The 144,179-nt window shown below is 37.7% G+C and overlaps 1 protein-coding gene across 3 annotated transcripts; it reads left to right on the top strand.

Moving 5' to 3' along the window:
• The first annotated feature begins 33,414 nt into the window (after positions 1 to 33,414).
• On the top strand, positions 33,415 to 122,609 carry GABRG2 (gamma-aminobutyric acid type A receptor subunit gamma2). 3 transcript variants are annotated; one of them, XM_080673783.1, is made up of 11 exons: positions 33,417 to 33,989; positions 60,422 to 60,573; positions 62,090 to 62,157; positions 64,529 to 64,749; positions 67,853 to 67,935; positions 70,962 to 71,099; positions 113,478 to 113,630; positions 116,346 to 116,551; positions 118,764 to 118,787; positions 120,178 to 120,457; positions 121,352 to 122,609. In XM_080673783.1, exons 1-10 carry the CDS (start codon positions 33,883 to 33,885, stop codon positions 120,451 to 120,453), a joined length of 1,428 nt encoding a protein of 475 aa, XP_080529909.1. In that variant the 5' UTR covers positions 33,417 to 33,882; the 3' UTR covers positions 120,454 to 120,457; positions 121,352 to 122,609. The 3 variants fall into 3 exon arrangements, with proteins under 3 accessions (XP_080529908.1, XP_080529909.1, XP_080529910.1); XM_080673782.1 differs by having other exon boundaries at positions 33,415 to 33,989; positions 120,178 to 122,609; XM_080673784.1 differs by lacking the exon at positions 118,764 to 118,787 and having other exon boundaries at positions 120,178 to 122,609.
• The last annotated feature ends 21,570 nt before the right edge of the window (positions 122,610 to 144,179 follow it).

Below are 144,179 nucleotides of genomic sequence, written 5' to 3'. Positions count from 1 at the left end.
GGTGTTAGCACAGAACACTTTTTAAAAATGTTCCCATCCAACTCTTAACTAAAACACTCCAAAAATTTCCAGCTACTCCAGTTAAAACAGGTGCAACAGTGGGGGCTGGGAAGAGCAAAACCAGGGTGTTCCCTCCTGCTAACCCCACAGACCCTCTCAGGCCCTGAGGTATATATGGAGCAAGCCACTGAACCAGACCAGCGCTCAGGTTCTCTCCATATCTAACATCTCCGATCCTTTCTAGTCTAGGAGTGGGGTCCATGGGAACCAAGAGATCTTAGGTTGTATTCAGGAATCTGTGTGATCCTTGGAAAGTTAGTTAATCACTCTAGGCAGATAGTTTCCCCTTTTGCAAAATAGGGGGAATAAAAATAAATGTCTCTGTGTTTTTAAATCTTATCACCCTTTTTCTGAAATGTTCTGTATAATATCTTAGCAGCCTTTCTGGAAAAGTAAATCTAAATCTCTCATCTCCATAACTACTTCATACTATTTTCCAGAGCATAGATATACCATAATTACCATATTACCATTCACCTATTTGCTGAACTTTAGGGTGTTACTTTTTTTTTTTCCTCCTTCAAATAATGCTGCAATAAATATCGTCCTTGTGTCTCCTTCCATAGGTGCAAATGGATATCTGGACTATGGACTTGAAGAAGGATCAGATATTCAAACACCTAATTATCAAAGTTATTTTGTCAATTTATAATCCCAGCAAGCTTGAATTAGATTACCCTTTTTACTACAAATTTACCAATATTTGAATTAATCATATTTTTTAATTTGGCAACTTTAGAAAATTTGTAAGTTTTGTGTTCATTTTCGTCTTATTTCTAAACTAGTGCAGAACCTAACACATATTAGGTGCCTAATAAAAATGTATTTGGACAAACCTGTTGTTTTACCTAACTGTTTATGTATTTAGTCTTTTTTTTTTGTAGTAAGCAATTACTTAAAGTTAAGAACTTACGATTATAGATAATTAGAAGTTTATGGTAATAATATGGAAGGATAGAAGTTAGGTCTAACAGGAGATGTAGTTTCATGTAGAAATGAGCAATTCAGTATTACTTTGAAGTTGAACAGATATGAATTTGAATTTCAATTCTCCTCCCATTAGCTATGTTATCATGGTCATTTCAGTTTATCATACTAAGCATTTGTTTCTAATTTATAGAGTGCAGATTGCATAGGCTATTTTTTCAGAACTATGAAAAATGTAATTCACATATCTATAATAATCTATAATCATAGAAGGATAATAAGCTAATTAGACCGGACAGCCGAACAGTGGAACAACCGTCCGGATGGACTGTCTGGACGGCCTTCCAGACCACCTTCTGGACGAAGCTGGGGGTGCGAGGGCTGAGGCAGCTGCCGCAGCTGCGAGGGCCAACACCCTTGCACAAATTTCGTGCATCAGGCCTCTAGTAATAAATATAAGATGCCTAATTTGGCCCCAAATAGCTACCAGGTATTACTGGTCAGGCCTAGACCACAAAGATCTCCTAGACAATGCCAGTCTGGTGATCCATGCTACACACTTTATATATGTTGTTCATTTAATGCTCCCCAAAACTCTATAAGACAGATACCAATATTTTTTTTGCAGAAAATGTTTATTTTTTATTTCTAGAATATACAAATTAAAAGAAGGTATTTCTAACAGTGAAATAATTGTATTTTCATTCCATCACTTCCCCGGCAGTAGTGGAGAAGGCCATATTTATGATAAAGTTTGCTTAATAACTTTTGGGCAAACTTAGCCTCACATTCTGACTGCAGGATATATTGAGGTCTGGAGTCTAAACAAGGACATGCAAAACTTCAGCATTTGTTTATCTGCTCATTGTTTGGAAGAAAGACCTAGAAAGACTTGAGGGTTGGAAGATGGGGCAAAAACAGAGTGTGATTTGCTTAATTATTTTTAATTCCATAATTAAGACAAGAGCCATCTGGCATTTGGCAAGGGAAACATTCATGCACTTAGCTCCTGGGAAATTCTAGGGGCTTGGAGAACATTTCAGAAGATGAAGCCCAAACCCCACATAAATAAAATAAAATACTTGCTAATGCAGTGTTCTCCCCTGTGTTCCTACCAGCATCTGACACCAAGTATCTCACTACCTAAAATGCCACGGTCACATTCTAAGTGGTCTTCATCAACACACTAGTTTGTTTTTGTTTTGTTTTTTTTTCAAACAAATAGAGGATAGTTAATAGGGAAAGATACCTTCATAAGCTGTTATGTCACAATATTGCCCCACAGCAAATTTAAATAGACTATTTCAATGCATTGTGAAAAGTATAATATCCATTGCTGTGTGGTTATGAAACCTTTACAACCAAATATTAATTATCAGGGGGGTTCTCTTCATTGTGTATGTTCTACAGGCCATTATAGATGGTCTGATTCATAAGTGCCTAGCAAATTTTCTAGTATATCTTTTTCATCATTCAGCGGGGAGATGCACATCCGCTTCTGAACCCGGTCCAAAGACCTCTTGTCCTTCTCCCATCCTACTTCTCACTAGATTCTTCAAGACCAAAGCCACTTGCCCCCCAAAAGAGGCAACACTGTCTTCCATGTTGTGGAAGGAAAAACAAACAAATAGCTTCTGTGAGGTTGTCATCTTCTTTAGGTACAGGCTGACAGGAAAGGCTCAGAGCATGGGAGTCCTGGCAGTGTGTGCCAGGTGGTGAGAGAACACAGAGAAAGGGAGACTTCTACCTGTCTGTGGGAGGGGGAAGGGCAAGAGTGGGCCAGGAAAGGAAATGTTGGGAGAGTGACGAGTTTTCCAGAGGGAGAAAAAAATGAGCCTCAAAGGTATGGTTTTTCTCTTCTCTTAACTCTTCTAATCCATACTTGTCTCCCATGCATCTATTACTTCATACGATTTGTGGTTGTGTGTGGTGTCTATACAGTGTCTCTTCAATCATATGATACATTCCTTGAAGGTAAAACTATGTATTACACCTACTTATTATTCCTAACAGAGATACATATTGAATTATAGTTACTTAGCAAAATCTAGGTGTTTTGGGGGGCAAGGGGAGAGTTGGACTATTGATGAAAAGGTGATAAAATTTATATTATTCCTCTGTCTCTCCTCAATTAACCTAGTCCTTTTATGCTAAATTCAGATTATGCTTATGCGTGGCTATATGGGAGCCTTCAAAATCTTCAGCTCATAGAAGGTAAGTGTGGTAACTGTAAGTCACAGGATTCTTCTTGGAATAGAAGTCCGGAGGAGGGAAATTCCACAAGTGATCAGACGTATTATTTGCAGATTAGCTACCATATGGCATGTTTAATTGCATTCCTAAAACAACAGTGAGACTAAAATTGATGGTTCATTTTTAAGTTTCAAGTTATAGAGCCTTTTCAACATCATTTGAAAATGTCAGTGTTTTAGCTAACTGTCCAAATTGCAGAGAGCATTTTTCATCATTTAAAGAATGAACTGGAAACTCCAAAATGGTTGAAAGCTTAAGGAGAAAAAAGGATATTTTTTAAATGGGTTGACTTTTCATTCATCTCTTGAAGTCACAATCTCCTTTCCCTCTTTCTTTTCCTTTACTTTAAGCAAAACCACAAGTATGAAATAAACACACATTGCTAGAACCTGAAATGTATAGTCTTCCTTGCTACTCATCTGAACAACAACAAAAGGGTGGAAATTTAGAGAAGAAAATACTAACACTAAACTCCAGAAAAAAATGTCACTCAGAATGCGCCCTTACATTGGGCTGTCTGGATGGTGAAGAGACCTCCCTGCTCTTAGACCTGACTGTGGTTCACTGTCACCACAGGGAGACATTCAGGACTCCATAGGCGGAGTGGACAAAGGTTTTCATATCACTCCACTGCGATGCCCACTTTCTTTCCACATATGACTTTTCTAGCTTTTAAAGCTCTACTTGAATTTCTGTGAGTGTAAGGACCTCACAGCTGGCGCTATCACTTGCTGGAGGGAAGGGAATCGTGATTGACAAACTTTCACACCCAAGACTCCAGCAGGCTCTCGTGCGCTGCAATTCTGTTCTTCAAACTGAGTCCATAACACAATCCAATGGCAACTTCTTCTTTAGAGCGTCTTAAATACTCTGCAGCCAAGTTTCTCACTTATATATTTACCGAGATATAGTTATCAAAAAAGTAAGTGAGGAATACTCCTAACCAAAAGTGAACCTTAACCAACAGAAGGATGAATATCACTCATCTTTCCTAAGGACAGATATGCAACTGATCATTCATAAAATGTAAATTGGTTTAAGAATTTTAGTCCTTATTTATTAACACACTTTTTTCTTTAAAAAAAAAAAGGAAAAAGTATCTTGCTATACTACAGATGGAATGTTTGTGTACCACCAGCACCCCCAATTCATGTTGAAGGCTTAACCCACAGCATGGCTATGTCTGGCTTTATATAAGTGCTTATATATAAGCACTTAAGGTGAAATGAGGTTCTATGGGTCGGGTCCTGGACAATTAGAATTCGAGTCCTTATAAGAGACACTGGGAAGCTCACTTTCTCTTGCTTCCAGCTTGTTTAGAGGATAGGCCATGTGAGGACAAAACATTCTCACCAGAAACCCATCCTGCCAGACCCTTATCTGGAGCTTACGGGCTCCTGGTCCGTGAGAAAACATGTTTCTGATATTTAAGTCACCCAGTCTGGGCTATTTTGTTATAGCAGCCCAAGCAGACACTAGCCAACACCAGATAACCTAGGCTCCTTATAAAAGGCAGAGTCAGGTTGTAACAATGAAAAACTCTTCTTCTGGATGATTATTTATATTTATTTTGTTAGATTATGATTAAGTGATATTACAGTATTATTCTCAGTTTGTCTTCTTCTTCCAAAGTGATTTGGGGGCTGGGGGGGGGGGGCGGGAATTGCAAACCAGAACACTGCAAAACCACAAACCAGGTGAAAGTTTAGAATTTACCTGCAACATTGAAAGAATTCTCATGCATTTCTAACATCATCTTATGTTATCTATCAGTGACCTAAAACTGTTGTGTAAGTGATCTGAGATTGATTATAATTCTAAGTTTTACTGGAACCTAAGTGATTTTTAAAAATAAATTTTTATTGATTTCAAAGAGGAATGGAGAGGGAGAGAGAGACAGAAACATCAATGATGAGGAGAGAATCATCATTGAGCTGCCTCCTGCACACCCCTACTGGGGATCAAGCCGCAACCTGGGCACGTGCCTTGACCAGAAATTGAACCATGACCTCCTGGTTCATAGGTCAACCCTCAACCATTGAGCCATGCCGACTGGGCTAAGAATTTTATCTTATTTTATTTTCTAACACCGCCAACTCTTTATTGGGACATATTTTGCCCACATGAGAATGTGTCAAACATTAGTGGTTAGTTACATAAGTTATGTTTAATTAAAAAGTAGCATTCATCAAAGCACTATGAAGAAATATATTAAAAATTTCTTAGAAGGTCCCCAGCACCCTCCCTTGATCAACTCATTCTTCTATCCATGGAGGTCATCACTTCCTGAATTCTGATCATCGTTCCCATCCTGGGCGTGTGCCCTTCACCCCCTGCCCCACTGGCTTCTTATTAGGAGTTGGGTGGATCTGCATCTTTCTGCCATGAAAATAATCCAGAGATCCCATTTAGCCCTGGGGAAGTTTTGAGCTTAGCTCTTCAGCCTCCTACCCACACAGCTTCAACATTTGGCAAATACCTTGAGAGGGAGAAGCACTGGGAGTTTGAGGCAGGCCTCCATTAGTTCTCTGTGACCTCATCACAGTGAGAACGCCAGTGTTTTCACTCCATGCTTCAGTCCTAGCTCCCCAGCCACCCAGGCAGTGTCCAAGTGCAGATGACTGTTAGGATCTCCAATTTATAAATTTGTCACTATCGTCCCATGCTCTCAGGGAAACATTTCCAGTGTCCAACATAAACCATATGCCTGGGATAAACCAGAGTCTCAACCTAATCCCAGAATTAACAAAATCTCCTACAGGAAAGTTAACCAAAATGGCAACAGCAAGGAAAGCAGTGGCCAGCAGGCAATTCACTCACCTCAGACAGATGCTGCCGGCTCTGAAATACCACTGGTCCCCAGCACATCCCATTGTCACTGCATTGCATTTGTCCTCTGGTCCCTTTAAAACATAATATTTGTTATAATTTGGCTTGGTCTTATAGAAATATGGTAGAAATTATGTGAACAAATGTTATCAGAACTTTCCTAGTTTGTTACTTTAAAAACAAACAAACCATGAAATATATTGAATTTTATCAAATTGTTTTCTGAATTTAACATCAGGGGCTTTCTATTTTAATCTCTTAGCTTGGCAGATTATATCAATTAATTTTCTAAAGTTAAACTACCCACTTTATCTTCTGTTATGCCTGTAAATTGCTTATTATTCATTTTAAGTTGTTGGTTTTAGTTTTCTATTAATTTATTAGGATATTGCTGCATTCATAAAGAAGCTTTGAAAAAACATATATATTAATAAGCATACACAGATAAAATATAGGTAGTCAAATCCTATATAATAAAGAGGTGATATGCAAATTGACCCTCACACCCTCACAAGATGGCTGCCTAGGACCAGGCTGGCAGGGGGGTTAGTGAGGGACGACCAAACAACTGAACAGCAGGCTGCGTGGGGTGAACAAGCTGGTGGAGGGGCTGTGAGGGGTAATCAGGCCGGCAGGGGGGGCACTTAGAGCCGACCAGGCCAGCAGAGGGGGGCAGTAAGAGGCGACCAGGCCAGGGGGGCAGTTAGGCGCAACCAGGCCGGTGTGGGGGGGTGGAGTTGGAGCAATCAGGCTGGTGGGGGGGGGCAGTAAAGGGTGACCAGGCCAGTAGGGGGAGCAGTTAGGATCGACCAGGCCAGCAGGGAGGGGGCAGTTAGGGGTGACCAGGCAGGCAGGCAGGTGAGTGATTAGGAGCCAGCAGTCCAGGATTGTGAGAGGGATGTCCCAGATTGGAGAGGGTGCAGGTTGGGCTGAAGGGAACCCCGCCCCCATCCTGTGCATGAATTTCATGTTATATAAATTATTTCTATGTAATCATTCTTACTACTTTTTATAAAAAGTAAATATTCTTATTTTTTATGCTTAGAAGTCATTTATGACCCTTTATCACCTTATTGTGAAAATATCAATTAAAAGTATTTAGAAATATGTGCGGCCACCCATTGAGACTGCATTTAGTACTTTAAGATGTGTGTAATTTTTACTCAAATTTACTATCATGATTAATTAGTGCTGAGAAATGTATTCTGTAAACTCTTGTTCTTTATTCCAGGAAGAACATTTGGTGTAAAGTCAACAGACCTGGGAAATACACGGCTCGACATGTGAACTTTCAATTTCTCCGTCGCTTCATTGTTTTCCAAAGAACCTGAGTTCTTATGCACTGACATGTGTACGATACCGACCAGATGGTGCCTTGTTCCTAGCAGTTCTCAAGAGGGAGCAGAATTTGTTTAGGCTGTGGTTGTGTCATTTCTAAATGAAAGGCTCTAATTATACTTGCCATCTCTCAGTATGGCTCTTAAATTCACAGGGTGACCACACCCTGGCATTAATGCCTCAGAGTTCAATGGACTTGAGACTGTCCTCAAGGATTTGAAGAATCTGGGTAAAAACGCTTTCAGGATATTTTAACAATGCATCCATTCTACTGTGGATAGACCTTTCAGCTCTTTTTAATTTAGACTGTGTAGAAAAGAAAACAGCTTAAACATGCTGACATAGAGTATCCATATGTTGAACTTTCTCAGAATCTGTAAAATGGTTTTCCAAGTGGCAATACCCAATTATTAGCAATGTAATGGGACATTGGCAACATCTGGCATTGTCAATCTTTTTAATATTAGTCATTGTTGTTGGATGCATAGTAGTTGTATTATATTGTGTTAATAACTTGTATTTCTCTGATTATTAATGATATTGCTCACTTTTTGTTGATCCATCAATTGACAACCTTGAGAAGTGCTTGTTTGGGGCTTTGGCCAATTAAAACAATATTTTTAATTACTTAGTAAATTTTGTTTTTATTTTTATCTTTCTTAGCTATGAGTGGTTTGTCATTTTGCTCTCTTATTATTTTTATTATTATTTTTAATGCCCTGTTACTTTTTTTTTTTTAATATATTTTATTGATATTTTACAGAGAGGAAGGGAGAGGGATAGAGAGCTAGAAACATCGATGAGAGAGAAACATCGATCAGCTGCCTCCTGCACACCTCCCACTGGGGATGTGCCCGCAACCAAGGTACATGCCCTTGACCGGAATCGAACCTGGGACCCTTCAGTCCGCAGGCCGACGCTCTATCCACTGAGCCAAACCGGTTCCGGCAATGCCCTGTTACTTTTACTGATGAGTAGTATTTCATTGCAGGGATGTACCAATTTGACTATCCATTCACCTATTGAAAAACAACCTGTTGGCTTCACTAGAACATGTTTAGCATTGTAAGTCACTAGCAACTGTTATCCAAAGTTGCTGTACATTGGAGATTAAACCCTTATCGGAGATAACATTGGCAAATATGTTCTCCCATGCAGTGGGCTTTCTTGTTGTTTTGTTGCTGGTTTCTTTTGCTGTGCAGAAGCTTTTTATTTTGATGTAGTCCCATTTGTTTATTTTCTCCTGAGTTTCCATTGTCCTAGGGGTTGTATTGGTAAAAAAAAAAAAAAAAAAAGATATTGCTACAACAAATGTCTGCTATTTTGCTGCCTATAGCTTCTTCTAGGATTTTTATGGTTTCCCATAGTACTGGTATGCATGCATATGAGCAAAACCAATGGACACAGATGACGGGGGTGGGTGGGGAGGATGTGGGCACATGCTGGGGGGTGGGGGCGCCCAGGGAGAGGTCAATGGGGGGAAAAAGGAGACTTATGTAATACTTTAAACAATAAAGAATTTAAATTAAAAACAAACAAACAAAAACAAACACCAAAGCTGTTGTACTATTTTGCACTTACATCCCCAATAAATGAGAGACCCCAGAACTCAGCACTTCGTCAACAGTTGGTATTGTCAGTTTTTTGCATCTTAGCCATTCTCATGTGCATTGGGGTGACTCTGTTTGAATTTGCATTTTCCTAATGACAATTTTGATCATTTTCTCATATGTTTATTTGCCATCTTTATATCCTCTTGGATAAAATGTCCATTCAGATGTTTTGCCTCCCATTTTAAAAATCCAGTTATTTACTTTCTTATTTTTGAGTTTTAATATTTCTTAGTATATTTTGTATGCAAGTTATTCATCAGGTATATTTTGCAAACATTTTGTCACAGTGACTTTATTTTATTCCTAATGTTTCAGTAGAGCAGACATTTTTCATTTTAATTAGCTCTAACTTATGGGTGTGGGTTTTTTTTTTTTTTTCATGAACTATGTTACTGGTTTTAGTATATCCAAAAAAACTCAACACCACACCCAAGTTCATATAGATTTCCTTCTTTGATTTCTGTTAGAAGTTTTATAGTTTTGTATTTCAAATTTATTATATACCCCATTTTGAGTTAAATTTTATGAAAGGTATAAGGTCTGCATCTATTTTTTTTTTTTTTTTACATATGGATATACAATTGTTGAGAAGACTTCTCTTTCTCCATTAAATTGCCTTTTCCTTTATCAAAGATCAGTTGGCTAAATCAGTTGTATTTCTGTATTCTGGATTCTGTTCCATTAACCTAGTACCTCTTGTTTTGCTAATTCCAGCTATCTTGTTTGCATACTTTTGTAGTTAAGTCTTGAAATAAGATAGTGTCTTTTAATATTATCCTGTTTCTTCAACATCATATCAACATCAAGATAAGATGTTTACTGGAATTTTGACTGAAATTATATTTGATCTACAGATTAAAAAACAGTTAAATTGACACCTTAATATTGCTTTCAACCCATGAACTAGAATAACTCCATTTATTTTGATCTTTTACTTCTTTTATCTATGTTTTATAGTTTTCCACATAGAGACTACCTACATTGTTGGATTTATACCTTAGTATTGCATTTTTTGTTATTGTTATAAATGATATTGACTTTTAAAATTTTTAAATTCCACTGTTAGTTGTAGCATACAGAAAAACAACTGATTTTTGTATATTGGCCTTGTATCCTGTAGTCTTATTAGACATGCTTAATACTCGCAGAAGGTTTGGTTTTGTTGTTTTGTTTTGTTTTTCTAGATTCTTTGAGATTATCTACATAAACATCCATGTCCTCTATGAATAAAGACAAATTTATTTCTCCTTTTAACATGTATACCTTTTATATTTAGATATCTTATTGCATTGGGTAGAACATCCAAAGCAACATTAAATTTGAGTGGTGAAAAAGGACATTGTTGCACTGTTCCTGATTAAGGCAAATGCATTCATCCTGTCTCTTATGACTAAATATGTTAACTGTAGCTTTCCTCTGATTTTATTTTCTGGAAGCAATTGTAGAGAATTGGTAATATTTGTATTCCTTAAATTTTAATAAAATTCACCAGTGAAGCCATCTGAGCCTGATACTTTCTTTATTGGAGTAGTTTAGGTATTAACTCGGTTTCTTTAATAAATCTGTGGCCATGAATTTGTTTGTAGTATTCCTTTAGTATACTTTTAATGTTCGTGGGATCTGTAATGAGAACCCCTCCTTCACTTGGTTTCATTTATTCTCTCTATTGTTTTCTTGTTTTCATTTATTTTAGCACTATTTTTTAATATCCACTTTCTTCTACTTGCTTTAGGGTTAAATTGATCCTTTCTCCTGACTTTATAAGTAAAGATTATTAATGTCAGATTTTTTCTCTTTTCTAATATATGTACTTAAAGCTATAAATTCCCCTCTAAAAATTGTTTTCATTGAATTCTACAAATTGTGATTATTAATATATTTTTTCATTTAGTACAAAACACTTTTTTAAATTTATCTTTGAAATTCTTCTTCGATCCATGGGTTATTTAATAGCGTGTTTCTTAATTTCCAAATATTTGGGGATTTTTCCAACTCTTTTTGATAATTTCTAGGTTAATTCCATTTGGGTCTGAGAACATGTGTGATTTCTGCCTTTTAAATGTGTCAATGTGTGTTGTATGGCCTAATATGTGATATTTGGTGAATATTCCATGTGAGCTAGAGAAAAATGTTACAAAATGTTGTATTCCCTAAATGTCAATTATATCAGCCTGATTGGTAGTATTGTTCACTTCATTTATATCCTTACTGATTTTCTGTCTGCTTGATCTATCAATTACTGACAGAGTGGAGGTTGAAGTTTTCAATTATAATAGTGGATTTGTCTATTTCTCTTTTTATTTCTGTCAGTTTTACCTCACGCCGTTTGACATCTGTTCCTAGGTACATACACACTTAGGAATGTTACATGTTCTTAAGAGAATTTACTCCTTTATCACAATGCCCCTCTTGATTACTTGTTATTTTTTTCTTTTTTCCTCATATATATTTTTTTTAATGTTCACTAGTGTGGGAACCCTAATCAAAGTACACCAGATGTTCAAGGCCAAGTTGAGTGTGGGGGTCTGGTCCAGAGTATGCTAGATGTTCAGGGCCAAGTTGCCATACACAGGTGCAAAAGCAAGGACACAGTGATTGTACTGTATGCACAGCCCAAGACTTTTCTATAATCCAAACACTGATGTCACCATTTGGCAAGAAGCCTCTTTTTGTCTAAGTTGGTAGAAAGTGTGTTGCTGACCAGCTGGTACGAGGCTGCTTTTATGGGCTGCTGTGTGTGCAATGGCTCCTATGTTTGCTGAGGCTGCTTTGTGTGGCTACTGCTTTGTAACTACTTCGAAGAACTGTTTTTGTCTGATGGCTCCTTGTTAGCAATGGCTACTTGGCCTGCAATAAGCCTCTCCTATAGGCCTATAACTTCTCCTCTCTTCTCTGTCTAATGAAGGTCCATGAAGGTCCAGTTCCTGGCAGGGGAACTAAGGCCCCCACAGTTGGCATAGTTGAGCAGGATCAAGGAGGAACTTACTCCAACAATTGGGCATTATGAAAGACACATGGTTGACATATATTATGTTATGTTCAAAAAGTATTGTAATCTGTTAGGCAGTTAAATTATAGGCATCACCTTGACCATGTCAAACTTTGGTTTTAGCCTTTTTTGGTGCATCTATTTCATGTTTATTTGTTTGTTTTTTCCCTCAAAACTATATCATGATCCTTATTCCTAGGCTATGCCTCTACTAGATGTCTCTGGAGCTCACTTTTTAAGTTCTGGCACCCAACAATGAGCAAGCAATGACACATCTGCCCAGCTCTCCAGCCTGCAGTCATCTTTCCCTGTGTGTATGTCGCTTAGGAGCTGGTACAGAAGCCAAGGTGACCTTTGAAGTTCTTTCCCCACTTCCTTCCCTTTGTGGCCAGGTTTCCCAAATCCCAGCTTGCTGGGCAGTCCGCAACTCCAACTCTTCCTGCTCTGCCTGATGTGACCACTACTTCCTGCTTGAAATCTATTTCCTGCACCACATTTTAGAATAGGGATTGAGGAAAATTCTGAATGGAGATGGTGGCTATAGTTTGCTGACCCCCTTTTTACAACATGCTCTCAGATTAGAAATCAAAGTAAAAATGGAGTTCAATTCTGACACATCCCTTTTATCAAAATATTTATACGCCATCCAAAATATGGAAAAGAACAAACAACTGGTATTTTAAAATATCCATTTAGCTTTTAAAGTCTTGTTTTGTTTTTACATTGAGATGGTCTGACAACAGATCCTCATCTTTGTCAGGACCAGTAATATTTTCTTCTTATTCTTATTTCCACATGAAGTTTATATTTTAATTATAACAAAAATAAATATCAATTATACTGTAGTGATAAATTTCTGCTTTGATATCAAAGGCAGATTTGAAGCATAAAGTTTAGAGAAAGAGGTGGAAATGAAGGCAAATGAAAAAAGAAGTGGGGAAATCCCTATAAAAAATTGGTTTTCCTTCAACCACAGAAGTTACATTGTCACTCTGTCTCAAATGGAACATTTATGTGAATAGCAAGTATGTTTGCTTAGAGCTTTCTAATTTGACTTGAGTAATTTCTTATTCAATTCACAACAAATCTTAGATACACTCTGATTTGAGAAATATATAAATATCTCAGAGCAATATATAAATAATTTGAAGCTTGCTTGAAGTTTGAAATTCTCTGAAGTATTTCCCATTTCCATTAACATGTATTATTAAGAGGTACTCAATTATTAGAGGCTGGTATAGTCTCTTGATCTTTTTTTTCTGCAAGAGTATCTGTATCTAAGAATACATTGAAAAGACGTATTCTGAGAGTGTTCTGTTCTAGGATTTAAATAATAACATTTGAGAATAAAATTTATTTAATGCAGTTGATTTATTTTATTTTATTAATCCTCACCTGAGAATATTTTTCCATTTATTTTTAGAGAGAGTGGAAGAGACAGGGAAAGACAGAGAGAAATATCAATATGAGAGAAACACATTGATGGGTTGCCTCCTGCACTCCCCGACCAGGGCCCAGGCCTCGGAGGAGCCTGCAACTGAGGCACGTGACCTTAGTTGGAATCAAACCCAGGACCCTTCAGTCCACAGGCCAACACTCTATCCACTGAGCTAAATCTGCTAGGGCAATTCAGTTAATCCAAAGGTCAAATATTTTAACATAGAACTTATTTTTTTCCCCGAAGGATATTTTCTAACCCCAAAGAAAATAAAATAAGTGATAGTATTTCATAAGTAGCTCTATAGAAAGTATTGGGGAAATAACTCACAACACTTATAGACAATATTTATGTCTCAAGGTCATGTGGCATTCTGATTCTGACTTAATTCAACTCACATCCTTCTCTCCACTCTAAAGCAATGTTTGTGAATGTTAAAATAAAGTCAAGTGTTTCGTATTTGCCAGAACTACATTTGTAAAATCACAAACCTATTGCAAGGAAATGTCCTTGATTTATAATTTACTTCCAGTGAGCTCAATCCAATATGAAATAAAGGGTACTCAATTGGCATATACAGACATTCCTTGCTGCAACTGCCTGTGACATATTTATAGAGAAGAAAGCTTTGAAATATTTCTAAAATATAGGTGGATAAATTGCCTCTGAGAAGGAAGTATATAGAATCTCTCTGAATATAGTGTCAACTCCTTACTTGTCATATAACTGATATTCCCATTCTAAATATAAACTCTGACATGTAGAATTAAAGATTAAAGGATATGAAGGAATATCCTATTTGACATTTGTTGCAAGTGATAATCTATGGACAGATGAATTCACTGTGTACAGGAGAAGGAGTCCCACAGATTTCCTATTATAAATTCCAAGAGTTACCACTTACTGAATCTTCATACACTGTCACGTATTTATTATGTCAAATACATAGGTGACTGTTTTAACTTTCCCACTATGTCGTTATAAAGAATTATCTCCATTTTGTAGCCAATTAAACTGATATCCAACATGGTTAAGTGATTTGTTACAATTCTGGGAGCCAGTCATTGTGCAAGCAATGTTCATTCCAGGTCTCTCAGAATCCAAAGTTAAGGATTTCAATACCTCTGCCATTTTGCCTCTGAGCTAATATAAGAGAAGAGATAGAGGAAGACATAAACAGACAGAAGAACATACCGTGCTCATGGATTGGAGAATCAACATAATCAAAATGTCCATACTACCCAAAGCAATCTATAGATTCAATGCACTCCCCAATAAAATACCAACGGCATATTTCACAGACTAGAACGAACTTTCCAAAAATTCATCTGGAATAAAAAAAGACCCCGAATAGCCACAGCAATCCTGAGAAAGAAGAACAAAGTAGGGGGATCTCAATACCAGATATCAAGCTGTATTACAAAGCCAGTGTTCTCAAAACAGCCTGGTACTGGCACAGAACAGACATATAGATCAATGGAATAGAATGGAGAACCCAGAAATAGATCCAAACCACTATGCTCAATTAATATTTGACAAAGGAGGCATGAACATACAATGGAGTCAAGACAGTCTCTTCAATAAATGGTGTTGGGAAAATTGGACAGATACATGCAAAAAAATGAAACTAGACCACCAACTTACACCATACACAAAAATAAACTCAAAATGGATCAAGGACTTAAACATAAGACAGGAAACCATAAAAACACTAGAGGAATCCACAGGCAGCAAAATCTCAGACATATGCCAAAGGAACTTCTTCACTGATACTGCTCCTAGGGCAAGAGAGACTAAGGAGAAAATAAACAAATGGGACTACATCAAAATAAAAAGCCTTTTCACAGTAAAAGAAACCATCAACAAAACAACAAGAAAGCCCACTGCATGGGAGAACATATTTGCCAATGTTATCACTGATAAGGGTTTAATCTCCAACATTTATAGGGAATCCATACAATTTAACAAAAGGAAGATAAAAAAACTCAATCAAAAAATGGGCAATGGACCTAAATAGATACTTTTCAAAAGAAGACAGAAGTAAGGCCAAGAGACATATGAAAACATGCTCAAAGTCACTAATTATCAGAGAGATGCAAATCAAAACGACAATGAGGTACCATCTCACACCTGTCAGGATGGCAATCATCAACAAATCAACAAACAACAAGTGCAGGTGAGGATGGGGAGAAAAATCAACCATCGTGCACTGCTGGTGGGAATGCAGACTGGTGCAGCCACTGTGGAGAACAGTATGGAGTTTCCTCAAAAAAGTAAAAATGGAACTCCCATTTGACCCAGTGATCCCACTTCTAGGAATATATCCCAAGAAACTAGAAACACCAATCAGAAAGGATATATGCACCCCTATGTTCATAGCAGCACAATTCACCATAGCTAAGATTTGGAAACAACCTAAATGCCCATCAGCAGATGAGTGGATTAAAAAACTGTGGTACATCTACACAATGGAATACTACGCTGCTATAAAAAAGAAGGAGTTCCTACCATTTGCAGCAGCATGGATGGACCTGGAGAGCATTATGTTAAGTGAAATAAGCCAGGCAGAGAAAGATAAATATCACATGATCTCACTCATTTGTGGAATATAATGAACAACATAAACTGATGAACAAAAACAGATCCAGAGACAGAGAAGTATCGATCAGACTGTCAAACCTCAGAGGGAAGGTAGGGGAAGGTTGGGAGAAGTGGGAGAGATCAAACAAAAGACTTGTACGCATGCATATAAGCATAACCAATGGACACAAACAAGGGGGTGAGGGCATGAGTGGGGGGTTGGGGGGGTATTGGGGGGATAAGGACACATCTGTAATACCTTAATCAATAAATAAATTTAAAATAAAATAAAAATATGTAACAGCAGGATTGTTTAAAATATAGTTAGCATACAATATTTAAAAAGTTATGCAAACTCAGTTAAATAATTTTTTGACTAGCAATTAAACTGTAAGCTCAGAGAGAGTGAGACTACTTCTAATCTACCTCAAAGTGGTGTTCATTTTTATTATTTTATTCAGTCATTTGTTAATTCATGTAATAAATAATTATTGAGTGCAAATTCCTTGGACATTAGGCATTTAAAACAAGACAGATAAAGTACCTGCTTTCTGGAAATCACATTCTAGTGAGGATGACTGACAATAAGCATAATAAAGAAAAATAAACAAATAAGATAATTTCCAATAGTGATAAATTTTATGGAAAGAATTAAATATAGGGTGTCCCAAAGAATGTATACATACACTTTGAATAGGTAGTGTTTATTAAAAGACATTTCATTTTCAAAATTGAGCTATCAGCTGTTAAAATGTATATACATTTTTGGGACACTCTTTATAACAGAAATGAAATCTAATTTAATTCTACAAAAAAGGAGACACCCCTCCTTTTTTGCAGAATTAACACTGGAATTGATAAAATGCGTAACACACTGAACATTTTGAAGCCTGGATTCCATGTCTGTCAAGCCTTGAGATTGGTTCATTCAAATTCAAATTTGCTATCTATTTCTCTAATATTGATTCAGAGGGAGAGTCATTGAACGCTTCAGATAGAGATGCATCCTTCTATTGCTAATATTCTTTTTAATCATGGCTATTGCTTTATAGTAAGAACATGTTTTGAAAAGAATAATTGGCTCCTATCATAGTGTAACTTCAAAGAGGACGATACTTTTTCCTTACTTGTTCCTTACCATTTCAAAGGCTCCCATCTCCCATCATTAATCTCTTTGAACATGGTTCAAATAGTGAGAGTGATCTGCTTAGTGGAAGATGTGTGTCCATTCATATCATGGTGGTGAGTTTCTTTTTTACTGATATGTTAGGAAAAGTGATAATCAACCAAGAAAATGGGAGAAATGTAGTCAGAATACCCAATAGTCATTTGGGCACTATTGTGTAGTTGGTTTTCCCAAATTGAGTAATTGTTCATAGCTTGTATGAAACAAACTCTTCCCTAATGTTTACCTGTAATGCAACAAAAAAGAGTATAGGCTAAAATTACAAAAATTAAAGACATCACAAAATTCTTATCACCATAACAGTACACTGCCAAATTTATTGTCTGCTTACTATATTAAGAATAACATTCTTAAAGGCTTTGAGTTAAATTTTTATTTGCAATGTTGCCTGAGAGTATCAAATAAAAGCTGTCTGTAGAGGTAGTGAGAAACTTGCCTAACACTGCGGAGAATGGACCACTCATGAGAAAGGCTTTAAGAATATTATTTGTTTGGAGGACAAGATATCCTATTAAAACTCTGAAATAGCATTGCAAATTGTAATTATATATTGTTTTGCTATGGCAAACTATGATTAAAAGAATATTTATATTCTTATTATCAAAAAGGAACAGCACATTTTTCTTTTGCTTCCTATTAATTGAAGTGATATAATCTCTAAAGGTGCGAGCAGAACCATCTGCTTTCTTCACTTCCTTTAATTATTTTCTGTTAGCTTAGACAAGGTGTTATTGGAGATTTATTGCAAACAATTTCACTTCACTGTGGCTTAGGCCTGATTGTGTAAGCATGGCCAAACCTGAACTTTCTATGGTTTCTGTATATCATTTTGAAATAGCTATATTTCCAAAACAAAGCTCAATATCTAGAAAAGAGACAAGATATGACAGGTGCCATATACAATGCATGATTGCTGAAGGCAAGATTTGCTAACCAAAATTACTTTTTTGTTAACTCCTTTATGTCTTGCTTGAATAATCATTCTATCTCCCCAAGTTTTTGTTCCACAGATGTTCAGTCCTCTGCTTCTGTTGTACCTTCTCTGTAAAGTCCATTAGGGATGATTATTTGAAGAATAAATGTTTCCTGTTCCCCCCACCCACACCCTTGCTGTCTCTTTGTAATAGTGTTAGATAGTGATACTTTCTTCCCCTAGTCAGTGGATAGAGTGTCAGCCTGCGGGTTCAATTCCAGTCAAGGGTATGTACCTTCGTGGCAGGCTCCTCCCCAGCCCCAGCCCTGTTTGGGGCGTGTGCAGGAGGCAACCAATTGATGTGTTTCTCTCACATCAATATTTCTCTCTGTCTTTCCCTCTCTCTTCCACTCTCTCTAAAAAAAAATTAATGGAAAAATATCCTCAGGTGAGAATTAAAAAAAAAAGTGAGACTTTCTTCTCTAAGACTCAACCACAGCAACGCCCGCCAGGTAGAACATATTCTTAACATACATTAATTATAAGGTATACCAGCCATAATTGCATCATTAGTTCATTTAAGAACATATCTATGGCAAAATAGTTGTAGGTAAACTTTAAAAATATCTTTTTAAACATCATTTTTAATATATTTTAATACAGAAGTCTTTAAAGCAGATACAAAGGAATACTGATTGATTGTGATTTTTCCCATGCTAAATACACACGCTTGCTAACCTTACATTTTCATTTCTCATTTTGTGTCTTTTGATTTTTAGGGTATTTAGTAATCAATAATTAAATATATCTCAATCATTATATGTGATACATTCATTATTTAAATGAACAAAGCTTATACATATACCATAGGAAGTTAGCTCCATGCACTCACAGAAATTGCTATATGAATATTTTGTGAGGGAATATGTGATGAATGTAAACGTTTTCTAAATGAGAGGACAAGGATTATGCACTTAATCACTGATTAGAAACGATAAAGATTATGTACTTAATCATGGCTTAGAGACTATAAATGGGTAATCTTAATACCTCTTTAAAAATCATAAGTAGATATCAAATGTCAGTGACAGTGTCGAGCTACTAGAATATATATTATTACTTGTGGGAGAGTAAATTGATGAAATAACTTTGAAAAATAGTTTAGTAAATAAAAAGAATACTTACACACTTTTTGAGGCTCTGCACTTCTATTCCTAAGTATATGCCATATACATTCTCAAGAAGACTTTAAAAATGTTTATAAAATAAAGATTTGAATTGAAAAAACAACAACAACAGTGAACTTTCCAAATAACCACCAATCCTAGAAGAGGTCAATGGTATATAGTATACTATTTCAATGGACTAGTCCACAGCAGAGACAATTATGTAATAGCTACCTAAAATAACATGGATAATTCACAATATGTAAACTGAGTGAAAAGTAAAGAATATATAGTATTAATCCTACTAAGATATATTTCAAATGAAACAGAAAAAATTTAGGGATATACATATAGAACTAAATAAAGAAATTCAACATAGGTTAGTGGCTACTCTGAGGATGTAGACAAGGAGGTGAAAAAGGAATTGGGTACATAAAGAACTTCAGGCTGATGATAATAATCTTTTAATTAAATTGAATGGTGTTCCCATAGGGAATTACCGTATCTTTATTCTTTATCCTTTACAAATATTCCATAAATATTCTTTTTTATCGACTCAATCTTTAATTTAAAAATCATTTAATGAATAATGATAGAAAATGGTATAATAGTTGTGTTTAAAGTAGGTATTTATTTTTAGTAAATAAAAATTCAAACCAAAATCTAAAAAAGAGATAAAACAAAACAAAAAGTATATATGCATATTCCTGGCCTTAGCTACTATCATGATTACCTCTTTGCTGCCTGTGATATGGTTGCGGTGAAGACACAACCTTTGCCTATCTCTAGATTTTATTTGTGGCATATATGAAATTTTAAAAAAAGAGAGAACTGTTAAGAATTATAAATGCTATCATTTTTACTCTCACAGAAGCTAGGATTTTAGCCAAGCTTAAGTCTGTATGTTTTTGGGGGTAGATTGTGTGTGTTTGTGTGTGTGTGCGTGTGTACACATGCACATGTGCACATACTATACACACATGCACACACACCACAAGCAAGCAAGGCACTGAAAACTATAACTGGTTTAACACTCTGATTCATTTTGTTTCAGGAGCTATGAAATATGTTTGACAAATTGAATGAAACCTGACTACTTGATGATATATCACTATTATTACATTGTGAATTGTCCCTCGCAAGAACGATACCAGGCCCCCAGAAAGAGTTGTGGGAAGTAGAAAGTAGTAACATCAACTCACCGAGGTTTTTGTTCCCATATTATATGTGAAATGTGCAAGGTCCACCTCACTACTTTCCAAACAGTCACAACCAGCTAGTTCTTTACCGAAACGTTGATTCCATCTAAAACAAGCTCTGCAAAATATGTTCCCATGGGCAACTAAGGTTGGGAAATACATTCTCAAACAAAGACAGTAAGTTTACCTCAGCACATTTTAGAGGATGTGAAACACTAAACTGCATTTTGATTCTCCTCTAAGTGGGAGACATTATACACATTGTTCCTCAAATTCATGTGATTATGATGACTTTTTCCTCCTTGGAGAATCACACTATGGGGTTAGTGATTTGTGTAACAGACTTTGAGAAATGCTGCTAAAATTTATTCTATTCTGTTCTCTACCTTTTCCTAAAAAGATATGGTAATTAGAAAACTTAGGCCATGTCAATAGATTTTTAGAACTTATTTGGGATGGCAGAATGAGAAGAGAAGCAAACTGAAATGAACCTGAAAATACATATACTCTTATTAGAAAAATCATTTTATAAAAGCATATTTTATATTTTATATCACATAAGGTGCTATTAAAGGTTCTCTTTGTCTTTTTGTAATACTACCTGTTCATCCTATTTTATCTCTCCCCCTATCCCCCACCATCTAGATGCTAAATTAATTGATTAAATTTAATCTGGTCTCTAGATCTAAAAAAGTAAAAACAGAAATCTTTGAATAGATTCACCTTCTCTTTAATCAGGCCAAAGGATTTTCACTTTAAATATAGAAATGTGTCTCACTTGTGCTTCTGTACAAATATCATGAGACCCACATCCTACTTGGTTGTTTTTAGATTCTTAGTCCTCATAAAAGGATAAGATCAAGAGGTGAGAAAAGTCAGGTGCATGTTCTGAATGGAATGGAATAAAACATTATTTTACACTCCACAGAACTATGCTTTATTTAAGTGTGAAATTGGGATAAAAATAAGCTATCATGCTTTTATTATGACTTACGGGTTTTCAGAATTTTAAAGTTATTTCATGCCCACCAATTTCCTCCACAAGTTTATTGAGGTTATGGATATATAGGATTATTATTTCTATGTAATGACTGGAAATGTGCAAAACAACAAATTTAGATAACCTGTATAAAGTTACAGGGAATAGTATGACATTCATAAAATGAGTGGGTTAAATTAAATTAAGAGATGAGTTTATATTTAACACTATTGGATTCTATACTATAATAATGTTCTTTCTGGTCACACTATATTCCAGTAATATCAAGAAGATACAGCAAGAAAGAATACAGCCAAGACTGTATCTCAGGAAGAGTCTTCATACTTGATACTAACCATTTACCACATTGATTAATTTCTAAATCAGCCACTGATCTTTAGACCAAATGTGATGGCATGTGTGGACTTACCTGGGGTTCATTTGTGCCCTACTTGCCTGGGAATGAGTAGGCAGAAATTATAAAGCCTGTGTCTTTAATAGGTGGAATCCTGCCTGTTACAAGTACACAAAACAAACTAAAATGACATTAAGATGCTGGATGGATTAAATATATTAAACAAATATAAAAAAATAAGGCAAATAATGGAATGCCTGATTCCATAATTCTTGTCTACTGATTGGATGAGATTTATAGTTTGTGCTATGAAGTCCCCAGAAAATGAAGATTGGTGGTAATGTCAGCTATTGGGTAAACAACTGGCAAGTATATTTGATAATGATTGTTGCAACTTCCACATAGATTGTACACATGAGCAAAGGATAATCAGGTGATAAAATTATAAGTATTACCCAAAGTATAGAAAAATATAGGGGAAGACCTATCTTGTGCTGAGACTACTCTGCCAACTGAGAACTTGAAGCAAATCTCTGGTTGCAACCTGCACCTCTAAAAAAGATTAGGTGGACATTGGCACTACAGAACTGTAGGAGGGTAAATTCCAATGTTTCCACGTTACTTAAGCCTTTGAAACAGTTCTTACAGAATACTCTGCTTGTTATTCCCATTATATACAACAGGAAAATATACCTCGGACAGGTTAAGAAAACTAACAGAGATTTCAAAACTGGAAATGGCCAATCCAGAAATCCAATTCAAATGTTTCTCATTCCAGCACTCAAATCTTAAGTACTAAGCCATGATGATTTTACAGAAACTAGAAGCACCTAATGTGGAAGAGGTGTTCTGGAACCCTGAAATAATATTGTTGTGATCCCCCCCATGTGGAAAGCCAATTTGTCCAACATTTCTCTCACCATCTGGGACAAATTTCGACATATGTTGATGTGAAATTCAGGATACTAAGATCTGAGGCAGGTCACATCCCTGTTTCAGAACTCAATTTCCCCATTCATATAATAGGAAGGTTGGAACAGATGATCTTTAAGATTCCCTTCAGATTAAACCCTGTTCAAAATTTCATCACAATTTTCCCTTTAAGTCTAAGATTTAAAAACTCTTCTAATGCATGATTCTATTTGAAAATGAGATCATACCATAAATAACTAAATAAATGTATTGACATTAAGACTGTTCAACCTAAACATTATAGTTCTTTCTACCTTATTCATTTTCATCTTTGTATAGTACTTTATAGAACTCGGTGGTATTCCATAATACACCCACTTTATTCAGATATATATATATATATATATATATATATATTACATATATATACATATATACATATATATATATGTATATGTATGTATACATATATAATTTTATATGTATATAAAATTATATAATGCATACCTCCTTCATCCTGCTTACTTATTTAGGAAAATATCACAGACATTTCCCATCTCTCTTAATATTAGTGAATAGTCTTGGTGAAACATATATATATATTTCCCTGTTTTTAAGATTATCTTACTTCTCTTATCAAAGTGGATTGTGCTATTTTTATTTTCTTCTTACTTAAAACCTGTCTCAACACAAATTAATATTTTAGCTTCTTAAAAAATAAACAGAAAAGCTTGGCATTTAACTCAAGAATTATTCATAAAACAAGTCAAATATGGCCCTGAATTTAATTCTGTAATCATAAATTAAGTATAAATTTATAAATACATAATTCATTTAAAACAGTCCCTTTAATTTAATAGCTACATATCACATAGAGTTTGAATTTTCCAGGAATTTTTCATTCATTTAAAACTGAAGCTCAAAGTCTAAAATAAAATGATAAATGACTTAAATGGGTTCTCCTCAGGCAGATGGAGATGATAAAGTTAATATGATCTAAAGAAAAATGAAAAATGTTTGAAAGCATGAATTTTTATTTTTCATTTTACTTTGCGCATATTTTTCATTTTTCTATGCCACCCCAGTTGAAATGAATGCATTTTTCTCAAATAGAAATAAAACTTAAAATCACTGCTTACATTTCTGTAGATGTAAGGTACACAGAGTACTTTTTAAAAAGTATCCACAATAAAAGATTTGGCTGTCAGTTCACTAATTACCTGGGTAGAATCAAAATTCCAAGAAAGAAATAAAATTCTCTGAAAGGAAGAGTAGGAGGTTGAGAATGTCACCAACTCAATGGTTCAAATCAAGTTCTATCATTAAACTAGACTTTAACCCACCAACACCACCTAACTGAATCCCACCCCCACGCCTCACAATAAGTATTCCCTTCTTCTGCATCCCCAGTATCATAACTGATAATCATCATACTGCTATATCAAATAGTTAAATGTCAGGATTCAAATAAAGAAAATCATCCTTTGAAGACTGGATTAAATGAACAGGAAACAATCTCATATATTGCAGAGTACTGAAAAAGAACTGCCCTAGCCATTGTCACGCAGTTGGTTGGAGCATCGTCCTGTACAGCAGTACACCAAAAGGTGGTGGGTCAGGGCACATACCCAGGTTGTGGGTTCGACCCCTAGTCGGGGGACAAACAGGAGGTAACCAATTGGTGTTTCTCTCACACTGATGTTTCTTCTCTCTCCCCCACTCCGCGCCCCTCATTTCTCTCTCTCTCAAATCAATAAAAACATATTTTCAGGTGAGGATTTAAAAATATTAAAACATAAGAACTAAAATAGAAATACTTTATGGGGATAATCTTTATCTTTCTCTTAAACTACAAGTGGAAGTTATTTTCATGGAGGTAAATAGTTGGAGGTCGGGGGGGATATTTGAGGCCTAGCAAACAGAAAATCTGCATTTCTCATCCTGGCTCTGTCATAAATCAACTCAGTAATTTGGTATCAGTCATTAAATTTCTCTGGACTTAAATTATTTTTTTTTACAGAAAGAATTGTTAAGTATTTTCTAAAGTCAGTATCAGGTCTAACATAACTTTCACTGAGTAATTAATTTGACATTGATTAATGAAAATGTGAGGGAGAGTAACAAAAGTATGAAAGTATCTAATTTGACCAATACAACATCAACGAACTACGGCGCTTTCAAAAAGTTTTCATTGACATTCTACTCAATATCAAATCCCACAACCAGCCATGTGTAATTTCTTAGAATGCCAACAAATATTTCACCATCTGAATTGTTTTTTCAAAATGTGTATACAGCGCCTTAAAAGTGAACACCAGACTGCCTTCCTGGTGAACCTGTGCGAGGCTTGAGGACAAAAATCACGCCTTGCTCACGTTTATATCCCCAGCACCTGGCACAGCATATGGAACTGCAATAGAAGATCAGTAGTATTTGTTAAATGAGTGAATGAATGGATTGATAAATTAATTTGATCTGGTTTGCCTAGGTTTCTGAAGATTAAGTGCAAAATGATTTCTATTAGAAATAGGATTCCATGAAGTAGAAATAAACCTCATAAAAAAGAGAAGTAAGTAGCTGCCTTATTAATATGAATTAAGTTAATGACAAAGGAATTACCTCTCTTATTTATTGTCATAATGTTGTATAACCATCACCACCATCCAGCTCCAGAACTCATTTCATCTTGTAAAACTGAAAGTCTATACCCATTAATCTTCATTCCCCCCACACCACCGTCCCTGGCAATTATGTCACTTCCTGTCTATAATTTTGACTGCTCTAAGTATCTCATGTTCTTGGAATCATGCAGTGTCTGTCTTTTGATGACTGGCTAATTTCACTTAGCATAACAACCTTGAGGTTCCATCTATGTTGTTGCATATGTCAGAACTGCATTCTTTTTCAGGTTGAATAATATTTCATTCTATGCATATACTACAATTTTCTTATCCATTTATCCTTTAATGAACACTTGGATTGCTTCACCTTTTTAGCTATTGTGAATTCTTCCCCTCATTTTAAGCCACAGATTTGGAGTTTAAGAGAACCACTCAAAGAGAATGATAAGTGGAGGACTTGGGGATCTACACATGACTCAGAACTATAATAGTCTAAAGGCAAGAGGCTGTGACTAGAGCTTTCTGGTAACATAGGAAGAGACTGGATGTATTGGAAACATTCTGCACTTTCAGAGCTTGGCAACAAAATGGTGTGTTCACCATGAGTCAGATGTAACTCCCAGGAAAGGGGATTGGCTATGGGCCATCTTGATAGAGTCCACATAAAGGACAAAGGTACTGAGATCTACTTAGAGGTGCAGAAACTGAGGGAGATCATCGCTACCACTCAGATGCATTGTCAGCACCAGAAAACTGCTTATGGTGGCCTTTAGTGGGTCTCTCCTAAGAACTGTCAAAAGAGTCTCACAAGAGAGAGAGACAGTAATTGTGTATCTAAGGCCCTGACACCAGATTATAATGTACCAGACAAGTGGTATCTTTTTCTCCTCCGCACCCTTGTTAAAAAGCAGCTATACGGTACGTACGTGTTTGGGTGTGAATGTGATGGTGGGGCAGAGAGTTCTGAGCTAGCAACAGAATGAGGGAAAGTATGCCAAGAAAGAAATCATTTCTCCCTTCCCTTATCAGGTTTCTTATCCTGAAATAAATCTCTTTTAGTGCCACAAGAATGTTCTAAATTGCAAAGTGTTAGAGTCTTATGCTAAGTTGAATTGCACATGTTAATACTTGGTAAATAAGCTGCTCATCTATTAGCTTGAATAGGAAGAGCTGTGGGATATGCCTGAAATTTCATGTGGGAGAAAGAGAGTCCACAGAGAGACTTGAAACACATTTTTGTGAGAACGATCTTGCAAGAATCTATGTCTTAAGATACACTGAGTTAGTTGTTTTGGGAGACTGCTAAGTGAAGGGGTCTACTGGGCAGTTGGATATTTGTTTATGAAACCTGGAAGAGTGTTGGGAAAGGGCTCATTTTGTGTTCCAGTAAAAATGAGAATAATAGAAAATTAAGTCACTGAACTATTATCTATTCAAGGGCAAGAAATATGTTTAATGAAACTTTAAATGATATTTCAATTGAGGCCTGGTAGCAATTAGGTTATTAATAAATGTTGCTGATTGTTGTTGAATAAAAGAACAATAAGTAATAATAATAATAGATAATATTTTGAACATTTAATATGAGCCAGAAATTTTATAAATTGTTTACATACATTAGTTCATTTAATTCAGAGAGCTCTGTGAGCTCAGTATTATTAGGATTAGGCTATATGCAGATGAGAGAAATGTAAAAAATCTTTAACAGTTGTGACCCGGGCATAATATTAAAATTTCTGATAAGACTTAAAAAGTGAATCACACCCTAACCAGTTTGGCTCAGTGGATAGAGTGTCGGCCTGTGGACTCAAGGGTCCCAGGTTCGATTCTGGTCAGGGGCATGTACCTTGGTTGCGGGCGCATCCCCAGTAGGGAGTGTGCAGGAGGCAGCTAATTGATGTTTCTCTCTCATTGATGTTTCTAACTCTCTATCCCTCTCCCTTCCTCTCTGTGGAAAATCAATAAAATATATATTTAAAAAAAGTGAATCAGTTTTCTTGCTTAAAGCTCTCACTTTTTGACAAAGAGAGTAGAATTTTAAAATATTATTTTCTGTAAATTTAAAGAATACCTGTTTTCTTTAAAGTATTAATCTGAGATGCTAACATTAGTTTCCTCAATGAAATGGTCTCATGATTTTAAACTGAAAGTCTTCCTACAGTTTGGTAGATCCATATTGTATTTTCTGTTTTCACATTTGTTTTCTGCTTATGCAAACTGTATCAAATAAATGGTAATGGTTGCAATAATGATTTTATATATAGGTGTGTTTTTGTTACCACAATTAAACTTTAAAAAATGAAATCAATCATTTAATAACTGATTCACCTTTCAATGGAACCACAAAAATATGAAATTATTTTAAAAACATTCCAGGAATATTATAAATTATTGCTGCCATGTTCACATGTCCTTTACTCACAGTTTACAGTCCTTCAATACTTGAAGGGATTCTAAAGCCAACAGAGAAGGAAATTCATGTTCCAGTTCCAGGCCGCCTGCTCTACCAGTCCCATCCACTAACAGTGTCACAATAAATGACACTCCTGTGACTCCAAAGTCTAAAAGAAAGTCCCTGGGAGGCATGTTATTAGCAGTGAGAGACATTTGCCTGAGGAAAGTTGGTTTTACCATGTCATGATTGCCAAGAACATCTGAGAATCATTACAAGATAATTCACAGCCTTGATCAAAGTTCTTACATCATGTATAAATGTTGAGAATGTTTAGAATTTTCAAACCACAATTTGACATTTTTTAAAAATGTATATATATATATATATATATATATATATATATATATACACACACACACACACACACACACACACACACACTGATTTCAAAAGATTGGTCAACTTAGGATCTTAAGATCCATACAGTGCTTTCAAATGCACAATGACAAACATCTGGAAGATACTTTATAAGAATCAACTTATAGATTTCAACAGATTTTCAATGAGCATCTACTATGTGCCAGGACCTCTTCTGGGTGCTGAGGAGAGTGCATTAGATATGGCAAGTAAATACCCTGCTGTCATGGAGAACTGATGTTCTTACATGGTGGTAGGGTCATTACAAGAGGATGGAAACGGAAGTGGCGATATCTTTGGGCTCAGCCTTCAGAATTCACATATACATACATTCTATTGAACAAAATGAATCATAAGGCCAGCCCCAATTCAAGCTTGGGAAACAGACCCATCCTCTACATCTGGTTCATCTAGTATCCTGCGCAATGAGGTATTTTCACTCTCCCATGAGATTTGACAAGATTAAGACTGAGATAACTAAGCCAAACTTTTCCTTTTCAGTTATTTTAATACTGTATGCAATAACATGAACATTAACCCTTGTAATATCATGCTGCAATTAAAGAAGCTAACATTTGAAAGAGCTATCTCTTCCCATGTCACTCACAAGGAAATGCTATTCACGTTATGGTCACTAACTGTTAAAACTTAAAAGTATCACCCATCATTTTATTTATGAGAAAATATGACAAAGAGAAATGAAGTAATTTTTCCAAAGTCACAGAGTTAATGACAAAGCCAAGATTTCTGATTCCGAACTGTATGCTCTTTGTATTATATCATGTTGCCTCTAGAGTTTTATTATAGCTGATGATTAAAGAAGTGAATTAATAGCTATGTTATTTATTACCAGAATCATGTTATTGAGAAATGGTTTACAGCCATTCATAAGAGTTCTATTTCTTTCATCGGATTGCCTGGATTTAAAATCTGTTCTGCCATGAACTATATATAATGAACTCTAGATTATATTAGGCAAGTAACGTAGCCTTTCTAAACTTTAATCTTCCCAGGTGTAAAATGTTAATATTAACAGTACCCACCTTGTAGTTTATTAATGAAGATCCCATAAGGCCTGTCACACAGCACTGTGCCTGATTATGCTTATTGATAATATTTATTTTATCAATAGAATTTTTATTAAGGTGAAATTAGCATGTTCAGATTTTAAGTATATCATTTCATAATTTTTATCAGTGATATAAGACTGTGTAATTAAGATATAGAATACTTAATTTACTTCCGAAATTTATCTTGTGCCTCAACTATTATAGGCACACTCTGTTCTTATTTTAATCACATAGAATTTTCTTGCTGCCCTTGAAGACAATACAAATGGCATCATCAGACAGTATGTACTGTTTGTTGTCTGACATCTTTTGCTTAACATAATATTTTTGAAATTTGACCATGTTGTTGAATGTATGTTTGTATGTATATGTATTTTACATATTTATATGTATGCATTTATTTATATGTGTTATTCATAACATTATTGGGGAATAATATATGTGTTTTTGTAAAAACACCCTGGAATCTAATTATCTACTTTACTATTGATGATATTTGGATTGTTTCAATATTGAATAAATCTTCTACAGAATTCTTGTTCTGTGCTTTGTTTGGGCACATATTTTTATTTTCTTTGATAAATATCTTGAGAAAGAATCAGTTGGTCATATGGAAAAAGAATGTTTAACATTGTAAGAAACTGCTAAAATATTTTACAAGTAGCTGTACTGTTTTACATTCTCACCAGAAAATATACGAGTTTTGTTTATGCTATATCCTCAAAAATTTTTGTTAATTTTGTAACTTTTGTTAATTATCAGTTTTGTTAATTTTAGCCATTATAGTGCATATAAAAAGATAGCATTATCATTTTAATTTGCATTTCCTTAATGAAAGCTGATTATAAAAACCTTACCATGTACTTATTAGATATACACATAACTTTTTTTCATAGTCTGTTCAAGTATTTTGACCTTTATATTGTTTTTTACATGTTCATCATTTAGATTTAGAATTTCTTTTTTTAATATATTTTATTGATTTTTTACAGATAGGAAGAGAGAGGGATAGAGAGTTAGAAACATCGATGAGAGAGAAACATCGATCAGCTGCCTCCTGCACACCTCCTACTGGGGATGGGCCCGCAACCAAGGTACATGCCATTGACTGGAATCGAACCTGGGACCTTTCAATCCGCAGGCTGACGCTCTATCCACTGAGCCAAACCGGTCAGGGCTAGAATTTCTTTATGTATACTAGATATATGTCCTTTGTTAGATATTTTCTTTTTTTGAAATATATTTTTATTGATTTCAGAGAGGAAGGGAGAGGGAGAGAGAAATAGAAACATCAATGATGAGAGAAAATCATTGACTGGCTGTCTCCTGCACGCCCCCCACTGGAGACTGAGCCCACAACCCGGGAATGTGCCCTTGGCTGGAATCGAACCCGGGACCCTTCAGTCCACAGGCCGATGCTCTATCCACTGAGCTAAACCAGCTAGGGCCTTTTGATAGATATTTTCATTGTGAATATTTTTTCTCCGTATGTGACTTTGTAAGTTATGTAAATGTCTAATGACTATGCTGTACACTTGAAATTAATATATAATATTGAATGTCAACTGTAATTTCAAAAATATTAAAAAATAAAAATAAAACCCATGCACAAACTTGTCCTTTTGGGCATTATAAATTTTAGTTCTAGAATTCTCTGTTTTGCTTTTAAAAAATAGTTTTCATATATTTGCTGAGATTCTCTACTGTATATTCATTGATCATATAAACATCGTGACCATTAAGTACTTGAACTATTAGAAATAGTTAATTGAATGTCTTTATTTGCTGGTTGCATTTCAGGTTTGGTTGGTTTATAATGACTGCTATTTTTTATATTTTTTATTGATTTCAGAGAGGAAGGGAGAGGGAATAAGAGATAGAAACATCAATGATGAGTATCATTGATCAGCTGCCTCCTGCTGGCATGTGCCCTGACTGGGAATTGAACCCTGGCATGTGCCCTGGCATGTGCTTTGACTGGGAATTGAACCATGATCCCCTGTCTCATAGGTCCACACTCAACTACTGAGCCACACTTACCAGGCTTGGATGCTATTTTTTAATGTGTCTTATTATGCTGTACTTTGTATATCTCATTATTTTTTTTACCTGTGTCAAACATGTTATAATTATCATCATTCCGATTTTTAGTACACCTCTGAAGAATGTCAGTATTTGTTCTAACAGGAGTTAAAATATTAACAAATCACCTTAATCTTGTGCAGGATTAGTTTATACGGTTTCCAGATTAATTCCAGTTTTGCCCTTAGGCTTCCAGCAAATTCTTAGTTCTAAATCAGAGAAGGGTTATGGTACTTCCAGGGTTTTAAAGGAGAGTCTGAAATGCTTATTATTAAGACCCTCTCTCTGGTAGGACTCAAACTCCAATCTCATTATCTCCTGCAATGAGTGGCAGCTAAAATGTTGGCTCAGCTTTTTCAGTATTTTAGTTTTTGCTTTCTTCTGGGATTTTTTTGGTGTCTTTTCCCTCTTTCCACCCCAAAACAAACATCTAAGGAAAGTTTGCATGTGAATTTGGAGTTTTACCTCTTGGTTGTTACTTTGTTTCTATGATTCGGCCCTCAATTTGAGCCTCTCACTAAAAAAAACAAATATAGAGCCATAAGCCACCTGTTTTGTGGGGTTTTCTGTAAAAAAAAAAAACAGCAACAAAAAACAAAACAAACAAACAAACAAAGAAAAACCTTAAATATAACTGGGCTAAAGTTTCACACAGTACAGCAAGGAACAAGAAATTTACAAAGAAAGGGGCTTACATTTGTATTGCCTTCAATTAACTCATTATAGAAAGAAGTGAATTGACTGGGTAGTGAATGTTGTTGCTTTAATTGGATTATTCTCTAATCCCATAAATAACTGTCTAAGGCAGAATTCTAAAGACATCCAGGTGTCCAGGTGTGTCTGTTAGGCCCTTTTTGCTTCCTAGTCAGAATGTGTCTCCTCAGCCTCTTGTCATGAGCAGAAGTCACCAGTAATTATCTCTGCTTTCCTTGGGAATATTTTAGGGTTTGAGATGGAGTGTGGACCTACTCATCTTAGGTTCTATTCCTAAACCTCCTGGACTCCTTATTCATGTCGCCTCCTGGCCTCCTGGGAAGACTTAGTTCATATAGAAAAGGCACTGGCTTTGATATAACTTCCTGCTATGCGCCAGAAAGGAGTCCAGTTGGTTCTCTTCACCTGCATCTCTACATGAACATCTTTGCACTGGACTGGACTCTACAGGAACCTTGAAACACACCTCTACTTTTTTCTCCATGGTCAGTGAATAGAGTTCCTTCTGTGGTGGATGAACTAGGTTGTCCTAGAGGGGTGTCTCCCATGTATCCGTATCCATGGTAACATTCTAGGTAAGAAGGAAGTATGCTAACCACCACTCACGCACCACAGAAATTTTCAGGATTGTCACAAAGCAGAATGAAGAAAGAAAGTCAATCCTGCACAGCAGAAATCTCTATCTATTGTTAAAATGCCCTCTTGACCTTCTCCCTTTATCCAACTTCCCTTCAAAAAGTCCCCTCCTGTTTTATGGTTTATATTCTTTACCCAGGCAGCTATCCCCATGCAATTACATTATTCAACCTTCAAGTAGTTTGTGTCTTTACATTGTCACTGGGGGTGGAGAACAGAAAAGGGAGGAGTGCATCCTGGGGACACACAATTTCTTCATGTCTTTCCAATCTATCAATGTTTGCTTCCTTCAGTCACACTGAAAATCCATCAAATCTGTTTTCAAACAGGATGGTTTTGCAGTGAAACAGCCATTCCTCCCCCACACTCGGCTCTCCCTCCCCCCCACTTGGCTCTCCCTCCCCCCACAATGTAATCAGGATTTCTAAGACTGCTCGATTTTAAACAAGGATCCTGGGCAGATCTGAGGAGACAAACCTTCTGCCATTGGTGTATAGTTTATGGGTTTGCTAAAGCATCTCCTGGCTTTCACGGGGATGAAAGCCAGCCTTGCATACTTGTGCGTGCAGTGAAGGGTTAAAAAGCACTGGAGAGACGCAAGGCATGTGTTAATTCCTGCTGCAGCAGCAGTATGCATCGCTTCCACTTTGACCTCATAGTTAATCTGCGTGATAGTTGATCACGCAAAGATTCTCGTGATTTTTATGTCTTTTAACACACACACACACACACACACACACACACACACACACACACACACACACACACACACACACAGCCCTGCCCTCTCTAAAAGAAAAATAAAAGCAAAGCAAATAAATAAACCTACAAGGATGGAACTGGAGGAGTATGTGTGAGTGTGAGGGACATGAGAGTGTGTATCAGGGTCCCTGCTTTCTCACTGCCCCCTTATTTTTCTCTGAGTGTCTTTCCCTGTACCCTCCCCCTACCTCAATTATATTATTCCCCCAGACTTGGAAGCTGCTCCCTGAGCTGACGCTCTGATGGTATCTGCAAGCGTGTGTGCTGATCTTATTTCTGCCCTCTGAATATTAATTCCTGAAGCTGGTAGCAATATATCTCCCCAGTGACGGGACCTACTAGAGGCAGGTGGGGGGAGCCACCACCAGATCATAAGCATAATAATAATACAAAGGGGAGGGATTCTTCTGCAACCAAGAGGCAAGAAGCAGTGGGGGGGGGGGAAGCGATGAGTTCGCCAAATATATGGAGCACAGGAAGCTCAGTCTACTGCACTCCAGTATTTTCACAGAAAATGACGGTGTGGATCCTGCTCCTGCTAACGCTCTGCCCAGGGTAAGATGTGCCGTTTTCAGCTTCATTTTGTTCCGGAGAGGTGGGGGAAGGGTGAGGATGTGGCACTACGGAGACCACCCAGATTTAAGACACTCTTCTAGGATTTGGGGCTTTGTAAATTAGGGGGATGTGAATGTGTGGGGAGAGTAAGGGAGGGGGGGAAGAGGAAGGTCACTTTCGTTTATTTATTAATTTATCGCTTTGCTTTGTTTTGTTTTAGAGTGGGAAAGCTAATGTATTAAAGACTTTGTGTTTGAGGAGTAGCACGTTGATATTACTGCAAAATGATGTCTAGGTGGGCTGTGCTGATACATGCTGGCATTTGAGGCCATGTTGGAGGAGGCGTTTGGGGTGGGGGTCTAGAGGAGAAAACTGCAAATGAGGTCCTGGCGTACACCCGGGAGATACACGTTTGGGGGAGGGGTTCTGTTCTGAAACATCAAAGTATTGCTTGCTCCTGCACTTTGGCATTCTTAAGATCAGTTTTCTATCCAGCCCCACTGACCTAGCAGCAGGCTCCGCGACACACAAGCACAGTTCAGCACCAGGGACAGCAGTTCCGCTTACAGCCAAATGGAAAGAGGCTTGGCTAACCCATAGGACATCCCTAAATTCACACAGGACATCCATATAGTGCAGACAACAGAGCCATGGAGCACTAATGACATCCGAGGACCCTACTCTGATTATTCCTACCTCCTCCTTGAGATGGGAGGGGGGCTCTGGGACATGGGCTAAGGACCCTAGTTGATAAATGCATGGAGGAATATAAGTCTGGAAAGAGTTGGCCTTGCTGCAGTATTGAAAACTATGCAGAACCAAGGGAATGTGATGCCAACATTGTGAAGTATGCATTAATGCCCTAGAGCCTTGATTCACTGAACAGAAAAGATGGGAGGGGAGTATGGATTCCCCAAAACCCTGAGCAGGTGTGTGATCTGAAGTGCTTTCACCTACATTTTCTGAACTTCCTTGCACCACAAGTATCAGAGGAATATTCCTCCAACTATAGTTTACCATTGATCTACCCACCTACACATCCACAATGCCCCCCCCCCCCCCCCCCGCAACACACCTCAGGATTTCCAGCATGGGCCAAGTGCAGGTTAGAGATCCACTATTTACAGTACTTGAACTCTCCTGTATTGTCATTTTGAAATAAAACTCTATATTTAGGGTAGTCCTACACCCTTTTAAGAAAAGAGAAAAAAAAGTAGCTACAGAATATATCAAGCCATTGCCCTAAGATTTTTGTGGGAGTTGACACTCTTATGTAGTAGTCGTAACAAAGTGAGATAAGAAGGATGGAGGTGAAACTGTTATTTGATTTTATTAAAATTAATGAGTTAACTTCTCTGATGCTTCATTTTTTAGGGCAGGTAATGGAAGATGCAGATTTCTGATAAAGAAGAGACTCAGGCTAAACAAGGAGCGAAAGCCTCTCTTGGAGTGTCTAAGCAAAGAGAGGACCTACTTAATTTTTCCAGCATTTTTCTCACTTTCCTCCTGCACTATAAAAATAGAGTGCATTTCCCTTAAGAATATCAAATTAAGTATATTTCTTAGAAGAGGAGAGGTCCTTTTACTGGAAATGGTTTATGGACAAATATATTTTAGTGGAATCCTGGAAAAAACATTTTCCTATTCTAAATTTGCAGGCAGGTTGTTCTGTCTAATGTTGTGTGTGGCTCTTAATTTGTTTCAGAAATTAGACAGTTGATGGTGGTTTTTGGATAGAAAATATCATTCTCATATCCCTACCTTTTATGAAACCTGTGCATTAAAATCTACACAAGACAGAGGGAAATAGGTCTTTCCTTCCTATTCACCTTCCATCCATCTTAATAAACAATTTTGTAACTAAATAGATAAGGACATTCTTAGGTATTTCATCCTAATGGTCTTACTTTAACAAAACAAAAAAAAATCTGTAATTTTATAGTTACTCATAACAGTGGCTATTTCTCAGTTACAATTTCGTAGCCATTCCAAGACAGACTTTCCACAGTTTAACTACAAACAGCTATAGTGAAAGGGAGAATATCTAAGATGTCTTACTTTTTTTGTAACCGTACCACTTTTTCTTTTCCAATATATAAAACATAACATTTAGAAATACATTTTACTTTTCAATTCTTGGCAGAGTATTTTAAATAGCTCTAAATAATGGTAGCCACATGCCATGCGAGCTCTCCCATAGGGGGATTTCAGATTTCCTCAGTGATGACAGAAACAAGGCATTGCAGGTCAGTGCAAAGAATGAGATCAGAGTTTCAGTTTGCTGCAATCCCATAAAAAAGCCAGTTGCATGGCTGAATCGGGATGGATAGAAATCGAGGCTTTGCTCTGAAGCTGCTCCTAAAGAAGGACCATAAGTAACTGGAAAAATGTGGGATCCTAGGAGACAATCTAAAGAAGGCTCTGGGGGTAAATAGTGGCAGTAGAACCACCTGAAAAGTTTAAGGGACATTTTAAAAACATTTAATTGACTTTTTCATTTATATAACTCCAAAGAATATGTTTTCCTCCTCATTAAATTGACTAAATTCATTAGTTTGTATTCACCTAAGGAGGAATAGAAGCATTGGAGTCAAGATATAAATAGCTAATATCTCTTCTTATATGTGAAATCATTAATTTCTAAAACTCAAAATTACCTACACTGTCATCTTGTATAGAGTGCTGTCATTAGCTTCGCCTGAAGAACGTGCTAAAATGGAGATTCCTGGACCATACTTTGGAAGATTCTGAACCATTATGTCTGGGGTGTAGCCCAGGAGTATTCATTTTCAACAAGTACTTTGGACCGCCATTGAAGAAAAGTGGTATATGCCTCACTAATCTCCAAAATTTATTTGCCACCATATTCAATGTTTACAAGTGCTTGGATTATTGCCACTTTTTCCATCAGCTGAGCACAATGAGTCAATTTCACCTCAGAATTTTTTGTTTGTATATAAGTCATTGAGTATATTATACAAACCATAAAGGGTCAGAAATAGCTATAAAATTTTTAGTAAACCCACCTCATGTATTAAAAAAACATTGGTTGAAAAATAGAGACTTCTCTCATTAAAGATATTTATGCATGTGTATGTAATTGAATTTTCAAACTCTATACACTCTGTTAGGTCCCTTTAGTCCTAACACACTCCATATACAAATATTCATACACTTAGGTTTTAAGACAAATTTCCTACTTTTATAAACTTTTTTGATGTAACTACATTTCATCTCAGAGTAGAAACACCGTAAGAAGAAGAAAGAAATGGAGATAAGACAGAAAATTATTTAGAGTAAACAGGAGTAAATGCTAGAAATAAAGATGGTTTATTTTTTCTTAGAACAAAATTAGATTTTATAGTACACTTTGAGTGATAAAGAACTAATTTTAAAGGATAGATTGAGCAGGGGTGAATTTGTTTAAATTTGTGATAATCTAACCCTTACTTGAAGTGCTAGAACTTAATTTTAAAAAGACACTGAGTTACAATTTTGTAAATGTTTTCTATTGCTTGAACGGAAATACTTCAGGTGACTTTTCTTATGAGCTGCTAAAGCTTTTTATCCTCTAACTAGTTTTTCAGTTTTTAACTTTTAACATGCATGTAGGGGAATACTGTGACTCTTCCCTATAACCCTGTTCACTTACAGCATTAATCTCTACAGACAAGCTAGTTATTCCCTGCCTTTCCTAATGTTCCACTTGGTTTCATTTAGAAAAAAATGTTTCCTCAGCAAATTTAATTGCTTAGTTGTAGACATAATATTGCAAATAATCTACACGGAGGCAAACATCTACCTGAAAAAAAAAAACACAAAGAAAAAAAAAGTGTCACCAAGTACTTCCAAAATCCAGCCGCCCGCTACCCTGTAGACAAAACATCTAGATCATAGGCAGGGATTTAAAACTTGGCTTTTAATTTAAATAGTTAGTTACATAAATAAATAGCTGCTTGATATGCTAGACTCCGTTTAGAAGAGCTAAGAGCTAATCTACTCAAAACATTGAATTACAGAATATTTAATGTTTGAAGCCTCTGTTGTACATATCTTAAAAATGTGCTTCATGCAAGGATTTCTGCTCAAGTTCAAATGAAGTTAGGACTAACTTTATAGACTTTATCTTTGCTGTAAATATTACATTACTAAGGTTGTGGCTATTTCTCAGTTACAATTTCCTAGCCATTTCAAGACAGACTTTCCACAGTTTAACTACAAATAGCTATAGTGAAAGGGAGGCTTTGCCATCCCATAATATGCCTCTTTAGCATAAGGAATATTTTAGGCTGATTATTTTTAATAAATAGCAGACCCAGGAGAAGCTCTGAAAGCCAGTAGAAGTTACCCTTTGGGGAAGAGCCATTTACATTTATATGGGAAATCTCCATTTGTGAGAGTGTCTCCTTCCCTAGTACCTGGAAGAGAAGAAGGACTAAATCTGTAGGAAATCTTATCAATTGAGAAGGTAGGAATTTAGACCTTCAAAATAACCATGCCCCCAGTTTACTGTGCTTTGCTAGGTAACCTCCTATATCTGCCTGCCCCCTAAAATAATCTTTTGTCTTTAGCTGGAGATGATATGTAAGGTGACAGATTGGGCATTCCAGGGACCTACTCATTTTTCCTGGGTACCTCCCATCCATACAGGACGTTATACATGTTACCAAAATTCTGTTTATCCCATCTTTTTATTACAGCCAAGAACCTAGAGAGTTAGAAAGAAAATTATTTTTTCCTCCCCTGCATGTTTCTCCGAAGTACTTCTGCTAAATTTACAGATCACAGAAAACTGGTTAAAAGTTATAATTAGCACAGTTCCGAAATTGTTTGACCACCATGGGTGTCAGCACAATTTATGTGCTTAAATTTCAGTATTTCAATTGGAATGAGCATTCCAGATATGATAACCTATTCAGACAGATATAAAGAGAAGAATTCAATCCTCTACTACTAGGTTATATCTATGTGATATCTTCAAAGTTAGTGTGGGTAATGAAGACATTTTTCTCTACTCTCCTAGGTTTTCAGCTGGTCTAATAATTAAATCTACATGAGACAGATTAAGAAGAGAAAATAACCAAATTTAATGACATATGTACCCATGACAACCCCACATGCCTGAGCGGGTCAAAGACCCCACATACATGAGAGCTTCAGAGACAGAAAGGGAAAATGTGGTATATATGATATTCTGAACTAAGGATGAGATAAGGCCCCTTGGGGCTTCAGAGCGTCATTTTCAGACAACAAGAAAAGTAGATGTTCAGTAACTGATCGTTTGCCCTGCTCTATGATAGATCACAAAAGCTTATCTCTGGTAATTTATTATGGGAAAGGCTTCTAATTCAAATTTTTCTAGGTATCTGGGGAAAGGGAAGGAGCAGAAATTTCTGTTGAGCCCAGAGGGTCTCAGTTTCCTTTAGGTCAAAGTAATCCACATACCACAGAAGCACATTTTGGGGTGATTTGTTCTGAATACCTACATCAGAAAGTAAATAGTCACAACATAATGTCAATTTCAGATATTCAAAGCTACTCATGTCATGCACACAGACACACTGAACCAAAATTTTACATATAAATATTAATATAGAATATATATTTTAATTAATACATATAAATAATATATTTAACATATGAAATATTTTAATGAATTAATATATGATTAATATCTATTATATATACTTAATTTTTGCTAACATCTGTGAAGTAGTTATTGTCAACCACATTTAACAAATTAGGAAATCAAGATTATAGAGAGATTAAATGACCTGCTTAAAAGCAACAGATAGTTAGAAGTATAGAACATTTATTTTATAAAGTAATAAAGTGGTAAAGTAGTATGTTCGTGGATAGAGATAGAAGTAGATGCCTAATGATAAAGACATATACACATGTAAGTATATGTGTGTGCCTGTGTGTGCCTGTGTGTGTGCCTGTGTGTGCCCGTGTGTGCCTGTGTGTGTGCCTGTGTGTGCCCGTGTGTGTGCCTGTGTGTGTGCCTGTGTGTGCCTGTGTGTGTGCCTGTGTGTGTGCCTGTGTGTGTCTGTGTGTGTGTTCCTGTGTGTGTGCCTGTGTGTGTGCCTGTGCGTGCCTGTGTGTGTGTGTGCCTGTGCGTGCCTGTGTGTGTGTGTGCCTGTGTGTGTGTGTGTGTGTGTGTGTGTGTGTGTGTATCCCATCCTAGGCATCCAGTTCCCCGTCCCTAGTGGGTGCCTTCCAGAAATCAGGGAGCTGCTCTCACTCCAGTCAGCAGCACTAATGGGGTCCCCTAAAAAATTATCAGCAAGGTCACTGTGAGTCCCTCCCCTGAACTATCAACAGTGCTGATCTCCTTCCTGTGGGCCCTACCACTCCTCAAACAGACTTCTCACCGTCTTATCCAGACCCCTTCCTTCTCCAGCAGGGCCTCAGAAGGCCTACCGCCTCTTTGCTTTACCTCTTGGCCCACAGCCACTCTACCTCAGTGTGTTCTTCTCTAAATATGACTTTTTTGTATAAGTAAAAGATGATTTGGAGTCACTATATGTATTTTTCCCAAGTGATCATGAGAATGGTTTATATTTTAGATTTGTCACTAATTATTTTCTATACTTTTTGACCAGTTTTACCCTATCAATACTCTTTTCTCACAAAAGTATTTAACTAGTCTAGACTATCTATATTTATCAGCATTAATTTTTATTATTTTATTCTATCTTCAGACAGTAGAATTCAGAACAGATACCTTACTTCCAATGAGCCCACTGAAGAAATTAAAATAATCTATATAGTAGCATGTTTTGAGATCCTCAGTCTCCATCAAGTATACCATTCTTACATTTATCTTCTTATTTTTATTGAAAGCTCTAAGCAGAAATGCTTAGGAATAATCCACTCTTTGTTTTTTTAATAAGTTTAAAAATATGTTAAGTGGCATTATTTAGATCCAAAATCAATATTATACTTAGAAAATACATTTTCTTAATGGTTAAGTCTGTGTATATAAAGCATAGTTTAATCTGCAATTCAGTCATTTAGCTTCTGCATGTCACCCCATTTTCAAAGAGATCTTGCCCCTCCCTTGAGTAAATTTAAGGATAATTTGTTGCAGTTTTCCTACAAAAAATCCTTTGAAAAGTGAAAGACAAAATCAAGGCAACTATACTGAATATTAAAATAGGAATAATATTACTACTTTAATATCTGGATATTTGTACCTTTGATACGTAGATATTTAAGGTTAATGTTTTTAATCACCTCAATTATACATGCAACTGCTTTGATAACTTTGGCATGTGATAACTTAATATCAAGCTTAATTTCTAGAGGAATAAGAAGATATAATTTCTAGAAACTGGGGCTTTATTTTTTCTGAGAATGTTTACATGCATGTTCTTATTCTCTCTATAGCCTCTGAGTTAGATAACGAATATGATGGCTATAAAAACTGAGATTCAAAGAGCCTAGGGGACTTGTCCACAGTTCCTTGAATAGTATCTGTAAAGCAGATTTTAGCCTCCCCAGCTTCATTTTAGTCTATATGCCATATCACACAAGTATAGTCAGCCCTTTTCTTTCTAAACGTAAGGAAATAGTTGGATTGTCTTGAGATATAAAAGGCCTCTTCAGTTTACATTAGTGGAATGTTATTTGCTATGCATGTTTTTATTATTCCAGAAAATAAATATCCTTTAAGAGGAAATAGAAAGTTCTTAAAGTTACACATTAGGGTAAAATAAAATTTAACTTCAAATCATATTAATTTGTATACTTTTATGATATGGGTACAAAATATGGTAATAATTCTATATCATTATGAAACTCATTGTATAACTCTACAGATAAAGTGCTATGTAAATGCTAAATAAGTAGTGCTGATATTACACTCTCCACCCATTCATAAAGAAAACTGTATGAATCCCAAATAACATAGTAAGAAAAACAAGGAAGTCTTTTAAAGCAAAGTTCTCTGTAATTACTGAAACCCTGCCACAAACTCAAGTTTAGTTGTACAACCAAAATGTGCTTAGTTAGACAAATACATACTGAGTTCTGTAATTTATTTGGATGTATTTAAATAAAATAGCTGAAACAAACTGAATATAACTTGCCAATGTAGTCTTGGTAGAAAAATAAGTGCCTGACTTATTTATGTTATATTTGGAAGGTTATCAGCCCTTTTTTATAAATTGCTTTTGAGGTACATTTGAAATACAGTGAGGAGAACTACTCTAGATACAAAATGTAGTTATGTTCAGTGTTTCAGCTAGGTCTGTGCTAGGAACTGGATGTATAATTATGAGGCAGCAGAAGCCATGATTTCTGCCATCATGGAGTTTGAATCTCAGGAGATAGCAATGATCAAAGAGGTGTACAAATAATTATTAAATTTTAACTCAGGGAAATACCACATGAGAAAGTCACATGGTGCTATAACAGCTCTCTAGCATAGTGAAAGCAAAGGACAGAGAAACAGAGATCCACAATCCTGCTGAATCTGATCTACAATCATCTAATTGGTTGATTTTTAATAGTCCATCACTTTTCTTGGTCATAATAGTTTTTGCTAAATTTGTTAGCTTCAACTGAAGAGATTTTCACTTGAAAATGAATGGTATTTTGAAGAAGTAGAAAAGTGATGTAATTTTTTAAGGTTCTGAAAGCTACTTTTTCTTTAGTATTTTAAACATCATCTACATAATAAACAAAGACCATATTAAAAACATTTAAATAAAGCAATATGGCTATATATGACACTACTTGAACATAGGCCAAATTTACAAATCAATGCCAGCTGATGGATTTTTGCTCCATTTACTTCCGATCTTATAGCTATTCAAGTTACATGCATAAAAATGATCTATTCCCCCCCCACACACACACACTTCATTACCTGCAATTGATTCACCTTCTCTGAGTCATTGTCAATCTAAGTAGTCAAACAGTAAAGCAGTGGGGAACACAACACAGACATACCAACCACCTTGCCCTTTTTATGAAGATGGTGCCAAAGCTAAGAAGGAAGCCCCTTCCTCTCCTAAGCTGCAGCCAAAGCAAAGGCCTTGAAGACGAAGAAAGCAGTGCTGAAAGGCATCTGCAGCCACGCCAAAAGGATCTGCGCGTCACCCACCTTCTGATGGCCAAAGACACTAAGGCTCCCAGAGCAGCCCAAATATCCTCAGAAGAGTGCACCCAGGAGAAACAAGCTTGACCACTATGCCACCATCAAACTCCCCCTGAAGTAGATAGAAGACAACAATACACTTGTGTTCATTGTGGATGTCAAGACCAACAAGCACCAGGTCAAACATGCTGCGAAGAAGGTCTATGACATTGATGTGGCAAGGTCAACACCCTGATCAGGCCTGATGGAGAGAAGAAGGCATATGTTTGACTGGCTCCTGGCTATGATGCTTTGGAGGTTGCCAACAAAATTGAGATCATCTAAACTGAGTCCAGCTGCCTAATTCTAAATATAAAAATTTTTAACAGAAAACAAAAACAAAAACACATAACCACATTAAATATACATACCAGTTGTGAGCTTCAATTAATTTCAGAAATATTAGGGCTTGAAAACTTAGATGTAATAGGATAAAGAAACATAGTGAACATTTTGAAGCTTTTTAAAATTAAGTACAAAATACACTGCATACGGCTATTAAAATACATACAGAACAAGATTTTAGTGCCTCAGTAACTTCAGTATTGATACATTATAATCTTTGGTAGGAGTATAGATCATAGTAATTATCTCTATATATGAAAGCCTAAGCAACCTCCGACCGGCAGCTATGATGCTCACTGACCACCAGGGGGCAGATGCTCAATGCACAGGCATGGAAACATGGAACAGACTGATGAATCTTCGAGGGAAGGGAGAAGGAGGGAGGGCAGGAAGAGATTAACCAAAGATCTTGTATGCATACTAGAGGCCCGGTGTGCAATGGTGGGGTCCCTTGGCCTGGCCTGTGGGATCAGGCCGAAACCAGCAGTCCGACATCCCTCAAGGGGTCCTGGATTGCGAGAGGGCACAGGCCAGGCCAAGGGACCCCACCGGTGCATGAATCTGGGCTCCGGGCCTCTAGTATACTAATAAATTGCCAGCTAATTTTTTAAAATAGATTTAACTTTTTTTTTTCAGTATCCCCCTTCATCATTTTATTCAATTAGAATAAGCAAGGGATCATTTAGTTCCTTTCAAATAATCTGCATTCTAAAAGCAAGGTGTCCTGTCCTTATGCACACACATGCAAATCTGTCACCTTTCGATGTTTCATTAAAAGCTCTAGAGTCTTTGGATTTTAGTCATTATTGTGGGGCTAAAGTTTTATCTATTAGGTTTTGGGTTTTATTTTATTATATTTTATTTTATTATGACTTGAAGAAGTACTTTATGGATTTTACTTTAAAATCCATGGCAGATATCTACAGTGAAAATATTTTTCCCGTTTTGGAGTTGATTATTTATTTATTTACTAGAAAGGAAAATTTGTCGTTTTTTTTTAAATTATGGTGAGTTTTTTTTTCTGTATTCTCTAAGAAATTTTCCCTCCCCTAAGTATGCAAAGATATTATCATATTTTTTGGAAGCAATGTAGTTATAGATTTTTCATGTAGCTCTATGGTCCATCTCAAATTATTATTTTTATATAATACATGTTAGAAGTTGATATTCATTCCTCCCCATGCATTTATCCAATTGTTCCAGCCCCATTTTTTTAAATGGTTTTACTTTTTCTATTGACATTCCACAGTAACTTTGCCAAAATGTTATTAGCATATATGTCTAGATCTCTTTCTGGAATCCGTATTCCATTTTATTGATCTACTTGTCTATGCTTATATAACTTTGATCATTGTAGCTTTATAGTAACTTTGATCATTGTAGCTTTATAGTAAATCTTAAAATCAGGTAAGAAACATGCAACATATTCATGTGTTTTTTTAAGACCAATTTGTCTATTTTAAATCTTTTATATCCTTATATGTTTTAGAAAATTTGCCAATTTATATCAGAACAAAACATCTTTGTTGAAATGGTATTGAATAAACAGATCAGTTTAGAAAGTATAAAAATTTTTGACAATTTTAAGTCTTTCAGTCTATAAACATAATTTATCTCTCCATTTGTTTTTATATTTTTTCATTTTTCTCACTAACTTACTGTATATTTCAGTGTCAAAATTTTGCACATTTTTCTCAAGTTTATTCTTAAGTATCTTATGTGTTTTATTCTATTTTAATATTTATTTTCCAAATGATTATCTTTATTATACAGAAAAGCAATTTATTTTGTATGTTAATGCATATCCTGTGGTATTAGTTCTAGTAATTAATTCTAATAGTTTTTGTAGAGTCTGTGATTTTTATATATAACTAGAGGCCTGGTGCACAGATTCATGCACAGGTTGGATCCCTCCGCCAGGCCAGGGGGAGGGACCGCTCAGGAGGTTGGCTGTGGGAGCACACTTACCACCAGTTGGCAGCTCCTGCACTGAGCATCTTCCCCCTGGTGGACACTGGGCATCATAGCTACAAGCCGGTCATCCAGTTGTCCAGTCTTAACGGTTACTTAGGCTTTTATACATATAGATAGTGTCATCTGCAAATAAAGACAATTTCACTTCAGAATGACTTCTAAAAACATAAATATGGTCATGTTATATTGTTGTATTAAAGCTTTGAAATAACTCCCATTTCTTCTTAATATCCAATTGTCTTATCTAGAGTTGTAGGCAATATGACCATATATTTATTGTGCAAAAATGGAGAACTTTTTTAGTGAAAGAGGGCATCATTATGAATAATTATGTCAGAACCACAGTTGCCAACTGGAACTTTCCCAGGCAAACTGGGCATATGATCACTCAATATGGTCCTTCATGATCTGATCCCTGACATCCTCTCCAGCATCAGGTCCTGCCCTCTCTCAGACACAAGTCAACTGTCACCTCACTGTATTTCATTAGATTCCTATAAATATCAGCATTATTTTCCAAACTTCTTTCCAGCTACCCTAAGAGCTTCTAACCCTTCTCCCATTTTGTTTTAAACTTTTTAGTCTTTAATACAGAATTTTTATCTGAGAGATGCTTTAGGATCTGTGAGATTTTTATTACAAATCTTTTCCGTTTGTGGTTACAAAGGAGAGAACACAGTAAGTTAAACTAAGCTAATATTTTTGAGAGCATGAAAAATATTCAACAGGAAAGGTGACTCTAAATAGATTAAATTTTTTTTCCACTCATATCATACGTCACTTGACAAAAAATCCTTTATATAATAAGATTAACAGGAAATAAAGTCAGCTCGGTGCCATAAAACCAAGGATACCTTGGCACTCAAATACTGCTAGAAACATCCATCACAGTGACTGGGTTTTTCCAGGTACCATTGTGGGCAATAGGCCCTGAACAGAATTTCCAAGGTCCATGCCAGGAGTTCCTTTTTGTAGACCTGTTGCCATTTGTATTTTTGCAGATCAATTTCCCTGATGACTGAGCATCAAAATAAACTCAGCAGAGAATCACAGGGGGAAGGAAAGATTTCCTCATTCAATTTTATTCTCCTTGACTTCAGACTTTAAGTATAATCTCTCAAACATATTTTTAATTGATGCTTAAATATCAATTAAATTGATCAGAAAATTGCAGATGAACATAAAGCAGAAAACTGGAGATAGAGAGGTTGCACACTCTGATTTAGGTGATCTAAATAGTGACCTGTTTAATTCCTATTTATTTTGTGAATCACATTTGGTTTAATTTGCATCCACTATGTTCCTAGAACTATACCTGATACAGAAAAGAGCATTGAACAAGGCAAAAATAGTCCTTGTTTCTGTGGAATTTGTAATCTAGAATAAAGACATGCTTTTAAAAAACATACACTATATTATATTAATACTAGAGGCCTGATGTACGAAATTCATGCAAGAGTAGGCCTTCCTTCCCCCGGCTGCCGGCACTGGCCTCCCTCCAGCACCCGGGACCTGGGCTTCCCTCACAGCCCCGGCTTCATCCGGAGGGATGTCAGGTCTAATTAGCATAATATGCTTTTATTATTATAGATAGTAAAATATTTTATATATCGTAACCATACTTTTACTTATCAGCAGGGTTCTACCTTTAGATTGATTTGTTTCACTTATTATCTCTGATTTAAGTAAGTTGTGTAATCAGATACACATTTTATATTCAACCATTTTTAACCCACAAATTTATGTCATTCTGTCCTTTTCCCCTATTACATGGGCTAACATGGGGTATCATTTGACTCTTGTTGAGTTATGTTAAATGTGGAATAAAAAATCAATGCAAAGTGGACAAATTTCTTTCTTTATGCTTCTGGCCTTCTTGCCATAAATAGTTATGAAGTTCCTAATACTTGTTTTGCACTGTACTGGAGATAAAACAGTGAGAAAAACAGACATCTTCTTCATCCTTAACCTTGCAGTTTGAAGACAGGCAGACAGTAAACAAACTTCTAAATATGATCAATGCTGAGGAAATCACCAAAAAAGTGGGGTGTCATGGAGAAAAATCAATAAAAATGTACTTTAGAGAGATGATCAAGAAAGACTCTTGAATAATGGATAAGAAGTTGAGATTATAAGGAGATGAAAAACTGAGCCAGGAAAAACTGAAGGGAAGAACTGTCATCATTGGGAACAGTAGGCTGCCAGGACCCGGGAAGGAGTAAAGGCTGGTTTGATTAAGGAGCTAGAAGATGTCCCAGACGGCTGGCTGGAAGACAAGGATTGAGAATGAAGAAGTCAGGATACAGGGTTTGGGGGACAAAAAGCTGCTTCCTATTGCACAGCCTTGCAGCCATAGTGAAGAATTTGAATTATATTCCAGTAAGGGATTTGAATCATGAGAAATACTTCAGTTTCCATTTAAAGAAGAAGTGTGCCTTTATAATCTGGGAAATGGTGAGGGTTGCAATTTACCTATCTATATTCAATTGCTTGGTAATTAACTTAATGGTTGAGTTTAAACTTCCTTAGATTTATATATAGTATTACATATATATGGTTTTATATAGTTATATATGATTTTATACATAGTTTTACACACACACACACACACACACACATATAGTCACAAAATTTTATCAGGATCAAGAATTAGTTATTTGAAGCATAGTAATTATTTTATGCAATTGTTATGAAATTATTGCACTACATGTAACTAATGTATTTAAACTAGTATATTTTTATGAACATAAATACTTTGCATCTCTGAAATGGCAAAGAAGGTTCCTAAATTCCAAATTAATCAATATGATTTGGGACCAATTGTTTGAATGACTGATTTTAAAATTTTACCAAATTCTCAGAGAATTAACAAAAGCACACTTATTTCTTGTCCACAGCGCATATGTTGTTGGAGTTAATTTGTGTACAGCAGAACCAGAGAGGGTAATATCCCATATAAGCCTGAAAAAGACACAAAAATCTATGTTCCAAATTGAAAAGAAACCACAATACCATTTTCTTTCTCACCAGGAGATTTTTAAATTTTTAGACTCAATTACCTCATACTTTAGTATCAGGGAATTTCATCAAAATCTCATGTCAAAGACTATTTTAAAATTCAGTGATTCACTTTACAACATGATAGCTTTGTTTTTCTTTATTTATTTATTAAATATACTTTTATTGATTTCAAAGAGGAAGGGAGAGAGATAGAAACATCAATGAAGAGAAAATCATGGATTGGCTGCCTCCTGCACTCCCACTGTGGGGATCGAGCCCACAACCAGGCATGTATGTGCCCTGACTGTGAATCGAACCATGACCTCCTGGTTCATAGATCAACACTCACCCACGAGCCACACTGACTGGGCTTTTATTTTTAAGTTTGTATAGAGCAAGACTGACCTTTATTGGTGTACAGTTTTGTGAATTTTAACACACATATAAATTCTTGTAGTTCAGTATCCCAAGTCAAGATACTAAACAGCTCTAGCACCCCTCCCCACAAATAGTTTCCTCTGCCACCTGTTTGTAGTCACACTCTCTCCCACACTTCTGGCAACAACTGGTGTGTTATTTCTCACTGTAGTTGTTTTTATTATCAAGAATGTTATATAAGTAGAATCATATAGTTCACTCAGCATAGTGCTTTTAAATTCATCTAAGTTACTGAGGTGTCAATAACCACATTAAAAGATGTTCAACATTAATAGCATTAGGTAAATGCAAGTTAAATCCATAGTATGATAACATTATGCACCTATCAGAATGAGCAAAGTAAAAACAATACTGGCAATACCAAGTGTTGGTAAGGATGTAGAGCAACTGGAACTTTCATACATTGCGAGTGGGAATTTAAAAATGGAGAAAAAGTTTGCAATTTTGTTTAAGATTAAACACGTACCTAACATATTATTCACTTTTATATATTCGAATTTGATACAGGTGAATATACATCTAAATATATTTAGATACTTCATGCAATAGAATCAGCCTTCATTTTTATTCCGCGGCTCTCAGTGACCTTTAAACTATTCTAAATCTGGGATGGTTTCATCTTTTGTTCATGGTCCATGAGAAGTACAGAGATTCTGCTATCCACCTGTGACCTCCCTATAATTAAGTGAACTATTTTAAGTGTTTATATATACTATATTACCTTCTATTTTCTAAAATAGGGAATAAGAACTTTTAGCAGTTCCTCTAAATGTTTTATGTTCCAGGAAAAAATATTCCTCTTACCTCAGAAATTGAAATTTGGAAGTGAATGCAGAGGCACACTGAAATAACCTTAATAGCAAGTTGGAGATGCTGGTAGACAGAGATTAGTCATAGTCTCCCCTATGACAATGTTTTTTTCTATTATTGCCTTATATTGTTATGCGTGTTGCATTTTTCTAGCTGTTAGGGTATTTGTCTCCTCAAATAGATGAGAGGTGTTTTGATACCAATATTGCAGTTTTCACTTCTTCCCATCTGTGACTGCATCTTGCACAAAAAAGTCTAAAGTACACGCTGATTAACAGAAGGGTGAAGAAATCTAAATCTATAAGGGATTGTTACCCAAGTTTGGCCACTTCCACAGTTTCACTTTTTATAACAGAAGACAACCACAAAGTAAATACAATGAAACCAGAATAATGTGATCATGTTGTAATTATATATTGTTTTCTATAAGAAGTGCTGAGCTTGATTTGGCTATCATTAGAAATTAGGTTAGCAAATTGGAAAATGTGGTTAAAGGCAAATTGCAAATATAATGAGACTCTGTCCTTAATATAATTAGAGGTGCTGAAAAAAATTAAAAAGGGAACATTTTTCTAATTATGTGTTTTCATGTCTTTTAATGCTATGCCTATGTGACATTTAAAATTGTCTTGGGAATCAGGGGCAGGTACCCTCAACTTTGGAAAAGACTAATATGGGGTAAGCTTAATAGGACATAAATATTGATGGCCATCACATGATGGCATGTTATATGGGCAGCTCATTTCAATATTAGCTGCAACTCTTAGATATGCATATTTGTAAGGAGTGAGTTTTATCAAGTTAATTTTCACCAACACTGAATCTTTAAAAATAACCATACTCTCGTCGATTCATTTAATACTCTGAAAATCATTCCGTTGCTGTCTTATGAAGTGCCAGGCATTTGTAAAGGTTTGGAAAAGACGTTGTTGAAGACAGAAACACTTCTTGCCCTCAGGGACCTAATAGTGTTCTTAACTCTCACACCTAAACCTATTTTTAAATGCTTTTGTTGTTTTTAATGTGAGGTAACGTGTAACGATTCATAATACATAAATATGGCTTCATGAATGATCACAAATTGAAATAAAAACCCATTTAACCACCAACCACATCTGAAAATAAAATATTGCCAACATCCCAGCAAACGCCCCGAGGCCCATCTCCATTCCTTGCCTATTTCTCTTCCCTCAAAGGGATCTTTGCTCTGACTTTCAGCTCTGTGGTTGAATTTTGCTCATTACTAAATTGGACAAAAACAGAAGCATACTGTGTATGTGTTCATATGTATGTGGAGCATCTTTTGCTCAAATTTTTAGTTTTCAGATTCATTTTGCTGCATGTTGCAATAGTTCACTAATTTGTATTGTCATATAATATTTCAGTGTGTGAATGTACCATAATTTATTTGTCCATTCTTCTCTTGATTTGGATTCCAGTCATTTCTATTACCAATAATGCAACTGTGAGCATTCTTATGCATGTTTTTGAGTAGACATATGCATTTCTTTTAGAGACTAAGGATGGCCTTTCTGGGTGATTGGATTACCTGCATGCTCATTATTAGAAGATAATGCCAAAATGTTGTCCCTCCAATAGCTTTGGAGTCCTAGCTGCTCCACATTCTCCCACTTTTATTTAAGAAGGCTAAAACAAACAAGAAATAGTAACAAAACTACAAAAAGGGGGCTAACCCAGAGAAAATGGACTTCAGTGATAATCCTAGAACATGACCTGATATTGATGGTCTTTTCTTGTTTATCCCTCTTGCTCCCAGTGAATGGTGTAGTTGCCTTCCCCACACTTTCCCTCCTCACCTTCCTAATTATCCCAGTTTTCATTTGGTATTTGTGAAATCCATATGCTTTTTGAGAAGGTAATTCCATCTTTGATACCAGTGGTGGGAAATGAAATTAGACTAAATAATTAATATAGTCCAATACTGTAAACAAACATATCAGTTTCAAAGTATTCAGGCTAATGATACTCAAAATGAGATAGGCTTTGTAATTACATATGCCAGTGCCTCCCAATTTAGTTCGGATGTCCTAATTCTTGCAATAAAGTTCATCTTAGCTAATAAAATCATACACATTTATTTGATATGGGCCATTCGTGATTGCTAGTAAAATACACAGTTTGCACATATTGGAAATATATAGTTCTGATAATGGACTGAGTCAAATAAACACATTTGGCAACAGCGGTTATTCTAACATTAAAAAAATGACCTAGGCATGAGCTAAGGAAATAATTATAAGTAGGATAAATCAGTATCAGAATTGATACTTAGGGATTTACTTCCCTGCCCTAACTCTACTGTATTTGCATAATGATCACCTGTGCATTGAACACCTTCCCAAGAGGTTCTGTGCAGTATATGCATGTCCTTCCTGGGAGGTATAGAATCCCAAAGGCTACTAAAGACCCTGTATGGAAGTGCCATAGGTGCCCCAATGCTCCTATTCACTGAACAACACCACAATGTCTCTCAAAAGCTCCCAGTCCTCCAGAGTCCAGACAGTACAGACAGAGTCCCCTCCTCCCATCATCAGACTCTGAGACCTATGACTTTGATGATATTTACTCACCTTATAGTACATACCTGCTCCTATACTTTCTAGTGAAATCCACCTTTTGCAGTGGCTGGAGGAACCCTATGATATGACCTCGCTTACATGTATGCCTTGCCCCTGCAGTGTGCATTGCTTTCTAAGCCCAGAAATTGTTTTAGTGAGGCATCTTATCACATCCATTAAGTGTAAATTGTGAGCTCTGCTTTTATTCCTCAGCGTGGGGAAATCAAATCATTGCTATCTGCAATGGCAAGCTTATGAAATTTGAATGTTATTAACTTTGTGCTGAGGGTGCCATACTTTTATTGAGCTCAGGCATAAACTAATTTATTACCCTAAGGTAAAATTAGCTTAAGCAATCATTCATTTTGGTTGATCCTATTTTTTGATGAATGTCCAGTGGCAGATTCTCTGGCCCCAAATCCTGTTTCAAAGCCTTGCGGCATAATGGTATGACATTGTGGTTTTGGCAACCTAAAGTGACTATTGGTAAATAACATTGTTTTCCTTCAAATCTAATGGTGTTTGGCATCATGAAGACAGAATACATGTATTTCTCTGACACAGGTATGTAAATAGGGATAATAATAGAAATATCAGTGTTTTAAGGATTAAGTGGAAAAATGTATGTGAGTCCACAACTTATTCTTAGTACACAGTGAATATTTACCAGTAGTTAGTATTGGTTTTATTATTTACCTTAGGAAAACTAGTTAGCAAAGTAGCTCAGTTGGTTGGAGTGTCGTCCAATATGCCAAGGCTGTGGGTTTGACCTCAGGCCAGGTACATACAAGAATCAACCAATGAATGCATAAATAAGTGGAACAACAAATCAATTTCTCTCTCTGTCTCTAAAAATCAATTTAAAATGATTCTTCCCACAAATCTTAATTAAGCATGCACTCATGGAATATGTAATCTAGTAATAGAGACAGACAATAGATAAGCCAATCAAAATTACACGTTATGAGAGCATTATGCTAAGCGAAATAAGCCAGTCAGAGAAAGATAAATATCACATGATCTCACTCATATGTGGGCTATAATGATCAACATAATTTGATAAACAAAAATAGATCCAGAGACAAATGACAGGGGAGGTGGGGGGATAGAAAGCAACCAAAGGCCTTGTATGCATGCATATCAGCATAACCAATGGACACAGACACTGGGGCGGTGGGGGCTTGCCCGGGGTGGGAATGGCTGGGGGAAGGGGGTGTCAATCAGGGAAAAAGGAGACATATGTAAAACTTCAGACAATAAAAACAAAACCACATTATGACAAATGCTAAGAAGCAAATAAGGGATTGGATAGAACATACAAAGGTGGAACAGTTGACACAGGTCATTAAACAGTAACAGATGGCCTCCATGAGAAGGCGATGCTTGTGTTGAAAATTGAAAGGGAAGAAGGAATAAGCCATGCCAAGTATTGTCTTGGAAGATGGAGAGAAGGAAAGATTATCAGTAGAAAGGACAATATATGCAAAGGTACAGGAGTTTGGCCAGGTTTCTGGAACTCCATAAACTCTCAGGTAACACTCTGATGTAAGGAACAACACATTCTCCTGTTACTGATGCTTTAGGACTGTGAGAATCCCAACAGAATCTTATAGCCTGATGAGAATTTAGGGTAGCAGGGGATCCCTATGGTTGTAGTAAAAGGAAAGAATGGATTTTATGTTATATAGTAGAGATACACAATACAGTAGGTCCTCAGGTTACGTCAGACGTAATGTGATTTTTGCTGTATGTCGGAACCCCCCTACCTAAGCACCTAAGTCACTCACATGGAGCACATGCACAGCAGTAATGAAGTGAAACAGTAAAAAAAATTTAAAAGACAGATAACAATTCCTGACCTTTACTGTGGTAAATAAATAATAAAAAACATAAAGCACATATGTACGTACGTCGAAATGATGAAACTTTTTTTTTAAATAAATACTGTAAATGGGAGATGGCGATGTAACCACGAAACAACATACGTCGAGTCTGACATAACCTGAGGACTGCCTACCGGTAACACTGACAGAACAGAAAGTCCAGTGCACAGGAATTTTTAATATCAAATTTTCAAAAGGTTTCATTTTGCTGACATACTAGTATATGTATTGGGAGATTTATGTTGACATCTAAAATATTATGCTTTTGACTCATTGCACCAATAAAATGAAAGTAATCCAAAAATTGTATCAATAAAAAATATTAATGGTTCAAAGGAATCAAATACTAATCATTTAAAAACATTTCAAGTATAAAAATAAATGAGTTTTTGTTTATTCAACTATTTACCTACTTGTGTCAGAGAATATCTATCTATATCTATATATACAGGGTGTCTCAAAAATGTATACACACTTTAACAGCTGATAGCTCAATTTTGAAAGTGAAATGTATTTTAATAAACACTGCCTTTATAATTATTCAAAAGATGTGTATAAATTTTGGGGAATATATATGTATTCTGTCTTTATGAAGCCAAACTATAGATTTAAAGGTACCTAAATGAAATGTTTTTACATTCATCCAAATGTTTGCTGTTGTACTACCTGGGGAGAGTACAATGACTAGATTTTTCCCTCACAAAACTTAGGGCTTTTTTTAACCTATGGTAATCTGAAATACCTGAAATTGAAAATTTCATTAACTGCATTATTAATGTTCACAGTGGCAAATATCCAGAAAATGTAACAAAATTCAAATATTTAGAATTGTCTACATTAATGAGAGCAATCTCTCATTATACTATGTCTATCCAGTATTTGGTTTATTTTTATAAGCCACTTGTCCTAAATAAAATCATTTTTTGTTTCTAATTATAAACATGAACCCATTACATGTCAGTATTCATGCATACATTTAAATCATGCATAAAACTATAATTGTTAAAATAAAAATTAATAATCTAACTTATAACATGGTGATCCAGAGTCATATCTAAGGTATGAACCCGGGAATCTATATTTTTAAAAGAGCTCACCCCAGCACACACACACACACACACACACACACCCCGCCCGCCCCAGAGTGAAAACCACTTATTGAAACATTCTACTAATTCTACTATTGGGATTCTCAAATTTTAATACTTGAAGATGTTGTTAAAACAAAGATTTTGACTCAGGAATCTGTGGGGCTCAGGGTTCTGAATTCCTAGCAATTTTTCAGGAGATGCTCATTTTGCTGTCCAAAGTGCTGAGTCAGATGGCTTTTTAACAATTTTTTGAAAGCTTTCATAAGTGAAAGCTTTACAACATTTTCTGTCACTGTCTTTCAGAAATGATCACTCAAGAGGACCTACATGTAATCACTTCTAGAGGCTATTTATTTAAATAGGTGCCTTCAGCTAGAAGTTTGAATTTGTGTTTGTTCTTATCCCTCTCAAGTGTCAAGTGGATTTTCTTGAATCTTTATCATACAACTAGAGGCCCAGTGCATGAAATTTGTGCATGGGGGGGGGGGGCGGGTCCCTCAACCTGACCTGCACCCTCTCCAATCTGGGACCCCTCTCACAATCCAGGACCACTGGTTCCTAACCGCTTGCCTGCCTGCCTGACTGACTGCCCCTCACCACCTCTGCCTGCCTGCCTGTCTGCCCCTAACCACCTCTGCCTGCCTACCTGATTGCCCCTAAACGCCTCTGCCTGCTGGCCTGTCTGCCCCTAACCGCCTCTGCCTGCTGGCCTGATCGCTCCCAACTGCCCTCCCCTGCCAGCCTGATTGCCCCCAACTGCCCTCCCCTGCCAGCCTGATCCCCCCAACTGCTCTCCCCTGCCAACCTGATCACCCCCTAACTGCCCTCCCCTGCCAGCCTAATTGCCCCTAACTGCTTGCTTCCCTGCCAGCTGATCGCCCCTAACTGCCTCTGCCTTGGCCCCCGCCACTGTGGCTTTGTCTGGAAGGAAATCGGACATCCAGAAGACGTCCGGTCGACCTGGTCTAATTAGCATATTACCCTTTCATTAGAATAGATTCTTACCCTGGAATTCTCATGAGGTTCACAATTCTATAGAATGCCTTCTTGAATGGTCAGACCTCATTACCCCCATAGATTGTTCACCTGTAAATGTAGACGTTTTTGACTCCAAAAAATGATAAACAGGCAACATTGAATGAGAGGTTCTTTTTTCTTTTTTAAAGATTTGTCAGCCCTATTAATTTATACTTCAGCTAGGAAAACTCTAGAGAATAGTAACTCCATTTATTTATAATGGAGGGGCTCATTATTTTTCTTCCTGTAAAACATCTGTTTTTATAGTCCTTCTCAGGCCATATTAGTTAAAAGGCAGCATCTGTAGAATCAGGTTTTAGTTACATGGTTGGAGCTATTATTATAAACCTAGTAAGGTTCTCTTTATCCTATCTAATAAAAGAGTAATATGCAAATTGACCATCACTCCAACACACAAGATGGCTGCCCCCAGTGGTCAAAGATGGCTGCCCCCATGTGGACACAAGATGGCCACCACAAGATAGCCAGTAGGGGAGGGCAGTTGGGAGGGACCAGGCCTGCAGGGGAGGGCAGTTAAGGGAAAACAGGCTGGCAGGGAGCAGTTAGGCATCAATCAGGCTGATGGGGAGTGGTTAGGGGGTGATCAGGCTGGCAGGCAGAAGCAGTTAGGGGCAATCAGGAAGGCAGGTAGGCAAGCAGTTGGGAACCAGCAGTCCTGGATTGTGAGAGGAATGTCCGACTACCCTCAAGGGGTACCAGATTGGAGAGGGTGCAGGCTGGGCTGAGGGACACAAGCCCCATGCACAAATTTCATGCACTGGGCCTCTAGTAGTAATAGTAATTATAATAAACCTGTTTTCAAAACTATGTGTCAAGCATCATGCTAAGCATTAATAACCTTATACCAAAATTCGATATAAACTCTAGTATTAACGTTATTTTCAAATGATAATGTTTCATCCTAGCTGGTTTGGCTCAGTGGATAGAGTGTTGGCCTGTGGACCAAAAGGCCCTGGGTTCAATTCAAATCAAAGACATGTCCCTTGGTTGCAGATTCCTCTCCAGCCCAGTTCCTGGTCAGGGCTCGTGCAGAGGCAACCAATTGATGTGTTTCTCTCACATCAATGTTTCTCTCTATCTTTCCCTCTCTCTTCTACTCTCCCTAAAAATCACTGGAAAAAATATCCTCGGTTGAAGATTAACAAAAAAAAATTAATAAAATAAAATAAAACAAGAAGGCTTTGTTTAGCTAGGTTAAATAATTTGCCCAGTGGCATAAAAATAGTGACAGAGGCAAGACATGAATCCAATAAACAGACCTGGTAATTTCTCAATCCCAAGTATATGTCCTTAGTTTCTCCACTCTGTTTAACCACTCTGTGGCTAAGTTGGTTTCCTGAAGTCTGAAAAAAAAATCCCATCACTGACACTTTTAAATGCAATCAATTTAAGTATTGTTCTGGCATCCAATAGGTGATAATATTAAGAGAATTACTGGTGCAATTCTGGAAAGTAGCATTCCTTCTAAGCAAGTATCCCTTATCTTTTCTTTTGATGTATGTTTCCTCCTAGTTGACCCAATAATAGCAATGTCAGTAAAACAGCATGTTGAGGCTTGGATCATTTCTTTCTTAGTATGAAGTAGTGTTATAAACAAGCAAACCAAAAAACTTACTATATATGTCACCTTCCCTTGGAGAAACTTCAATAGGGTATATTTGTCTGAGAGAGAGAGAGAGAGAGAGAGAGAGAGAGAGAGAGATGCAGAAAGAGAGACAGACACAGAGGGAGAAAGGCAAAGAATAAGGGATAATTTTTTAAAGGCCCTATTGCATGACCAAATCAAACGGGAGTAAAATTCCATTATAATGACATCTAATGGGACAAATATATTCTTTTTCTCCGGTGATTTATTGAAAGGATTTAAAATTTTCTTAGACAGTTTTTTTCTTATTAAACTAGTAAGATCTAGGTCATAGGATTAGAGTTCCATTAGGGAGAGTTCACAGTGCTCTGGAGAAATGATGAATTGAGGCCCGAGAGGGATTTTCCTGGCAAGAGAACTGGTCTCTGCTAGTTGGAGCTTGTCCAGACCTTCATATCCTCTATAGGTATGCTATGAAATTCACATTTTGTTTAAAGTTCCTATGCTATTACAGTGCAAGATGTAAAATACAAGCTAAGTTAGGTGTTATGCAGATGTGTGACTCAGTTTGTTTCCTTTTCATAAAGCTTTAAAAGAATATAAAAAGAGATCACTTGCTTACTAAGTTGATTTATGCCAGTTATTACTCTTAAAACATCATCTCCCTGTCCTGGCTGGTGTGGCTCGGTTGGTTGAGCATCTTCCCATACACCAAAAGGTCACGGTTTCAATTCCCAGTCAAGGCACATACCCAGGTTGTGGGTTTGAGCCCTGGTCAGGAGGCAACCAATTGATGTTTCTCTCTCACATCAATGTTTCTCTGTTTTTCTCCCTCTCTTTTCTCTCTCTAAAATTAATAAAGATGTATTTAAAAATAATAAAAACTTCATCTCCCTTACTCATTCTCAAACCACATTAATTACTTATCAGCTTTCTTCTACCATATTCAATCATCTATCTATCCACTCATCTACTTATCTCCAAGCTACATATATAAAACACAGCCATATATATGACTATGACTGAAGAAAGGTGATAAATATGGTTTGAAAAAAGAAATATATATATATATATATATATGTATATATATATACACACACACACACACACACACACACACACACACACACACACACACTGAGTGGCCAGATTATGATGATCTCTGAACACATAATAATCTGGCCACTCAGTATATATATTAGAGGCCCAGTGCATGAATTCGTGCATGGGTGGAGTCCGGCCAGCCTGGCCAGGGGGAGGGGACATGGGCGGTTGGCCAGCCTGCCTGCTGGTCAAACTCCTGGTCGAGGGGACAATTTGGATATTAGCCTTTTATTATATAGGGTATACACTGAGTGGTCAGATTATTATGCGTTCAGAGATCATAATAATCTGGCCACTCAATGTGTGTGTATGTATGTGTGTATATATATATATACCTTTTGTCATTCATAGTAATGTGGCAGTGATTTATTTTTTAACAAGATCCAGTCTATACCATAAATATTTGGGGGGAAAAAAACTGACGATGGGGTGGGAAATTTTATATTTTACATTTGTAATTTTTTTCACAATAAATCATAGAAAGTACCTACATTCACTTAGTGCTGATAAAAATGAAAATGGCAGCTTTTGCAAGGTTTTGCATTGCCCCTAGGTCTGGAAAATACAATTATCTTGGGGGGGGGGGCGGTGAGGGGAAGTGGAACTTGGAGCAGTGGAGAGACAAGCTATAGAAATTCTAATATCTTTCCAAAGTCAGCCTTAGCTTCTGGCCTAATCGTGGGGCATTTTGGGGGCATAGAAAACTGAGTCAGGATATTATGTGGCTTTCTGATCACTCAAAATAGGTAATTTCATATCTACGATTGTAGTACAATAAGCAATAGTATGAGTTTCCAGTTAAGGAACTTTTGCTGTAGTAAAAGGTGGTTTAAAGTCTGTAACTACATTTTCTTTCATAGTCCCAGGTTCTTAACAATCAAAGATAAATGAACCGCCCTTGCCTTCAGTGCAAGTGAGGAGAAAAAATGCACATACACACACCCTGGGGGAGGAAAAGGCAGCAAGCCCGAGCTCTCCCAGTAGTTCAATTGAGGAGGGAGAGGCTCATCTGGCGGTTTGTGGGAGTGAATCTAATTATCAGTCTCTTACTTTCATTAATAGGTTGAAGCAAGTTAACTTCTCAAAGGAAAAAGAAGTAGACATTATGCCTGAATTCTTAGACTACATTATGATTGTTTAAGCATCACTTTCACAAAAATAGTGTGTGGGGTTTTATCCATCCTTCATAAGGCTGGGCAGGTGGGCTAAAAGAACCACTATGGAAAAGGCAAAAACTGGTAAACATAGTCTACTTAGAGATGGGAGGGCAGAGCATTCTGCAAAATGGAAGAGTTTACTTTTATCCTCAGGTGAAAATTTTCACTCTAATCCATTTTAATGTATTCCTATAACCTAGCGTCATTTCTCTTTTCCACCAAAGGTAAAAGTTAATTTGGGTATAGTCTATATGTTTTTAACCAATATTTTTTGTTTGCTTAGCCTTACTAGCCAAAAATCTGATGATGACTATGAAGATTATGCTTCTAACAAAACATGGGTCTTGACACCAAAAGTTCCTGAGGGTGATGTCACTATCATCTTAAACAACCTCCTAGAAGGATATGACAATAAACTCCGACCTGATATAGGAGGTATGTTGAAGTCTTTTTTACCGTGGTGTGGATAGAAACTCATAAACATGCCTACCACATTAGAAGACACCACCAGCACATTTCAACAACCAGAATTATTTAAATGAAACCTTCACTATATGTTATAAAAATAGATAAAAACAATATGTAAGTAGCACTCTGGCTTGAGGGTAGGGTGGGCATTGATAAGTTCAAATGAGGAAAGATGATTTTCAAGTGAGACTTGAGAGCTAGAAATTCAATTTTTGCTAGCTATCCCAGACAAAGGCTGTAGAAGAAAAAGTGACAAGTTCTTTATGAAGAGACTTCAAAGAAAAGAAAACAACAAGCATATTATGATAAAGGAAGGATATACTTGTTACCTATTGTTGTGTAACAAACAACCACAAATTCACAATGGCAAATTACAATAGGCATTTCCTTAGCACCTGTTAGGGGTGGTAATTTAATGTAAGCCAAACTGGGGCTGTTCATTAAGGAAATCTGTATTCTCTCTTATTTTACTCCGGGGACCAGCATACTAGCTAGGAGTATTCTTCTCATGATAATAGCAAAGAGCAAGAGAGAAAGCAGAAGCTCATAAGGCTTAAATGCTTGTGGTTGGAACTTGCACACCCACTTTTGTCTATATATTGTTAGCCAAACCAACTCAGATAGTCAAGCCCAAAGTTCTGAGGAGAGAAGTAGCCTCAATGACGTGACGGCAAGGTTGTAGATATAGGGAATAGCAAAGAATTCAATCCACCACTGAGAATTAGGGCACACTTTCAAGGAAAGTGGATAAAAATGAGACACATGTTGAATTGAAGCCAGGAATGATATTATGAATCCTTGTTCATTAAACATGAAATGAAAGTGGAGCATATGCATTTGCATTTAGTCGTAAATGTAACACTGCATGATTTTTAATATCAGCCCTCTTTGACAAATAGGTGTGTACTGGGTTTCCATATGGTTTCCTCATATTATTTGATGAGTCACAGAATCCATGAAGTCACTGAGGAAGATTGATTTAGTGTTGGCTAGAGGCATATTTTGATAAAGTGATCATAAATGGAACCAACAGGTGCAATTATTCCAAAACAATTCACAATACTTGTTGCTCTTTATATCCAATTCATGTTTCTCATGCATATTTTTCTGGGTCACTAAGTAGTTATTTTTTTCTATATGCGGCAAGTCAGGTAATAATGCCCAAATAGAGTTTGAAGGGAAAATGGTAAAATTCAGGATATCTGAAGGGGAAAAGGAAAAAGAAAATCTGAGGAGTTTTTCTTATTTGTTCATCTTTACATAGTCTTGAGAGGATAACCAGTTTTGAAACTCTACTATGCTTAGTTATAGCATTTACATGCTAAATGGAGATATTTCGTTGAAAACAGTCATTTAAAAGAAAGAGAATTAGTCACTGGCACCAAATTAGTTGTAAATAAACCACTTCTAAAATGGCAAAGTAAATGTATTTCAAGAATAGCACAGATTAAAATACTGTACTTCTCTGTGGTTCTCTTTACAGTGAAGCCAACATTAATTCACACAGACATGTATGTGAATAGTATCGGTCCAGTGAATGCTATCAATATGGTAAGTTTCTAATAGTTTGTCTATATTTTAGCATACTAAAGGGTCCATGTGGTATGATGAAAATAGCAATAAATATGCCAACAACAAAAAATTCAGAAGGGGGAATCTTTCAGTTTTTCTCTCTTGCAACATAAGGATAATTTTAATGATTTGTTATGAGAATTAAATGTGATCATATGTATAAAAATAATTTGTATAAAATGTTATACTTAAAATTCAATAATTGTTCACTTGGTAAGTACTGCTTACTACAAAATACAATATAGGGCTCCACCACTTTTTAGAATAGTGTTGGTGTGGAGAAGGCATAGTTTGCTTCAAATCAGAACTGTTTCTCAGAGGAAATAATTGATTAGATGTAACAATAAATGCAAGTTATTATTGTATAACAGTTTCTATCCAAATCTGAAATGAGAAACTAAATTGGAGTCTATAGTATAACATCACATAATATAACATAACTTCATAATACTAAGACCTTAAAATAGTGTTTACCAAGCTAGCAATTTGTATACTCTATTGAGTCAGAGATATGAGAAACTTTAATTGCTTTCAATTGGAGTGATTAAAAAGTATACCACCACCTGCATAATTCACAAAAACTAGAGGCCCATTGCATGAAGAGATTTGTGCAATAGGCCTTCCTTCCCTTGGCTTCCAGCACCAGTTTTCCTCCGGGACCCGGGACCCAGGCCTTCGCTCCGGCCGGAGTCTGCCATCTTCGTCTTCGCTGCGGCCGGAGTGCCGCTCCTGTAGATCCCTTCGCACCCCCCTCCCTCTCATAGCAGGTGTCCTGCCCCGCCCAGCCACTCTGCGCCTGGAGCAGCAGGGCGGCTGCCATCTTTGTCCTTCTAATTTGCATATTCCCTCCTGATTGGCTGGTGGGCATAGCGGAGTGATGGTCAATTTGCATGTTTCTCTTTTATTAGTGTAGATAAGCTTACTTATTTAATCATTAAACAAATGCAAACATATTTCTTCTTTCTAACTAAAAATCACAGAATATTTAGCATTTTGATGCAAACTGTAAATCTAAGAAGACATAGAACTTTTACTTTCCAGAATACTAGTCCCCAGAGCTACTGCTTTAAATAATCTTAAAGCTCTTATTTTTAATTTTCCTTACTTATTTGTATGTGTTTTGCCAAAATGTACATCAGAAATTGTTTAATTACTCTACTTACTGGCACATTATTAATTCATTGACAAAGAATTTCACTAGCTAGGTTCCCTTCTCATTATGTGTAGACTGCAAATATGGAATTAAATGGAGAACCAAGTGGCATGTCTTAGCCCAGTGGAAATGCAGTTAAGTGCAATGAGGTGTGGCAGCAGGAGGTACTAGGAAATAATACAGAACAGTATGGATGAGGCAGAGTAATGACAGTCAAACTAGAATCTGGGTGTTCTGATGCCAGGCCTCATTCATGGTCTGAATTCACATCATATTCAATTCTCTTTGATTACAGTCAATCACTCGCCACTTTAGTGGTATGCCCTTGAGGGTAATCATTGCGGAGTAATTAATCACCACAGCAATTTGGCATTTTGAGAATATGCTTTGTGATAGAGATTAGTAAAGTGTTAAAAATTATTTGGAATTGGTTCATTTCTTCTTGTTTTGGGGAAAAGACAACAACTATAATAGTTTTGTGGTTTGTTTTTTTTTAAAGGTTACCTTGTACATTGTATTGGTGTTTGCTATCTGCCAGACACGCTGTAAAGCATTTAATGTGTCTTCTCTTTTTCTATCCTCACACTACCTAGCAAGATAGATTCTTTAGGGTCTCCATATTATTATGAGGTGACTGAGGCTCCACAGCTCCAGTTTAGGACTTTTTTAAGTATTCTTCACTTTCACTCTACAGCAGTGGTTCTCAACCCAGGTGATTGTCTTCACTGAGACATCGAGTGATGTCTAAGGTATTTTTCAGTTGTCACAAGTTGGTGGGTGAGGTTTGTGTTGGTGCTACTGGCATCTAGAGAGTAGAGGCTAGGTATGCTACTATCTTAAAATACACAAGAGAGTCCCCACAACAAAAAATTAGATAGCCCGAATAACATGAGAAATGCTGCTCTATCAACACCAAATGCAAACAAATGTACCAGGGCTCTGATCTTCTGCCAGAATTCACTTAGACCAGTCTTTTTTATTGTTTTTTCTTTTTTCCATAAAAATATCAACTCGTCTACAAGAGATAGCGAGTCTCTTTAGCAAAGTCTTTGCTTTCTTTTGGACTATTCAAAGCCAAAGTGTAGCTCAAAATAGCAATGAGAACAAAGATGACAAATACCAAAAAAAAAAAAAATGCTCTACAATACAACCCTACTGTATTACAAATATTGTGTTTCATCTTTTTCTTTGTAACAGGAATATACAATTGATATATTTTTTGCCCAAACATGGTATGACAGACGTTTGAAATTTAACAGCACCATTAAAGTCCTCCGATTGAACAGCAACATGGTGGGGAAAATCTGGATTCCAGACACTTTCTTCAGAAATTCAAAAAAGGCTGATGCACATTGGATAACCACCCCCAACAGGATGCTGAGAATTTGGAATGATGGTCGAGTGCTCTACACCTTAAGGTATTCTTTCAAAAAAAAGAGTAATTGCCGGCAATAAAACAAAGATCAACCACCCTCTCCTTGAGACCACACACACACACACACACACACACACACACACACACACACACAAAAACATCAAGCCAACATCAGGGTTGCCATGTTTGAACAAAATAGTATGTGGTGCCACAAAATTAGTTTTCCTTTTGTTGTCAGTAATCTTTTTCAAAGGACTAGAAATGGGTGAAACTTATTTTCTATGACTGATGTGAGAACTCTTTTTTTCCTCACAAGCACATGCAATTTTCCTTGCCTTTGTAAGATCACCTGATTTTCGCATCAATCTTGGCTTTTGTGTGTGTGTCCTGCTACTTTAAAATATGGAAACTAAAACATAGTCATCCTTGGGGCTACCAGTTGTTATGCTTGGAATGTCTCCGTTTCCAAGGAAACTGTTGCGAAAGAAGATTTTTTTTTTTTTATGCAGAAGTCTCCTGTATATCTTTCTCTTTTTAGCTACACAAAGGCAAGTACCTAGAATGAATTCCATCTCCCAGCACCAACTCCCCACTATACTGGTAGGGTGTTTGAATTAATTCACTGGCTATTTTGAAAGACATTTTTAAAGAAAAGTTGGAGCTTTTTTATTTTCTGAAGTTAAACATTAAGTAATATTTGGGAGGTTTTCTATGCCACTATCTTAGCATATTATACTTAGATGTATTTAAAATAATTCTGTGCTGGATTTTTTTCATTGGTGAGCATATATTACTAACCAATACAATAGAGAAGTACATAGGCTTAAAATTAGACAAAGCTGGCTTCAGTTCCTTGCTCTATACATACTATCTATAGGACAGCTCTTCAGAATTTCCATGTACAGGACTTGGGGGCAGCTATCTGTAGCATGGGTCTTAGTGCTGGATAGAAGATATGTCTCAAAGCCTTATTTGTACAGTAAGTTTGATGCTTTTAGTTGGTTACATTTTTATTTAGAGGATTTAGGTAGGAAATAATGGGGATTATTGGGAAAGAAGGCATAACCACCCTACAACACACTACCCATCCAACTGAGCTAACTCTTACATTTAATTTCTTTGATTTCTATAAAATAGAGACAATGATTCTTATCTTATGGATTTGTTAGAAGGACTAAATGGGGTGATAAGGAAAGTGCTTAGACTCTGATATATAGTAAGCACAGCGGATACTAAATTTATTCATAAATATTTTTAGTAAAATATATAAATATGATTCTTCTAGGTCTTAGTATCCTAGAACTTTTAGCTTCCAAATGATTCATGTTAAATGCCCTTGTGACATATATGTAATGCCTTACATAATAGTCAACATACAAAATAAAATACTTTAAAATGGCTTCAAACCTTTATATCAGTTTAACAGAGTTGATCACTAGGAAAAAATAGCTACAAGTATAGAAGAAAGTCATCATATATATATTGAATTCATCATGAGTTTTATTAAATTAGAGATACAGCAATGACTGTAATTAGAATCTAGTGAAAATCAAAGTTTGATAAATCAGGGCTTTGTCTAGCTTTTGAAGTATTAAGTGACACTATCTCAAGTTCCTTTATATTCTCATAACAGTATAGTCATTTTTCTCACTTCCCTTGATTTGCAGAATTACTATACAATTTTTAATTATGGAAACCATCTCAAAAATGTCACTCATAAAATTCAAAGTTTGAATGAGTTGCCAATCTATGCTGAGATTTTATTCTTGTTCTTATCTATAATGCATTATGTGTGTGTGCATAGATATATATGTATGAATTTATCTTTGTTTCTGCAAATGATCTACATTGTTTTCAATTTTAATAATTCTAGTTTAATCTGGAAACATTATACTAAGTATATCAAATTTAATTAAAGTTTTACATATGACTAAAACTAATCTTTTCTTTGAAAGAGCATATAGTTATTGAGTGACAATGATTAAAACCTCCAGCTTTGGAGACACATCATAATCTTGGGTTCAGATCTCAACTGCGCCACTAGCTTTGTGACTTCAGGCAAGTTCAAAGAAAATAAAGCCATAATAATGCTTATTAAATGATAGAACAATTCACCTTTACCCCATGCCATATAAACAATTAATGGTTCAGTGATTATCAGTTATATTTCAAGATCAGTAATTGCTCTATTATATTATAGAATAATAAAATCTCCCAAATTAAAAAGCATGCTAAACTGAAAAATCTTTTAAATTAACAAATGATCATAAAATAACATTTTTATTACTTCAAGGTTGATATCATTGTAAGAAATATAGCTAACAAATGTGAAATTTAAAATATCAATCCATCACTAGAACAATTTTAGAATATGTTCATATTTTCTCCTAAAGTGATCAAAACATCTGAACACCTTTAAATTTTCTCCCTCCTAGAGTTCCAGCCCATTGAGATCCAGAAAACCTATATGTTTAATAAGTATTACCAGATGTAAACTATTTGAAACTCATTGGCAGACATATTTCTAGTATGTCTGTCTATATTTATTCAATATTTCCTGTTTACCATTAGACATTTTTCTACTTTATAAAACCCTAGTTAATGGCATCATGGTGTCCCATTGTAAAATGCGTAATACCCAACTGTGAAACAGGTATTTTTAAACTCACATGTAGTAATTTAATGCTAACAGCTAACAAGCACTTACAAACAGAAGGTTCTGATTTAATTAGCAGATAAGATCTGAGAATTATCAGCATTCATTTATATGCAAACAGTAAATGAACTTAAGTTCTTAAAACAGTTTGTTCTGTTAAGTTAAATATAGTCACTGAACAATTTCATGTGTGCAATTAATTTGCCAAAAAAAAAATATTGTGATCCTAAGGTTTGAAAAAAATGGAGTTGGGGTCAATGAGAACCTATTGTTCAGTTTGTGAAAATGAAGGGACCACATTAAGTCTTAAATGCTATTCTCCTGGACTTGGTGGATTTCTTCAGTGAGAATCATCTTGTGTTATCCATAAGAATGCGAGGCATACTCCCCAGGAATAAAGATGAAGAATGGTCATTAGAAAATGTGCTAATGTACATTTTTAAAACTATGTCTAAAATATTTTTAGTTATCTTTCATGTATTTCGTTTAGGTTGACGATTGATGCTGAGTGCCAATTACAGTTGCACAATTTTCCAATGGATGAACACTCCTGCCCCTTGGAGTTCTCCAGTTGTAAGTAACACTCACTCTGTAGTGTGCATCTCCTCTCACCAATAGTTTAATTGCATTGTCAATTAATTGGATGATTTACAGAAAATACAAAATTGCATTAAGCAATGTTGTTTTCTCTGAAGATTTTGACAGTTTCTTTCATCATAATACCAGCTTGGTCCTATCAGAGTGATTCTTGCAGAAAAGGGTCTAATTTATCAGGAGTTACAAATACGTTTCATTGATGTATAAACTTTTAATAAATTGGCAGTGGTTGCTAGGAGCCCTTAGTTGAAAAGAATTGTAAAACCAGGCCTGTGCTGAATAGAAAGGGGTAATGGTGGCTTATACATCTCCCTCTCTCCATGGGCCCAGGAGAAGAGTAGCAGCACATTTGTTACTTATTTTCTCCCTTACCTGTCAGGATGCACAGAGATCCAACAGTGTGGTTTGCACATTCCAATTCTGTGTACCTGTTAAAGACAACAAAATTAATAATTACCTCCCTGTCCTGGAGTTCTAGTAATACCTAGAACTAGATATCCACCAGTAAGTAAAAGACTGATTATGGTCATTCCATAGGTCCAGTTCAAATTCCAACTCTATCACCATAGACTTGAGCAAATTACTAAATCTCTCAGTCAGTGAGTCCACATTCCCAGGTACCCAACAGAGATTATAAGACATGCCCAGCACAATACTCTTTTGTTTGTAAAATGCTTGGTATGCTATCTCAATACACAAGATTCTATAAAAAGCTCCATTATTTTTCTTAATTATCAATACCATAATCAGATAATAGACTGTAGTAAAAAGATCCATGATGATTCTAGCACAAATTACATTAAGCTTTAGTAACCTTCACCTATTTCCTGCCTGAATTAAAAACAAATATTTGTCTCACCACTTGTTCAGCAAATGTCTTAGGTTGCTCATCTCCTCCTTTTTATTGATCTGCCAACTGTACATATAAAGCAATGAAAACTGATTATGAATTTTAATTTTTTATTTTCATAAATATAATTTCCCAGCCAGGGATTGAAGGAGACTCCTAAGAGCCAATTAAATCATAATAACCATCATTTTAAAAAATCAGTGATGAGAAAACCCACCGTTAGTTTATCATTACATCAATTCCAGATGGAAGTAAAGGAAAAATATCACTGCATCTTATATAATAAAAGCCTAATATGCTAAGTGTCCAGTCATCCAGTTGTCCATTCAACCCATCAAAGCATAATATGCTAATGATATGCTAAGGCCGCTCAACCGCTCGCTATGATATGCACTGACCACCAGGGGGCAGATGCTCCAACTGGTAGGTTAGCTTGCTGCTGGGGTCCAGCAGATCGGGACTGAGCGAGATGGACTGGACATGCCCTGGAGCACTCCCATGGTCCCTCCCCAGTTGGCCAACCTCCCACATCACTCCCCAGCCCCAACTGTGCACCTGTGGGGTCCCTCGGCCTGGCCTGCACCCTCTCACAATCCGGGACCCCTCAGGAAATGTTGAAGAGCCAGTTTTGGCCCAATCCCACAGGCCAGGCCGAGGGTGCATGAATTCGTGCACCGGGCCTCTAGTATCATATAAACAGGGTTGTGCAAAAGTATATTTATAGTTGTTCATATAAAAATACAATAATTAATAAATAATAATATAAGAATAACCTCTGCCTTTTGATACTCACAACTGTAAACCCACTTTTGTCCCACCCTGTATTTAGAAAAGGTTTCAGTATAAAACTTATTTCATATGCTTCACTTCATCCAAGAATGAAATATTTTTAAGTGAAAGCTTCCCCCAAGCTTTAGGAGATTAGATTTATTTTCCTTTGATCTTTCAACTGGGATTACTCCTAAATCAGCTAAAGCTTAAGAACTGGTGATTTCTGTGCCATTACGTCACCAATAGTCAACCGTCTTCTGAACCTAAACACAACTTAATATTACTTATTGCTATCAAAAATTAAATCATAATTACATTCTCCAGAGGAAGTTCCCTAATATCATCATTATTTTCCTCAGTTTCCAGCACATCTTGCCTCCCACCCCTGCTCCATCAGGGGATACTGCTTTCTCTTTTCCTTCTTCTTAATTAATAAATACACAACAGTCACAGAGTTGGACCAAAAGAAAAGAAAATGAAGTAAAGGAAGACACAAAGAATTTTATGCTAAGTAGTGAATCAGCCTCCATAATCAAGACTCATCTTTCCATAGCATTATTAGTAGACAAATAGTTGAGATGCTTTCTAATTTTTTAAAATCTCTCCCTATTTAACTAATTTTTACTTGAAAGAGTTTATTGTATCATTTACTTAATAGTAATGTTTATCCATTAAATATACATTGATCATCAATTTCATGAAATAAGTATTATCATAACCACCATAAGGAAGCAAATGATTTGGGAAAAAAAATTAAGAAACTTGTCTAGGGTATTGGGCAAAGAAATGAAAGAAATGGTACTGATAGTCACTGCATTATCATTGTAGATTTCTGTGTATATTAAAATGAAATCCCCCCAAAAAAGAGAGAGAGAGAATAATTAATGTAAATGTTGAGGTTATTTTTCCCCACCACCTTCTACTAAGGGTGCATGCTCTGGAGAGGAACTTAAGGCTGCTCTTCTCTCAATATTTTCTGTTTCTGCATGACTCTAAAAATTTTGCCCTGGTTGAGTCCCCTTCATGCTGAAACAATATCTTACATATGTACTATCTGTTTATACTGATGACTTATTACATCTTACCCCAATGTAGACTGCACATATAGTATATATTAAACAATGTATAGTATATCTGCTATGCAATTTAAGTGACTTTCAGGGATGATTTTAACCTCATAATTTTTAAATCTAACTTCCCATTGGGATAGGATGTCATTGTATTTATTTTCTCTATGGTGAGGCTCTTTAGTCCAGGGTTCTCATTAAGTCATAATTTTATCTCTCTCAGCACATTCCTTGGTGTCTTGTTCCTGGAAGGTGGTTGCTACATACGTTCATTTATAATCATTTTAAACATGTGCTTTCCCACCTCTTGGCAGATGGCTATCCACGGGAAGAAATTGTCTATCAATGGAAGCGTAACTCTGTTGAAGTGGGTGACACAAGATCTTGGAGGCTTTATCAATTTTCATTTGTTGGACTGAGAAATACCACAGACGTAGTGAAGACAACTTCTGGTAAGATGCATTTAAACAGTATTCTAAATGACCCTTTAAGAGCTAAAATTCTGGTGTATATGATCCAGAAGGCTTTTTAGCAGCTGTCTACAGGTGATATTCAGAAAATTAAAGTGTTTTAATTAACTAGAGAAAATTATAATTGGTATTATTGTATAATAGAATATATATATAAATGGATTATTTCAATCTGAAGCAAATTGAATTCAAATTGGATTAGTAAATTATTTGCTTACTTTCTTTAAGCAAGAATAAGCAGCGATTATTTAAAAAGAAAATATTATTAGGTATAGATATAATGCTTCTTTTAAGAAATGTTTCATAACATATTGAAATAGAAGTGTTTAAAGTAATTGCACAGAAAAAAATCGATTATGCAAAAATGTAGAAAAAGTGACCATGGAGAATATGGACTAATTCTCCATTCAATAAGTTAATCTTCTGAACTGACTCCATCACTGGAGTATCAAATAGGTCTGTTCAAACCCCAACTCCATCATTTACCAGCTGTTGATATTGAGAAAATTATTGAAATTCTCGGGGCATCAGTTTTCCCAGATAACCAATGTGAACAAAAAGAGCTTTACTATGTGTAGGAGGAAAATAGTAAAATGCTTCCAATTTCATATATAAACCTTGTGTTCACAGATTACCATTTATTAAGACATGTATTTCCATAAGTTGAGCTGTTTTCTGTTGATTTATTCACATATACCTGATTTCCCCCCCAACACCCACCCTGGAATTTGTAAGACACAGTGACACAGTTTTGTGCTGACTTATGGAGAATAAGGCCTTGGTCTTTTGTACAGAAGCAAATTTAAGGCCTATACAAAAATGGAAATATAAGATTCTACCTTCATAAAAACCAACTTCAAATTCAAAGAGCTATCTGGCCCTCACATTGTTATTGGCATTTTCAGATTTTTCCTAAATACTCTTTTATTTTAAAAAAAGAACCTGAATGAGGGTTAAAGAAATGCTCAAACACATATTTTTAAAAGGGGCCTTCTACTCCATTATTCACTAAAAACCCTGACCATCAAGTACTAGAACAGTGTTTCATTTGGTGCCAAAAAAAGATTCAGGATTGCCTTAGAAGTAAAATCTTCCATCTGTGGAAGGAAGAACATGTGTAAAAATAATCTCCCAAGTCTGCACACTTCCAGAATGTGAAATTGAACATCAAGTTCTGTTGTATATTCATATCTATAATTATTTCAGCACCCTAAAACAGAACCCACAAAGTCATGACTAGCCAATCTTTTGTTCAGTCATTTGAGCTCAGAGTTGCATTAAAACCAAAAGGTGATGAGGAAGGGGTTGGCTTATATCACAGGGCCTAACATCACCCCCTTCCCACTGTCTCATGTTGAGGACGATCTAGAGTATTTACTGTCTCTTAAGAGATGCTGCCAGCAGAAAGTGATCTGCTTACTGAAAGCAGAGCAAGAATTATCATCCAGGTGTCACAAAGCTATTAAACTTTCTAGGGAACTCAAAGCAAAACTGCATTCATATCAGATTTGATACTGAGTAGCATCATCTAATGGATCACTTCTACTTAATGCAAATTTTAATATGGTAGTTAGCCTTTGTATTGGTCTTCTTGTCCATTCCCTGCTCTTGCTGGTTTGTATTTTGTGGGAAGTCCTATTACAGTTGCCTCTGTGAAGAGGGCTGAACTGAAACTGAACACCAATGCTGAGAGGCAGCCCGATTCTTGTGATGGTTGACTTTGTAATGACTGGAATTTTCCACATGCTCTTTTGTTTGATGCCTGATGTCATTCCTATCTTCAAGCATAGCTCCATAATTAGTTAACATCTACAAAGTTATGTTAATTTCTTGGAATATCAACTTTCTAGTTCTAGTCCTTTTTCATCTTAGCCATTTATTGCAATATGGTTTTCTCCTAGACTTATATGAAATGTTTTCCGTTAAAAGCCTCCTTGGAAATATTGCTTAAACTGGTACTTAGCTTACTGTAGGGGATTTCTAACCTTCAGTCGTTCAAGCCTACCTTTCATAACTTTGTTAAGCCAAGTGACTCTACTGCTGGTTCCTTAGTTGTTGTTTTTTTTTTTCTTTAAATTGATTCATGGTTTTTAGTTATAAGATTTTTTTAAAAAGGTTCATATTAGGGCCATAATTATAAACTAGAAGCATTTGATATAAATAGAAATTTGTATCAAAATTTCATAAAAAACAAATGTTTTTATATTATTTAAAATGTTCTTAAATGTTAAGTGCATATATATTTGTGTTCCCCAGACTCTGAATATGTTGAAAAAGAAAGAGAGGTATTAGAAAAAAAACAGGAAAATGCAGCTACTACGAAAGTAAAAACATACTTGATGTAAACAGGAGAGAGCATTTCATAGGAAACAATTTTCTCACCATGGAGACAAACCATGCACCCACCACCCGGATCATCTCCTACCACCAACTGATCTATATCACACTTGATTAAAACATTGCCTTGGTGACAGTTTGATAAAACGTGAAGAATACCTTTAATCCACAGTCAATACATCAAAACAGATTATGGATCCATAATTTCTTCTCCAAATCATCATGTCTTCCTGGTTAGTCTATATCTGGAAATAGCGAGCCAGGCACAAACACTCAAGGAGTCATGTCTCTGCCTCCCACACCTAATGAATCATGACGGCACTTACGAAATATCTTGTGTAACTGTCCTCTTTTTAGTTGCCATCGCCACTGTCTTAGTTCACGATGTTGTCTGTTATCATCTGGACTGCGGTGATCGCCTACTAAGTCCGTCCCTGTTTTCAGTCTCTTCTACAATCTATCGTTTACTCATTAACCATAAAAGCTAGCACGTACTGAGTACCAACTACATGCATCATAGCAAGCATTTTACATAAATGATTTACTTTAATTCTCATAACTATGACTATGAAATTCTCATAATCATAGTCATAGTTATTGTCATTAACACTGAGAGTAACACTGTGGGTGAGGAAACTGAGATGTCTAGGGGTTCATTGACGAGCAGGGATCATTATGAAAGATGGGATATAAATTCAAGAGGCTTATTGGCAGACTCAGGCTCTTAATCACTACACTATGTTACCCCCACCATGGCCCAGGTCATCTGAAGCACAACTTGCATCTTGTCTCAAGAATTCAGTACATTCCGTGAAGCACAAGCTATTGTTCCTAATATGTGAGCACCTGATCTCAAGGGCTTCCCAGCTTTGTTTTCTATAATTTGCCAGCATGTGATAAAACTAATCTGTTATGTTTTCTTGAATAGAACTAGCCAATCTCGCTGAATCTCAGCCTCCTTTCTCTTTCAAATGGTTTCCCCACTCATCCCCTTCTTCTTTGTGACTTTAAGGTTTAAATAAGCAGCACCTCCTCAGTGAGGCCTTCACTGACCCTATCACCAAAACAAAGTAAAACAATTTTTAAGAATGTGCACCCTTGGAGTCAGGCAGCTCACGTTTGAATACTGGCCTGTATACATGATTTAATATAATTTAGTTCAATAATATTGCTGGGTTGCTCTGAGGATTAAGTACTCCATTAAAATGCTGAAAACTCTGTTTAGCACATACAACTGACTCAGTATATGAAAGGCATTACCGTCATCATCATTATCCCATTAATTCCCCTCACAGCATTTTCACCCACCATATGAAATCATAATTTCTGCTTAATGTTGCTGGGCATTCATTTTTCTCCTTTTCTACCTCCTCACTCCAATAAATTGCAAATTTCAATACAGAAGCCTTTCAATAATTACCTTGGTATTTATGATGCTTTTAGCATGGTAGCTTGCCTAGAGTTGTTAATTAGTAGGTAAATAGAACTGATTGTTTATGACAACTGTATGGATAAAACTGTACATTTTCCCTCAATTTAATAAACAAGGCAGGACCCTAGTGTGTATTTTTCTATCACTCAATGATTATTCTAAAGTAGAAGACTGTTTTTTTGGTCATGCTCCCATTTCCAGTTCACTAAATTATCTAACCCAATTTTTGGTATCAAGCAGAACTTTGTTCCTTCATGTTTTCAATGTGAAATGCGGGCTAGAAAAGAGGGAAAATTAGTTTCATAGGGGAATCAATCTATGTTCCTGGGATCCAAATGCCATCACATTGATTTAAAAATAATATATCCCAGTCTTCCCACATTAAATAATATATCCCAGTCTTCCCATCTTACCTAATAATAGACAAACGTGTAAATTGACTGTACCTCCGCTACCCCACCAGCCAATCAGGAGTGATATGCAAATTAACCCAACAAAGATGGTGGTTAATTTGCATACAGAGGCACCGAGCAACGGAGGCCAGTGGGATGCTTGCGTCATCGCCATGGTGACAACACAGGCCTTCCGCCCCACCCCTGGTCTCTCAGGGCCTCTGGACAGTGTGGGAAGGCAGGGCCGGGGCGGAAAGAGGTGGCTCTGGGGCTGGGCCAGAGTGGAAAGGTGGTGCTGGCAGCCAGGGAAAGGAAGGCCCATTCTAGCACGCATCTTGGTGCATCGGGCTTCTAGTATTAAATAATATATTCCAGTCTTGCCATATAAAAATGCCATTAAAACTTCTATATTGAGGCCCTGGTCAGGTAGTTCAGTTGGTTAGAGCATCATCCTCATAAGCCAAGGTTGTGGGTTCAGTCTCCAGTCAGGGAACATACAAGAATCAACCAATGAATTCATAAATAAGTAGAACGACAAATCTCTCTCTCCCATCCTTCCTCTCTCTCTAAAAGTCAATGAATAAAAATTTAAAACTCCCATATTGTCTTTAGCAATGCAAACATCAGCATTCATGAAATATCTTCATAATCTTTTTGACAAACCCATGTACATTAACTATTATTTACTTCCTTTTTGTCTTTAACATCTTTTTTACTTAGATTCCATGTCCTAGTTATATTTTCCTGGTTTCCAATGCAAGAAATGCATAAATATTAAAAAGTTCACATACCACTAAATTCATCTTACTTCCCAACAGTAACATGTAGACCACAATTTTAGAAAAGTCAGCTCCATGGATAAGTCCCTGTTTACTGCTTGATTCCTAACCTTTCCTACTATTCTCCCACCTTCCTTCCCTTTTCTGTGTAAGTTGTACTCCAGGTCTTTGTGCCCAATTTGCCTTATTTAATACCAAGCTCAAGTCCAAACTTCTCTGCTTATATCAGGGTACACTGGTCAAATAATTCAAATAACTCTCCAAACAGGAAAATAATTAAAAAGCTCCCATCTTCCAGGCAGTATTTTTTTTTAAGAATTAAGAGGCTTATAGCCTCTTTTTTTAAATGTTTATTGGTTGTGTTTTTTTTTTTTTTTGAGAGAGAGAGAGAGAGATGAAGAGAGATAGAAACATCAATGATGAGAGAGATTCAGTGATTGGTTGCCTCCTGTACACCCCACACTAAGGATCGAGCCCGCAACATGGGATATGCCTGACCAGGAATTGAACGGTGACCTCCAGTTCATAGGTCGACGCTCAACTACTGAGCCATCCCAGCCAGGCCAGGCTGTATTTTAATTAAGATGATTTTTACTCATTATTGAAGTGAACTAGTTGGAGGAAAGAAAAATGAAATGTTTAAAAAGATACACGTTAATGGTAATTTTTTTCACTGAAGATGTTGAAAGAAAACACATTAGGAACCTAAATGATAGAGAGAAGTAAATAACTACAGCGTCAATCCTACAGTCTCCCAGCACTTCTGAGTCACAGTAAGTTGTGAGCCCATTTTAGTCAATAGTAAACTTTTCAAACTACTTGAAGCAGCATACTATCTTAAAATCAATCAGTGGAAGACTGGATAATAATAGAGTTTTATTTTCTTTAAGCTTTAATTTAGAAAAACGAGTGTAGTTTCAGGAGAGGAAAATGTATAAATTATATAAAGAGAGTCGGGCCTCTAACAGCCATGGGAAGAAGCTTAGGATGAAAGTTTATTTTTTTAAAATATATTTTTATTTATTTTAGAGAGAAAGGGAGAGGGAGAGAAAAATAGAAACATCAATGTTGAGAGAGAATCATTGATTGGCTGCCTCCTTCATGCCTCCCACTGGGGAGGGAGCCTGCAACCCAGGAATCAAGCTATGACCTCCTGGTTCATAGGTCAATGCTCACTCAACCACTTAGCCATGCCAGCTGGGCGAAATTTTCTTATTTTTAAAATAAATGCATTTGACTAGCTGCTCCTTTAAAGTCTTTGTCCTTCGAGCTATCCATAACCTCTGATGCAACCAAGGTCACACAATACATGTATAATGTAGGAGCGACTTTCTTTATAAATTAATGTTCTCCTGAAATGTTTTCCTTCATTAACTTTTCAACATGTTCTTAAAGCAAGTCTAATGCAAAACTCCATTAAGTTTTTAATTTAGGGGGAATGGCACCCTTCTCTCTCTCTCTCTCTCTCTCTCTCTCAATATATATATATATATATATATATATATATATATATATATATATATCCCCAAACATTTTTGTTATTTTCTTTCAGTTGCAATATTCATATATGACATTTAAGAATCTCACATTGGAATTTTTAAGTTCCAAGGTTGCTCTGACATTACATTACCCACTGGGGAGATAGGACTTAGAAGATAGAGGTTGCATAGAGAAGTCCTATCAAAATCGGGAAAATGTTTGGTGTAGAGGTGACCCATTTGTGCTTACATTCCATTGGCAAGAACTAGCTGCATGTTCCCATGAGATAAAATGGGGCTGGAACATGTAGCTCATTTGTGTGCTAGGAAGGGACAATGGGTTTTATTTTATTTATTTATTTTAAAAATTATATTTTATTGATTTTATACAGAAAGGAAGGGAGAGGGAGAGTTAGAAACATCAATCAGCTGCCTCCTGCACACCCCCTACTGGGGATGTGCCCACAACCAAGGTACGTGCCCTTGACCGGAATCAAACCTGGGACCTTTCAGTCCGCAGGCCGATGCTCTATCCACTGAGCCAAACCGGTTTCGGCGACAATGGGTTTTATAACTTTCTAACATCTGTGCAACATGCATGATATATTTTTATTTCTCTCAACAAACTTCTGAGAAAGATACTATTTTTCCATTTGACAGATGAAGCTACTTAAGTTGAGAGGGGCTAAATAATTTGTTCAAGGATATTCAATAAAGCAGAGTTATTTATCCAGATCCCAAAGTATGTAAAAAGATGAATTAATTAAAAGTTATTTCTAAGCTTTATAAGAGCTAATTTTACAGAGGCAAATGAAATGAAATACCAGAACTTAATATGACAAATGCATGCAGGCATCAACTAAATGTTAACCTGTAGGAATAGCAATTATATTCACACATAGCAATAAGATCAAGTGAGAAACAATTAAGCAATGATATTCTTTCATTTTTCCAAAGCATGTTTACTGCATATGAGATGTTATCATTCACTTGCTAAGTAGACCTATGGGTTACCACCCAAATCTGGACTTAATGAACTGTTGGATCCACCATATTTGTATAAAAATTTTTCTTCAAAGAGAAATCTCATCAGAAATAAAACACAATAAAAGGTTTGCATGACTGTATTTACAGTAGTTTCAAAGATTAATATCTTATTTTCACAGTCTATCAAAACCAACCAGATCAAAACAACATTAATTTTTATCCAAGTTTTTGGTGTTTCCTAACTCAATTAAAAATCCCATTTTGCTGTGTTCAAAAGACACATTCATCAGTGTGATTGATATAACTAATAGAGCCCTCCTATCCAGCTGCTACCCCAAATTAAATGTAAAACAGTATTTTTTTAAAAATATAGAAATGTGAGTGAAATGATGGAGACCGAATCTACAGACATCATGCTGTGTACTCAACTCATTCCTTTTACTCTATTTGACACAAATGAATAATTTCTTCATCTTATTTTTGCATTTTCAGAAAATAATGCTCTCCAGCATTGAGACATGTAAATTTAAGCATGTCAGAGACTGCAATGGGCAGTGAGTAGCAATAAGGAAAATAATTTTCATTTTTTAAAATTTAACTTTCTTTCTTCAAAAGGAAGCTATTATGAGGATCATAGCACACAGCAGTACTTAACAGCCCAGGAAAGAATTTACTGGGCATACAAACTGGTACTGACCAGAATTTGTTTACCACTCTTATCTGCCACTCCCGTAATCTACTGTCTTTGGAAAATCAATTAGTACATTCAATAAGGTAGAAAAGTTCAAGGAAAAGAGATTGACAAATATGTTAAACATGACTTAGTATAATATTTTTTGTTTACTTTTATGTATGTGGGTGTTTTTGCTGTTCAAAACTTGACAATGCTTCACATTTACATATAAATCACATCATAAATGTATAATTATTCACACTTGTCTTCCTATTTATCCACCCCAAATTAACTGCTCCTGCTATAAACCATCTTTCAGAGTTATGACAAAAAGAAATCCTAACAAGTAGTGTTTTTTGAAATTATAGTTCTCCTATCCCCACCACAAACCTAATTGTTTTACCCATAAGTGCTTTTCTATCAGCAATATATCTTTATTTATGAATACTGAAGTACAATAAGTGATATTGCTGATAATATGAAAGCTGCAATTTAAAAAACTGAGTTCACTGGAATAATTTTCAAACACAATTTTTAATCTGCCTACACTCATATTACTTACAGTATCACACACCTTGTTTTCCATCATTATATCTATTGTTCATTGCTAAGTGGTGAAGAGCTATGTAATATAAAAGGAAATGTGTAATTCATGAGCTGTGTAAGAGCTACTTGTTAAAGAGATCAGAGATAATGCAATTATGGACAGAAATTGTAACTACCTAATAATTACTTTTTCTTAGTTGGTGGTTTCTTGTTACCAGGATTAGTGACAAAGACTAAAATTAGATTTATAGAAAAATAAAAATTAGGGCTAAATCTTGAAGATCAAGCCCAATTTTAATTTTACTTATAAGGAAATTACTCCAAAGAGGCAAAGTTGGTTGTAGTAAATTGTCTAACTCTAGCCTAGGTCACCGATCATTAGACAAGGACAGAGTTAAATTTTATTTATTTTAGTCAACATTGAACAATTGAGAAATTTTACATGGGAATTTTAAACATCTTTCCATTGTCAACATTGGGGTCTTCACTGGCATTTGAAAATGATTGGGCAGAGCTGAATTGTCACGTGTCCCAATAGGTAAGGCACAATCGCAGGTTTACCGGAGTCCCTACCACTTCCTGTTGTATTTTTAGGGCTATATGTCTTTCTTCATAAATAACTATTTCCTTATTTTAGAAAATTATGTGCCTCTATATCTCTACCTAACAACAGGGAAAATGAAAGATAATGAGATCAAATGGGAAAACATACGTGTCTGTGAAAATAAATATTTTTATCTTTGATAGGTAAAGGGAGTTTCTATCATGAAACAATACTCTAAGACTGTGGTCGGCAAACTGCGGCTCGTGAGCCACATGCGGCTCTTTGGCCCCTTGAGTGTGGCTCTTCCACAAAATACCACGGCCTGGGCAAGTCTATTTTGAAAAAGTGGCATTAGAAGAAGTTTAAGTTTAAAAAATTTGGCTCTCAAAAGAAATTTCAATCGTTGTACTGTTGATATTTGGCTCTGTTGACTAATGAGTTTGCCGACCACTGCTCTAAGAGATGAATGTGATAGGTATTACCCAACTAAGGCTTGCCTGAGGGTATACAGTGAGTTACAGAGAAGTGCCAGAACCTGGCTGACCTAGGTCTCACTTGACTTTTACATTCCAAAACTGCATTTATTTATCATAACGGTCTGGTACATATGATTCAAATTGATTTTAAGTTCATTCACTTTAGCTATGCGATCCACTTTCATGGAAGATGGACTTAAAGTAAATATAAAATCCTGAAGTTTCCTATACAAACATCTGTGCATCTAGCCTTCTCTGTGTTTTGCTTCTTCAGCCCACATCCAAACAACCAAAAGCTTTGTTGCAATTTTCCTGCACATTACTGATTAGCAGTTTTGCATAGCCAATTAACACTTTTTCCCATTGTACTTTTTTGAAGATGAATACTAGTACAGTTATTGTTCTGTAATAAATCCCTGTTTTCCATTTTCTTTGATAAAATGAGACAGCTGGATATAAAGCAAAAGATTATGACTGCTATTTAAGAGTGGCCTTGGAGGTTGTGCTACCATATAGGTGAATGACCTTGAACTAGTGATTTTCTCTCTTGCCCTTTAATTTCTTCATCTCAAAATAAAACACCTGACTAGATTTAAATTGAAGGTTCTTTTTGTCCCTGAAATGTTGTGTTGTATTTCCTTATATTTAGCAGCTCTGTGAAAAGCAAACTTCTGGTGAATTTAGGTTTTCTATATCACCATGAGTTCCTAACAGAAATTTCCTCTGGTTTTCTGATTCTGTGAAACTCATAAGTTAACAGATCTATTTTATCTATTATGTATAGAGAACTTTGGTGGCAACTGTGGGGACAAGAGGCCCAGGGTGTTGCCATAGAGATGGTTGATAAGTTAGTTAAAATCTGAAAAATGAATTTGGCACCGGAAAAATAGGCCCGCTGTGGGTGTGAGGAGCAAGGGTGGATATCAAGTGAATTTACTGTGAATGAGAAATTGAGAGAGGGTCAGGATAGGACAATGATTATGACAATGCTTTCAAAAGGAGAAAGGACAGTAATTGACCTTAAATAGAGAGAATACTTGTAATCAGCAGTGATTAGCATAACCTTAGTTTATTTTATTTTTAAAAGCTTAATTACATAAATTTGACTGAAGTATATATGCTGTGAGTTGGCAGTCCATTAAAGTAGTACTGATGCTATCCTAGCTGGTTTTGCTCAATGGCTAGAGCATCAGCCGTAAGTCCAAAGGGACCCAGGTTGCATTCTGGTCAAGGGCAAGTACCTCGGCTGCAAGCTCCTCCCTGGCCAGTGATGGGATCATGTAGAAGGCAACCAATGGCTGTGTCTCTCTCACATTGATGTTTCTCTCTGTCTTTCCCTCTCTCTTCTACTCTCCCTAAAATTCAATGGAAAAGTATCCTCGGGTGAGGATTAACAACAACAACAAAAAAAAACACAGTACTGCCCTGACCGGTTTTGCTCAGTGGATAGAGCGTCGGCCTGCGGACTCAAGGGTCCCAGGTTCGATTCCGGTCAAGGGCATGTACCTTGGTTGCAGGCACATCCCCAGTAGGGGGTGTGCAGGAGGCAGCTGATCGATGTTTCTCTCTCATCGATGTTTCTAACTCTCTATCCCTCTCCTGTCCTCTCTGAAAAAATCAATAAAATATATTTAAAAAAAAACAAAAAACAAAAAAACACAATACTGATGCTAACCCTTCTGCAATAATAAGACAGACATGATGTGCCAGCATTGGTAAGCCCTTTATATAAACACTAGAAGCCCAGCGCATGAAATCGCATGGCCCCACCTACCTGCACATGCCTCACTGCGCACACAGCCTCCTGGTGACCAGTCTTTGGTTGTTATGGCATCACGACCACTGGGTTTTTATTATATAGATCACCTCATTAACTTTGCACAGTAATTCTATAATGTGATGCTCATTTTCCAGGTGAGATTATCATATACAACCAATCTTGCAGAAATGTACCAACAGACATTAAGGACCTTGTTCAAAACTAGAGAGCAAGTTACTAAACAGACACCCATTTTCCTGACTGACAGGTTGATTTTCCAATCCAGTGATGACATGAAAGCTAGAGCTATTTCTGAATTTGTATTTGCAGAAATGCTTGCCTTTGGCCATTTATCTTTATCTGGTATGTAATTTGTTTTCTTTGTATTGTTAAGGCATCTATTTGTCCATCTGTCTGTCTGTATATCTTCCTTTCATCTGTCTATCCAAAGTTGGTTGGATACAAATAAGGCAAAATTAGATAGTACTGGCCACTTTAAGCAAATAACCCTCAAATCTCAGTAGTTTAAAGCTAATATGTAATGTATTACTCTTCCCCATTTATTTTCATTCTGTGGCTTGTCATTCTCATTGTCAAAGGGAGAAATAATTTTAAAAAATGATTCTTGAAATGTCTGCTATGATAGGCATGTGTCACTTGACACACATTCTATTTGCCAAAACAAGTCACAGGGGCAAGCAAAGGGCCACCGGGAAAGGCCTCTGTAGGTATGAACTTGGTAGAAAAATATAGCAAATAGTTTGAACTACAAAATTATAACCAAAATTTACCATTAGAATAATCCTTTATGCTACCCATGGCCCATCTACCTGGCCACGTAAGTAAGTGTAGCTCAAGATCATATGTCAGAATGTCATCCCAGCCAGGGAAAGGAATGACTACCTGTCAAAGAAAATGGAGCCCAGGCATAACATGTCTCTCACTCTGAGAATTATCCTCTTAAAAAAGACTGTTTGGGGTTAAGCCTGCTTCACTTTGTCAATGACCTAGAGCCATGATTTCCTATTTATGTAAAATTGGCTTCAGAAGAAGAGGTGAGAAGACACAATATTAACATGAAAATGACTGTGGGGTGATAGGAACTGTCAGGTTTTATAAACATGGGCAAGATTTCCTCTGCTGTACTGCTGGGACAGCTTATTAATTACAACAAAAAACAAGTCCATAAATATTGGTCCCGTACTAAATTCAATTTTACAGATATTAGGCAGTGGTGACTTCTAGGAAGCAATAAACCAGAATCATCCTCATGTCAATAGGAGAAAGTAATTGAACACGATTTAATAAAGAATGGCCATAAAGTAATGCAAAGGTCAGTCTGTCTTGATTGCTGTTACTTTTTGCATGGAAAAAAATCCTGAATGTCTCTAACAGCCCTAAGAAAGAGTGCTGAGATAGAGTAGCTGCAAGTAAAATTTATGTTTATTTTATTTAATCATAATAATGAGCTAAAATTTGAACCCTTCCTCTATGAAACATTCTTTAAATTAATTATTTCTCTATTAACAGATGAAGTACTTCATCTATCAATAATTTAAAATATTTTCTTTTGTCCAGTAATTAGTAAAACTAGAATTAAACAATAGCATCTAAGTCCTCAAGCCCCTGTCTCCTTGTCATTATGTAAGACTAATCCTATATAATAAAAGGGTAATATGCAAATCCACCAAACGGGGGAACGACCGGTCGCTATGATGTGCACTGACCGCCAGGGGGCAGACACCAATGCAGGAGTTGCCCCCTGGTGGGCAGTGCACTCCCACAGGGGGAGTACTGCCCAGCCACAAGCTGGGCTGACAGCTGACAAGCGCAGAAGCAGTGGCAGGGAGCCTTTCTGGCCTCTGCGGCAGCACTAAGGATGTCCAATTGTGGCTTAGGTCCGCTCCCTGCAGGGACATCCCCCGAGGATTCCTGGACTACAAGAGGGTGCAGACTGGGCTGAGGGAACCCCATCCTCCAGTGCACAAATTTTGTGCACCAGGCCTCTCGTCTAATTTTAAAAAAGGACTTCCATTTCACTGGCTGCCAATGGATAAGTAAGTAGTAGGAGATATTTTGGTCCTAAAAATCTGCTACTATTAATTATTAATCTATACACAGATAAGTCATGTTGATAATGACTTGATGTTGATAATGTGGATGTTAAAGCCAGCTTTTATTGAGCATGTCACATCTATGTGAGGCACTATGCTAGGTGCTTTTCAAGATTCATGTAAACATGCAGCAGAGTTAAAAGGATGACGTATGTCTACTTCTATGCTTTCTGGAAAACCTTGGCATTCATTGCTTTCTGTAGGATAAATTGCATGTGCTTTAGTATTTTTCATAGTAGCTTGGAAATTTAAGTCATTAGTTACAATACCATGGAGTGGTAAAAGAAAACTTTTAGTATTTCTTAAAATCCAGTTTCATTCCCAGGCCTGCCTCTAACTTGTTGGCATCACCTTGATCAAATTATTTTCACCCCTGATGCATCAGTTTCTTGTCAGTAAGGTATACAAGACATTAGCAGGCATCTTTTCTCAGACAGGTGTAGAGAGAGCCAAATGAGACAATGGATGTGAAAATGCTTTATAACAAAGCATCATCATCATCATTGCTTTACTAATTATCTATAAGGCCCCTAGAAATCTGATGTCTAAAGCCTTGGAGTTAAGACTTAAGATATATCTATACTAATAAAAGAGTAATATGCTAATTAGACTGGGAGACCTTCTGGACGTCCTTCCGGACAAAGCCATGGTGACAGGGCCAAGGCAGAGGTGGTTAGGGGCGATCAGGCCAGTAGGGGCAGTTGGGAGCGATCAGGCTGGTGGGGGCGGAGGGGTTAGTTGGGGGCGAGCAGGCTGGTGGGGGGGGCAGTTGGGGGCAAGCAGGCTGGTGGGGGGGCATTTGGAGGTGATCAGGTCAGCAGGCAGAGTGGTCATGGGCTATCAGGCAGGCAGGCAGGTGAGTGGTTAGGAGCCAGCAGTTCTGGATTGTGAGAGAAATGTCCGACTGCCGGTTTAGGCCCAATTCCACAGGGATTGGGCCTAAACCGGCAGTCAGACATCCCCCGAGGGGTCCCAAATTAGAAAGGGTGCAGGCCAGGCTGAGGGACACCCCCCCGTGCATGAATTTCATGCACCGGGCCATTAGTATATATAATAGAGGAATATGCAAATTAGCCGGGATGCCATATGTCACAACCGAACAGCAGGGACCTAAGGCTGCATGGCACCTGGCTGGGGCGAGGGACCTAAGGCCACACCCCTGACACCGCGGGGCTTGACGGGGGACCTCAGGCAGTGCCCCCAACCCTGGCACCAGGCTGGGAGACCTCAGGCCATGCCCCCCACCCCAGCGCCAGGCCAGGGGACCTCAGGCTGTGCCTCCTGCCCTGTGGGGCTTGACGGGGGACATCAGGCTATGGCCCCTGCCCAGTGGGGCTTGATGGGGGTGGGGCTGGCCGGGTCTGGGTCTCCTGCATTTTCAAAGCAGGTGCAGGTGGTGGGCAGAGACTTGACTCTAGGTCCTGGGGCACGCCCCAGACTCTGACAGGAGGGAGGTTTTCATATACATTTTACTAATTTTCTTTCATCTCTGACACTTCTATTAAAGAGAAAGGGCAAATAGCAATATTAAAATATTTCCTCTAATTTTTCCCTTTTAATGTGCACGAATTTCGTGCACCGGGCCAGATTGGAGAGGGTGCAAGCTGGGCTGAGGGACACCCCCTCCAATCAGGGACCCCTTCAGGGATGTCTGACTGCCTGTTTAGGTCCTATACCAATGGGTTTGGGCCTAAATGGGCAGTCGGACATCCCTCTCACAATTGGGACTGCTGGCTCCCAACTGCTCACCTGCCTGCTTTCCTGATTGCCCCTAACCACCTCTGCCTGCCAGCCTGATCACCCCCTAACCACTCCCCTGCCAGCCTGATTGATGCCTAACTGCTCCCCTGTCAACCTGTTTGCCCCTAACTGCCCTCCCTGCAGGCCTGGTCCCCCTAACTGCCCTCCCTGCAGGCCTGGTCCCCCCAACTGTCCTTCCCTGCAGGCCTGGTCACCCCCAACTGCCCTCCCCTGCAGGCCTGGTCCCCCCAACTGCCCTCCTCTGATGGCCCAGTCACCCCTAACTGCCCTCTCCTGCAGGTCTGATTGCCCCCAATTGCCCTCCTTTGCAAGCCTGGTCCCTCCCAACTGCCCTCCTCTGCCGGCCTGGTCACCCCTAACTGCCTTCCCCTGCAGGCCTGAACCCTCACAACTGCCCTCCTCTGCCGGCCATCTTGTGGTGTCCATCTTGTGTCCACTTGGGGGCGTCCATCTTTGACCACATGGCGGCAGCCATCTTGGGTGTTGGAGTGACCGTCAATTTGCATATTACTCTTTTATTAAATAGGATATATATACTAGGAGCCCAGTGAGCCTAATTGCACAGCACTGCCCACCCACCCACCGCCTTGCCTTAACACCTGAACCTCTCCATGCAGAGCTCCAGCGCGCCTGGTCCAGCCCCCAACCCCTCTGGCCTTCTCTGACTGCTTCAAGCCCCACCCTCAGTCCCTCAAGTCGCCTTGGACTGGTCCCACCTTCTCCAGGCACCTCCCTGCTTCTGCCCTGTCTCCTGAGCAACGTGGTGGCTCCGCCGCGTCATGGTGCCGGAGGAGAGCGTGGAAGCCTCCCTCTTGCTGCACTGTGCTCCTTCCCCTGGCAGGTGGGCGGCGGGGCGCTCTGAGTGCGAGTGGTGAGTGGTGAAGGACTGGTGAAGGGGGCACCACGGGCTCTCACCCCCACCCTCCCTGGCACAGGATGGTCCCACCTCCTCTGGGCGCCTCCCCGTTTCTGCCCCGTCTCTGGAGCAACGCCCCGTGGCTCACACAGGCAGCCCTCTGCTGATAGGAGCTAATAAAGAGCTAATACGCTAATGGTCCAGTTGTTACACGTTACGGCATCCTGACCATTAGCATATTAGCTCTTTATTAATACATATATATATAAACATTTGTGCCAGTAGGAAATGAAGGCATGAAAAAAATATGAATCACTTATCCCAGCTCCAGAAGGAGCAAGCCTGGGAGTGTGACTCAGGTTCTGCTTCTCACTCTTGGGTTCCGTGATCAGATTTTGTCATTAGCACTTCATGAGAATGACAATCTGATAACAATCAGAGGAATTATTAAAGCAACACAAAAGGTAAACTTCTGATGTTTTTTTGCTATTCTTGGGCAGGGGGATTGCTATTTAAAAAAAAAAAAAAAACAAGGCTAAATTTGGAAATGAAAGGATAAATAAAGCTACATACAGAGGGAGACGGAAGAATGGATTCTGCAGGTCCCTAAGACTCATGCATTGTCATCTAATGCCAAGAAGGAACCTGTATCATTGGACAGTTTTGAAGTCCCTAGGGGTTTGCAAGAGAGCTGAGCAGGGCTAATCTCAGTCCTTTAACTTTTCTGGGACTGAAAAGTTAAACCTTTATATGAGGAATGTAGGGTGAAAAACATAGAGTTCATGTAGAGTTTTAGAAACACAGTTCAAGAGAAGTATGCTTTCATTTTAACACATTGAGTGCCGTCTCTTGCCTCTAAGAGGGAATGCAAGAAGCATTACCAAACTTCGCATGAGGGCTGGGCTCTGTTCGGGTTGGGATGAGAGAAACAAATGCTTAGTTCTTTAAAACTGATAGCCTCATTGAACATTTCTCAAGGGATAATTGCTGTTTATTTTAAGGTAATACAGTTAGTCAATGAAATAACGAATAACATGATTTATTTATTGAAAGCAAATTGCAGAACAAACTGCACATGGCAATTTCTATAAAGTATATCTCTTAATCCCCATAAAAACCTCCAAGTAGATATGATTACTAACTTCTTTGAGAGAGAAGAAACTGTAACTCAAGGAAATTAGTTACCTAGTCCAAGCCCTGACATTCAGTCAGAGAAATAAACAGTCCGAAATCAGAGCAAACCAGGTTCTTAAACATTCTGCTCTGTAAGTTTCCTCTATGAGGATGCCTTGAGTGAGGGGGAGGGGTGGAGAGATGGGGAAAAGTAATTCTGCAGTTATGATGTTCTTTAAAACCACTGCAATCTGAGATCGGCAAGCCTAAAAGGCACATGCCAAAATGCTACCAGTTTTTGCCAAGGGCAGGTTCAACAGTGCTGCTCCCGTTTCAATCTCATTCCCTCACCACATGTTAACCAACGAAAAGAAACATTTTAAAGGTCGCCTCACAGACACCTGAATGTGGCAGTCTCCTTTTGGTTTAGAGGCCTATTTACTGTTGAATTTCAGCAACTCTCAGAATAGTCAGAGACGCAGTATAGAATGCATGCACATTAGTGGGCAAACCCACTTAAAACATACTGGACAGAAAAATGGTTTCTTCATTGTTTTCTTTTAACTGGCTAGGGGTTTTTATTGCTCTAAAGAAAATGTACCTCACTTCATTAAAAAAAAAATTAAGGATATTTTTTGCTATTGAAATAGTAAATAGTGTCAATGTTATTTAACTCTCTCAATGACCCCATGCGGTGGGTGTTAATACAGCCATTTAACAAATGAAAAAATAGAGGCTCGGAAAGGAGGTGTAAGTTGCCCAAGGTCACAGGTCTAATGAGTGGGTCAGACTCAGTTCAGATGGCAAAGCCGGCCTGTATACATCTGTGCGCCGTGGCTCCGCTCTACTGAGAGTGGTCCAAAGCCCTGGCTAGCTCCTCTCTCTGATATCAGCTAAGTTCATTTCACTGTGATTCGTTCAGGACCTCCCATGTTTCAGCACCATTAACAGGGTCCAAGACGATAAATTAGACATGGTTCTTGCCCTTGAGCAGCTGACAGTCTAATGGGATGACAATGAGCTGTAGCTAAGTGAATTTTAAATAATTTCACATGAATCTCTGTGACAAGCCTAATGAAGCATCACGCACAGAAATCCATACTTTTTACTGCCCCAGAGCACATCAATGCATACATGCTTCCATAGTACAGTATGTCATCCTCACTCTCTTTTTCTTCCTGAATGAAGTAACTATTACCCTAAAAATATCTCAAATTTTTAAAATACCTTTGTATACTTTGGAATATAATTGGAAAGGATAGGTACGGTCATTAACCGGTTTGAGAGCTATTGTAGTTCTTAATTGTGACTGCTCCAGGGGCTTATGTTTGCGAGGTGCCTACCTCCACCCACCCCTCTTTCTGGCAGTAGGGATGCTCGCCCCCAAGCTTACAATGCCTAGTGCCTCCCAGACAGACGCTGGTGGGAGAGAGGTGTCTGCAGAGACCAGCTGCCAACCACACTCTGAGGAATGGAGTTTGCTTGGGGAGCCGTCACTAAAATCTCAGCCCAAGTGAGGTTTCTGTAGCTGTGACAGCAGAAGGCTCAGTGAGCGAGATGCTGTAAGATTTCTGCTTGTCTTCCCCTGCTTTTTGCATTTCTCTCCCATGGAAGTGCAAGGAATGAGCTTTGCATCCAGACAATTCTGATCTCTAGGTCTGATAGTCAACCTTTGATCCAGCATCAGTTCCACAGGAGTTCTTCTCTGTGGCCTAGGAGAATATCATAGGTCATAGTCAAGGAGAGTATTGATACTGAGCTCTTCTTGAGATCTGTCTCTCTAGGATTGAAATCCATGCCTGACATGAGACCATACCTGCTAGAATTCTCTGTGCAATGGTGACATTAAGAAGTTGCAATCAGCACTCCAGTACTGTAGCGTTTACTCGAAGGATGCATCTTTCTAGCTAGAGGGAGACCGGGGAGAATTCTGGACGAGGAGGCAGATACCCAGAGTTCTGGTGCCATCTCTGCAAACTACATGGACTAGGGTACATTTCTGAGCTAGTTTCCATGCTTATAAATAAGGACTAAAATATTCTATTTAGAATCTTTATAATAATTAAGTGAGGTTAAAGTATGTGAAAATGGCTTTATAATTGCAAAGCATCATACATAACTCTATAGGATCATTTATTCAGCATTATACAGCAAGAAAGCTTGCCAATTTATATTAAGAATTCCTATTAAACATGGTATAAAATCTAATGTTTCTTTCATTAACCAAGGTGTTCTTCAGTTAGTTACTTTGTTCATCATTCGTTTAGTATTTCCTGAGCACATATGATAAATAAAACACTGTGTCAGGAGGTAACAGGTTAAAAGTAGTATGAGGCATGCATCTCACTTTTAGGAAGTGTAAGGACTAGTTATTTTAGTTAGTTATTCAAATAATTATAAAACTGTAGAAGCGCTCTTTATTCCCTTTATTTAATTCACACAGACTAATCTATGCAGCTACCCTCTCTATTACCTCTGCAGCAAGTACTGACTGATGTCCAAGGCAATTTGAATACTTGAGGCTTATGGGTTACTATATTACATGTCCTTAAAATTCTTTGAATTAAATATTGAGCCAGTCTGCTGAATTTCTAACCAGATCTGTTTATAAAAGTTAAACTATTTTAATAATATATTAAATACTACAGAGAGGCATATATTTAGTGGTGGGCTAGTTATTAATTATTATAAAATAAACATATATTTTTTTAAAACTTACACTTGATATTTTTAACCTGGATGAATTCATATGTGATTCATGTATGAAAAGTGATACTTTGATAACAAATTGGCAGGTTCTATTCAAAGAAAAAAAGCCTTGGATCTGTTTGTTTTTTTAACGGTGGATAAAGTGTATATTTTTTAGGTTAAAATGCATTTTAAAACATTGTATAAATCATATTTATTAATACCTGATAAAAGACCACTTCTAATTAACTGACCTGCAGACTCTTTGTATTTGATGACAGGGCCTCTCCTTTATAAGCCTGGGTGCAGATAAAATGCCATGGAAGACCAACTTCCTGGTCATCTCCCTGGCAGCCAGTTCAGGACCTGGCACATAGTAGGTGTTCTATGACCATCTGCTGTAGAATTAAAGGAAGGGAGCTGAAACAAAGAATTGTGGATATACAAGCATGTGACTGAATCTTGGAAACAGGGAGAAATTAGATTGCATAGAAATGTGGACAGAGCAGAAAGAACATCAATGGGATCTCTCTAGAGCAAGGGAGTATTGCTTAATGTAATTATGATTTGTAGGCTTATTGCAGAAAACTATTTCAAAATTCCAGGCTTGCACTTCTTCTCACCAGTATTGGCTTCAACAGAGAGTGAGAAGATGACATCAGGAAAATTAATTACTATTTGTGCTGAAAGATCTTAGTTTGGCATTTAAATGTCTGTTCTTGTAAAATGTGAAGAGTTGCAATCGAAGGGTCAGATAGAACTATGCATGGATGAATAAATTAATGCTTTCACTGGCTTTGTAATGTCTTAGTGTTACTGAGGGCAAAAGTCAGGTTTTAAAAAGTTCTTAACTTTAAATTATACAAAGAAGTATAATAGAATTTGTGGAATTGAGTGAGATGAGTTTCATATATATCTTTATTCGACTAGCCTAGAACTTGAAATATTTTGCTGACATATTAAGGAACACACACACACATATTTATTTTAAAATCAGACAAAAATGTACTTGCATATTTTGAAGTAATTTTGATTTATGCAGAGCTAAAAGAAAGTTACATTGATCAAAATTAAGCAGGGAGTTGAATATTTAAATGCAATTCATAGAGTTAGAACTCTACTGCAATGTTGTACCTATAAAAACCAAATCAAACCAAAGCAAAACTAAACCAACTCTTCTATAAAACAGAACTAATATTGTCTACATCACAGGATTATCCTGCGATGCCAAGGGATACACTATGGGATAAGAGCCTTGCCCCATAGCTGACTGAGTGAATGATAGGGTGGTGTTGGTTTCTCCATTACCATCCACTACAATTCTATTCCCCCTCCTCAAAATACTCAGCTCCTTTCTTTGTGGTCAAATCATGCACAACCTTTCAAAAGCCAAGATCTTGTGATACTGTGTGCATGACATCTTCCCTGACTCTTATTTCTCACACTGCTGTTTTCAAGGTGTTTATTGCACTGATAGTCACTACCAGGCAGCTAAGCACTTTGTGTTACCCTAATTATTGCACATGTTTCTTGCCTCTCCAAATAGATTATAAATTCACTGAAAACAGACGTATTAAGTGACACCCCTCGTCCCCCTCCCCCCCCCCCCCCCGCCTTGTGGCACGACTTTGAGTGAATACATAAGGGAAGCTCAGTGCACACTTGGGGACGTTCTAAAGCCTAGTTGGTCACTGGTTCCACTCAAGAAAGAACGGTCCACATTTTCCAAGTTATTTAAAGGTTGTCGCGTTCCCTTTGTCTCAAAGTACTCTAAGCAAAATTTACTTTGAGCATCAAGATCTGTGTCAGACAGGAGAATTATTTAAGTCACGAGTATCAGATTCAGTTACTCAAAAAAATTTTACCGAAGATCCGACTTCTGTCTTTGTCTTTCTTCTTCTATCCATGGTTTGGCTCCATCCTCGGACTCTAGTCTGTGGATGATCCACCATGGAGATCCAACTTCTCACTTAGTAGTAGTGAAATGACCCAGTGAGACCAGACCTCATATCTTCCCACCACACTAACAAGAGAACCTCCCCTTGTAGCTTCTGGTATGTCTCTTTACTGACTCTGAATTTGTTCTGATTCCCACCCTTGAATCACTCTAGCCATAGGGGTAGGTATTTTAATCCTGACCCCAGGATCTGGAGTGAGATGCTTACCCAAATCCAATGGCTGAGAAAGGAGAAAAGTAAATTCCTAAAGGGAAATTAGGGTATTTTGGTCAAAGAGAAAGGAAGGAATAAGATATTGAGTAAATGGCCTGTAAATTTCCATTACAATGTTGCTCATTTTCTTAAACCTAAAAAAGATTAGAATGAATCTCACTAATATGAAGAAAAATGAATAATAAAAATCAGTGTAAAAATAGTTTATCATCAAATTTACATTGTCTTAATATTTAAAAGTAAGCCTAGAGGTTTGGAGCAATCTTTGGTATCAGACCAAAAATATATCAGAATATATTTTTATTAGAGGCCCGATGCACAAAGATTCATGCAAGAATGGGCCTTCCTGCCGAAACTGGTTTGGCTCAGTGGATAGAGCATCGGCCTGCGGACTGAATGGTCCCGGGTTCGATTCCGGTCAAGGGCATGTACCTTGGTTGCGGGCACATCCCCAGCGGGAGGTGTGCAGGAGGCAGCTGATCAATGTTTCTCTCTCATCGATGTTTCTAGCTCTCTATCCCTCTCCCTTCCTCTCTGTAAAATATCAATAAAATATATTTAAAAAAAAAAAAAAAAAAAAAAAGAATGGGCCTTCCTTCCCCTAGCTGCCAGCACCACCTTTGCTCAGGCTGGAGCCGCCTTTTTGCTCCAGCCGGAGCCGCCTTTCTGCCTTCCCACGCTGCCCAGAGTCCCCGAGTGGCTGGGGTGGTGCGGAATGCCTGAGTCATCGCCATGGCGACAATGCAAATGTCCCACCCCGCCCTCGGCCACTCAGCACCTGTGTATGCAAATTAACCCGCCATCTTTGTTGGGTTAATTTGCATACTCCCTCCTGATTGGCTGGTGGGCATCACGAAGGTACAATCAATTTGCATCTTATTCTTTTTTTTTTAAAATATATTTTATTGATTTTTTACAGAGAGGAAGGGAGAGGGATAGAGAGTTAGAAACATCGATGAGAGAGAAACATCGATCAGCTGCCTCCTGCACACTCCCCACCAGGGATGTGCCCGCAACCAAGGTACATGCCCCTGACCGGAATCGAACCCGGGACCCTTCAGTCCGCAGGCCGACGCTCTATCCACTGAGCCAAACCGGTTTCGGCAGCATCTTATTCTTTTATTAGTGTAGATATTGTTGGTGGAAATGGCCCAGGGTAGGAAACAGTGGTAATGTCAACAGCAAAATTAATACACAACATTATTAATTGACTAGAGGCCTGATGCATGAAATTCGTGCATGGATAGGGTCCCTAGGCCTGGCCGGTGATCAGGGCTGATCTGTGGGGTGATCAGGGGGGCTACCCCCACTGGCACCAGTCCAGGCTGGCCTAGGGCCTGTGTGCTGGGGGCAGCTCCTGCGTTAAGCATCTGCCCCCTGGTGGTCAGTGCACATAATAGCGACTGGTTGTTCCACTGGTTGTTCCGCCATTTGGTCGATTTGCATAGTAGGCTTTTATTACACAGGATGCTTACTTTGGTCATTTTAGAGATTAGGAATGGAAACTAAAGTTAATAATATAGATGCAAAGCAGTAAAACTGAGTAACAGCAGATTAGTGAGTGTTGTAACAATCAGGATTAGGCTACCTTAGCAACCACATGGCCACACCTAACTCCAATGGGGATGAAGGAGTGGTTTACTACCATGATCCAGAATACAAGGAGAAGGCGAATATTCGTGAGCTGCACTAAAGAACCACATGAATGCATACAAACAAAACATTTTAGGAATTCTTATAAAGAAATTTTAAAGTTACATTTATACTGCCATTGAAGTGCAGTTTTTCTTTCTTAATTTAGTAGTGAACGAGACAATTTTGGAGCCAGGCAGTATAGCACAGTGGAAAGGATCTCATCGTCCTTATAGGCAGACCAGACACGTTCTTACCCTGCTCTGCCCCTCCCTAGCCCATCATTGAGAAAATCATTTTAACCCTCCGGGCCTCAGTTTCCTCACTTTTATGAAGAGATGAGAGCAATAAGCCATTTTCCCCCAGAGGAATAGTGAAAACAACAACTACTGATCATGTGTGAAACCAATAAAATGCCGGGCAAATATTAAGTATTTAATAAACTGCTGCTATTAAAAGTCTAGAGTGTCTTATCCACTATAGTATTCAATCTCAAGTGACAGCATTAATCTGAAAATTAAATCTTCTCTTTCATTGCCATTAATCCAACCTGATCTCAAGGCATTTGGCAGAAGGAACTGACCTGAAAGGACACAAAGCTTGTTACAGACTTTATCTCTCAGTTAGTGTGAATATGCATACACTTCCCTGCAGAAGCATCGGCATGTTTGAGCATGGCTGCTGTCCCAGACTCTTCTGAACTGTGAACAAGACATAACCCATGTCACATGTATAGTGTTACCATTTTAAAGTCATTTTTAAAATGCTTCAAAAACACATCTATCCCCAAGAGGTGTGGAATAAAGGATTTTATGTCATTACTGAAAGCTCTGCAACTGATCCAGATGACTGTGTTATCCACTCCTGTTGGTCATTAAAATGACTTATGGGGACGGTTGATTCTCTTCCCCTTTAGAGCAATGATGGGGCTTTGAAAGAAAAAGAGGTAGCATTGGAATCCCTCAGCTGTTGCTTCGTTCCTAACCTTTAATTGGTCCTCTATGCCTCTGGTTTTCTTTTTACTTTGGTTTTAATGTTTACACTATTACAGATGTGCCCATTTCCCCCCCTGACTTTTTTAGAGCATGGTTTCTCACAGGACGGACGGTATGAGTACTCCAACATCATTCCTGTTCCTTATTCAAAGTGCAGATTTCCAGGCCCCACCTCCGTCTGTGGATTTAGAATCTCCAGAAGTGTAGCCTTAGAATCAGCATTTGAAACAGGACCCAGGGTGATTCTGAGGCATCATAAAGTTTGAGAAGTGCTGCCTCAGATATTAAGGACACACTGGCCTCATTATTTCCTCTTACACAAGTGATTCCGTCTCACCACACAAAGTTTTGCAGGTATGACGCTGTGGATGCATTCTGTATTCCTATGCCCAGGAGTACCGCTGGGAGGATACTGCGTTTGATATGCTCCTTAGTTCTCGGCATACTTATCGGGACCTTTCTTATTGCCAATGCTTGCCACCTGGGCTTAGTTTCAAGCAGAGGTCTTGAAACAGCACCTTGCAGAAGGAAAAGGCATAACCTTCTTCAGAAAATTAATCCAGAGAAAGCAAGGGATACTAAGGAAAGTCTTATTCTCTTTTTAGCAATGGCAGGAACGTGACAAAAGGTGTGCTTTCTTTCTTAGTTATTAAGAGGCATGTGGTGAAGAAGTGGTCTCTAGAGTCAAATAATACTATGGAGCTTCAAATGTTTCGAAGGGAAGCCTCTAAATAGATATTAATTTGTTACCTTAGAGTCATTAACTTCCAACAGGCCCTGGTTCTTTAAACAAGAATGAGAAAAACAGGGCTCAGTAGTTGGAAAAACTGAGGTTTAAACCACAAACTCACAATGGAGCAGTTTAGTGAGTCATTCATTTTATCTGTTTTTATCAGACATTTCTTTATCTATAAAATGGAGAAAAATGTACCTTGAAGTTTACTTGGATTAAATAAGTGGAGGGCAAAATACAGTACTCGACATTTTATATTTTATTTAACAGAAGACTGTCTTCAACCCATTGTAGATTTGGATTACTTTTTTAGAAAAATATCAGGTAAGAAAACCAAAATGCACTGGCTCCTCTTAAAAATTCCCAGTAGCAATGAAATAGAACTGAAATAAATACTTCTCTGCAAAATGGCTCAGGAGAGCTTATAAGTCACCTAGAAAGGGCGTTTCATAAACATAAGTACAGCCTGGAAATTAGGAACAGTCTGTTCCTTTTGCAATGGAGGAATATGAGTGTGTATTTGCACCTAAGCATATGAAAAACTGTGTGCAAGACGAGGTTCCTCACCTTGGATCGTGCTATTTTTTTTTTTTTTACTATACCTCATTGTGTTCAATAGTTTGAATAAATACAGCCGGAAAGATCAGACCTTGGGATAAATATGCGGTATCCTGAGATGTCAGAGACTTGCACTTTTTGGTGGAGAAACAACTACAAGAACCTATTGCCTCTATTTTTTTTCTTCTAATTCCTAAAATGTGTATCTATTTGCTTCAGGTTGAATCTCTGGGCCAGCTATATTTGGTGCTGGAGTTCTATTTAATCCTTTGGATATTCAATGTTATCTTGCTGACTTACGTATCCTTTCTGCCTTAGAGTCAAGTTTTATAAATCATTTTAGATTTTCTTTTTTTTTTTTCTTATGAAGGTATAAAATAATCAGTGGACATCTGGGTTCTAGTGACCAAGCCATTTCCCACCAACATTGTGGGTGACACAGACACTGAAGAGCCCTCAGTGCAAATGCACAGAACAGCTGCACGATAAGGCTTGTTGGGACCCTGTAGACCAGTGGTTCTCAACCTTTCTAATGCCGCGACCCTTTAATACAGCTCCTCATGTTGTGGTGACCCCCAACCATAAAATTATTTTCGTTGCTACTTCATAACTGTCATTTTGCTACTGTTATGAATCGTAATGTAAATATCTGTGTTTTCCCGATGGTCTTAGGCTCTACAGCAGTGGTTCTCAACCTGTGGGTCATGATCCACAGGTTGAGAACCGCTAGCAGGGTCGCCTAAGACCATCGGGAAAACACAGATATTTACATTACGATTCATAACAGTAGCAAAATGACAGTTATGAAGTAGCAACGAAAATAATTTTATGGTTGGGGGTCACCACAACATGAGGAGCTGTATTAAAGGGTCACGGCATTAGGAAGGTTGAGAACCACTGCTGTAGACCATTCTGCAAAATTAGGATTCCCAGATTTCTAGATACTATCTGCTGATTGCCTCCAAGTTACTACGACAAGAGGATGGCTGGACTGTCTAAGGCAGTGGTCGGCAAACTCATTAGTCAACAGAGCCAAATATCAACAGTACAACGATTGAAATATCTTCTGAGAGCAAAATTTTTTAAACTTAAACTTCTTCTAATGCCACTTCTTCAAAATAGACTCGCCCAGGCATTGTGGTATTTTGTGGAAGAGCCACACTCAAGGGGCCAAAGAGCCGCATGTGGCTCGCGAGCCGCCGTTTCTCGACCACTAATCTAAGGAACAGCAAGAAGGTCAGGGATTCACCAAGGAGGCCAAACCAGAGGGAGGGAATGTGACACAGAGGAGAAATGAGTGTGGATATGAGGAAACGGATACTCCAAGGAGCTCAGTGGCTTTCCTAACGTGATAGACACAGTAAGAACCAGAGTCAGGGTGCGCACCCACATTTGCTCTCTAAGCCTACACCGTTTTCATTGCATAAACACGAGTTGAGCACAGAGCACTGCCCTGGGCAAGAAGAGGCCACGTGTGAAGTTAGGCAGCGGGGAGGAAAGCAGGTGGTGGGTCACACAGGACAGAGCACATCAAGAGGCAAGAGAGCAGAGAAAGGGGAACCGTGAGAGAGAAATTCAGCTTCTATTATGCTTTCGCTTAGACCCACAGAATTAACCAGAAAAGGGGAAAACCTCATTTTCTTGTCACTGTGGGTCCAGTTTCCTGCATGCCCTTCCTTTCCTGGTGATTAAAGAATGTGGCTCCGTGCCAAGCCAAGAAGCTCCTCTGCTGAGCTATCCCAAGTGCTCTTCCTGGGCTGAGACCCAGTGAGGAGGTGCATTGATTTCAGCTCAGATTTGCATCAGGGTCATTCAACCTACACTCAGCAAGTGGCGTGCTTTTTACTCCTGGAGGCAGAGGAGGCAGAGACACTGTCAGTCTCTCCCCGGAGGGCAGCTGAGGAAGTGTGGCGAGCCTGTTTGTTGGCATCCCTTCCCTTGTCTGGGTTTGTTTTACATAACAACATGCCACAGCTCTTCAAAGAGCAACGCTAGAAACTGCCCTGGCTTTCCGTCTCCTGACACAGAGCAAGGAAACCTTGGCACTGGCAAATGCTGTTACTCCAAGCTCAGTTCCCAGCAGGCAGATCATCAATTTTCCCCAATGCCAAGCTCCTCTCTCTCTCTTCCACTCTCCTGCTTCTGCCACATTACACATGGCAACCTGACAGGGACGCTGACAGCTCTGGGTTCTCTAGGAGGAAGGGTGGGGAGGCAGCAGCCTCTCTTTGGACTCAGTTTCCTCATTTCCAAGATGAAAGGATTGAACGAGTTGATAACTAACATTGTGTATCTCTATGATTATGTTAGCATGCTATTATTTCAGTGGCATGCCATGCTTTTAATGGAAAATCACTATGAAAAAATTTCAAATTCCAAAAAAATTTTTAAAAAGAACCAAGCTACTGAAATTTTATATTTTGTATCTCCTAGTAATTAATGGTGTGACCCTGAGTATATAATTTTAACTCTGAGTTTTAGTTACAGCTGGGTTAAGTGATTTTGGAGATCCCCTCTAATTCTACATTGTTTAAACTCTATGCTTTCTCTTTTCTTATTAACATATACTTTATTTACCCTTAAGTGATAGTGGTTAAAGGAATGATTTTAGAACTGCAACGAAAGCAGTCTGTTTATCGTCTATTCTGTATTTATCCGTGCCTTTCCTTAGTGTGAACAAGGGCCAAATACTACAGGAGGGAAATGAGAGTTTATGGGCAATGTTTACGTCACTAGAATTTTCTTTGCTGCTCTATGAAAGACGGGCTACACATAAGCTTGGTGAACTTGTCATCGGGGTATATTACAGATTGTTCACCAGAGCTGACACATGGCAAACATGGAAAGGAGGATCTTCTCCTTTTTCAGAACACAAGTCTGAAAACATCACCAAGGGTATCTCCCATTAGAAAACTGAAGATAGTAATATTTAACCTAAAGCAGCCTTATTCAGTTTTATAATGTCCTAAAGCCTGCAAGCCGGTTTTTACAAATATTTCCCATTAGTAGTTCCATGCCAGCAAATCAAATAGGTTGTTAAGAAATTGGTTGGGGTGAAAGACCTATTCATTAGTGTTAATATATTCTACAAAGTGCACATCCTATGGAAACTGCTTGAAAAGAGAGTGAGATATTTTTCCCCTTTAAGGAAGACTAGAAAGGGGAAGAAAAAAACTTCAGTTTTCTCACTACTTAAACAGATTTGAAGCAGGTTACATTTTTATTAGTGCCTATATCAAATCTTCCTTGAGAAATCTCTCCTGGCCAGCTGGCTGAGAAGTTGTCTTGGTGTTGGGAGAACAATAGTACTTCAGCAAATAATACAGATTTTACAATTAAGCATTATCATTATTTTTCCATCTTATTCTTTGCAAATCATAGAGCAGTTTACTCCGTAGCAAGGGTTGTTTAACTTTGGAGTACATTCAGGAACTCAAGCATGGGAAAGGAGAGAGAGAATCTAATTAAATATTTAATACAAAAACCACAGTTCAACTTTACAGCTCAAAGTTTAGTTATTTAAATGATAGTGTTAATTGAGATAAAAAAGCACTCAGTGGGAAACTGAGAGACCCAGCTTCTGGTGCAGGTGCTATGGGTGAATGGTGACCTTCAGCAAGCTCCTGTGCTCCCCAAAGTTCTCTTTTCTTGCCTGTAACGCAAAGACACTGGCCTGATCTCTACATTCCCTTTCAGCTCTCACACCCAGAATCAAAATCCCAATTCTAATTCAATATAGAAACACTGAAAACTCCCTGTATAATGAGTCAGTTTGGTGAGTAGAGTGTTACACCATTGTTCTTAATGGAATACCATCTGTGAAAATAAAGCAAATGCCAACTAAAGAAAAAAAGGGGGGATTTGGAGGGGTTTCTGATAACCTCCTATCAATCCGGCAATAGCAGAAGCCAGATGTGAGGCAGATACCACATACATTGGTTCACATGATCCTTCACTCAAAGCATTTGCTCCCAGAGGCCCATTTTACTCAAAAAATAAAACACTGTCCTCATCCTTCCTGTGGACAGAGTGTGCTGGACATCAACCTCCTGATCTAGACTGACCTTTATAAAATGAAAGAGACACAACACACCATGAGACAAACAGGCTAATGCTAGAATCCATTCTTTCACATATAAATTGAAAATTCAAAGAGCCTTGAGGTTTGAATCCCAAATGCAACCAGAAAATGGATGTAGTTGTCTGCTTTCCTCAAGATCCATTATCTAACTGAATTAGTTATATTTTGTAAAAAAGAAATAAAGAGCAGCAGGAAGGAGAAGGGATTTACTCAAGATCACACAAGATCATAGCCAGGCAGGAATCAGAACCAGGTCTACTGACTTGAGTCTAGTCCTTTCCCCATCAACAGAGAAAGTTTCTTCATTCAGGGAAGTTGAGCCTTTTGAGAACCAACTTTATGTAGTATGATGTGATTTACAAATATTTTTTTTACAATAGTAATTATTTTTGACAGATATCTTAAAAATTATCTTGAATATCACAAGATGAAAGACTTTCTGGGTGAGGGAATTCCAACGGGCAAAAACAACAAAAATATATATAAAAAATAAATTTTTAAAAAATACTTTGAAATTGAGTGCTTGGGCATAGATCAAAGAGCCAGTGAGGTCAAGTTTTTAAGCCTATAATTTTGCAGAGTATCCCCAGCAGTGGCTTCACATCTCGGGGAACATTTTGTGATTTGACCTTTTGCAACCATTGCCTACAGTTGAATGAATTTAAACGTTCTCTTTCCAGCTGCTTTCAAAGCCATTTCAGAAAGCATGGTATTCTGATAACATTAAGTTTCTCAAGCTCTGTGGATTCTTTTCTTTAAGAAAATGTCAATGCCTGGCTTAGATTAACCAGGTCTCGCTTCAAACACAAAGCTATGCCAAGCCCATTGAAAGAGTGAAAATAAGAAGAAAATGAAGTATTTCTATTAACATGCTTCTTTCTCCAGAAGAGGTTTCTGAGTTTTGACTTACAATCATTAACAACATTTCTATTTTTGTCTTCTTATTTTTGGAACCATTTGTAAGATACATTCATAAATTAAACAGAGTTTAAATACTATCGTCATTCTTAGTAATATTGGTTTGGAAGATAAGTCTATTGTCACAGATGGGATTCTTACTCTTCATCATCCAAATCTAATCTTTGGTATTAATATACAAAGGACAGGTGAGTGTGCAAGACCGATATACTTGCTAAGAATAGCTCGCTGGCATCTATTGAGTTCCTAAAGAGAGGACTGAGGAAGACAAACTTTTAGATTAGCTTTTAGAAACTAACCCAGGCCTTGACTCAAAAGAGCTTACCAAATGTATAACAGATCTGCTGGTGTCACAATAATACTCTAAGCAGAGATTATCCACACATAAAAGGACATTTTGTTGCCTTTAAGTACCATGTTCATATGTAATTCTTCTATGCTTCAGAGTTCAAGTTGAACAGAAAAGAATATATAATTTTTGTGACCCAGCATATTTAAATGATGGTATTAATGGTGTTCGTGGATACATTGATGTTCATATAAACAAGAACAAAATTGACTGCTTTACTATTATTCTTGACAGTTCCAGGTAGCCTTTTCACAAGGGCTGAAAACAAACAAATAAAACAAAAACACACTCAACAGGCAACTTACCTACTAATGCCATGGAAGCACTTTTACAAACTATGGCGAGCCGGCATGGCCATGGCATACTCAGCCCCAGGGCGCCTTATGTACGCCAGCTCAGCCAGGTTCGGTGAGTCTGAGAGGGGGCGGTGAAGGATTGAGTAAAGACAGACAAGAGAATAAAAGCTGGGTCTGGGTGGGACGCTGTCTTCTCTTGGTGGAGAGCTAGCAACAGCGCCACAGCCTGTAAGCCGTCTCTTTATTTTACAGCCAGATTCCACGAGGCAAAGTAAGGGCGTGGTTGCAACGTTCTCATGGGTTTTGAATCTACTCAATTACATGCACCTGAATTCTATCAAGCCCACGTCACTCAGGCACGTGGGACCACGTATTTGGACCATAGGTTCAAGCTTACCACTATAGATTCTGGCTATAATTGTGCTGGGAGGGCTCTGCCCTCCAAGCTGGGACTTGCACGTGGCAATGTTAGGACTGTGCCCTTTTATTAGTCCGAGGCTTGAACCTGCCCAAACACTATAGCCGCTCTCCACAACAAACAACTTGTCCTTAGGAAGCTACAAGTACCACCTCATCTATACATTGTCTCTGAAAGATTACAAAACACTTTCCCAACCATTAGCAAATGTGGTTTTGACAAGAGCCTTAGCAATAGGTATGATATCCCTATTTACTGGAAGAATATAACTTACCCAAGTCTTTGCACTTTGTTAATGTCACTAGTATTTGAATCCCAGGTCTGAATCCTGTATATTTTCTGCAACCATGAACTACTCTGCCCTTAACGTAAAAACATGTTTTAGTATCTAGTCAGATGTTTGTAGGAGTCAGATTTAATTATGCTGGGAAATAGCGTTCCCTTTGGATGGATCAAAGTGGCAAATGCATTCATTTGTAGCGTCGACTTTAGACTTCCGAGCCAAAGTTGTTTTATTACTATAAATCCCAAGGTGAGTTTATTCGTTGTATTGCTGGAATTTTATGATGGGCTCACAATAATGAATTGTATTACAAAAGGCCACACTGAGCTAATAATCTGATGGCTTTTTCATAGGGCAAGGAAGAGAAGCTATTACACTAATAAACTTCTCTAGTAAAAGCGTGGAGAACTGAGATATTAGCCAATAGGTTCACTGTGTGAACCTAGAGAAAACCACTAATCTCTGGAGGCTGTAAATATTGAGCTTCCTTTCGTCTAAAGCTATTCTCTGAGAGAAAATCTCTGGTATGGTTTGTTGAGTCAGGCAGTCTGGTATTCCAGACAAATGAGTTTTCATCCTCCTAAAAGCACTACATTTGTTACATAAGGTTCAAGAAGAAATGAAAGGAATTTTTCTCTGTGTGGTCGGGGTTCCCAGTTATCCACACCAGCTTTGTGTATTAACCACATTCAATACTGACCCATCTTGGTTTTACATCTATGATCCTGATCACTGGACCAGAATGAACAGGCTGTTGACTCCAGACGCAGCACTGGTTTGGGCAGCAGGATTCTTGGGTCTGACAGTTTCATCTCCTAAGATAAAACATGCCTCATCTTCCATGAATTTCAATGGCTTCCTTTATATAACATTACACTAGTGTGTAATAACTGACATGCATGGACCTTTTACTACGAGTCAGGAATTATACTAAGGAATTATACTAAGAGTGTTAACTCTTCTTATGTTCACAATAACCCTGAGTTCTAGCAAAGAAGTTGAGACACAGAACATTAAGGAACATAGCCCAAGTCACACACCAGGTAGTGAAGGACTAGGATTTTTTTAACCCTGGGAGCTGCAGAGGTTGGCCTCTATCAGCCTGCTACTGACACCCTCTCTGAAGAATTGCCTCTGGCCACCACAGAACCATCTCCTCCAGCTATAGAATACAAATGACTGCTGCTTCTGCCTCAAGGTGGGACTTACTCTGTGGTGCAGTTTGTTCCAGAAACTCCTGGAAGCCCTACTGCATAGGCTGAAATAAATCATGCTTAGCTTTTCCCACTGATCTTTCCTGCTTCCTTGGTCCCCTTTTCGTGACAGATCAACCCCCTACAAGTTAGCCTTGAAAGAACTCTGGACTCCAGCTCTGCCTCTAACCTGAAGTGGCCCCTGCTTTTCATCACCATCCTATGCTCTCTTTCCTCACTGGGGATAGATTTAGCCTGGAAACTATGATATTTTATACTTTAATTTTCCATTGTATTTCCCCAATTGTTATTTTGTTCTTTTTTTCACATAGGAGCTTAAACAAGCAACAGATGAAATAAAAATGGTGCAGTTCTGAGATGGAAACATATCTATTAGGCTTGATGTGGCAGACTGATGGTTCTGTTTCAGCAGCCAAGCCCTTTGTTCTCGTCTGGCACTAATTGGATCTGGCTGAGAAGCTGAAATCGCCAATCGATTCTTTAATAAGCATAATGTAGCCACTCTAATGTAGCTTGATTTCCTTTCCCTCTTTTCTCCTTGGCAAGCAGTTAATATTGCTAACAGCTCTCGCTGACCTTATATGTACATCTGCAGGCTTCAGCAAAGTATCTAGTAAAGTTATTTCCAGAAGCAATAATTTCTAAAAGTTTAATATTTTAGAAATCTGTGTTGATCTCTGCCTTTATTTTAATTGCTTTTGGTGTGTAATTTACCCAGAATTTTCTTCAAGGCCCTTTTAGCTAAATTTACTTATCTATATACATAAAAGCCTAAGCGACCGAATGACTGGTCAACCAGTCACTATGACACGCACTGACCACCAGGGGGCAGATGCTCAACGCAGGATCTGCCCCCTGGTGGTCAGTGCACTCCCACAGCCAACCTCCTGTGGTCCCTCCCCCAGCTGGCTGGCCCTGATCGGCCCTGATCAGGACTGCACAAGATGGCCCAGAGCGACCCTGATGGCTGGCCAGGGATCCCCACCTGTGCACGAATTCATGTACCGGGCCTCTAGTTCAATAAATAGTTGTTGAATTCCTTCTATATATCAGGCATGTACTAGATGTTGAGAGTAAAATCAGTGAGCAAAGAAGATACAGCTACTTTGCTCATGGAGCTCATGTACTAATTATAAACTAGAGCATATTCCAACATGCACACCAGTCATATACCTTCAGGTATAATCAGCTCTAATGTGGTCATAGATGGTGCTGTGAGATCTTACTAAGGACATCTGATCTAATAAGGATTGCTAATGTTGAGATAAATTAACTGACATCTGAGAAAGAATAGTCAGTTAAGATGGAGGTATTAGAGTTTGCACCAAGGAAATCATCCTGTGAAAAGACTCTAGGCAAGAGGCAGCAGGGGCCATTGGAGGAACTAGGAGAACTACACATGGAGTATGAAGAAATACTATTTAAGATTAGGCTGGAGATGTGGTCAGGGAAACGACCATACAGAGAGTTATGGGACAAGTTAAAAAATTTTAATGTGTACTGACATCAACTGGCAATTATGTGACAATTTAAAGGTGTGCATATGTGTGTGACATGATTAGAGGAGCACAGAGTAGAGTAGAAATTCAAGGTACCATGATGGACAAACTAATGAGCAGGTCCCCTTGGGACAGCAGGAAGTAAATCCGGTTGGGTGGTCATAAAATGGGGAAGCGATGACAGATACAGCTGGGATGGTGCAGTATGAATCAGGGCAAAATGGACTATAATCATATGCTAAGCAGTGTGGATTCTATACTCAGGAACTTGAAAGAAATGAGCAGAAATTCATTCCAGAAAGATTAATTTAGACCAGCACTGTCCAACGGAGCTGTCCACAATGAAGTAACGTTTCTATAATCTGTGATACCACAATAGAGTAGTCACTAGACACGTGTACTATGGAGTACATGAAATGGAGCTTGATCAACTGAGGAAATAAAGTTTTAAGTTTTATTTAATCTTAGCACAGGTTTGGTCACAGTAGAGAGTACGTATGTTTTTGGTTGAAGGGAAGTGTTGGAAGGTAGGAATGAGGAAAAGGAATGAGGAGGCAAGTTAGGGATCTAGGTGAGATATGATTCCAGGACAGATAAAGACAGAAAAAATATAGAAGCATGCAATAAAAATATTTAATTTTCCATGTGCAGTATTTATTTATTTATTTAAAAGAAATAAACTATTTATTTATAAATTATTTAAAATTACTTACAGAAAAGAGTGTATCCTTGCCAAAACTATAATGAATTTATAAAATTGCTCAAAACTTTACATGGGGGTTGATATATTCCAGAGTTAGCTATAATTTTTATAGAAATGATCACTTAAAAATGACAAGTTTAAGGGTTGTAATTTATATTAGAGTTGGCTTACATTGGAGCTGTATAATATATTTAAAGCAGATTTTTGTAGTTAACAGTTGTAATTTGATTACTTACTTAATAAGAATAGTCTTATTCTTTTATTTTTTTATTTTTTTTATTTTAATAAATCTTTATTCAGATTATTACAATTGTTTCTCCTTTTTCCCCCCATAGTTCTCCTCCACCCAGTTCCCACCCCACCTTCTGCCCTTACCTCCCCCCCACTGTCCTCATCCATAGGTGTATGATTTTTGTCCAGTCTCTTCCTGAACCTCCCCATACCCTTTTCCCCCTGAGAATTATCAGTCCACTCCCTTTCTATGCCCCTGATTCTATTATATTCACTGGATTATTCTGTTCCTCAGGTTTTTAATTCACTTGATTTTTAGGTTCACTTGTTGATAGATATGTATTTGTTGTTCATAATTTTTATCTTTACTTTTTTCTTCTTCCTCTTCTTTAAGAATACCTTTCAGCATTTCATATAATACTGGTTTCGTGGTGATGAACTCCTTTAGCTTTTTCTTATCTGTGAAGCTCTTTATCTGCCCTTCAACTCTGAATGATAGCTTTGCTGGGTAGAGTAATCTTGGTTGTAGGTTCTTGCTATTCATCACATTGAAAATTTCTTGCCACTCCCGTCTGGCCTGCATAGTTTCTGTTAAGAAATCAGCTGACAGTCGTATGGGTGCTCCCTTGTAGGTAACTAACTGTTTTTCTCTTGCTGCTTTTAAGATTCTCTCTTTGTCTTTTGCTCTTGGCATTTTAATTATGATGTGTCTTGGTGTGGTCCTCTTTGGATTCCTTTTGTTTGGGGTTCTGTGCTCTTCCTGGACTTGTAAGTCTATTTCTTTCACCAGGTGGGGGAAGTTTTCAGTCATTATTTCTTCAAATAGGTTTTCAGTATCTTGCTCTCTCTCTTCTTCTGGCATCCCCATAATTCTGATGTTGGTACACTTGAAGTTGTCCCAGAGTCTTCTTACACTATCTTCAACTTTTTGGATTTTTTTTTTTTTTTTTGCTTTTTGCTTTTTTGGTTGAGTGTTTTTTGCTTCTTTGTATTTCAATTCTTTGACTTGATTTTTGTGTTTCTCTAGTCTGTTTTTGGGTCTCTGTATAATATTTTTTATTTCAGTCAGTGTATGTTTAATTTCTAGTTGGTCCTTTTTCATATCTTCGAGGGTCTCGTTATATTTATCAGCCTTTTCTAGGATATTCTTGAAAAGCCTTATAACCGTGGTTTTGAATTCTATAATCCAGTCGTTTGTTTTCCTCCATTTCTTTCATTTGTGATCTGTTTCTTTGACGCCACATTTTCACTGCTTCCCTGAGTTGGTAGGGTAAATTTGTGTGCTAGGTTTCCTATATGGCCCAGTGGGTCGGCCTCCCCAGTTAACCTGAGGTGGACACTCTTGGTGCACCCCTTTGTGGACTGTGTGTACAGCCTTGTTGTAATTAAGTCTTTATTGTTGTTGGTATCACTGGGAAGAATTGACCTCCAGGCTGGTTGGCTGTAAGGATCAGCTGTGTCTATGCTGGGAGAAGTTCGGTGCTGGAGACAGCCTTATAGGATTAGACTTGCCAAACTGCAATAGCCTCTGTGCTCAGCTTGGATGGGGTGGAGTCTCAGTCTTGGCTTCCCGTCAGCCTTGCCCTTGGGCGCACGTGTACGCCTTCAGACCTGTGCCTTCCCAGGCTCCCGAGTCTCTGCCCGAGAGTCCAGACTCCCCCCACAAGAGCGTGGGTCTCCAGGGGCTCGCCTGGAACTGGGGTTCACTGCAGTCAGAACTGGGGCTCAGTGCAGTCAGGAGCCTCTGACTCCCTTCCACTAGGGAAAGCCTGTGGCAACCTCCGCAGCCTTTGTGCGCACTGGCACGAGCGCACCTTCAGACTTCTGCCTTCCACAGCTCCCAAGTCTCCGCCTGAGAGTCCAGATTCCCCCCACAAGAGCGTGGGTCCCCAGGGGCTCGCCCGGAACTGGGGTTCAGTGCAGTCAGAACTGGGGTTCAGTGCGGTCGGGGGCTTCCTTCCCTCTTCCACCAGAGAAAGTCAGCCAGGCTCTCAGCCGCCCTTCCTCTCTGCATGCACAAAGACCCTTTGTCGTACCTCCAATTCTCTGTGAGCTTTTCTCTTTCCTTCTAGTTGTAGAATTTTCACTCACCCAGCTTTCCTGTGGTTCTGGATGGTGTCCGTTCTGTCTTTTAGTTGTAGTTTTGGAATTGTTGTGAGAGGCAGCAGTTTAGGTGCTTACCTATGCCGCCATCTTGGTTTCTCTCCCCTCCATGTGCAGTATTTAAATTCACAGTTAAATTTGGGTCATTGGTCCATCCATTTTAAATTTATTTTTGTGTGTTAGGTATGGTAGAGATCTAATTTCAGAAATTTCTCCAAATGAAAATGCAACCAACTATCCTACTTGCTAGTGGTCAAATGAACCTCAAGGAATTATGCCTCAGATTCAAGAGTTTAACAAGAAAGACTAAAGGTACATATAATTCATTGTCTCAGCATAGCACTCTAAGTTGTAGTCAGAGATAAAATACTTTTGTTCCCACTTAATCCATTTAATTTAGAATTAGTTGTGCAATTCCTTTGGTGCTAACCTCCACATTACCTAAAATAAGTGTTCTATGTATAGCAGAGATTAAAAATATTTGTTGATTTAAATAAAGATGAGATTAGAGAAAGGAATGTAAAAAAGAGTACAATAGTAATTATGTCTTCAAAGTTAACCTGGTGGAATAAAATATACTCTATTCACTATAGTTAAGTGGAGGAAGAATCATGAGAGTAACAAAATAAAGTCTTTATTATTATTTTGACAAAGTGATTAGGATGTTTAGGGATAATATATGCACATCATTCAGCCCAGTGTCTGCACATAGTAGGGCTACATTACTGGTAACTAGAAAGTAATTAGTTTTTTCTTATTTTAGGTGTTCAATGGAGGGGTATATTTCTCTATCATGGAATCTTCAAGTTTTCAAGAGGTAGTTTCATGTACGAAATAGAGCCTAAATGCTCTAGTAAATTTGAATTTTAAAACTTTCATATGGTTTATTTCACTCCAAAGAAATAATAACTGGAGTTCATTGTTCATGGATGTTGACAGTCTCTTCCTGAGACTAGACATAAGAAGCTTACAAAAAATAAAGAATAGACATTAATGGGTGGTTTTCAAATTCTATGTCTTCTCTCCTCAATCATAGCTTGCCTATTATGTCCTAACTTGGGACAAAAGCAGGGAACACAATAATTTATAATATGCTATGACTTTAAATATTTATGTTAGAATAATTCAATAAAAAGAATAAATTCGCAGTGGCTGAAACAACCACCTTAGACTGGGTTGACACTGAACCCTTTGACTTGGTGAATCACTGATGCAGCACCCTCAGGGGATTTGATTTCATAGGCTCCTGGGCCCAAGAGTTTTTAAAAATACAAAAAGTGATAAGGCCTTAGAGATGAGACAGGCATCAGGCTATCACTGGGAAGCTGCTTTCTTTTTAAATGGCCCATTCCCAAATTTGAATCTGTACTCTAGTGGTAAAAAAGCTTTGGAATTGCTGGTAAAGATGAAAGATGCTCAGAAGCTATTATCTTAAAATAGAAGTCGATGGATTAAAAAGCTATGGAAATTTAGAAGCTGGCCTAAAGGGAAGAGAATTGAATTGAGATAATTATCTTGTTACTTGAGGAAAAATTAAAGTTCACCTTTCAGAGAGTCAAATCATTAATGCCAAAGTGTAGATTCTCTTTCATGATAAGGAGTAAAAAGAAGTTACTAAAATTGTCCAGATTTATTTAAAATAGTATAACTTGTAGAGTGTCATTTAACACATTTAAAATATGCAGAAAACTCTCAAGGACTTGGAAAATACTCTTTCTCAAGGGGAGAAAAAGTATCTCCTGAATGTTATTATTTTAAAAGAAACCTTTTTTTTTTTTCCAATCTTGCATTTGCCTCTGGTATTCAGATAAAAGAAACAGAGTGGGGAAAAGATAGCCATTAGTAGGGATCATCGCAAATGTCTTTAATCCTCAATCGTAGCCTGTGTATATAATATTCTAAATTAAAACAAAAGCGAGGCCCAAACTAATGTATAAAATGTTTGACTTTAAATAGTTTAAGTCCAGATAAATCAACACAGAGAAGCATAATCTCAGGGCACTAATCAAAATCTAGTTGACATCAATAAGAAATTTTTACCTTTGCCCCTTTGCCCTAGCTGGTTTGGCTCAGTGGATAGAGCTTCGGCCTGTGGGCTGAAGGTTGCCAGGTTCAATTCCAGTAAAGGGCACGAACCTCAGTTGCAGGCTCGATCTCTGGCCCTGATCGGGGTGCATGCAGGAGGCAACCAGTCGATGCGTCTCTCTCACATCCATGTTTCTCTCTCTCTGTGTCTCCCCCTCCCTTCCACTCTCTAGAAAAAAAAAAAATCAATGGAAAAATATCCTCAGATGAGGATTTAAAAAAGTAATAAAATAAATTTGTACTTTCAAGTTTTAAGAGATAATCACTAAATAATTGCTACTTATTGATCTATGAGAGGGAACTGATGTTCCAATGGGAGCCAAATTCCCCAGTGTCCAGGTCATTGTCACTGCCTGACTCAGACAAGTAATAGTACATTAATCCACCAAAGACAGGGTTAGCAGCTACTCATAACTCCACTTAGAAAGGGAGAGTCTTTACTTCCTTGAAAAGGAGCCAATGAGGGCTTTCTGTCTCAGCAGCTTGGAAGGGTGTGGCTTGAGCTTGAGAGTGGAAGGAGGAACTGGGCTGAGCAGTAATATCTCATCCTACTAAATCAGCCTTGTCTGCATGAGGCTTCTAAAGTACCTTATTTTCAAATCAGATCTAAATCAGCCAAGTAAGCAGGGAAACGTGGGCGTGAAGCCAAATAATTAAAATGAAACACATAATTTGGATTTCATTCTCCCTGCATTTTAGGACAAATTATACTTTGGTAAAGAGAAAAGAAGCAATATTTGAAAACCGGTCTCTCATGTGTTCATTTCCCATTGCAAGCGCAGATATAGTCTTTAAAACTGATGTTCTATAAGCATATAAAGAAAACATAAATCTGTGATAACTGGGATATATCCCCATAGTACATTTTCTAAACTTAAAAATCAAAATTCCCTAAAATTTCACTTAGAACCATGCAAAATGCAGGGCGTGGACGTTTAAAAGCAATGCGTGACTCCTGATTGTAAAAAATCAGAGACCTCAAATTGTGACCCATTAAATTGTCCTCATGCATAGCTATATGGTTATTCCTTGATTCCTTTATGACTCTATTCTGGGTTATTTACATAAACTCCTTTTTTTAATCCAAATGTTCAAAAATACAGCCTCTGGATATCTTATTGTTGTTGTTTTTTTTGTTTTTTTTTTTTTTGCTTTATGCTTACATTTTTTAAAAATATATTTTATTGATTTTTTTTACAGAGAGGAATAGAGAGTTAGAAACATCAATGAGAGAGAAACATCGGTCAGCTGCCTCCTGCACATCCCCTAATGGGGATGTGCCCACAACCAAGGTACATGCCCTTGACTGGAATCGAACCTGGGACCTTTCAGTCCGCAGGCCGACACTCTATCCACTGAGCCAAACTGGTTAGGGCTATGCTTACATTTTTAAGTGTGTTCATTTATTTGATCATTTATTCAACAAATGTTATGAAATACCTATTTAGAATCAAGCAGGATGCTAATTACTAGTAGTGTAATGATGGGCTAAAATAGGCACGTTTTGGACTCCAGCTGTTAAAGTCTAACAGTGGAGACAAGCATCACAAAAACAACTACACAAATGAGAAATTACCAATTGAAGTAACTGTTATGAAGCAAAACCATATGATTCTATGAAAGTATGAGAAAAAAATGTCTCAGCATAGGAATGTCATTGTGAACTAGTCATTCACTAGTTTTAAGCACCAGCATATTACCCTCTGGTTTGTATAAAGATAGCTCCTGAGAACAAGAGAAAATTGTTACAAATCTTAGGGTTCATTTTAGGCAAGAATAAAAGCCCTACTCCATCTCTCGCCACCAAACAAACGAACAATCAGAAAAACTATGTATATTGTGTGTATTACGAAGGCAGAAAAGGCACCATCAAAAATCACCTGAGAGAAGAAAATATGATGACTATGCTCAAAAACGCTTCCTTCTTTCTAGTAGTCACATTGCTTCTAGAAGGATCAGACTTCAGTTTCATTTGGATTTTGCTTTTTTTTAATTTTTTTTTTTTTAATTTTAACCCAAGTTGGTAGAAGATGGTTTTCAACATGCCCCTGTATGGAACTCTCATTTTAAATGTGAGAGACTTGAATATATGCTCATTTCTAAATGCTATCAGTGTTTGATAAGGGGTTGCATGGTGCTATCCGGTCTGTTCCCAGGAGATTATGTGGTCATGTGTGTCTACTTTGACCTGAGCAGAAGAATGGGATACTTCACCATCCAGACCTACATCCCCTGCACACTCATTGTTGTTCTATCCTGGGTGTCTTTCTGGATCAATAAGGATGCTGTGCCAGCCAGAACTTCTCTAGGTAAGACACAATTCTTCGTGTTATAGCACTTAGCCAAGGTACGAACCCAAAACGCGTCATCTTTATCCCCCTTTCCAAATTGATTTGCTTTTAATCCAGTCAGCAATTACATAGAAATGTTCTTTGTTTCATTTTAAAGAAAACTAGTATATTAAAAAGGAAAAAAAATGTTTAAAGTTTCCCAATTCTGTTTTTCTTAACAAATTTAATATGCTTTCGCTTACCCCCCCAGTAAATTATTTTAATAAATTTAAGTTAGCTAAAAACAAACAAACAAAAAACCCCTTCTAATTTCAATAGACTTTTTGTTTTGATCTCTGGGCAGTTCTGTGTGCTGGAGCTACTCATGAGAGCTGACTATTTGTCTTTTCCCAATAGTGTGTCTAGTGATGTCACATTGGCAGCTTGACATCAGCCAAGGTGAAAGTAGTAATACCATCGAAATAGGCAAACACTAAAAATCAAGGCATTCACTTTTTTCTAGAGTAATTTGTTACACCTTTACCAGAACACCATGGGCTGTTAATTAATTCCAACATGCATAACCATGATGACATTAGAGGATATACATACATGTTAATTGGCTACTTACGAGCCACTAGAAAGATTATTTTTGGGAGGACACAATTACCTGTGAAATTTTGAGAATCCATCTCCCCACTTTCAAGATTATTTACAGTTTGCTTAATCTATTGTATAATGGTGATATATGTCTCAGGTTTTCACATATTTTTTTTTCTCACATGAGGAAGAAAGTGCACAGAGATTATAAGAAAGCCACAGAGTCACAGGAACATTGGAGTCTAGGTCCATGAATAAAAATTTTATGCTACATAAAATTCCCTAAAGACTTAACTAAGAATAAAGCTATTGAAAGATGAATTATTAAACCATAATCCCTTTCATCAGCTATGAGAAAATCAGAACCACATCTCTTGCTCAGTCTTTTCTAGGAAGGCAGTATCATGCAATAGTTAAGAGCTGAGGCTTTGATATCTAACAAATCTGAATTGCAACTCACAATTATAGTGTGAACTTGGAAATATCCTTTAATCTCTATTCATTACAGTTTCCTCACATGTAAACATGTATCATTTCCTTTACCTAACATATGGGGTTTTATTAGGTTAAATAAGGTACTCCATGCAAAGAATACAAACCATAGTAAGACCTAGGAATGTTAGCAACTGTGGTCATTTTCTGACAAGATGATCTGTCCCAGGCTACTAAACCTGGGGGCAGAGTGATTACTGGGGACATTTTTTAAAATATATCATTTGCATATTTGTGCTCTGCCCAATCTAATTTAGTCTCCCATCTGTTTCAAAATAAAGTTATTTTGATTTTTCCCATTATATGTGGTACTTTATGTTACAAGTACTATTCAACAATAGTGTCTAATGCTACATGCTAAAACAAACCCAAAATAGTGTGAGCCTATTACTTTAGGATGATTAATTGTCACCGTGAGTAGAATGTGTTGTATAACATGCTATGTCTGTCTCTCACATCAGCATGCAAATATCTTTTATTCCCAGTATAGTGCATGGCACATAGCTGGTAGCACAATGATTATTTTTGAGTAATGTATGTATACTTATGAATAAACTAGAGGCCTGGTGCATGAATTCGTGCATGGGTAGGGTCCCTCTGGGTGGCCTGCAGGGATCGGGCCAAAACCCGCAGTCCAATGCCACCTGCAGCTCCTACCTGCCACTCCCACTCATCCCAGCCCCACTGTGCCTGCCGCTGGCTTGTGCCCAATCAGTCCTGATCAGGAGAGGCTTGCACTGCCGGAATGTGAGAGGGTGCAAGCCAGGCTGAGGGACCCCACTAGTGCACGATCAGGCTGGGGAGGGACCGTGGGAGGGCTTCAGGGTGCGTCCGGCCCATCTTGTTCAGTCCCGATCAGCAGGACCCCAGCAGCAAGCTAACCTACCGGTTGGAGCATCTGCCCACTGCTGGTCAGTGCACATCATAGCGACTGGTCAATCAGTCAACTGTCTGCCCCCTTCTGGTCAGTGCACGTCATAGCGAGTGGCTGAGCAGTCTTAGCATATCATTAGCATATTACACTTTGATTGGTTGTTCTGCAGTTTGGTCTATTTGCATATTACCCTTCTATTATATAGGATGGAACAAATAGATTGCTGCATTCCAATTTATCCATCCCACAAATATTTTAAGGAAAAGATTTCAAATCATTTTCCTCTCTTGAAGTACACACTCTGCTGATCAAAATCCCTCTTCTGGCCACTCTGGTAGCTCATTTAACTACTCACTAAATGAGTGCTCACTGGCAAAAGACCATGGTGGGAGAAGGGAGCAAGGTGAACTAAGAATGAGGGAGAGACCCCTGAGCAAAAAGCAGGTCACTGATTTTACAAGTTGATCCTTGAGGACAAATCAGGCATATTCAGTATGGTCCCCTTGCCTGTTCTACTCGTCACAACTAAAGCATGTAGAAGTCGTTGTAATGATTACAAAAATTATCACATTTTTTTAGAGCTAAGAAAGCAGAGGTGCTGCAAGGTTAAATGGCATTTAAGAGGCAACAAATATTTATGGGCATAGTCTATGATTCTAATTGTACTTCCTTTCCCATTACTGAGGCTGCTTATCAGAAGCCACAAAACAGGTTTAGCTTCCATTGTGACTGAGTCACCCAACTTGCTGATGTGGTCACATGACCTTTTCTACTGTGCCTCTCTTCAGGTATCACAACTGTCTTGACAATGACAACCCTCAGCACCATCGCCCGGAAGTCACTGCCCAAGGTCTCCTATGTCACAGCAATGGATCTCTTTGTATCTGTCTGCTTCATATTCGTCTTCTCTGCTTTGGTGGAGTATGGCACCCTACATTATTTTGTCAGCAATCGGAAACCAAGCAAGGATAAAGACAAAAAGAAGAAAAACCCTGTATGTATCATTTCCCACTGGGACCACTGAAATTTTTATGCAGAAAGACCACCTGGTTTTGTTTTGGTTTTGTCTTGTTTAGTCTGTCGGCAGGTTATGCCTCAACACTTTGGGCTCCAAGATGAAAACTGAATGTGTGACTTTGACCGCAACATAAGGATTCATTATGGTTATTAGTTAAGAGAGACCTGATTCACTAAGGCAGACTCTTGCTGTCTTCATTTCATGGGGACTATAACCATTGCTGAGAGATGCATCTCTCTTCTAACTGCTATTATCCCAGCTTTTATTGATTTTCACTTTTCTGCCCCTTACTATAATATTTTTAAATTATTGATATTTTAAATTAAGATTTTCTATCCAAAGTTTTCTACCAAGAAGCCATAAGAATCTTTAAGTTTCAAGAATCACCACACTTTTGCAACTGTGTGCGTGTGTGTGTGTGTGTGTGTGTGTATTGCCACCAGAGAACTTCTATTGGTTTCCTACTCTGTGCACCTATTTATTTTAAAAGAAATATCTCATCTATTGTTTGGACAAGTTACTTAGCCTTCCTATGTTTTTATATTGTCATATATAACAGAATATTGTAAAATATATTATAGGGCTGCTGTGAGAAATAAATGTGACAGTGGTAAAAAGCATTACATAGTACCTTACACATGGAAGTTCTTATCATTTACTAGTTGACAATGATGGTTGATGTGGATGATTATATAAGTACTAACCTGGATTGATTTCAGTGATTTGGAACCAGAGAGAATGACTTCACCTTGCCACCAAACTTTAAATAGAGATGATGAAGCACAAACTTGAATGCCGAAAGCAATTGTCTTTTATTATTAATGTTGAAGAGAGCATATAGCTACCCATTTACCCACCTAAACACAGTATCTGGCTCATAGAAGGCCCATGAAAGTTAAAGTCCAGTCCCTTCCAAGGCAGGAGCCAAGGAATTCACCCCATTGATAGCCTTTCCTGATCTTCTGCTCTAAGGGCCATGAGAGATATGATAGTGGCTAACTGTCTGACCCGTGAACTTTGGGAGACTGAATTATAATGAAGAAGTCTGGCTGATTCTAGGTTGTATCCCGATGCATCTCCAAGAACACCAGTGAAATTCTCTACATGGTATATGTTTATTTGAATATAAGAATTTATAACAGGTAAAGAAAGAAGCATCATTTCTTATGATTAATAAAAAAATAAATGCTTATCTCTAATTCCCCAAATACTCATTACGCTTTATGCAGTCCTTCTTCTCCCTGTCTGTTCTGCCTCTCTTTGCCTTCACATCTTCTCTCTCCTTATTTTCATTTCCTAATTGTGTTTTTGTTTTCTCCCCCTCCTTCACTTTCCATTTCATCCCCCCACTCCCCCCCCAAGAAGATGGTTCTACTGATACTTAGCATTATTACCTGCCAGCAATTCCAAGGACACGAGAGGACTGGCTTTCAAACAAATCTGAAGAGTCCTCTCTCTCTCTCTCTCTCTCTCTCTCTCTCTCTCTCTCTCTCTCTCCCCCTCCCTCCCTCCATCCCGCCCTCCCTCCTTTCCTCCCTTTCTTTTTCTGAGTCCTTGGGAAAAAGCCCTTTGCCCCTCTCTAACAGCTAGGTCATCGCAGAGTGCATTTTGTTTCAGAAATAGAAACACGTGGATTCCTTAATCCAGAGTCATGAAGATGACAGAAGAAAACAAGGCAGAAGAGAAAGAAGATGAAAGAAACTGAGAAAATAAAGTTACCTGGGAATTTCAAGCATTTCCCCCTTTTAAGTCAATTAGATGCTCTATCAGAGCAGGCAAGCACATAAGGTACAAAAGAGAGGCTGAATTTAATTTGCCCATTTAATATGTGCTTTGATTCATTATGTCAGAATTCACTTAGTAAGACCTTCTTAGTGATCATTAGAAAATAAAATTATAAAAAGATTCCTCACAAATGAATAACCCTGGCTTTTGTAGTTAGATAATTGTGGGTTAATTTATGGAAGATTTCACTAGCAATCACCAAATTCTCTTTTTCAACGTTAGGCATATACTTTGTTCCATGTTCAAAATTGTCCTTCTGTGCTTATAATTTTAGTTTATTTCACCTACTATGTTTTCAAAATGCATTTTTAATTTATCTATTTTGTCTCTTTTTTCTTTCCTTTTTCTTCCTCTTCTTTTAATGAAATGAAATGCATTCTCTTTTCTGTCTACAAACCCAAAGCTTCTTCGGATGTTTTCCTTCAAGGTATAATGTTTTTGGAATGGAAATTCACTGCATGCAACGGCTGAATTTAAGTATTAACGCTTACATGGTGTTTGTTTGTTTTTTATGAAAAGACATTTAAGCATTCTACTAAAGATAAAACATTTAAAATGAGAAAGTTCTGTTTATTTCTAGAGTTGATTCAGCAACCCTACGCTAATTCACAGAGGTTTTGACCTTACAATAAGCTAAAAAGCTATAAGCACTAGGCGATGCCGTTAGTGAAGAGGGCTTCTTTAAACATCCAAGCCAAAACTTACCCTCTCCTCGCAGATGAAAATGAAGTCCAATGTCACTGCCTGCATCTGCCATATACCACATATAACTTATGTGCCCTTAAATTTTAGTTCTGTAAATCCTAATGCAAAAAATAATCTCCTTTGGCCTAAGCTTTACCTGTCAGTTCTGTAAAAATAATACTCTCTTTAAAATGCTTCAGTTAAAACACCCATCCCTTCCTTCTAGGATGACTCAGGAGCCTTTGGCTCTGTCTTGCAATATGCTAAGATATCTATTCCCTGTTGAATTCTGACAGCTGATTTGGAGACATTGGGATTCGTATTTATATTATCGTAAAACTAAATCATCCAAATTAACATCAAATAGACCACTGAGTCTTAAAGCAATTTTATAATTCATCCCAAAGCAAAAGTTAGATTAGGATTCAGCTGATTAGTACTAATTTTTTCTCAAATGCTAAATAATGTTTGACAGGCAGTAGCATATTTTTCTGAATCTCACTCACTAGCAGGTAAACCTTGCTGACATTCTGAAGCTTCTAGATGGTGAATATTACACAAAGTACAATATTCCTCTAAAACACAAGCCATACTCTTGTGGTATAAACTCAGGAAAATTCTATATTATACATATTTTTAACATTTTATATTAAAAGCATCTAATAAATTTGCTCAGTATAATGGGTTTTACTATTTGCCGATAGGTAAGCATGACACAAAATTTGATTTCAAAATTGATACTTTTTTTATTTCTCTGTTCTACTCACATGCAAAACCATTAAATGCCTTCATGTAACCCAGCTCGCATCTAATATTTACTAGAATAAGATTCCATGTAGTTGTTTGATTTAGATCTTTAAACTTTGCTTTCTTTTGGTGTTTAATCTTCTTGCTCCAGCTATTAGCTTGATGGTATTATTTTCAGCTGCACTGCTTAAACTCAAAATTCAAAATCTGCAAATGTGCTAGCCTTCTGAGTTCAATTTCACCATTGTAGATCACGATGTCATAGCAATTTCCTGAGTACTCATTTTCAGATTCATCATTCACATTGGTAACATTGTGGAGAAATAGCCCAGGATTTATCAAGTGGAATTAATTCTGATCCCTCTTTGTCCCTCCCCTTGTCTCAGGCCCCTACTATTGATATTCGCCCAAGATCAGCAACCATTCAAATGAACAATGCCACGCACCTTCAAGAGAGAGATGAAGAATATGGGTATGAGTGTCTGGACGGCAAGGACTGTGCCAGCTTTTTCTGCTGTTTTGAAGATTGCCGAACAGGAGCTTGGAGGCACGGGAGGATACATATTCGTATTGCCAAAATGGACTCATACGCACGGATCTTCTTCCCCACGGCCTTCTGCTTGTTCAATTTGGTTTACTGGGTCTCCTACCTCTACCTGTAAAGAGGTAGGGGTCTTATTGCTATAAGGGTCTTATCTACTAAATCTCATGGAGAGAAGATGTCATTGCTAAGTCCACTTAAATAACCCTCTGTGCGGTTTATAATGATCTGAATTTGTTTCTTTGTTCTAACCTGGTAAATTGTATTAATGTCCTATTGTTTGCACCCAACTCGCCTTTGATAAGTGTAATTTAAACTATAATGTTTCTGTGTTGCAAACCTGCAGGGCAAGTTGAAATTAGAGCAAGAACATTGAAATCAAACAAGATATTTCCAGCTACAGAACTGAAATAGGAAAAGCAATGAGTATTTGCAGTGGTGGTGTCCTCATCCCATTCAAAATACAGTTAGATGCAAAATATCCCAAACTGTTCCCTAAGACCATCTGGGGTCAAGTTGTGGTAAATGGATCCCAACAGAATATCTCCCACATTTGAGACAAATCACAACTCATTTTAAATATAAGAACCTAGACAAGAAACCTATTATACCTCGATCCCAAGATAGAAAGAAAATTTCCTTCATATCACATGTACAATGATGTAAATATTTCAATAACATAGAATGCTTCAAGTTTAATGCATGCATCTCTTTAGAGCCAAATAAATGGACTGAAGTTAACATCATAAAGCATTGTCTGTTACTCTTTGTGTCTTTGGGCTACAAAAGAATCATGAATGCAATTATAAAGATTTGGGATTGGAATTGGAGGGGAAATTTTTCACTATCTTTTCCCTCATGCATAAAGATTGAAATAGCTTATACTTCCTCGTATGACCTATTAAACACTCTAAGTAAAATATAGACTGAATATAGACATTTGCCACCTCTAAATATGCCCAATTTCACAGAGTATAAAGTGACTGTATGTGCTTGCTGCTATTTTTCCTTCCTTTTAGGACTATAGATCTTACCAGAACTTACTCTCCATCGCAAGATCTGCTTGTAGTGATCGTGAGTGCCTCGGGGGCAGTGTCCTGTTCATGTCCTCTTTGGGTCCTCAGCACCTTGCATAGTGCTTGGCACACGGTTGGAGCTCAACAAGCATGGTTTGGAGTAAACTGTGCTGGCCTGGAACCAGTGACCCATCTTTGCATGTTGGCATTGTCAAGTGATATTTGACTTTGTAGAGATAAACAGAAGGGTCCAAAGAACTTAGGCTATTTATATTCATTTTCAAACGTTTATTTTAGCTAATGTCTATATTCCTTTAAAACAATACTTACATCCTCTATTTGTATACAAAAATTAGTCGGCTAGAGAATAATTAAAAGTTCTATATTATTTCTTCATGTTTAGAAGTGAGTCAACCTTGACCTATGACAATTGTCCTTGAGGACACATGACAGGCATTATCAATACTCATACCTGACTAGTATTTAGAATATAGTATTCTATACTCTGTGAAAAAAATTTAATGAAATTTAATGTACTGAAGATTAAATTTAAAAAATGAAATAACAAATGAATGACTTACAAGGAGGCTGAGCCTATGCAATCATTCAAGTAGATTGTAATCACATAAAGTGGTTGTCACAGACTTCAAAACATCGTGAGTAGAGCTTCATCTTTGTGGATTCATCCTGAATCCTTATTTTTCTAAGTTAGCATCCTTTGTCAGTTCTTCTTTGTGGCAATCATTGCTTTAAGTCAGAATTCAATCATAGCTAGTAAAGCTTTATAGATAACCTAAAAAAGAGTAGAAAAAAGAGACAGTGACTTTGTTAATATAAATCCATGTAAAGTCATCATCAAGTCATCTGGATGAATCTTGAAACACATTTAGCTGCCAATTTTACAAACGTTTAATATACCAGTGCTCTAGTATATAACCTCAAACACATGTAAATAGAATCAATTATTTTCTTGTTTTGGATTGTTAACATATTAAATGTTGACTCCTTGGGAGATTTGTTGGCAAATTTTCAATGGTGAGACACATGTTATTATTGTCAACTTGAAATGTATTCCATAAGGGGGATACTCAGAAAAGCTGGCTTTCCAATGTGTGCATAGTATTGGCAATATGAATATATATTACACATACCCTAAATCTTAATTATCAGCTGCTCCCTGTCTATGTATTTGTAAACCTTTTCGCAAAGGGAAATGCCTAATATGTGGACTTTTACAATAAAAATGCTGCATTGTCATCCATGGTGGCATCCCAGTGGTCTGGTTGAACGTGTATGTCTTAAAGATTGTGACCATTTCTTCCTGGCTCATCCCCAACACTGCCTTCCCTTTCTGTGAGATTCATTTGTGAGCAGTGTGATCATCTTTTGCATTACGATACCCCTCACTTCACAAGGATTAAGAGATGCATTTGGGGTTTGGCGTGCAGACAGAAGGTAGAAAGGTCATGATGTAATAAAGCTCAGGCCTTCTGTACCTCAAAACTTGTGGTGTGGTTAAAAATGTGGCCACAATGTCAGACATAATTGGGGTCCCAACTCTACATTTTTTAAAATATATTTTATGAATTTTACAGAGAGGAAGGGAGAGGGATAGAGAGTTAGAAACATCCCTGAGAAACATTGACCAGTTGCCTCCATCACGCCCCTGACTGGGGATCAAGCCCACCCGCAACCAAGGTACATGCCATCGATCAGAACCAAACCTGGGACCCTTCAATTCATGGGCCGACGCTCTATCTACTGAGCCGAACCCGTTAGTGCCCAACTCTAGATTTACTAGTTATTTGACAATTGTCAATTCAGCCTTAATGAGGCTCCATCTTACCTGCTATAAATTAGGTACAATAATGGCAACCAATGTAGTGTCACTCAACAAAGGGGCAAAAGTCCCTTCCCTCACTTCTAGTGCCTATAGTGCTCGGCTAACCATGCACCCCGTTGGGTCAGCTCTCCTAAAGGAACCCAGCCTTAATGTAACTCTTTGTCACAATGTTTGATCTTTAAAGAGTACGCATTGCAAACGTCCTTTAAAAATCTAGGTTGAATATCTAAGTCTACTGTTGGGAAAAAAAAAAAAAAACAACAAAAAAACCTCACACATTAGATTAGTTTTAAGGCCAAAGAGCCCTTCTCTGTATCCCTGAAACTTAGAAACATAGGGAGCTATCCTCCAGAACCCCGTTTTCTTGAAGTCCTTTGAAATTTTCAAAAGAAAGTAGCATCATTTTTTACAAACACAGCTGCTCTAACCTTCCTCTGCCTGTCATTATCCTGGCCCCTCATGGCTTCCTGCATCCAATTTAAACATCTATTTCTCACTCTCAGGTGTGTAAGGAAAAAGAGTTTTTACCTAGGTCTTGTCTGTTCTCTAGCTAATGCCCACATCTTTAGCTGAGTGGATATTCATGGTATGGCCTTTACACACACACACACACACACACACACACACACACACACACACGCACACGCACACTGTTTTAAAGTAGCAACATTATTCTGACAAGTAGCAACCATTTTTATGTGGTGAAGGTCAAATTACATTAACGAAATGAAGTGGCCTTTAGGAATTTTGTCAGAAATTGCTCTCTCTATGCTTTGTCACTCTGGTTTTTCGTCAAACATGTAGGAGAAAGGGAGACTGACCGAGGCCAAGAGCTCTGCTATATTTTCTTAGAACACATTAGGTTTCCAAAGGTCACACCACCAGTTAATGGCAAACATGGACAAGCCACCTGGGCATTGCTCTTTCTACTGAACCTCACAGTGTCTCAGGATTGGGAAGTAAAATTCCGAAACACTTTATCCTTCTATCTTTAGGATTTGCCAAACTTGAGGATGGCTTCTTTCTCTGATCTTGACCTCACTTTCATTATTTTAATTTCAATAAGACCAATTTTAAAATACCTAGCAAGAGAAATAAGTTAATAGATTTTGCATTTCATTTCTTCTCTAATATAGTAACTAGTCAATATTTAATGTACCCACAGTTTTCAAAATTCTGTTTGAAAGACGGGATCTACAGTGGTGTGAAAAATGCAGAATAAGAGTTGGCCTTTGTCCCTCAGGGATTGGGACATTAGACAGCCATGCAGTTTCCTTTGGCTGGTCCACAGGCTCATTCTTTCTACTGAAACAGGAACGTTGTGCGAGTGATCTAAACCATTCATGCTGACGTCAGAAATCATAGGCTACTTACAAAATCCAATTGTCACCTACTTTTGCTTTAATATATATTAATCCTATATAATAAAACTCTAATATGCAAATCGACTGAACAACTGGTGGAATGCCTGGTCACTGTGACGCGCACTGATCATGAGGGGGCAGACGCTCAATGCAGGAGCTGCTCCCTGGTGGTCAGTGCACTCCCACAGGGAGAGTGCAGCTCAGCCAGAAGCTGGGCTCATGGCTGGCGAGCACAGTGGTGGTGGCAGAAGCCTTTCTTGCCTCTGCAGCAGCACTAAGGAGCAGCCGCGAGCCGAGCAGTAAGGAGCAGCGAGCAGGTGGGCAGTAAGGAGCGAGGGGTCCCAGACTTCAAGAGGGATCTGGATTGCAAGAGGGATGTCCCAGACTCTGAGAGGGCGCACACCAGGCTGAGGGACCCCGCACCCAGTGCACAAATTTCATGCACCGGACCTCTAGTTAGGATAATAAAAGTCTTCCCCTATTATTGTTTGTATAACAAAATGAAAAAGCAGAGGCTTTTGCCCTAGATTACCTGGGTTCAAATCCTGACACTGTTCAAACCTAGTATCCAACTTTATTTTGCCTCAGTTTCTTCATCTGAAAAATGGGGATAATGATGGTTCATAGTTTTATTGTAAGGAATAACTGTGTTACTACTAAAGGATGATTGAATGTTAGTAATTTTCCTCAGCACAGATATGAAGTGTCAGAATAAAAGGGCACAAGAATCATAGTCGACCTTGTTTAAGAATAATTATTATTTATGAAGTTAACTACTGCAGTTTTCTACTATGTATGAATGCATTTAAATAAACATCTTTATTGATATCATGCCCTACTTGGGAAATTCATGTACATAAAGAAAATTATAGAGCTAAGTAACTATTTCCAAGTGGAATTGTGTATCATTTAAATTACTGTATGTGATATATAAGAAGATACAAAAGTAGATATTTTTAAAAAGTAAACATTATGACTTCCCTTAAAAATACAGAAATGCCAAATTGAATTACTTAATAAATAAATAATGTTACAAATAGATGTGTAGTGCCATTTTAATGTAGTGTTTTTGGAATATAACTACGTCAATACATTATTTTGTAGCTAAGTTTGCAAAATCCTTAATGAAATGAACATGAGGATGCTTAATCATTATTGAGGACTCTTTCCATAAGTAATAATAATAATAATGGCACTGGGCTAGAGGTAGATAATTCAAGTCACACCTGGGATTTTCCTAAGTATCCCTATCTCAAGAGACTCAGGCTCATATATAAATGAGGATATTTAGTCACTTCTCCTTCTGACTTATCTTTATTTTTCTTTTAATTGAATTTGTTGGGGTGATATTGGTTAAAATTATATAGGTTTAAGGTATATAATTCTATAATATATCATCGGTATATTGTATTGTGTGTTTACCACCCCAAGTCAAGTCTCCTTCCATCACCATTTATCCCCCCTTTATATTCTTCTATCTCCAAATTCTTCTGACATATCTTAACTCTATCTCTCCTCTGCTGCTTTATTATGGTATGATGTTATTAATTATCATCTAACATTGAGACTCTCCTAAACTCTTTCATATCTTCACACTGCTATCTTCACTCATGGGTTTTATTTTCTCCTTCAATTTTCTCCAAAAGAGTGCCATATTCCTAGAATGCCTCTCTCTGCTCAACAGGCAGAACAGTCACTAATTAAAGATTCTACCTGGTCCATAAACTTTCCAATTTCACTAAAGTACAATAGGCTATTTTCTTTTCTCTCTCCCAATACTTGATGTGATTTTTGAGTAGCCTAATCCCAACGTTTACCTCAGCTAAGTACTTAACATTCATCCAATCCTCTCAGTAAACATACTTTAAATGAACAATTCTGTGACAAGAATATGATATAAATAATTCACTACTCATTTACATCTTAAGAATCTTCTGTGTATTTCCTGATTTTATAAATTTGCCTCATAATTCCTTCTGTTACTTGCATTTTTATGGATATGGAAATAAGTTTCAATTAAGCATCTATAAATTCCATTCAGTATAAAGCTTTCTGTAAACACATACTGCAGCTCTCACATACTCGCACTCTGAGTGCAAGACAAAATGAAACGTAGGGCGTTCTCTGCTGTCAGATGCCCATAACTTGATAGAGGAGTAAGATAAGAATACAAGTATTCCTAATGGGGCTGCATAAAAATAGTTATGGGTAAAAGAAACCATTATTCTAATTGTGAGTGAAACCATAAAGTATTTTTTTCTGGCACACAGAGCATTCCACCATATGTGAAGAGTCCCCATTCCTGCTTTAAAACTTCCATTTGTAAGACTATAAATGAAAACCTTACAGAACATTTTAAAGAGAAAACACATCATCTTTCATCTACTAGCAGAAGTTAACCACTAAACACATCATTTATCTTCCCCAAAATTAGCACGTACAGTGCATGACAGAGCCTCTTTATTTGCATGGTAGTCATAATAACTGGCGATAAAGGTAAAATTTAGGTCTTTTAATTGATTCCCATTCCATGAAAAAAGCAGTCTTTAACAGTAATCACATTGGAATACTAGAGATTTATATATGTTATGCAATGTATTCGGTTCAACATGAACGACTTTCCAATTGGTTTTATAACAGTCAAGCAAACGCCTCCAGAAAACTGCTTTCTGGGAGTTAATGTGGGTTAATAGCCATGGCCCTCTGGTGAGCACCATGCAAGGGTGCCAAGTCAGTCAGTGATTTGCAGTCAAAGCAGCCTGGAGCTGTTTTAACAAAGGGTGGACTTTCTGAGCCAAGACTTCTCATCTGCTCTGTTTTAAAAGAGACAGGGCTTCTGAGTCAGTGGGAACCTAAGGGTACAATTCTATATTGGGTTTAAGGCTAAAAATAGCAACATCAGGAGTCCTGGTTTTGTAAACAATATGACTACAGGGACAATTAAAACTTAACTGGTACAACTTAACCTAAAGTGACATTAGCTGGACCAGATCAGCTCAGTAGACACTCTGAACCCAGTGTACAACAGAATGCAAGACTATGAAGTCTTCATTGAATAGCCTTCACTCCCATAAAAGATGGAGGAACTAGTTCTCTTTAGGACCCGATTTAACTCTGTTGAACAGAAGAATAGGGCAATTTTACTTGGTACTTAAATTCAGTTCCTTTCTTTTTCTAAGGCTCTAGTTAATCTGTCTCTACCCTTTCACTTGTTTTTTCAAAAAAATAAAGATAATTGATGCCTTTGCAAAGTAATGAAGATGAGATTCCATTCAATTAAGTATATTGAGCACCTATCATATGCCTAGCAATGCACTAAGCTTTAGAAATATTGTGGTAAAAACTATTGGTACAGGCCTATCCTTACAAAGTTTACAATATAATGCCAAAAAATTTGAAATTCAGTAGGTGGTGAGAATTATTACTGAATAAGTAAAGATGTGATCACAAAATAATTATTCCCCCCCAATACTATAAATATGGGAAAGTTGCCTTAAACTGGTATTCTGTCATTAATTTTAATATATTTATATCTTACAAATAAAAAAGAAACTTAAAAAAGATGGGTTATAGGGTTTCCCTAAACTAAAATTATACATTTTTTATTTTAAAAAATCACTTGTTAAAGACATTAAGTAAAACTTTATTGAATACTGCACTGGGGGTTTGTAGTAGGGGAGAGATATTGGACTCAACTTCAAATATAGGACAAATGGAGACTTACAGCAAAGAGCACAGTGGGGATCAGTGGATAAAAACATAGAAAGGGAAACAGCAAGCTAGCAGGATTTTTCCTAAACAGACGCAACAGGGCTGCTGCTGAAACTGGGCAAAGCAAAGATGACTACAGATGTCCAAAGCTTGGTCCTAGTGGATCAAAGGGTTGAGAAGAGTCTGATTACAGTTTGGTCAGGGAGAGAATCTTTGTCAATATATAACACAGCATTTAATCTCTTTTTCCTTCAAAAATGTCTTCTGGAATATAGATGAAGTTATACAGCCAATGTGCATTTCTTTTGGTTTTCAGGCATTGTGATTTTTACTTAGGAAATAAGCAACAGAAGTTCTTGACGTGCTCTGAAAAGTGTTTTATATTAAGTCGCTGAGCTCCCCCATTTGGCAATGGAGAATTGGTAGCAATTATTAAAGTAAAAAAAAAAAAAATCCTGCTGCTACCATGACACCTGGGGCTCTCAAGTTAGTGTTTTTTAAAAGAGTACATAGTGTATAATTCTATTTACTTATCTTCAATATATTTTTATTGATTTTAGAGAGGAAGGAAGAGGTAGAGAGAGATAGAAACATCAGATGAGAGAGAATCACTGATTGGTTGCCTCCTGCACACTCCCTACTGTGGATCAAGCCCACAGTTGGGACATGGGAATAAAACTGTGACCTCCTACCTAGTTCACAGGTCAACACTCAACCACTGAGCAACACCAGCTGGGTTCAAGTTTGTATCGACCTATGGTAAGAAATCATTTTATGTTACAAACTAATACACAAGCGCTACATACCATATAATGGCAAAAAAGTATTAGATTTTAAATTCAGTAAGTAGTGAGAATTATTAAATCAGAAGAAAAGATCTGATCACAAGATCCTTATTGCTCTTCACCAAGTTTGCAAAATGAATACATGATGTGTATCATGCATACACATAATTTCTTATAAACCTTCTCTATGTAAAGCTTCTTTATAAAGCTTCTTATGGCATTCATGTAAAGCTGTAAGATCCTTAAAAGTGGGTGCTATAGTTTTCACCTCTGAATCTTTAATGCCTAGCAAAGTCCTGTTCCATAATGGGCACTTGAGAGATGAAGGAGAGTTTTCAAAACAAAATTTGTAAAATGAATGCTACTTACTATTATTTGTGAAATTTCCACTTAAAATACTAGTGATATTTTTTATTCTTGAAACAGGTTACTCAGAATAAATATATATACATATATTTAATATATATAATAAATATATATACATATATGTATAATTATTTATGTATTTATCCTATATAATAAAAGGCTAAGATGCAAATTGTCCTCACGGGCAGGAGTTCGACCAAGTGGGAGTTAGACATGCGCTGACCACCAGAGGGCGGTGCAGAACATGGCAGGTGTTGGCAATGTGGAGCTGGCAGGGGGCGGTAGTGGAGGCACTGCCAGCCCCGATGGGCCCCAACAAGAGCCAGACTGTGGTGGGATGGTAGAGCAGGTGAGCGGATGGTGCCAGGCCAAGGCCGGTGCCAGTGGGGACCCTGATTGCCCTGACGGTCCCCCCACAGATGGCGACCGGTGGGGGGGGGGTAGGGCCGGCAAGCGGGTGGTGCCAGGACAAGGCAGGTGCTAGCAGGGGCCCTCGATCACCCTGCGGGTCGCCCCACAGATCGGCCCTGATCGCTGGCCATGCAAGAATTTTGTGCACCAGGCCTCTAGTATTTACATAATTCCACAATCTTCCAAGGCACCCCTCCCACAACCCATCCCTCAGAAGAGTACACTAACTTGAACAACATCAAAAGTAATCTTCCGCCCCAGCCAGTTTGGCTCAGTGTATAGAGCATCAGTCTGCAGATTAAAGGGTCCTGGGTTCAATTTTGGATAAGGGCACATACCTTGGTTGCAGGCTCTTCCCTGGTCTGGGCCTGACCCATGCATTAGGCAACAAATTGATGTGTTTCTCTCACATTAGTAGTTCTCTCTGTCTTTCCCTCTCATTTCTCAAAACAGTGAGAAGATAATCCTTTGATGAGGAATAAAAAACACACATGGAATCTTCAAAGTTTAATCTAAAACCAAAATCAAAGCCAATATCTAGCAACAGAAACAATAAGATTTCCTAAAATATAATGTTTCATTATTTACTAATTATCCATCAATGACAACCAATAGACTGAATTAGTTTTTGGGGAAAATTAAATATATATATATATATATATATATATATATATATATGTATAAAAAATATTTCCTTAAATTAAATTTTGCCAGGAAGAGTCTGTCCAAAAAAGGGCAAAACTAGAAATGCTTTTCTTCCTCATAAGTTAGCTATTCTTTATAATTTTCTTAATTAACTTATTTAAGTGATTGTAAAACCAATTTCATGTGCTTCTTGTTTTTCATACCTGATGTTCTAATATCTAATCAGAAGTAGGAAAATAAATGACTATTTAATGATTATTTTGTATAACTTCTACATCAAATAATTATTTTGACTACGTCATACAGTTTGTATGAAATATAAGAAATAGGTCACCTTTATGTCTTCTGAGTTGAGTGACAGTAATAACAAGACCAATAACAAGTTATAGAGATGAAGGATGGGGGAAGGATAAAGATATTTATACTTTCCTGACTATCAATCCATTAATGTGAGGAGTGATCTAACTAGAATTCTAAATGTAATAATTATGTCATATGTGATTTGATTTTTTGTTATTAAAATTTACATATTACTACTTATAATAATTTAAGCACTTATATTTATATATTTAACAGAAAATATTTCACAATTTTTCAAAATGTTCTGTTATTTGTCACATAAAGCTTAATCACAGTATGCTGCTCAAAGATGTTACTCAATATATGCCTGCTTAAGTGACAATTGATAATGACAAAAGTTGACACATATTTCCATATTTCAGATATGTCGCTATATTTTGATACACATCATTGTTATACAGTTTACTTCATAGACATTGATATTTTAGATCTTTGCACATTCCCAAAGTATTCTATTTTTCTCCTAACATATTATCCCTTGTAGAGTTTTGTGTTATGTAATTCAGGCAAAAATTTTAAATACTTAAAAGGTCTTGAAGGAAGAAAAGATGTCTTAGTTAAGATTAAAAAAAAAAAAGTGATAACCATAATATAAACAGTGATGAACTGAATTATATTAAGAACTTTTTTTCTAAAGACAAATTTAAAAAAGCAACCTATAGAGAAACTAGAAATTGTTTGAAATACATAACTATGACAAAGGACCCATTCAAATTCTAAAAAGAGGTCATATAAGTCAATAAGAAAACAACAACCCAATAGAAAAATGGGCAAAAAGTGAACAGGCTCTCTTCACAAATGAGGATACTCAAATAATTTTATATAGTCCTCACTGGTGTATAAATTAAAACTACAATTTCACATAACTAAACAACTGCTGAAACTGATTTAAAAAAAGAAAAGAAAGAAAATGTCAAGCATTGGCTAGTATGGAGCAACACAAACTCCCACACTCTGCTTGTAGATGTGTAAATTGCACAGCACTTTGGAAAACTGTTTAAAGAATCTACTAAAGATAAACTATTCATAACCAAATGACCCAGCAATTCCGCTCCTAAAAGCAGTTTGTTCCCTAAGACAAAAAGGGTCACAAGAATATTCATCATGCCATTATTTTTAATAGCTTTACTGAAATATCTATCAACTGCAGAACAGATAAAAAAGCTGTGATATACTCTCACATAGCACATTCTACATAGTAGAATTCACAACAATTAGATAAACTACAAGCAACAATATGGATGAATCCACATCTGTGATTTAGAACCAAATGACAAACCCAAAGGAAAGCACCTGTAAGATTCAATGTATATAAAATTCAAAAAAAATCCAAACTAATCTGTTGGCAGAAGTACTAGTAGGGAGTATTCTTATGAGTGTTGTGTGTGTGGGGGGGGGGGGGAGAGGGGGGGAGGTTGGGGAGTGTATGGGGGTGGGAGGAGAGAATTCCTGGGCACAAGATAGATCGATAGATAAATAGATAGACAGACAGATAGATAATAGACAGACAGACAGATATGAGGTGGAAATGCTAACTATATTTATGCTGTTTGGAGCATTAGAGATTATTGGTGCTTTTCTTTCAAAAATCCTCATGTATTTTCTAAAATCCTCAGTTATGCAGATGAATTAATTTAGTAATCAGAAAAGGGATATGCTAATAAATTAGAATATCCTATCTAATAAAAGAGTAATATGCAAATTAACCATCACTCCATTATACCCACAAAGCTATGTCCACCAGCCAATCAGGAGCAAGTATGCAAATTAACCCAACCAAGATGGCTATAGCCACAGAGAGAGCAGGAGGGAGGCTTGGGTTTCCCCAGAGATGGAGGAAGCCAAACTTTCCACACACCCTGGCCGGCCCAGGCCTCCACTCCAGGCTACAAAGTTTCAATTATAGAAGATAAATAAATCACAACAAAAATGGCGGCAGCCATGGAGCTGGAGAGAGCAGGAGGCTAGGGTTTCCCCGGAGATGGAGGAAGCCAAGCTTTGCACCTGCTTGGCCAGCCCAGGCCTCCACTCCAGGCTACAAAGTTTCAATTATAGAAGATACATAAATCCCAACAGAAATGGCTGCCACCACGAAGTGAGCAGAAGGCTTGACTCCACTCCAGGCTACAAAGTTTCAATTGTAGAAGATAAATAAATCCCAGATACTAGGGCCTCCGCTTGGGTAGCTGGGGGCGTGGCTGGCCTGCAAACCACCACTGGCCCCTAGCCCAGGCCTCCCCACACCCCAAGGGAACCCCTACCCTGATCTGGGACACCCTTCAGGGCAAACCAGCTGGCTCCCACCCATGCACAAGGCCTCTATCCTATCTAATAAAAGAGTAATATGCAGATTGACCATCACTCCAAAACACAAGATGGCTGCCCCCATGTGGTCAAAGATCCTGCCCCCATGTGGACACAAGATGGCCACGACAAGATGGCCAGCAGGGGAGGGCAGTTGGGAGGGACTAGGCCTGCAAGGCAGGGCAGTTGTTGGCAATCAGGCCAGCAGGGGAGGGCAGTTGGGAGGGACCAGGCCTGAAAGGGAGGGCAGTTGGGGGCGATCAAGCCTGCAGGGGAGGGCAGTTAGGGGTGACCAGGCCGGCAGAGGAGGAAAGTTGGGGGTGACCGGGCCTGCAGGGAAGGGCAGTTGGGGGGGACCCAGGCCTGTAGGGGAGAGCAGTTGGGGGGAACCAGGCCTGAAGGGGAGGGCAGTTAGGGGTGACCAGGCCTGCAGGGGAGGGCAGTGAGGGGCAAACAGGCTGGCAGGGGAGGGCAGTTGGTGGCAACCAGGCCTGCAGGGGAGTGGTTAGGGGGATCAGGCTAGCAGGCAGAAGCGGTTAGGGGCAATCAGGAAGTCAGGCAGGCGAGCAGTTGGGAGCGAGCAGTCCTGGATTGTGAGAGGGGTGTCCAACTGCCCATTTAGGACAGATTCAGGTATCTGGATCAGGCCTAAACGGACAGTCGGACATCCCTCGAGGGGTCCCAGATTAGAGAGGGTGCAGGCTGGGCTGACCGACACCCCCCGCCCCACGCATGAATTTCGTGCACCGGGCCTCTAGTTGCTATTTTAAGTATCTGGATTTTTAAAAATACATTATATGTGGTCAGTATATGAAAGCTTAGAGAACGAGAAATTCTACCTAAAAAATTACTACCAGCAAAGCAGGCCTCAGTGGTACATATATACACCATACACAATACACACACACACACACACACACCACAAAAAAATTTTTAACGTTAAATGTTCTAAAATCAATAAATAAAGTGTATTCACTTTCTGTTGTTGTTTAAAGGCATTTCCATGTCCTTTCCTCTAAGCCTTTCTTGTTTCAGATGGCATTTCAGGAAGCTATTTGAAGATTTAGCCCATCCCACACCCACACCTTCACTTTCATTTCCTTTTATTATTATTATTTTTAAACAGAAGATGTTCATGGGGAGTGTCAGAACAATGGATCTTTACATTTCTGTCATTAGTAGAGCTCAGGAGGCAATAGTCAGTCTACGTTGCACCATCCCACAGTGTGGTTTTAAATGTTTCTCAAGTGACAGGGCCTCAAAACTGGGTCATGGTGGCCCTCCTCCAATAGTCAGAGCTACTTTGCTGTGAGAGCAATGAAAAAACATTGCAGCATTCTTCTTCCCTAAGGTTAAGGATGATTCTGTAGTGTGCTTTACTCTCCACAGTGCCCACACCAAGACTATAAAGTGACATGTTTCAAGAGGACACTATGCAAGGTGCACATGGATTTTTTTATTATAAAATCTCACAGCTTACAACAAGAACCTTAAAGATCATCTACTTCATTCAGTGAGAACTTGATTCAATTATTCATTCATTCAAAATATTTATTAAGCTTACTAAGTGCTACAAACTGGGGATTCAACCATAAATAAGTCACCTAAACTTTCTCCCTTCTTTTTTAGAAAAAAACAAAAACAAAAACAACACATCACTTATTTAATAAATACTTTTGAGTACCTACTATATACCAGACACTGTGAGGTGTTAAGTCTAGAACCATAAACCAGGGTGTAGTAAATGCTATGAATTCAACCTTCAGCTGCCAGCTCTTAAATTTCTTTATTTGGGGCCTTTGTGTTATTGGAGTTAATTGTGCTTCCTACATAGCAGGCTAGAAGTGTCAGGGAATCAATACCCTTTCCTCCACTTACCTGCTCTCCCCTTAGCTGCCTTCAACCAATAATTGATAATAGCTGGTGGTAGGGTGATTAACTTCCCTGGTTTGTTCAGGACAGGGGTTACTCTGGGCTAAACCTGTAATTGTCAGTGGAACCAGGAGAATGTGTGAAAATGCTAACTCTTTCATGTGGGGTAACTCTGAGGCGCAGATTTTATTAACACTGGGACCCAGAGTGCCTCAGCATGTTAAGCTCCACTAACCCACACTGGTCATGGACTTGAGCTCTTCATGGACTACCTTTCCTTCCCTGCCTCACTTCCTTACTCTGCCTCCAGTATTTACTGAGATCACCTCCAAAATTATTTATAATTAAACCATTCCCTCAGACTCTGCTTGTGGAGAAAACAAAAATAAAGTCATGATGGCTACTCTTGAAGGGGCATAGTAAAGTGTAGTGACAGTCAGGCAAGCAAATGGGTAATGATGATGCCTAAGCTCACTATACCTAAGCGCCATGGGAGAACATAGGGGATCTTGGTGGGAGTGAGAAGGCTTACAAGAGTACGTTCCATCTAAGCAGAACTGTAAAGGATGAGATGCAGTTAAAACTCATTAAATGGGGAAAGAAAGATACAATTTTTCAGCAAGACAAAAATAATTTTTTAAATCTTAGAATCGAAATAAAAGCACAGCCTGCTCACAGATCTGTTCATAACTGGAACTTAGAGTGACGTGAGTAGTTTGGATAGAAGATGCCATGGATTTGGAGAGGATCCGTCACAAATGACCTTGCATGCCCTGAGTTTGGACTTTATCCTGAGAGCGGACCAATGGCATTGACAGGCTTTAAGCCAGCAAGGAAATGACATGAACAGATTTGACTTCAGGAAAACATTCAGCCCGCATTATGAGAAATGGATGAGAGGGGCCATAACCTAAAGCAGGGACACCAGTCAGAAAGCTGTTACATTGATTCAGGAGAAGATTCTGGTGCTCTGACCAGTGGGGATAGGTAGAAAGTGCTGTATTTTTAGGTACTAAGGAAGTAGAAGTAGAAGTTATTTTGTAATAAATAGCAAAAATTTGTGATTTATTAGTTATGGTCTGTAAAACAAAAAGTCCTGTTTCTTCATTGTGTAAATTGATTCAGAGTTTGAAAATCATTGGGTTAATAAGTTAAATGAAAGAGTTCAGTTTAGGGCCTGCTGGATTTGAATGTTTGTGGAGAATGCCTTGCATATATATGAGTCAAAGGGGAATAAACAATGGTTAACCCCATGAGATTAGGAATCAAGCACATCTGGGATTCTAATTGCATGCATTAAGTAATTTATTAAATATCTCTAAGCCTCCGTTTACTCATCTTAAAATGGGAACAATATTTGAAGCTATTTTTTTTAACTTTGAGATAATTCATGTAATGAATTTAGCAGAGAGGCTGGTCCACAGGTATTTCTCAATTATTATGATCCTTATATTTAATAGCAGTACTATGATCCAGGTTGTGATATGCATTAGATACTTGGCTACTTAGAGTGGGGCCAAAGAAAAATATAAACTGAAAATATCATCTACAGTATATTGATATAAGGAATGTCCAAACTTGTAAATAATTTTTATAAGATTTTATTTTAGCTAAACTGACAATAATTACCTGGAAGCAAGATCTCAAATGCTCCTGAGAATAAAAGTTTTGCAGTTTCTGTTGTGCATTTGAAATTAAGGAGGGGCCTTAAGAAAGATTACAAGAAGTCTCCAAGAGAAAACAAGGCAGGGACTGGATTACAGGAGAGTTAACAAGATTATGTGCTCTCTGGAGGATGGTTAGCTTATTTCAAAGGTGTGTTAGCACAGATGCACAAAAACAATGGACAGGATTTGCTTAAGCCAAAGATAAACCTTTTACTAAAGAAGTTATATGCCTGGGGCATGACCAACCACAATGACCTACCCAGTTAGGAATTTATGATCAAACCATTCTGAGATTACTTTCAGTAGAACCCATTTTTCATACAAGATTATCCTATATTAGGGGCCCCGTGCACAAAATTCATGCACAGGGGAGGGGTCCCTCAGCCCAGCCTGCCCCTCTCACATACTGGGAGCCCTCAGGGGATGTTCTACCGATGGCTTAGGCCCGCTCCCTGTTGGGAGCAGACCTAAACCGCAGTCTGGCCTCCCTTTGCAGGATGCAACTGGGCTGATCAGGGGAAGGTGCCAGCCCCATCACCCCGCTGCTGCTGCCACTGCCAGTCACTGCAGCCGCCAAGGTATTTTCATCAACATGGATTCCAGTCTCTTCACCATGAAAAAATGACAACTTTCTTTAGGCATTTTCAAGATGTGTCTTTAATAGGATATGACATTTCTTTCTTTATTTTTCTTTTTATCCTCACCTGAGGATATGTTTCCATTGATTTTTTGCCCTTCCCTCAGATCTCAGGCTCAGCCCCTGCCCAAGCCTAAAGCCTCCACTCCAGGCTTTAGGCTTGGGAAGGGGGCTTCCCGCCCCTCCAATGGCAGGCTGGGAGTTACCTGGGTGCCAAGGAGGTTCCCGGGACCCAGATATGTATGCAAATTAACCACCATCTTTGTTGGATTAATTTGCATACTCACTCTGATTGGCTGTGGGTGTAGCAGAGGTACAGTCAATTTACATGTTTCTCTATTATTAGGTAAGATAATAAAACCCTAACATGCAAATTGACCAAATGGCCACTATGATGCGCACTGACCACCGGGGGCAGCCACTCAACGCAGGAGCTGCCCCCCTGGTGGTCAGTGCGCTCCCACAGGAGGAGCGCCACTCAGCCAGAAGCTGGGCTCACGGCAGGGAGTAAGGAGCAAGGGGTCCCAGACTGTGAGAGGGATGTCTGACTGCTGGCCTAAGGATTGGGCCTAAGCCAGCAGGCAGACATCCCCCAAGGGGTCCCAGACTGCAAAAGGGCACAGGCCAGGCTGAGGAACCCCCCTCCCCCCACCCAGTGTACAAATCTCATGCACTGGGCCTCTAGTTAGGATATAAAATAGTACATGAAAATCAGAAAATGGATAGTATTACTGAGGGAAAGTGTTTAGAATAAGAGAGAAAGAGAAAGAATGTAACTAGGATGAAAACAAAAGGAAGTTCTAATAAGGACATAGCAAAATGTGTGGTGTCACAGTACCCTTGCCTCCTCTAAAATAGAGGACAATGCAAAGAGAAGTTCATGAGCAGATTAAATTCTGCACAAAGGCTAACTAAAACTAGGATTGAGAGGTTTCCATTGAATTTAGTAACAAAGAAGTCAATGGTGATTTTACCTACGACAATTTCATCTTAGTGGAGGTGGTAGAAGTCAGAGTGTAGTGGTCTGAAGCACAAATGGAAGGTGAAAAAATGGAGACAATAATTGTAGACATCTCTTTTAAGACACTTGGTATTGAAGGGAAAGAAGAGAGATAAGAAAATAGCTCCAGGGGGTCTAAAAGAGGTGAATGGAAATATTTATCTTTTAAAGATGGGAGAGAATTTCACAGGTTTAAGTGCTGTTGGGAAGGAGACAGAGAAAAAAAGAAAAAAAGAAAAAAAAACGGTTGAAGATAAAGAAAATCTTATCACTAAGATCCAAACTCAAGAATACTGCCAAAGGATCCTGTGTGCAGGGGAAGGAAAAACACCTTTCATATCATAACTCAAGAAGGAGTAAAATAAATAGGTGCAGATGTGATGAAATATGAAGGTGGTTTGTCAAGAATAACATAACTGATGGATCTCGGAAGGAGAGTGTTTTACTTTTTAATTAACATTTTAGAGAGCTTTCTAGTCAACAAATCTACCAATCCATATCAATATCAAGACTGTTAATATTACTGTCAGTGTCTTAGTCTGTTTGGGATGCTATAACAAAATACCTAGACTAGGTGGCTTATAAACAATATACATTTATTTCTCCCAGTGTTAGAGGCTGGGAAATCCAAGACCAAGGGCCCAGTAGAGTTGTTGTCTGGTGAGACCCCTCTTCTTATTCATAGCAGGTCATCTTTTCACTGCATCGTCATATGGCTGAAGGGGCAAGGGAGTTCTCTGAGACCCCTGTTATAAAGGCATTAATCCCATTCACGAGGGTTCCATCCTCATGACCTAATCACCACCCCAATGGTCCATCTTCAAATACTACCACATTGAGATGTTTAATTTCTCTGAGCTCATTCTCCTCTTCTGCAAAGAGAGAGAAGGCTTCCTAGGGTGGATGTAAGAAATATATGAAATAATGTATCTAGAACAAATCAAATGTTTGAGCCATAATACACATTCAAAAAATGAGAACTGCTAATAGTATGATCATGACAACGGTTTTCACAGAACACCAATTAAGCAAATTATTCAGTAATGTTTTTCTCTAATGTTTAGTCTTTGATATGCTAAATATGGTTAGAAGATTAAGTTTATATATAATTGTTAATATAGCACTTAAAATTGCATTTTAAGGTGTTTTGTAAACTCCAAATAACCAACTGGGTGAATGTAATTTATTCCTTTGGATAAATCAGATTCAGTGTGAAAATCAAAAAGTTCAGGATTCAATTCCCTGTGAGTACTACATCTTTTTATGCTACTTCGCATTGGCTTTCCCCCTTCTACTAAATAAATTGTGTTTGTCTCTATAATATGTCTTCTCACACTATCCATAGAGAAATGGAAAATAGTGATATTTTTAATGTAAGCTTTTTTGCTCCCCAGAAATTGAACTAAAAGAAGGTGAGAATCTATCAGAGTTGCCAAAAGAGAAATGTTTGGTGATAAATTATCTATCTGAGCATGTACAACAGATATACAAGATATTCTAAAACTGTCAAATTGAATGTGAGCATGATTAGAATAAAGTTGCTCTGTGTCAGGGTCTTGCTTAAATAAAAGTGACAAGTTCTGACAGAATTTCTGGCTGGTGTGAATGATTGACTGAGCAAACAGCATTGAGATGATTTCTGAAATAGCTTTTTTTTTTTTTTTTGTCAAGGAAACATTAAAAAGTCAAAGTTTTTTTGCTCTATACCGTCTGAAGACAACACTTTGGAAATGAAAAGCATCTTTTCCCAGAAGCCACACTTTCCACTGATTTCAATAGTTTGGTCTTTCTCCCTTTGTCACTTTCAGCTGGACCTTGTCCTTGATCAGCTGTAGGTAAAATGACACTATGGTTTCTCAAGTTATCACACATGGATTGAATTCTGGGAGGGTGGGGAGTCAGGGTCACAGTTTTACCTCTGGCGGTAACTAACTGACCCCTATTCCTTCCTTTGCCAGGCCAGGATGAGTTGCATTCTGACTCAGTTACTGCTGTTGTAATATATGTCCCAATACCCAATGGCCAAGTATGCCTCTATGAAGGCCCTGTGCATACTGAGATGGATTTCAGAGTCCACAGAGATCAGTTTTCATTTTCTTAGATGGCTTCACTAACACTCACACAATATAAAAATATGATTAGATTGTTTGCCAGTTCTTTATTTGTTCATTCTGGCCTTCCCAACTGGTGTTTTTTGAATGCCCCAGAGGAAACTGATATTGTGTCCAGGAAGAAACAGAAACCAGAGACATTTTTTTTCCAATTAAATACTTGTTATAGCTTTAGCTCCTGTTTTCACAGCCAGAGGGGAAACTAAATTTATTAAATAAGAAAAGGATCCCACCCCCTCTCTTTTGCAATATGTTATTCTCTTAATATGTGAAAACATTCAAAGTAGAAAGTTATTTCAATGAGGTCTCCTTACAAATATGATGCATGGATTGATCCAGCAAAATTGTGCTTTCCGGGAGCTACTGGTGAGTACTATCACCATGGACTAGTACTTGATTTTCCTAAACATACTTATCTTAGCACATGTTTAGATACAATAGGGCCTACCTCATGTGGTTGTTTTTTTAAAAAGTAATACAAATAAAGAGATTAATAGAGTGTGCAACATGGGTAACTGTAGGGGTCAATAAATGTTAAAGGGATGGAGGTAGAAGGGGAGGAATAGGAGGAAGAGGAAGAAGAGAAATAAAAGGAGGAGGGGGAGGAGGGGGAGGAGGAACAGTTACATCAGTGGAGAATAGAATCCAGAATAATTAAATACCGTGTAAGCCATTCATGAGCAAGGGGTGGTGAGGGAGGGACAGAAACATATTCCATTGCTGAACATTATGACATTATTAATGGATGGGTCCTTAATGATACTAGCAATCAAGCTCACTAAAAGTAAAAAATGGAATTATCCAATCCATTCCAGTTTTGTGATATATCAGATATTTTAATCATATATTCCATCATTAAATAAACATTGTCAATACTATGTGCTGAACATTCTGTCATGCTTCGAAGAGAGACCAATTAAAAATATTCATTTGTTTTTATTGTGTTATTTCTCAGGAAGAAGGAGAGCATCTTCAAATTTAATAATTATTGACCTTAAAACTTTCTCAAAAGATAAACTTAATGTTAAGAATCTACGTAAGTTATCAATATGCATTCATTTGGCACTTAAACAGGTGATATCTAATAAAATTAAATCGGTGTTTATATTAACTATCACCACTATCAAGTTATATCAACCACACTGTTAACACAGTTTTCCTACCTACAATTTTATTGCCACAAATCCCACTGCATTATCATCCATCCTATGTCCATTGCAAGAGGAAGTCCCAGCCAGCAGGTATGCCTCCTAAATATATTTAGCTTTTTACTGCTGGTTCTTATTAGTGCTAACTCCTGCTAGGCAGACAATCAAGGATTCCTAAATCAAGTCCTAGCCAGATGCACCCAGGATTGCCTCAAACATCATGCATATTTAGGACATTTGGGCTCCTTTTATTCAAATGTGATTGCAATATTCTGTCTTTTAACCTATGTAGCTGCTTTCAGCAAAAAGCTTATTTGTAAAGATATATGTACCCCTATGTTCACTGCAGTATTATTCACAATAGCCAAGACATGGAAACAACCTAAGTGTCCCTTGACAGATAATTGGATAAAGAAGATGTTGTACATATATACAATGGAATATACTCAGCCATAAAAAAAGATGTAATGTTGAGAATTATAAAATGTAATCTTGAAATTATCATGTTTAATGAAACAAGTCAGATGGAAAAGGACAAGAACCACATGATTTCACTCATATGTAGGATATAAAACAGAAACAACAACCAAACCAAACAAACAAAACCCCACAAATACAGACAACAGTATGCTAGATACCGGAGGAGAAGGGGATGGAGGGAAGAGAAAGAGGTTAAAGGCACTTAAATATGTGGTAATGGAAAGAGACTAGACTTTGAGTGGTGAACACACAATGCAATGTATAGAAGATGTATTATAGAACTGTATACCTGAAACTTACGTTATTAACCAATGTCACCCCAATAAATTTAATTTTAAAAGTTATATCTTAGCAAAATAAAACAGGTGGGGGAAAAAGTTTGACAACAGCCTCTTCTGTAGATTTCCCAGCTACATAGTATCATCTTGGGGCCTAACAGAGACCCTTTCTTGCTGACTGCCACTCATCTCCCACCCTATTGCCACAGGAACTGCATTGGGGCATCACCCACCTCGATGGCTTCTTGCATTACTCTGTATTATGAAAGGAAGATACTTTTCTGCTAAAATAAGTGAGGACACATTAAAATTAATGTCAACTTTAAGCCCCAATCTCCTGTGCTGTACTCAGCTAGAAGAGTATGGTAGCATTGATCATTGTCATTAGTTCTATTTTTATAACTGTGATCAAGCTTAATTCTCATCAGCGACCCTAATATCCTGACCATAGTAAGATAGTGAGAGGCAATTAGCTGGTTTTCATCATTATTCTTGTTTTTAACCCTCTGAGTCCTGACCTCTCATTTACGGTACACGGAAATCTGTCCTTTCAATAACAATTATGTTTATTTATTGTTTGGTTAGGCAGAATGAACTGTTGAGCTATTGAAAGAAGAACTCTCATTAAGGATTAAATATATTTTAATATTTATGCAGGAGCTGAAAATAAAATATGTTCCCCATGAAATAATGGTATAGGAAAAATATAGGAATTCTTCTAATTCTTTCAGAAAATTTTGGAATAGTAACAGAATTAACATCCTATAAAAACAATCATCCAATCATTATACTTTCCCTATTACTTCAACACTAGCTCAATGAACCATATTCATGATATTCGCCTAGAAACCCCAACACATAGGTGTCACACTTTTTAATATCTCATAATCATATAAGGCATGGGGAGTGTGAGAGATTACTTAATAAGAGTTGGGGTGTTCTATCATCTCCATTGTGTCTTCTCAAGTTAAGGGAAATAATTTGGGTTGTAGTATAATTCTATTTAAACCCAATCCAAATTTATTATGTTCAGGACTCCATCCCTCAATATTGAGTGACTACTGTGTCAGGCACTAGGGTAGATATAATGGATGCACGTATAAGTAAGATACGGTTCTTGTCTTCAAGGGTCTCATTATATATCTGGATAGAACTAGTAATTAAATAGATAATTTCAATATTTTTAAATACATTTTATATTGGAGTAAACATAATGTATTTAAAAAAGCACAGAAAAGTTGCACAGATTCCAATATTATGCTATCTGTCGTGGTTTTTCTTTTTTACTTTATTATAGTGAGACCGGTTAACAAAATCTGGTATGGTTTTTCATAGGTGGAACATTGAAACCAATTCTAAAGGAGGAAGAGAAAGAAGTAAAATTGCGAAGGTTGGTGTTTGGGGCCTGTGGTTGGTATAAGAAGGCATGAAGTAGGCTATTCAATTCTTTTTCATTTCAAAAAGAGTACTTTTAGAAACCTTGTAACACCAAAAGTAAAGGGACCAGGATGTTAGTATGTAACTAGCAAAGCAAGTAGACCCTTGCTGTACTAGCTGTGACTTGTGAAATACAGGGAACCTCTTACAGTTAGTCTATGAATTATTTAAACAAAGCTATTCAACCTTACTTTTGGAGAGATGAATACATATATTCATTTACAAAGTATTTTCTCTCCCAGAAAATAATGCTTATTAACTTACCCTTTATTTTTTATTCCTTAACATATAACTTCATTAAAGACAGCTTTTCTAAACTTTTTATTATGGAAATTCTCTTCTTTAAAATATTTTATTGAATTTATTGGAGTGACACTGTTAATAAAATTACCTAAGTGTCAGAGGTACAATC

This window comes from Plecotus auritus (assembly GCF_963455305.1).
Source record: "Plecotus auritus genome assembly, chromosome: 6".
Lineage (NCBI taxonomy): Eukaryota > Metazoa > Chordata > Mammalia > Chiroptera > Vespertilionidae > Plecotus > Plecotus auritus.
Note: the sequence above shows the minus strand (reverse complement) of the source record. Positions and strands in the feature narration are given on the sequence as shown.

Coding starts and splice junctions, on each gene's coding strand:
- GABRG2 (XM_080673782.1), top strand. CDS start 33,883: ATGAGTTCGCCAAATATATGGAGCACAGGAAGCTCAGTCTACTGCACT. Junction 33,990..60,421: donor CTGCTAACGCTCTGCCCAGG/GTAAGATGTGCC, acceptor TTGTTTGCTTAG/CCTTACTAGCCAAAAATCTG. Junction 113,631..116,345: donor GCCAGCCAGAACTTCTCTAG/GTAAGACACAAT, acceptor GCCTCTCTTCAG/GTATCACAACTGTCTTGACA.